Here is a 144,179-nt window from a genome sequence, read left to right as displayed (position 1 = left end):
TCCAGGGTAATAACCTTTATTTACTGACTAAACCAGTTTTGGACCACTTCTTTAAACTGGATTTTCTTCTTCACTTTGAATAGAAACCTGCCCTGAAATGGTGTTAGGATTGAAAGTGCATAATTCTGCCATCTATTGGTAAGAGGTGGTAACAAGATTTGGAAACAATCTGGAGCTATTGTCTGTTTCTGTCGCTTACACTGTTTGTTGCAATATTGCAACTTTGGTACTTAAAGGGTTAAAAACCAAAGGAACAAGAACCTCATCTACAAAATGAAGCCAATGTAGAAACATCTCAAAGAGTAATTCAGTTACTTTTTCCTAGACTCATAAGTTATATTCGACTCTCTAATAATGAAAGACGTGGTTCATTTCTGAGAAGAGTGGGAACAGTCACAGTATCAGAGTCTGATCCTGGACCAGGGGCACAAACAGTCCAGTGTCTAATACTCTGTCTAAGGTGATTAACCCTGGTGGAAAAGCAACAGCGCTGCTTCCCTGAACTGAGACTTACAACTCCAGCAGTGGATTACCCAGAATCCTTCATGCTGACGTGTTCTGTGAGGCCTGCAGGGCACCGGGTCAACCCCAAATTACAAAAGAACAAATGTGTTCCATAACCTGTGGGATGTTTGTGGTTCTTCAAATTAAAGTATGTGTTATAAAACCTCAACCTTCAGTAACTAAACAGAGGAAACCAGTGTTTTTCAACCTTGGGGTCACCAGGAATTCAAATGGGGTCACCTGAAATTTCTAGAAATTGATTAAAAAAAAAAAAAAAAGTGTCCTATAAAATACACAAAATATTAAAAAGTTCTAATTTCAGATCAAAATAAAACAGGCAGCGTAATAGATCTAACTGAGGGAATATATATGTACAGAATTTAAGTACAGGGTGGGGAAGCAAAATTTACAATGAACATTTAGTTGTTTTTTCTCAGCAGGCACTACGTCAATTGTTTTGAAACCAAACATATATTGATGTCATAATCATACCTAACACTATTATCCATACCTTTTCAGAAACTTTTGCCCACATGAGTAATCAGGAAAGCAAACGTCAAAGAGTGTGTGATTTGCTGAATGCACTCGTCACACCAAAGGAGATTTCAAAAATAGTTGGAGTGTCCATAAAGACTGTTTATAATGGAAAGAAGAGAATGACTATGAGCAAAACTATTACGAGAAAGTCTGGAAGATACTATTAAAGAAGAATGGGAGAAGTTGTCACCCGAATATTTGAGGAACACTCGCGCAAGTTTCAGGAAGCGTGTGAAGGCAGTTATTGAGAAAGAAGGAGGACACATAGAATAAAAACATTTTCTATTATGTAAATTTTCTTGTGGCAAATAAATTCTCATGACTTTCAATAAACTAATTGGTCATACACTGTCTTTCAATCCCTGCCTCAAAATATTGTAAATTTTGCTTCCCCACCCTGTAGACGCACATATTCTATATAAAAAATAGGACCAATGGCCCTGTAGCTTACCAGCCAAATTAAAAGCTTTGGGAAATGTATCCAGATGCCATTTATTATCACCCAGTTCTGTGTATTTATTCTATTACAGAAATAGCCCATGTTTTGGTCATATTCCAATCAGATCTGTGAAAAATGCAAATTCCAACTTGATATCATTGATACTGATTTATTGCATCGATCCACTTCCTATCTTTTATAATAGGAAAATTTTTCAAAGTCACACCAAATCCAGAATCAGATCTGGATCCAAATAATTTCACTAACTTTTGTTGACATCATCATAAAGAAGCTGTATACCAAGTTTTAAGTCAATCGGAATTGTAGTTTCGGAGAAGAAGACGATTGAAAGTTTTGTAACGGATGACAGACGACGACAGACGACGACGATGGACGCCGCATGACGACAATAGTTTACGGCCTGTCAGCCGGTAAGCTAATAAAAAAGGGGGAAAAAACAAAAACACAGAAAAACTCAGAGTACATTCAGTGTAAGTATATGAAAACAGAGAAAATGGAAGAAAAATAGGACCAGTGGCCCTGTAGCTTACGGGCACTTCCTATCTCTTATAATGGGGAAATTTTTCAAAGTTGCACCACATCCAGAATCAGATCCGGATCCAAATAATTTCACTAACTTTTGTTGACATCATCATGAAGAAGCTGTATACCAAGTTTGAAGTCAATCGGAACTGTAGTTTGGGAGAAAAAGATGATTGAAATTTTTGAAACCGATGACAGACGCCGCCGCCGGAGGCCACATGACGACCATAGCTTACAGTCTATTGGCCGGTAAGCTAAAAAGTAACTTTTCCATCAAAGATATTAATGACTCATTGCAAAAACAAGCATCTCCATCCACTGTCAAAAGGATTCAAAGGATTCAAAGATCCAGCTCCATGGGTTTTACTGGTGAATCAATGTTCCAGAAGATGACAGTGTTTCCACGGTAACTACGGAGCCTCTGAGCATCCAAATGGATCATATCTGATGACCATGAAAAGACGACAAACTGTATTTTACACCAATTATTTACATGTATTGATAGGATTAGTGGATCAACAGGTATTAGACATTTTAATCTCAGTACATGTCGTTGGTCACCAGTGGTCGTTTGGGTCTTTATGGGTTAAAATCTATTTTCAGGAACGGAAATTAACTGAAAAATCAGTGATCTCATGTATTTCCTCGAACTTTGGATGTGTTGTTGTTTGGTTGTGGCTGATCACTGATGCCTACTGTGGCCCCTCAGGTTCTTTAGGTCCCATCAGTGGACTGGACTGGGCCTGGACAGATGAAGGGCTTTCCTTTGACTGTACAGTAACAAACAGAGCCTTATTGTTCATGGTCTGAGCTGTGATGCAGATCTGTGTCAGAGCCAAAGACGGCTTTCCACAGCAGCCACGGTCATTATGAAAACTTAATTAGACGCAACAAAAGGCCCCTATAACATGAGGAAGTCTGGTTCAATTTGTATGGAATGACCATATATATATATATATATATATATATATATCATAATTATTTGACAAAACTGTGATTATTTTACATGATGGTGATGATCGTCTCCATTCAAAACAGTTGGTGAAAATAAATAACCTCCTAAATGCCACTTTGTGTTGTTTGTTTTTAATTTCCTAGTTAAATTATTCTATTTCAGTTTTTACTCATCTTAAATTCTCATATCATTCAGTGTGGATGGCAAAGTAAAGTTTTTACTGTACATGGAAACCTGTTTCTTTACCTGACACATGACAATAAAACGCTTTGAATTTTTAATCTTTGAAATAACTTATTTTCGTTTTCAGTTTTCATTGTTTTGTCATTTGTGTTTGCTTCTGCTTTTGATTTCATATCTTTCTCCAGTTTGTCAATGATGGGTGTTGGATATTTAACTCATGTCATATCTGCCAAGTTCAATTTTTACCAAAAGACAAACAAATAACAGACATTTTTAATCTTCCAAAAGCCTCTGCTGATAAATGATGAGGTGTATTTACATAGTTAAACTAGTATTTGACTGATACTACAGACAGTGGTGGCATTGTCATGAACAGGAGATTATAATTATGTTTTTGTTTTGTGATTTCCACTTTTATTTTGTAAATGTTTCTTCCTGTTTCTGATAACTCGTGTATATATTCCTCCTGTTCCCCTTTTTGTTTCTTGTCAGTTTGTGTTTTCTTGTGCCACAAGAACCAGCCTCTTTGTCTCCTCATCATGTTTTTGTAATTTATTTGTTCCATGTGCTTGTTTAGATTTTTATTTCTTTAACCAATTGGATTGTTTTTTTCTCCTGATTGATTTTGAGTTTTTTGATCACCTTTCATTTTTCTAGTTTTTTGTCTCCATTGGGAGGGATTTTGTGTTTTAGTAGTCTTTTGTTTTCTAGACTGTTTGCTTCTTTGAGTGATTTTTACCTCCGCCAAGTGTAACAGTGGAGGTTATGTTTTCATCAGGAATGAGTGATGTACTAATATTGGCTGTTTTATGTCTTGTTTCTGTCACCTGCCTAGGAATTGCAGATTAAAAGTAGTTATACTGACTAATTCTGGCATATTTACGTTTTCATTTTCGTTAACAATAAAAGCCTTGGTGACATTTTCAGGCCTAAACAAGTTGAATTAACTTTGAAAGGCAGGAACAGCTGCCATGGGTAAAGAAATGAAACTGACACAGGGGCCAAAGTGTTAATGCTGTAACCTGGCAATTTAATGGAAAACAAGATGGATGCTCATTGTCCCCTCCCATGACCTTTGATTGGATTTAAATGCCACCGCTACTTTGCGCAAACCAGTTTTAACTTGGATTGTGCAATTTGCCCCTGCTCACTCATGTACGAGGGCCGTTCAATAAGTTCATGGCCTCACCCAGAACAGAACAACACAGACTGATAATTTATATTTTATTTTTCAACATAATCTCCATTTACAGCAATGCACTTGGTCCATCGATGTTCAAGCATCACTATCCCATCACGAAAGAATGTAACATCCTGTATTATAACAACCGGTATTTCTGGGTGAGGCCATGAACTTATTGAACAGCCCTCGTATGAAAACCTGGGTCTGTAAATTTGGACAAATATCTACCAATCCCCTACCTACCTACATCCATAAAAGACAATTCCAAAAATTATCAAATGCAGAACTGGGAGTAATTTTTCAAAATGTATAGTTTTTTTTTTACACACCCTGTATCGTCATTAACCACATTTATTTATATGACAACAAATCAGTGAGTTAAATTTCAGAGTCGCCCTGGCTGATATAGACACACTGAAGTGCATAAAGCAGATGCAGTGAATCCAACTGTGTGTGAGCAGACGGGCCTTTGTCAATCGAAGTGCACTTTTAATGGGATTAAAGACAGATTATCCACACACACAAAGTGCTGGAGCTCTAGAAGAAATAGAACAAGGCCTCGTTCAATGCTTCGTATTTCCTCCAGACTGAGCTCACTACGTCATCCGCAGAATAAGACAAATCAGGAAACAGATAAAACTGCGATGTCTTCCTCATTTGCTTGATTTTAACCACGTTCAGAGCGGAACTGGTTCCTCAGCTGTGGTCAGACTCTTGCATCCATGCTTCAAAACTACGAGTCCCTTTCACAAGTCTTTCTCACTCAGTTGTTTATGAGCTTTTTCATGTGACAAACCACTGCAACTTCTGCCTTTTGTTCAAGTGCAGTGACATGGACAGATTTACAGACACAAATGCAACTAGATTAGTTCAGAGTCAATCGCTGACGTACAATAAATGACAGGGATGACGATGACCAGGGGTGTGTTTTGGCAAGAATCTGGCAATGCGATTCAAATCACAATACTAGGATTACGATACAATATATCACAATATATCACGATACTGTTAAAAGGTGATTTTTTTTTTTTGTTTCTTTTTTTAAAGTGATTATTTCCTGGAAGAATTGAAATATACCTAAAATCTGCACAAAAACTAAACACATTTTTATTTGATCACAGCAGGATCTAATGTTATATCACAAAATGTTCCTGAGTTGAAACTGAAATTCTGTTTTACAGACATTACAGTTGAAGATCCTGTTCAAATGTTCATATTCTATTAGTTCAGAACTAACATCAGAACATTATTTTTGTGCAATCCCAACAAAGGAACTAACATCTGCCTCTCAGAAAGTAAAAAGTGCTTTTAGGATGCTTCAAATAACCATGAATTAACCCTCCGGTATCCGGGTGCGCCTTTTAGGCACACTTTGCACTTTGTTTTAAAAAACTTCATAATATTTTTCACAATTTAAATAAGGTTAGAATTCAAAAGTTGTTCATTTTTGCATGATCTTTAAAATTCTGTCCACCAACTAAAATTTGCACATTGTAAACAAAAGAAAATTACAAGACTAGCATCTGTCTCCCAAGTGTGCCTAAAATGCACTATTTCTTCCATTTGATATGTATGATTAGGACTGACCTTGATTTACAAAAATAAAATCAAATTAGAGCAGAAAAATAAACCAATATATAATATTTAATAGTTTAATTTATAGGTGTGCATCTTACGCACACTTGGTGACAGATGCTGGTATTTTTGAACATTTGACCTAACGCCAAAAATAATAAAGCAAATTAACCAGTGTTGGAGTTAATCACTGACATATGCCAGGCTGCAAAAATCAAATAATATGTGATCCACTTTTTATGTAGTATACTGAATTTTTTGTGTGTGTGTGTTTTTTCCATCCAAAAAAAAAGGTTTGTTTACATTACAAACATGGCATTTAAAGGTTAAAAAAATGTGACAATTATTGAGTATTTGGTATTTTTATTTACGGCTCAAGTTGATGAAATAGAAAAAAGTGTAAAAGAATTAAAAACAAACTGTATGAAATTTTTTTTTTGACATTATTCTACAAGTGTGCCAAAAAGGCACACTTGGTGCTTAGTAAGGGCCTTGCTGGACGGGACACAGGAGGGTTAATAAAACAGTGTTAAATAATAATAAGATATGAACAATAAAGAAAGCCAAAAAACAAAAATGAACCTCTGCCATATCTGCATCTGAATAAATACCTAAAAACATCGATACAGTACTTTTAAAAATACATACAGTATCGTGGAATGAAATACCGCCATATATTGCAGAACCGATATTTTCTAACACCCCTAACGACGACTGGAGAAGCTGTGGTTTTCTCTTGGATAAAAACTGTAGTTATTGAAACGTCCTTCAGTTTTAGCCTCACCTCTGAGCCACCGTAACAGGAAGTGGTCATGTTGCGCCGGAAGTTGTGGAAGAATATCTTGCGTCCTCTCTCGAAACTAAAGGCAGAGGAAGAAAAAGCAAAGACATAATGACTGACAGGTTCTGAATGGAAACACACTTTTAGGAAACTCCAACTAATGTTTGTCTCGGTGTTAGCTACAACAGGACAGAACCTCCCTGTGTTTGCAGCTGCACATATTTTTCCTGTGGTTTCTTTTGGCTCATATTGGTGGATTCGATTCCCTTCTGTGACTGAAGCTTGTGACTTCGTGACAAATCATTTTTCACACTTGTATTAGTGCATAAAACAATGAATGACTTTAGAAATATTCCAAGAAGGACAAAAACAAAACTGTTCCCATTTAAACTGTCTGGTAAAACTCCCTACATGACTCATCTTACAATTAATAACTGTCAAAAATAGTGCAAAGTCATGATACATTAAAATTCTTTCAATGTGTATTAATAATAGAAAGTACAAACCCAAAGCTTTTTACTTTAGTTTCATAGAAAACCAAAAAAAAAAAAAGAAGAAATATCCACAGATTTTACTGAAAACTTCAAATAGTTTTATTTCTTCTGAAATTGTAGTTACAGAAGAAGTATAAAAATTAGACAGTATATTAGGAATTACACCAAACAACATCATCAAAAACTATCGCATCCTACATTTTAAAAAGTTTAGCTCAATTTAATTTATTTATTCTATTTTATTGTCTCCTGGGTCAGTGCAATACACAATGGTCTCATTTTTCCCCTTTTATATAAGGTTTTTATGCACGTTTATTTATTTATTGATATACGTGGCTTCCTTTTTATAAAATTTTGTGTTTTTTTCTGGTATGTTTTATCTGACTTCCTGAACGACCACACAACAGTTATTATGTGTATATGCACAAATGGCAAATAAACTTCTGAATCTTGAATTTCACCTTTTTACTGCAATTTTGATTCTGTATTCAGGCAAAATCAAACCAATCTGAATTATTTTAGACACTTCTTGTTTACTGCACATGGATTATTTTAATGGCAGATAATAATGGAGCAGTTTTTCAAAGGAAAATAAATAAGTACAGTATGAAATGCCCCCAGTTTTTTGTTTTTTTGAGTCATAGTAGTTACAGTTGTGTCCATAGAACTGCAATGGTCGTGTAGCTGTAATGTGTATGAAGGATCATAGTGAAACTGTCGTCCTACACTGACTACAGGTTATAAGCAAGTGATAACGGTTAAAACAGATAACACTTAACAACTGCAAATAAACCACAGACGATGCATGGACATTGTTTTAGTGAGATAAGAATAAGTGAAATGAACATGGCATTGAGTTGACCTATAGCACAGGTGCCAAACATGTGGCCCGGGGGCCAAAACCGGCCCACCAAAGGGTCCAATCTGGCCCGCAGGATGAATTTGCAAAGTGCAAAAATTACCCTGAAGATATTTACAGTCAAGGGCACCAAACTTGAAAATAATAGCACAATAACCTATAAATAATTACTCCAAATTTTCTTCTTTAATGTGAAAAAAATATATATATGTGTAACATTATTCCTATAAATAATGGCAACACCAATTTTGTCTCTATGATTTATTGCAAAGAACATTAAATTCTGATATCCCGTAACAATAAAATGTCAATAAATGGAATTAATATGAACAACCTGAAATATCTAAAGAAAAAAAAGTGCAATTTTAACAAATGCTTTGTGCCTTAGTGGAGCTGATCTGTAATGCACATGTATAAATTATAAGTTGAGGCATAATATTGATAAAATTGTGCTTATTTAACTTCAGAAATTTCTTTCTTTTTTTTTGTTTTTAGATTATTCACATCTTTTTTGTTTTTGATAGTTTGTAAAATGTAAAAAAAAAATCAGATTTTAAGTTACGTAAGTTATTTTTTGCACTAAAAAAATTGGAGTTGTCATTATTTACAGGTTTTTATGCTATTATTTCATTGGTTTGGCCCACTTGAGATCAAGTTGGGCTGAATGTGGTCCCTGAACTAAAACGAGTTTGACACCCCTGACCTACAGAATAGAATAGAATAGAATGTCTTTATTGTCATTATACATATGCACAACAAAATTAAAAGAGACAACTCTCTAGTGGTGCATAGTGCAAAACAGTTTAAAGCAGGGGTGTCAAACATGTGGCCCGCGGGCCAAATCCGGGCTGCCAAAGGGTCCAATCCGGCCCGTGGGATGAAATTGAATTGTGTAAAAATTACACTGAAGATATAATCAACCAAGTGTTGAACTAGTTTGAGTTCAGGTTCCACATACAGACTATTGTAATCTCAGGTAAAATAATAACATAATAACCTATAAATAATGACTCCAAATTTTCTTCTTGGTTTAATGTGGAAAAAATATCATGTTATGCCGATGAATAACGAAAACTTCAAAATGTTGTCCTTGTTACAGTACTAAAAATAACATTAAATTGTGAAAATACTTACATGCAGAAATTATCCTTTAACAATAAAATGAGAATGACCCGAAATGTCTCAAGAAAATTACATGTAATTTTAACAATTTTCTGCCTGTTACTACATGTTTTGTGTCTTTGTAGAACTGATCCATAATGCACATGTAGAAATGATAAGTTGAAGCAGAATATTGTAAAAATTGCACTTAATTTTCTTAAGAAATTTCTCTTTTTTTCAGGTTATTCACATCTTTTTTATTTGGATAGTTTGTAAATGTAAATATTCTCATAATTAAATTTTTAGATTTTTTTGTTTCGTTTCTTTTACACTAAAACAGAGACAAAAAATAGGAGTCGTCATTATTTATATGTTGTTATGCTATTATTTTTTTGGTCCAGCCCACTTGAGGTTAAATTTGGCTGAATGTGGTCCCTGAACTACAATGAGTTTGACACCCCTAGTTTAACGGGCTGCGCCTTTTAGGCACATTTTGCACTTTGTGTTAAAAAACTTCATATTATTTTTCACAATTTAAATAAGGTTAGAATTCAAAAGTTGTTCATTTATGTATGATCTTTAAAATTCTGGCCACCAACTAAAATTTACACATTGTAAACAAAAGAAAATTACAAGACTATCATCTGTTTCCCAAGTGTGCCTAAAACGCACTATTTCTTCCATTTGATATGTATGATTAGGGCTGACCTGATTTACAAAAATAAAATCAAATTAGAGCAGAAAAACAAATCAATATATAATATATAACAGTTTGATTTATAGGTGTGCATTTTTGCACACTTGGTGACAGATGCTAGTATTTTTGAACATTTGACCTAGCGCCGAAAATAATAATGCAAATTAACCAGTGTTGGAGTTAATCACTGACATATGCCAGGCTGCAAAAATCAAATAATATGTAATCCACTTTTTATGTAGTATATTGAGAAAAAAAAAAAAAAAAATTGTGTGTTTTTTGAATTAAAAAAAAGGTTTGTTTACATTACAAACACGACATTTAAAGGGTTAAAAAAAAATGTGACAATTATTGAGTATTTGGTATTTTTATTTACGGCTCAAGTTGATGAAATAGAAAAAAGTGTAAAAGAATTAAAAACAAAGTGTATGAAAATTTTTTGACATTATTCCACTAGTGTGTGAAAAACGCACACTTGGTGTTTAGTAAGGGCCTTTCTGGACGGGATACCGGAGGGTTAAAGAAAAGTGTAAATATATACAGAATAAAAACAGGCATGTCAACCAACCAAGAAACAGTAGAGATAAATATATATTGCAATATGACTTCTTCTTCTTCTTCTTCTTCTTATTATTATTATTATTATTATTATTATTCAGTGTATCCATATCATACCTGCTGTAACACCTCAGCCTGTTTCGGACTCAGATCTCCAACTCTCCCGCTCATGTTTAACGGTAGAAATTGTTCGAGGTTAGAGCGGATCCAAATCCAGATGAGTCACAGACACCGTTCCCCGTGACCGACGGTCTGTTCCGGTCCTCAGTGCATCCCCGTGATGCTCAGATCCGTGTCACGCCGGTGTCCTGTCCCTGTCAGCTCCCCGTGGAAAAAAAGACAGAAGCCAACAGGAGGAGGGAGGTCATGTAAACATCAGCACACGGACCAAGCCTGCACTGACAGAACCAAAGATAGGAAAAAGGCTCAAGAGGATTACTCCAGACGACGGGGAGCGCTCCATCACAACCCCTCCCTCTAAGTCCATACCCAAAGTCCCAAAGAGACCCTAAGTTTTAATTAACTAAAATTAGGGGACTTTAACTTAAAGACTGAAAAAAGCTGTCAATATTTATGAATGAAATCTGAATACGCGGTTAAGTGTTTTTGTTATGGAGTGATACATCAGTAATTATAGACATGCTTTGGTATAAATGCGGAAAAAAAAAAAAATCACACATGCGCACATACAAGAATGAAAATAATTATGGGATTATGACTCAACTGACTACAACTGCTCCTATGTAAAAGACTCTTTTTCCCCATAATATTTAATTCCTACGTGAAAACACTGTGTGATGCTGCAACACTGATTGTTATTTAGTATTATTTTTATTATTATTTTATTTCAGTTCAGTCTCAAAATACCACACAATAACCAGTATATTCAGGAGTATATGTAAAACCCAGAATCTTGGTTAAGCACTAGAATAATGATTTGATTCGACTGTGAACCAGAATCAGGTTGAACTGAGTCGAATTCCGGGTTTTAACACAAAGTAGGAAGTGCATTAGAGGTTATCTCCTGACGTCACAGTTCAGTCTTCTTCTTTGACTGTTTCAGGTTCGGTAACAAAACTGTTCGCTAAAACAAGAAAACGAAACAAAAATTTCGAGGACAATATCTTGTTGTATAACGAATTAAAAAAAGCTCAAATTTAACCAGTTTTCTCACCTTATATGCATCGCAAAGAACAGCGTTTGGATCAAGACAAAAATCCTCCCGAGACTTCCGGTCCAGGCCGGAAGTTGCCATTGGTTATTTACAGTTCATTCTTCTTCTTTGACTGTTTCAGGTTCGGTAACAAAACTGTTCGCAAAAACAAGAGAACAAAACAAAAATTTCGAGGACAATATTTTGTTGCACAATGAATAAAAAAAAGTCCAAATTTACCCAATTTTCGCACCTTATATGCATCGCGAAGAGCAGCGTTCGGTTGAAGACATAAATCCTCCCATAACTTCCGGTCCAGGCCGGAAGTTGCCATTGGTTATTTACAGTTCATTCTTCTTCTTTGACTGTTTCAGGTTCGGTAACAAAACTTTTCGCTAAAACAAGAAAATGAAACAAAAAATTCGAGGACAATATTTTGTTGTATAATGAATAAAAAAAAAGTTCAAATTTACCCAATTTTCTCACATTATATGCATTGCAAAGAACAGCGTTTGGATCAAGAAAAAAATCCTCCAGAGACTTCCGGTCCAGGCCGGAAGTTTACATTGGTTATTTACAGTTCATTCTTCTTCTTTGACCGTTTCAGGTTCGGTAACAAAACTGTTCGCTAAAACAAGAAAACAACACCCCAAATGTCTAAAAAAAAATTTGTTTGTTTGTTTGTTTGTTTCGGATAGTTGTAATAGTTGTGTTTAATCATTCCACCATGTCTCAAATGTATTTCTATATTTCTCTTTTGTAATGTTTATCCCATTCTTGTTCGGTAAATTTGCTTTGTGCCAATAAAAAAACAACAACAACAAAAAAAAAACAAAAAAACAAACAAACAAGAAAACAGAACTCAAATTTCGAGGACCATATTTCGTTGTATACTGAATAAAAAAGTCCAAATTTACCCAAATGTATCCGATTTCCTCACCTTATATGAATTGCAAAGAACAGTGTTTGGAATAAGACACAAATCCTCCCGAGAATCCGGTCCAGGCCGAAAGTTGCCTTTGGTTATTTACAGTTCATTCTTCCTCTTTGACTGTTTCAGGATCGGTAACAAAACTGTTCACTAAAACAAGAAAACAAAACTCATATTTCGAGGACAATATTTCGTTGTATACTGAATTTAAAAAAAAAAAGTCCAAATTTACCCAATTTTCTCAGCTTATATGCATTGCAAAGAACAGCGTTTGGATTAAGACAAAAATCCTCCAGAGACGTCCGGTCCAGGCCGAAAGTTTCCATTGGTTTTTTACAGTTCATTCTTCTTCTTTGACTGTTTCAGGATCGGTTAAAAAAAACAAAAAACAAAAAAAAAAACTGTTTGCTAAAACAAGAGAACAAAACAAAAATTTCGAGGACAATATTTTGTTGTATAATCAATAATTTAAAAAAAAAGCTCAAATTTACCCAATTTTCTCACCTTATATGCATTGCAAAGAACAGCGTTTGGATCAAGACAAAAATCCTCCCGAGACTTCCGGTCCAGGCCGAAAGTTGCGATTGTTATTTACAGTTCATTCTTCCTGATTGACTGTTTCAGGTTCGGTAATAAAACTGTTCGCTAAAACAAGAAAACAAAACAAAAAATTCGAGGAAAATATTTAGTTGAATTCTGAATTAAAAAAAAGTCCAAATTTACCCAATTTTCTCACCTTATATGCATCGCGAAGAGCAGCGTTTGGTTGAAGACATAAATCCTCCAGTAACTTCCGGTCCAGGCCGGAAGTTACCATTGGTTGTTTACATTCTTCAGAGGGTCTAGCTAAATAGCAAGCTAGTAACAGCCCTAAAATGCAAAGTAACTATTGATAAAATTGTTGTATTTATGTCCGTTTTCAGCCGTAGTTGCTGCCTGTCGTTACGGGGACCATGGCTTTAACCCGCTGCTGTCTCTGGGTGACCCTGCCGCTCCTCCTGCTGCTGTGGCCGGGGAGGCTGCTGGTGTCCACGGAGCAGGTCGCTCTGGTGGAGGTGTTCGTGGAGCAGCGGTCCGGCGTCAGTGCTCTGCTCCAGGGGGAGGTGGTGGAGTCCAGCAGCGGAGGAAAGAAAAGCTCCGAGGCAGAGAGAGAGAACCGAGAGGAGCTGGAGGGAGAGCTGGTCCTGGTGAGCCGGGGGGTGGGGGGTCATGGGTAGTGGAAAACTGCCAAAATCAGAACATTGGAGAGAAAAATGAATAGTGAAGAAAGCACAACAAACAAAGCTTCAATATTAAAATGACTTAAATGTATGTTTCTTTGCAAAATTCTATTATTATTCTATTTATTCTATTATTTTATTTCTTACCTACTCCATGTTCTTTGTATGCATCAAACTATAGTAATGTGAATGAACCCTGTTTACTTCCATGGTAATAAACATGATTCTGAAAATCCAAATGTTAGCATAGTTTGGCATCAGAACACCAAAGTACACATCTAAAGTTGAACTCTTCAACACCTTGACTGAGTTCACCTGTAGATCCTACCTGTACTTATATTAGAGGAAACTGTACAAACATCACCTTCAAATCACATCATTTACTTGGATAAATCAGCTTTTCTCTATTTGTAACACCTATTCACAGCTAGTGTACATTTCAGTCACAGTGTTTAAACTGTAGGGGTTTGCACCAATTAGGGATGTAACGATATGAAAATTTCATATCACGGTTATTGTGACCAAAATTATCACGGTTATCATTATTATGGCAATATTGTTGAAATTGTGCTCAAAATGTTCAAAAAGTACTTATACACACACTGAAATACTTTAATCAAGTTGTATTTTGAAAAATTAATTAATTAAATTAAATAATTAAATTAAATTATAGCCACAATGTACTTTCTGTTGGCAGAAACATTAAAATATTAACATGTAAACAATCAAATATACAAATGTGCATTAAAGATGTCACCTTATGGACACTGTTTGACCATTTTCCATATCAAGTTTGAGTTGTTTGAGTTTCTTTTTCAGAGATAGATAGATATAGATAGATAGATAGACAGACAGACAGACAGACAGATACATACATAATTTTATTGCGGTTTATCATTATACTGGTAATCGTTACATCCCTAGCACCAATTCATACCAATCCTCATCCAATTCGTCCTCAGGTTCAGGATGGGGGGGTCCAGGGCAGCGGGGCCACACCTGAGGACGAGCCCAAACAGCAGGAGCCCTGGATCGGAGTGGTACCTCTGGAGATAGACGACAGCAAAGCCTCCACTGGAAACCAAGAGTCGTTTGCAGACGCAATGGTCAATAAAGTGAGTGGGTTAATCCCAGTGTGTAATAAACAGGTTAATAGAGGTTCATCATGGTTTTGAACTATCTGCTGCTTTTAGACATCTGCATAAAACAACTGTGAAATGCTGTTTCATAGCTCAGACTGTTTCTATTCAATAAAAGTTATTACATGACAAAAATCTAAGCAGGATTTTTTAATCAACTAATATGTTCTCATTTAGGCTGTTGTGATGTAGTCCTTCGGTTTCATGGTGAAGAGGTTACAGTTCAGTTCATATCTGCTCTATAATACCGTGGCATCTGTGGTATAATGTTGAAACTGATGTTTCTAATGGATTTGAATGTTTTAAAGTGGAAATATTACAAATGACCCCTCTAAGAAAACATGTTTTCTGTCATCAAAAGTCATTGGTTATTGAATCTTTTTGTTGCGGTACTGAGTGTGACTTGGATGCATTAAAGTAACAACCGTGGAGTGTTTGTAACATGTCTACAGTTTATTAGTTAGAGGTTCAACTATTCAGCTGTTTTGCTTTGAATCATCACACAGAAGTTTTTATGATTCAAAACTCTGATGAAACTGAAACATTTTAATGAAAAAACATAGAACTATTTTAAAGTACATATTACATATTGGATGTAAGTGTTTTATTAAATGTTCTGAGTTCTCTGTAAGCTCTGTAGATGAGCTAAGCGTTAACAAAGTCATTCTTTAGTGTTGATATTCAGTTAATTTTATTAATCCGGTAAAAGTCATTCTGTGTTAAATCGCAAAAACTTGAAATGTGTTTTTTTTTTTATCCTTTCAAAGATGAAGCGAGCGTTGGTCCTTGGAGCTTCAGCGCTGATCATTCTGGCTCTAAACCAAAACACTGTCAGTGAGGTAAGTCTGCACCTCCTCATGCATTATTAATTATACACATGGCACTGTTTACCAGTGTAGTGACTGACCTGTCACTGCTGGGTGCGGGTGGAGACCTAGTTTTTGACACGCTTCGAAGCAATTAATGTCCAGACAGAATCCTTCGGTGAGCTTCCCACTTTTATTAAACATTCTTAGATCAAGGGTGTCAAACTCATTTTAGTTCAGGGGCCACATTCAGCTAAATTTGATCTGAAGTGGGCTGAACCAGTAAAATAATAACAAAATAATATATATAAATAATGTCAACTCCAAACTTTTCTCTATGTTTTAGAGCACAAAAAAAAGCAAATTTACATTATGAAAAGGTTTCCATCTACAAACTATCCTTTCAGAAGATGTGAATAACATGAACAAACTGAAAAAATAAGTGTAATTTTAACAATATTCAGCCTCAGTTTATCATTTACACATGTACATTAGAACTTACGGATCACAGTAGATCTACAAACACACAAAACATTTAATAACAGGCAGAATATTGTTTAAATTGTACTTAGTTCTCTTAAGACATTTCAGGTTGTTCATATTTGTTCAGGTTATTCACATTTTTTGCGAAACTATACTTTGTTTTAGTGTAAATACATGAAAATATTTACATTTACAAAGAGAAAAATTTGGAGTTGTCGTTATTTATACGTTATTATGATAGTATTTTACTGGTCCTGCCCACTTGAGATTGAATTGGTCTGAATGTGGAACCTGAACTAAAAGGATTGTTAATATCTTAGTGTAATTTTTGCATTTCACAAATTCATCCCAAGGGCTGGACTGGACCCTTTGGCGGGCCGGATTTCGCCCCCGGGCCGCATGTTTGACACCTGTGCTCTTAGATGGTCACGTCAAGGTCTCATGAAGATTACAGGACAACATGACTACTGGATGATGCTGACTTTTAACTGATAGTAGTGAAAACCGTATGATCTCTGCTTCCCTTCCCAGTGACCTAGTTACCTGACCCCTAAACAGATTTCTGTTTACCCTCCCCTAACTCAAACCGGAAATCCACAATTAACTAGACACAATACAAACAAACAGAAAAAATGGCTCCTACAACCAATGTTTACTGATTACTAGTCAACCAATGAAATCTGCAGGTGCCCTTGAGTTTGGGTTTGTGTGTGTTTATCCCTATGATGTGGGAGTCAGCTCTATGTTCCCCAGTCCAACATACAGGGGTTGGACAAAATAATGGAAACACCTTCACCTCAAGATGATAATGCCCCAATCCATACAGCTAGAATTGTTAAAGAATGGCATGAGGAACATTCTAATGAAGTTGAGCATCTCGTATGGCCGGCACAGTCCCCAGACCTCAACATTATTGAGCATTTATGGTCAGTTTTAGAGATTCAAGTAAGACGTCGATTTCCACCGCCATCGTCTCTAAAAGAGTTGGAGGGTATTCTAACTGAAGAATGGCTTAAAATTCCTTTGGAAACAATTCACAAGTTGTATGAATCAATACCTCGGAGAACTGAGGCTGTAATTTCCGCAAAAGGCAGACCTACACCATATTAAATTATATTTTGTTGATGTTTTAAGGTGTTTCCATTATTTTGTCCAACCCCTGTACATGATAGTGATGGAGTTCAATGTGTAGGGACGAAGGCCTACAAACCATAACTGCAGGCAGTGGTGTTTCACTAGTTTCACCAAGGGTATCGAGACCAAGACAAGACCGAGACCAAATTATTGAATCTGTGACAAGCCCGAGACCACAGTAAATTAGTCTCGAGAACAACATCACTAGTGTCTGATGGAGACTCAACACAAGACCCAACAGACGACAGGTTTCTCAAAATCAGAGGATGAGAAACACATGATACCGACTGAAAGACGGAGCTCAGAACGGACAAAAATATCAAACTATCTAACTCAGGGGTGTCAAATATCCATCCTGGGGGCCAAAGGGTCCAGTTCGGCTCCTGCGATGTTTTTGCCAAGTGCAAAAATTCCACAGTCTTAAATTGAATTAAGCGGAAAAAAAATTTAGCTTGAATTAAGGAAAAAATCTGGAATTAAGACAAAAAAAAATCTTCAATTAAGTAAAAAAATCTTGAATTAAGCCCAAAAAAAATCTCAAATTTAGCAAAAAATCTTGAATGAAGCCAAAAAAAAATCTTCAATTAAGTAAAGAAAATATCTTGAATTAAGCCAAAAAAATCTTCAACTAAGTAAAAAAAAAATCTTGAATTAAGCCTAAAAAAAAAATCTTCAATTAAGTAAAAAAAATCTTCAATTAAGCCAAAAAAAATCTAGAATTACTTAGAACAACTTATTTTTTTTTCTTTGTTTTAGTGTGAAAAATAACATTAAATTATGAAAATATTTACGTTTACAAACTATCCTGTAACAATAAAATATGAATAACCTGAACAAATATGAACAACCTGAAATGTCTAAAGAAAATGAAGCAAAATTTTAACTATTTTTCTGCCTGTTCCTCAGTGTTTAGTGTCTTTGTAGATCTGATCCATAATGCACATGTAGAAATGAGAAGTTGAGGAATAATATTGTTAAAATTGCACTAAATTTTCTTACATTTTTCTTAATTTAAATTTCAGTTTTGTTTTTTTGTTTTTTTTTTGGATAGTTTATAGAAGTAAGTATTTTCATAATTTAATGGGGGTTTTTTTTTACACTAAAACAAAGACAAAAATTTGGAGTTGTCATTATTTATAGGTTATAATGTTATTATTTTTCTGGTCCAACCCACTGGAGATCAAATTTAGCTGAATATGGCCCCTGAATTAAAATGAGTTCGACACCCCAGATCTAACTGACATTTCTGTGTGTTTCAGATGGATCTGTCTCAGGTTCTTTCCAAACCCATCATTGTGATCCAGACCTCTGAAAATGTCACTAAACTGATCGGAGCCCTGCTCAGGTGAACGCAAGCCCAACCTCATCCATTTGAAACAACAAGAGCTGTTTTAAAAGTCCAGTCTCCTTCTGAACCATGAGGCTGTTTGCAGTCAGAGCTCCAGATACAACTGTAGTCTTAGAAAAACTCCTCTAATGATCTGATACACTAAAACCCAAAGCAAGTCATGAGGCTCCTCACCCCTTTGTAGTTTATGAGATTTAATAAGATTTAGAGAATAATACAAATATATCTAAATAGACAATATTTACAATATGGATTTTCACTCTGGTCCTAAACAAGGTTAAAATAGTTTTGGATTTTTCATTATAGTTTAGTTTTAGTTAGTTTTGACTTTTTTTTCTCTAATTCAGTTAGTTTTAATTAGTTTTTAGAGCAGGTTTTCTAGTTTTTATTAGTTTTCATTATTTTCTAAATGCTTAGTTTTAGTTTAGTTTTATTTATTTTTTTTTTATATCTTTTCTCTTCTTCACCGTCAAATTCAAATAAATCCCAGACAGGACTCTGCTGCTTTCTCCCAACTTTAGTCTCCATGTTTCCAGGTAGAGTGGGGACCAGAAGACGCCTAAACGACATGTGATGAGAAGTGACGGACTGTTAAATATCATATGGTGCCAGGAGCGAAAATTGCTTGAGGGAAATAAATCGATTTTATGTCAACCTGACGTCGACAAAGACGAAAACGAAGGGAATTTTATCCAGAATTTTTATGCGTTTTAGTTAGTTTTGTAAGCACACAATACAGTTTCAGTTAGTTATGGTGTTTTTCTTTTAATTATAGTTTATATTTATTTCAGCTAACGGAAATGTTTTTACAATTCTAGTTTTCGTCATTTCGTTAGTTTTCGTTAACGATAATAACCTTGGTCCTAAAAACCAACACAATGATCAGCTGTGTGTTGTTTGTTTGTGCTGATACAGTTTCCTCTTCATACAGGGGTTTACAGGCCACGGCCAAAATCACATACAAGACCATCTTACAGGACAACCTGGTGAGCCCCGCCCCCTCCTACTACTCCTACTAGTCATCCTCCTCCTCGACCTCTTCCTTTTCCCCCTTCTTCTCTTTCTCCTCGTCCTCCACCCTCCATCCTCCACCCCCCCCCCAGGTCCCTGTGTCGGTCAGTGTTTGTGGAGGTCAGCTGATGCTGTGTCTTTGTTCAGGGCGCCACCCTCACACTGTGGTCCAGCTGTGGCCGGTCCAGAGGGGGGCGCTATGGGGAGTGGCAGGGAGTCATCTGCACTGGAGAGACCAACTCCCAGGTCCAGGTGAGGAGGCCCCGCCCACATCACAACCATATGTCACATGTCTGGGGTATTATGTATTATGTATGTATTATGTATATTATGTATATATGTATTATGTATTCATCTTATATGATGATGATGTTTGTACTTAAAACACCAATTGTAACATGAGGTTCATGCAACAGAACCTATTCTTAGTTTACACGAGTTACATCTTCACAGTCTGTAGTTTCATCATTTATCACCATCAGTCACTATCATGATGTCCTTTTTAATAGATCCTTTGGAAAAACTAACACCGGCAGTGAGTTCATCCTATAAACCAGTGTTTTTCAACCTTAGGGTCACAACCCCACGTGGGGTCGCCTGGAATTTCTAGTAATTGATAAAAAAAAAAAAAAAATTGCTAATAAAAAATGTTTTTTTAATGATTCAGTATATATTTTATTATAATTAATACACCACACACTTTTCCTAATAAAAATCAAGTTCAAATAAAAATACAGGATATGATATCTGAGAGGGCATATCTTGATTGACCCGATCATGTGACCACGTGCATTACTACGCTTCAACCTGCCCGAAAGATTTCTTCACCCATCTGGCCCCACTAAGACATCTTCGAGAGAAACTGAGAAGCAGACATCAAAAAGGTACATTATATACGTTATATAGCCTAAATGTTGTCTAAAATGAATGTTTATTTGCAACATAGTATAGCAAACTATTATATGATCAAAAACAAATTAATGTTAGCAAAAAAAAAGTCTCCGTTTTGAATGTCTGGGGCCGCCAGAAATTTGTGATGTTAAAATGAGGTCACAAGCCAAAACAAGCACCACACGGGGTGACTTATCAGTCCCATTCAGGAAAAGCACATGTGGTCAGTTATCATTCTGTGTTAAAGCAACACAAAACTGGAAGTCACTTCCCACTCATTAAAGATACACATACATACTGCACTTTTACAGCCAAATTAAAAATATGGTTTGCAGACAACTACACCTGTACACACTAACATATGGCTCTGTGTTATTTGTGTCATGATCTTTGATGCTGTCTGTCCATATGTGATGTCTGTTTGCATCCCTGTCTGTGATTCTGTGCTGATGTATTGTGTGTGATTATATTATACGTGCTGCTTTTGTATGTTTGGATTATATGTGTTGTTTCTGTATGATTGCACTGATGCTTCACTGTTCTCTTTTATCTTTTTATCTTTATTGATTTATCTTGTCTCAGCTGTCTTAACTCTCTCTTTTTTATTACTGTGCTGTATTATATTGGTTTTTTTTAGGGTGCCTATTGTCATCAGGCCAGGGACTACAGCAGGATACTAGTCATGTTGGCTAAAGCTGCCCCTTTTTACTGTTATTGATACAGTTAATTAATTGGGATTGTCCACAATACAATACATTAATAAATGAAATTAAATGAAAGGTTGGGAACCACATATATAAACAGTATTGCCTGTGTATCTTTAACTATTATATGACAGCCACATTATTTGATATATCGTCGGCTTCCTAATAAAACCTGCTAAGTGACATTTTTGGTTGGGAATAAAAACCTGCTATCTCCCCTATTATAGCTTCAAATTTCAGTCTCCTGTGACAGTTGTTTACATTCCATCATAAGTACCAACATTAAAGGAACAGATATTTTTTTGTCATATTTCACAGTTTCCTGTTATATAAACTGTTTTTTGTTTCTCCTGTAAAATTAGCCAAAAGTCACATAGCAGGTTTTATCAGGAAGCCGATGATATAGTTGTTTTACATTAGTGTGATAATCATTCTCCATTCACCTGTTGATGTTGGGATGCATCCAGGGACGTGCAGTTGTCAACAGGCAGTTTTTACAACACAGATCTGCAAAAACACAAAGCACACAGCTGAAGGACTCGTCCACATTTTACACTTGACTTCCTGTCTGTGCTGGTCTGAGTTCAGGTCTGAGTTTCGTATATTTGTGTATTTGTGTAGAAGTACCTGCAGCAGCTGTGGGACACCGTCCTGTTGGTGGCACTGATCCTCAGTACCGGGGTTATTGTACAGGCTCGGTGGCAGTACCAGGACCAGCAGCTCAACGATGACCTGGAGGTACCAATACTACTGCACTAGTACTGCTCATGTACACGTTCACTGTACCAAGGTTATTATCATTAACAAAAACTAACGAAATGATGAAAACTAGAATTGTAAAAACATTTTTTTTCACTGAAATAAATAAAAACTATAATTAAAAGAAAAAAATGATAACAAAACTAACTAAAACTTTAAAAAATTAAGGATAAAATTCCCTTCATTTTCATCTTTGTCAATGTCGGACTGATATGAAATCGATTTATTTCCCTCAAGCAATTTTAGTTAGTGGCACCGTATGACACTTCACGGTCCGTCACTTGTGGTCACTTGTGGTTTCCGGTCGTCTTCTGGTCCCCACTCTACCTGGAAACATGGAGACTAAAGTTGGGAGAAAGCAGCAGAGTCCTGTCTGGGATTTATTTGAATACGAAGGAGAAGAAGAGAAAAGATACGACAAAACTAAAATTAATACTAAAACTAAACATTTAGAAAATAACGAAAACTCATAAAAACTATCAAACCTGCTCTGAAAATGAATTAAAACTAACTGAATTAGAGAAAAAAAAAGTCAGAACTAAATAAAACTAAACTATAATGAAAAATCCAAAACTATTAGAACCTTGCACTGTACTACAGGGTTCATACGGGTGCTTGAAATCCTTGAAAATGCTTGAATTTCAATGTTGTGTTTTCATGGTCTGAAAAGTGCGTGAATTTTAGTTTAAGTGCTTATAATTATAACTCTGTGATGTGATTAATTTATTTTTCATATTAACTCTACCACGTTAGAGGGCAAGCCAAAGCTCCTTACAGAGAGGTGATACATTTAGAAAAATACAACTTTTATGTGACATTTTTATCTTAATCTTTGTCTCGGTGCCAGAAGAACGCCAAATTGCGTCCCTTTTTTTGGATACAACTTTGCGTTCTCTTTTAATTTCTAAAGTTTTTGCTATTATGAAAGATAATTTTAGATGTTTATAGCATAATATAATGTGCATAATTGTAATAAAAAGTGAAAATAATAATCATGAGTATATGTATTCTTGTAGATATGTGTTTTACTCCAGTGATTAGGTGTTGAAAATGACCTTTAAAATGTGTACGAACCCTGTACACTAGTTCTGCTCATGTACACGTTTATCTATATTATTTAGATATATACATGTCCTATATTCCTATGTGTTGATTTAATCTTGTGTGTTTTCTATTTTGTTTTTTGCATCATTTACAACATTCATCTGTGTTTTTTCTGTCAGTTTTGTATTTTGTCATTTTTCATCAGTTTTTGGCTCACTCCATATATGTTTTTAGGGCTTTTATTCTGATAAGCAGATGTAAATGCACCAATTCTGGATTTTGATAAATTAATCCTTGTGTGTTGTTCATATTTTTGTTATTCAGCCAGTGCTCGTGGGTCTGGTGGACCTGCTGCATTTACATTAAAATACTCAACAGATGTTTACTTCATCCCAATTACGAGCAATATAAAAAGCATATATGTTTAATATTTGCCTTTTGCTTTTGTTAGATCACATTTATGAATTAACCCTCTGGTATCCAGGTGTGCCTTTTAGGCAGACTTTGCACTTTGTTTTAAAAAAACTTCATATTATTTTTCACAATTTAAATAAGGTCAGAATTCAAAAGTTGTTCATTTTTGCATGATCTTTAAAATTCTGGCCACCAACTAAAATTTGCACATTGTAAACAAAAGAAAATTACAAGACTAGCATCTGTCTCCCAAGTGTGTCTAAAACGCACTATTTCTTCCATTTGATATGTATGATAAGGGCTGACCTTGATTTACAAAAATAAAATCAAATTAGAGCAGAAAAATAAATCAATATATAATATTTAATAGTTTGATTTATAGGTGTGCATTTTACACACACTTGGTGACAGCTGCTAGTATTTTAGAACATTTGACCTAACGCCAAAAATAATAATACAAATTAACCATTGTTGGAGTTAATCATTGACATATGCCAGGCTGCAAAAATCAAATAATATGTGATCCACTTTGTTGTAGTATATTGAAAAAAAAAAAAGTTTTTGTGTTTTTTGCATCCAAAGAAAATAGGTTTGTTTACATTACAAACATGGCATTTAAAGGATTAAAAAATATGACAATTATTGAGTATTTGGTATTTTTTTTATTTATGGCTCAAGTTGATGAAATAGAAAAATCTGTAAAAGAATTAAAAACAAACTGTATGAAAATTTTTTTGACATTATTCCACAAGTGTGCCAAAAAGGCACACTTGGTGCTTAATAAGGGCCTTGGTGGACGGGATGCCGGAGGGTTAAAGTGCTACTTGTTTTTAGTTAGTTTTTTAATCAAACTAGTAACAGGAGTGAAACAGCTGCTTATGTCGAGATATGAAAAAAACATAGCCTTAAACTCAGTCATTTTAAAACCAGTGTCACAGTCTGTGTGTAATGTAACACTGACTTCCTGTCGCCCTTCAGAGTAAAATCGCAGCAGCTGTTACTGTTTGGTCCAACCCTGTTGTATCATCTTATCACTGGATCAGTCTGAGTCTCATACACATCAGTTTTACAGTCACAGTGTCTAATGTTCTCCATGTGGGTGATGTTTTCCTTCAGCTTCTCCCTAAACAGGACGTTCTGAAGACCATGTCGTCTCTAAAAACCAAAACGTACCGTCAGCCCAAACCCTGGTGTGACTCGTCCCAGCCGGTCGAGGCCGACAACTGTGCAGTTTGTCTGGAACCGTTCAACAACAACCAGGTCAGTAGTTGGTCCAGAACCCAGTATAGACCCTCCTGTTCTGTCACGGCGTCGACCTTTGACCTTTGTGCTGTTTTACTACGTTAAAGAGAAGCGGTGGTGAGTGTTGTGGGGGTTTGTTGTTTCAGTGTCTTCGTGTGCTGCCGTGTCTCCATGAATACCACCGGGACTGTGTGGACCCGTGGCTGCTGCTGCAACACACCTGTCCACTGTGCAAACACAACATCCTCAGTGAGTTCACACCGACACCAGCTGGATGCTCCCACTCCATTTTAACCACAGACCAAGCCCAGAACTCACAGTCAACATGTGGTCCCATTGAACGGCCCAAAAACAGAGTCACTGAGAACAAAACTTAGGACTAAAGGTAGTTTTCTACACTAGGGATGCACTGACTGTAAAGCTCCTGGTTAATACCCATATTTAAAATAACACTATGGCTGACATTAATGACAACTAAAACACAATAAAGAAAACAAACAAGTGGTGCCAGGCACAACAAACCCCGCCCCTCACGTGTGTATCACCCATTATACGTAAATGTGACGACTTTAAAAAAAATCATAAAAAAACTTGAACTTTGACCCACTGTTCCCAAAATGTAATGAGATCTATTCTTCTAATCTATAAACCCAGTTTGGTATGAATTCAACCAATAGTTTTGCTGCTAAAGTGCTAACAAAGAAACAAACTGAACAAAAAACCATTCCCCTTGCCTCCCCTTCAGGGGGCAGGGTAATAAATCTGCATTACATAAATATAAAATAGTATTTTAAAGCCATTCAGCCTTTGGTCACATGATCGATGAATGAACCCAGATTCAAACATACAGATTTATGAATACCAATGTTCTGATGGCATTCCACATATGCATTCTACTGTCAAACACCTGATACTGATAAGGAATAGAAACGAATAGAAACCAAGGTTATTATCATTAACGAAAACTAACGAAATGACGAAAACTAGAATTGTAAAAACACTTTTGTTAACTGAAATAAATAAAAACTATAATTAAAAGAAAAAATGCTAACTACTGGAACTGTATTGTGTGTTTACAAAACTAACGAAAATGGATAAAAATTATGGATAAAATTCCCTTCGTTTTTGTCTTTGTCAATGTCGGATAGTGGCGCCATGTGACACTTCACAGTCCGTCACTTGTGGTCACTTGTGGTTTACAGTCATCTTCTCGTCTCCAGTCTACCTGGAAAAATGGAGACTAAAGTTGGGAGAAAGCAGCAGAGTTCTGTCTGGGATTTATGTGAATACGACGGTAAAGAAGATAAAAGATAACCTTATAAGATTTTTTATCACACCCAAGTTTAAAAGTAAACAGTTCCAGAGGCATCAGGAATGTTGGAGAGAATGCGGGGAGATGGATGTTGACCATTCTCATGTTTTTTGGAAATGTTCAAAACTTTGGGAATATTGGGAAATGATCTGCAATGTCCTATGTCAAGTATTAGGATACACAATTCCAAAGAAACCTGAAATTCTTTATTTGTGCAACTTTGGTGAAGGCACTATACGTGAATACAATAAATATTTTGGTAAAGGTGATGCTGATGGCTGCAAAAAAATTTATAACGAGGAAATGGGGGAAAATGAATGTGCCATCAAAGGATCAGTGGATAACTATGATTGAGGACATATGTCTAACAGAAAAACTAACACACAGATTGAGACGACAAGAATCACAAATGAACAAAAAGTGTAAAAAATGGACATTATATAAGCCAAATTATTGGTAAGACTGTGCTACCCAGACATGTTCATGTTGTTGTGTTTTCATTTTGTTGTTATTCTTTTAAAATTAATAAAATATAAGTTACAAAAAGAAGATAAAAGATATAAAAAAAACTAAAGACTAAAACTAAACATTTAGAAAAAAATGAAAACTAATAAAAACTATCAAACCTGCTCTAAAAACTAATTAAAACTAACTGAATTAGAAAAAAAAAAAAGTCAAAACTAACTAAAACTAAACTATAATGAAAAATCCAAAACTATTAGAACCTTGATTCGAACCTCCTGAGCCACGGCCGCCCCAATATGATATTTTTGCCATATCGCCAACCCCTAGTCCCACATGTGACTAAATATGACACGGCAGTTTTAAACTCTTCTGTCCATGTGTTATTACTGGTGTTGTTGTAGAGTTACTCATGTGTGACAGTGTTTTCTGTGTTTTTCTCCCTCCAGGCAGCATCTGTAAAGACAGTTAACACACCTCATTCTGCTGCGTCTCATCCTCAGTGACTCCCGTAGCAGATCGTTTTTTTTTACTGACCTCTCCACTTCCTCTTTCCACCGATGGATTATGGGAGCAAATCTAACCTTGCAGCAGCAGCAGCTAAGCGGCTGTTGGACTTTAACCTCTGACCTCTGACCTTTGGGCCGGTGTGATGGTCCTCCCAGACTCACCGTAAATGCTCTGAGGTACCGTTGTATGTGGAAACACAACTTCTTCCTGGGATCATGTTACTGTAAATGTTGGAAGTATTTGTTTGTGTGTTTTGGACAGTATTGCAGTTTGTTCTGCTGTTTTTACACCAGTCTGTGCATCATGTGACTAAAGAGCCAAACGCTGTGGTGCCCACAGTTCACAGCGATAGTTCGATAAACTTGACAGCTTTAGTTTTTGCATGGATGTTTACTGCTTTCTGGTTTAAGCATGGAAGAACTGAGTGGAATGTTCATGTTAGCTTCTAAAGATGTGGATAAGATCTGCTCTCATCCTGCCTTCATGTGCTAGGGGAATTATGGGAAATACTAGTTACAGACTTGAAAATTGCACGTGAACGCCCCCTCATGTTGTATTTTCCACAGGAGAACTGGAAAAAAATGTTGATAAATGATCTGCTGAGATGAAAATAACCTTTGAACTGTTCAACATGGAGAAGAGCAATGAGGGATACATCGCAAATTAGGGATGCACCGATACGAGTACTGGCATCGGCTCTGATACTCAGTGTGTGTACTCGTACTCGTAAAAGATATCTGATACAAATGCACCGATACCACTTACGGCCGTGTGACATTCACAGTTCAGTGCAGCAGGTACGCGGTGGTGGAATAATGTGTGTGGAGTGTGAAGAGTGTGGAGATTTTTCAAAATAAATAACAGTGATAAAAGTAACGCTGACTTTAAGTAACGTTACAGACACAGACAGATACGGACGCAGTGTTCTGTCCGTCCTCTGCGTACATTCCATCCGTTTTCCAGGTGCTGGCGGATGCGTAAACAGATGGAGAATACCAGTGGGAGTACAGAGCGGTGCGGACCGCCACTAGCAGAAGTGAAAACCAAACTTATCACTCATTTCTCTTTTCTCTTCCTGCTGAAGCTAAACTTTTAAACCTTACCAGGGAAACGCTGCAATATCAGTATTACATTAGTGTTGCCTCTGTCATCTCCATGTTTGTTATTGCTGACTTTCTTCTTCTTCTTCTCAAAAAACTTGACTCTTCTTTGTGGTATTTGTCCAGTTTGGTTAATTCAGAGCGCCGCCCCCTGGTGGATTAATTGACAAACGCTCATTCCAACACATTAAATGTCAGTAGCAGCACTTTGTTCCAGTCAAACTAATGACAACGACAAAAAAGCACATTTACAAAAGGAACTAAGACCTGGAATGGGATTATTAAGTACTCGTATCGGTACTCAGTATCGGCAAGTACTCAAATGTAAGTACTCGTACTCATACTTGGTCTGGAAAAAAGTGGTATCGGTGCATCCCTATCACAAATTATTAAAAAAGAAAGCTTTAATTAATATTCTCCTGCTGTTAGCTAATGATTTTGCACATTTATAACATAAACAATTTGCAAATAATAGTAAGTGGTTCCAAGCACAACAAACCCTGCTCCTCGCACATATTATAGCTTATTTTGCCATCGATCCAGCTGATGTCATCATGTCTATGCGTGTGCTGATGTCAGCATTTCAATTCCCTCTATATATGTGGCAAGTTTGAAGAAATTGAAACAAAACTGATGTTTTAATAAACATTTGAAATTTGGCCCATTGTAAGTAAATGGGAGAAAAAAAAAGAGATTTAGCAAGTTCATAAAAAATTGGAACTTTAGCCTACTTTTCCCAAAATGTAACCACATCTATTCTGGGTCACTGGCAATCTATAAACCCAATTTGATATGAATTCAACCAATAGTTTTGCTGCGACAGACGTGAAATTTCACCCATTATAAGTAAATGCAAAGAAAAAAAAAAGAATTAGGAAATTCATAAAAAAATTTAAACTTTGACATACTTTTTCCAAAACATAATCACATCGATTCTGAGTCACTGGCAATCTATAAACCCAATTTGGTCTGAATTCAACCAATAGTTTTGCTGCGACAGACGTGAAATTTCACCCATTATAAGTAAATGCAAAGAAAAAAAAAAAGAATTAGGAAATTCATAAAAAAATTTAAACTTTGACATACTTTTTCCAAAACATAATCACATCGATTCTGAGTCACTGGCAATCTATAAACCCAATTTGGTCTGAATTCAACCAATACTTTGCTGCTAGAGTGTTAACAAACAAAGAAACAAACAAACCGAACTAAAAACAATAGCCCTTGCCTCCACTTCGGGGGGGCGGGGCAAAAACTCTTCTACCCAAGTTAGCAGGCCACGATAAATTGTCAGCCATTTTTCCTTTCACTACAACAGAAGCACTTGAACACAACACAGTTTCGAATTGTCAAGTGGAAAGGCCCATCTTTCTGATAGCACCTGAAGGCAGCGTAAGAACAGTGAAAGTGTGGCCGTCATCGTGTCGTTCTTCAGTCAGAACTCAGTGTTAGATGTTGAGGTTGTGTAGTTGTAACTGTGTCACTGTTTGGAACAGATGTATACAGTCATCCTCAACCTGCCTTATGAGTCAACAGCAGAGTGGAAACTAACCCCACACACACACACACACACACACACACACACACACCAAGGTTATAATAGTTTTGGATTTTTCATTATAGTTTAGTTTTATTTTGTTTGACTTTTTTTTTCTCTAATTCAGTTAGTTTTAATTCGTTTTTAGAGCAGGTTTGCTAGTTTTTATTAGTTTTTGTTATTTTCTAAATGCTTAGTTTTAGTTTTTTTTATATCTTTTCTCTTCTTCTCCGTCGTATTGAAATAAATCCCAGACAGGACTCTGCTGCTTTCTCACAACTTTAGTCTCCATGTTTCCAGGTAGAGTGGGGACCAGAAGACGACTGGAAACCACAAGTGACGGACCATTAAATATCATATGGTGCCAACAGCTAAAATTGCTTGAGCGAAATAAATCGATTTTATATCAGTCCGACGTTGACAAAGACGAAAACGAAGGGAATTGTATCCATAATTTTTATCCGTTTTAGTTAGTTTAGTAAACACACAATACAGTTTCAGTTAGTTATCGTTTTTTTCTTTTAATTATAGTTTTTATTTATTTCAGTTAACGAAAATGTTTTTACAGTTCTAGTTTTCGTCATTTCGTTAGTTTTTGTTAACGATAATAACCTTGACACACACACACACACACACCCAGAATCCAGATGTGTATCAGTGTTGCTAATATAGATCTGTCTTAAAGCTGTAGTGATCAAATGCAACAAGGCTTCTCTAGCATAGATATAGTGGAGTTCGTGCCCTCAGTCACCTGGTTCATGTCTTATTTTTAATTATTCTTAACGGCTCAGATTCAGAGCGTTGGAGACTCAGACGACATATCATCTCATATGTGAGAAACATGTTCTGCTGCCCTGCTTAAAGTCAAATCAGGACGACTTCACAGAGCAGGTTTATAAAATCCGCTAGTTATTTTAGTTCAACGTGCTCATAATTCAATGTCCCAGTATATTTGGGATCACTGAGTGCAGATGAAACACAGGGATACACACTCCAATAAAGAGGCAAGAACTGCATCTGAGGACATCCACATGTAATGCCTCTGACAACCACTAGACGGTGCCATAGACGTACATTGGAACCTCACAGTACGAATTTAATCGATTCCATGACCATGTTCATTTTGCGATTAACTCACTTTAGGAGTCAGTTTTCCCCATTGAAATTACTTGAAATATAATGAATCTGTTCCAGCCCCTAAAAAACACCCAAAAATCCTCTTTTTTTAGGGTTTTTAAAACAGAAAAAGTGCAATTAGAGAGAAAATAATTATAAAAACAAATAAGCTGATTTTATTAACTTATTTACAACTTCATGACGAGATAATCTGTGAAAGAAGAAAGACGGTGGAGCCTTTTCAGTGAGTCCGTTTATGTGCACACCAATATTCCATTTTTTTTTTCCTAATTTGGAAAAAGACAGTATTGTGAATAAACTGTTAACATGGCCAGTGAAAATGAATCTTCCTCTAATATTACTGTTTACATGCAGCTGCTCATAACCCGTTAAAAATAACACTTTTTCAAAGTGGGTGGCAGGCGTTCATTCCACCATGTTCCATTAAACATCCACAAAAAGGTTTTGATATTCGCTCCTACCCATAAACTTGTTTTTAATAGTGGGCATCTCCCCTAATGACCAGAAATGTGGGTTTTTCTTCAGAGCATCCATCTCTACTAGAGAGGATCTTTGTTTTTATATCGAAAGCATCCTCATAAACTGGATTATTAGCATATCGCACATGTCTGAATCAGAAAATCCCCCATTTGGATATGATATTTACAGGACATTTGTCAAATTCAGAATAGAATATTAGTGTGTGTATAAACAGACTCAATCATAAAAAGCAGAGGTGCTGAAATCGTGTGTGTTGTATGTTCAATTTTTTCTTTTTTAAGTATTTATTTTTTCTTTAAGAAGGTTCAAAGACAAAACCTTAAAAATGTCTTAACATTAATGCCAGATTCAGCCCAGTTTACAGTAAATCCAACACGGAACAGTTTAAAAATCTAGTACAATTCAATATTTTAAGAATATTCATGTCATTTGTCACATTGAATAAGAAAGATAATGAATAAATAGTAAATACAGGGTTCCTACAGGTTAAATTTAACACTTTTTAAGATCTTACTAACACTACCTAGAACAGAATTTGCCTATTTCATGGCTATACTGGCAAAAATCAGGACTCCTAGAATTTTGGAAAATGTATTTATTTACTCCAACCATTCCCACCGTTCCGAGTCATTTCTCACCGGGGGCTTCAAAGTTAGCAATAATTGGATTCTAATTTCAGTATAAATTGTCAGATTGGAATTTAGTCGACTAGCATTAGTTTCTTTACAGCTTGGACATTTAACAGACACATTTAAACACAAGCCGACAAGTTTATGGCAACATAACTGAAGACATATCATATCAAATGTAGTACCTTTTAAAGACTTAAGGTATTAAATTAAATAAAGTTGAATTAAAAAATGCATTAAAAGTTGATAAATTGATGTGTAAATTCAAGATTTTAAGACCCCACTGGAACCCTGTAAATACATTTTCTTTGATCATTTCAGCAATGACAGGCCATTGGTTGATCTGTAACCAATCAGACAGTGGATGGGGCGTGGCTATAGACAAACGCTGCAATTTGACATGAAGACTGTAGAACTGAACCTGGCATTAAAGGGTTAACGTCCGATGTGATGAATGTCAATGATGACTCCGAGTCAAAAGATGTCAAAACATACATGTATTTATTCCATGTTTGAACTCCAAAATGCAGTTGCATGTGCTTTACTTTTGTTACAAAATGCTCCTAGATGAGTTTTCGTCATAGAAAACAGTGTGTACATGGCAGCATGTAGGAGGTGTTTTTTTTTTCCCATGAGGCCTCTGTGCAGCATGTGCTTCCAAACACAAACACATCAGCGTCAGAATGACGGCGTCGCTGGGCTGTGACAGATGGACGTCGGTGAGAACTGGTGGACGTCATGTCAATGCAAGCGCTTCACTGTAACATGCAAACGTCCTCCACGCAGGATGGATATAAGAGTTCTCACTTGGACAGGAAACGTTCTTCCACTTCCACATGGAACCAGTCTCTCCAAAGCCCGGATGTCCCTTCCTTTTTATTCTTATAGTTTATTTATGAAAACGTAGTGAATTCACTCCGAGAACTAAAAAGGACATTTTTGTAATTTCCTGATCTCACATCTGTAACATCAGCATCTCAACAATGAGTTCTGATCAGCTTAGTTATCAGTCATAATATAACAATCTATTGAATCTATTGGAAAAAATAATCACTTTTTCTTAAAAAGCCAAGAAAAGCATTAAAATCTAATAAAGTGTGTGATTAGTCTGATGTAGCGCAAGTTCATTACATGACACAGAACCAGGGGAAAATGCTGTTTTCGTCATAAAAATCTTAGAAATAGAAAAGCTCTAAACCAGGGGTGTCAAATTCATTTTGGTTCAGTTCCATATTTAACCCAATTTGATCTCAAGCGGGCCAGACCAGTAAAATAATGACTTAATAACCTATAAATAATGACAAATCCAAGTTTTTCTTTTTATTTTAGTACAAAAAAACAACAACAATTAAATTATGAAAATATTTACATTTTACAAAAAAGATGTGAATAACCTGAAAAAAATGAAATTTCATTTGAAAAATTAGTGCAATTTTAACAATATTATGCCTCGACTTATTTATACATGTACATTTACACACAATGTTCCATAAACATTTGGTAACAGGCAGAATATTGTTAAAATTTTGGAGATTGGAACTAAAATTTGAACAATTTCTACAATATTCCATCTGTTATTATTAACACAACTACAGATCACAGTGGATCCATAAATGCCCCAAACATTTAGTAACAGGCAGAATATTGTTAAAATTGCACATTTCGGGTTGTTCATCTTTGTTTTTACTCATCTACTTATTTGCATTTTATTGTGAAAGAATAGTTTTCTAAATGTAAATATTTTCACAGTGCAACGCTATTTTTTTTTTTCACTTCAATTTTTTCTACATAATTTTTTGCAAAGAAAATTTGTATTTGTCATTATTTATGGGTTATTGTGTTATTTTTACTGTAGATCACATTGGTCTGTATGTGGAACCTGAAACAAAATGATTTGGACAACCTGGACTGTTCAGGTTCATTTTTGCACTCTTATCCTGTGGAGCTGGAATGGAACCTTTGGCGGGCCGGTTTTGGCCCCCGGGCCGCATGTTTGACACCTGTGCTCTAAACAACAATTCCATTTGTTTGGAACAACAGTAATGTGGCAGAAATAACACAGAAATACTCCATTGTCGATGTGAAAACCTCTGACTTCCGTTGGTGAATTCAGTGACTTAAGTTTGAACAGATGACTGCTGTGGAATTCATTGCTCTTTCATGTTAGAATTATTTCTACAAAACTCAGCATTTTTCCCACAACTGTGATGTAAAGGCGACCAGCTCTAAATGTAAAGTGTCATGAGATAACTTTTGTTACGAAGTGGCGCAATATAAATAAAATTTGATTGATTGATTGATTTGATTGACTTATAAGAAGCTTGAACTTTTGTCAAAACTCAGAGATCTTTTGTTGAAATGCCGAGATCAGGATGTTGTTGATGTCAGCTGTTTTTCTGTAGTGAATCCAATATGTATCTGTATTTATTTGATGATGTCAAAGGTAATTGATTCACTCTGGATCTTAATAATAAACTGTTTGTTACTTAGCAAAAATACGATCATTGTCTTCAGTCACTGTTCGCACTTTGAACTTTGGTTTTTATTAATAAAATATAACAGGAGGCCGTTTTGGCCCAAGACCCCAACGTCCTCCGATTCCAACAGGAAGTGTTCAGTCTTATTCAGATTTCAACACGCTGTTTGGCAACTTCTGAACCCAAACCGGCCAAAGCAGGACCGTAAACTAAAACAACTCTATCCACTGAAACCCTCTGGAGCTCATCCTTCTAACCACACACTGAGCTACGACATCATCCTGACCTTTGACCCAGGACACCACCTCAGTCCACTCACTGCCGTCTTTACCTTTTTCCCATCGGTCTAGTCACGTGACGTGGTCAGGACGGGATCATGCCTTTGTTCCTCTTGCGGTCGGCCATGGTGCGCCGGTTGTGGTTGGCCACGCGATTCTTGTTGGCCTCCTTCTTGCGTCTGTCCAGGAACGTCTCCATGCTCTGTCCTTGGCCCTTCGGCTGACCCACCACGTTACTGGGACGCTCTGGACGAAAACTAAAAGAAAACAGTCACAGAGTCAATGGACGGACGTGATAAGTGGAGTTTCAGTGTGTGTTCATCAAACAGGACGTCATAGAATCAGGGTGCTTGTGCAGGTCTTGAAAGTCTTAAAAACTATGGAATTTTGAAATGCTGTTTTCCAGACCTTGAAAAGTCTGGAATTTTGTGTGAAAGTCTTAATAAAGTATGGAAAAAAGTTTCTCTCATAGTTAAATTTTAGAGTATGCTCAAAGCAGACTGATCTCATGAAATCACATTGTATGTGACGTCGGTTTATTGCATTTGGCGTGCTATACGTATGCATTTTCATCCTTTCGCGTGTTATTTAATGCCATTTGATGGCGTGTCAATGCGCTAGCTGCTAATTGCTAACCCTAAACCTAACCCCTTACCGCTAATTGCACAAGCCCACAGGTGTCAAACATGCGGCCCAGGGGCCAAATCCGGCCCGCCAAAGGGTACAGTCTGGATGAATTTGTGCAAAAATTACACTAAGATATTAACAATCCTTTTAGTTAAGGTTCCACATTCAGACCAATTCAATCTGAAGTGGGCAGGATTCAGTAAAATACTATCATAATAACATAAAAATAGTGACAACTCCAAATGTTTGTCTTTGTAAATGTAAATATTTTCATGTATTTACACTAAAACAAAATAGAATTTTGCAAAAAATGTGAATAACCTGAAAAAATATGAACAAGCTGAAATGTCTTAAGAGAAATAAGTACAATTTTAATAATATTCTGCCTGTTATTAAATGTTTGGTGTATTTGTAAGTTCTAATGTACATGTATAAATGATAAACTGACGCGTAATATTGTTAAAATTACACTCATTTTTTTTCAGTTTCTTCATGTTATTCACATCTTTTGAAAGGATAGTTTGTAGATGTAAGCCTTTTCATAATGTAAATTTACTTTTTTTGCTCTAAACCATAAAGAAAAGTTTAGAGTTCACATTATTTATATATTAATATGTTATTATTTTACTAGTTTGGCCCACTTCAGATCAAATTTAGTTAAATGTGGCTGAACTAAAATGAGTTTGACACCCCTGTGCTAGCCACTAATCGTGCTAATGGCATGTTATTTTACACGGCATAAATATAAATGCTGAAAGCTTATAATGCATACAGATAACACACCAATTAAAAGTGGCATGTTATCTGTATGCAATTCATGATATCACGTTGCTCAAAGGTACATAATGTTGTTAGATAAGAGATACACAAGGAAAGCATATAAAAAACTTGATTGGATTTCACTAACCAGTCAGTACTGGAACGATTCAAGTGAAACTTGTTTGTATCCATGCTCTTTGTGATTTTCATATGTTTTGAAAACGTTTCTGTCAGTAAAACATAATTTACTGCAAATTATGCATTTATTCATTAATACATTTATTAAAATGAACTTTTCTACTACACACAAAACAGTAGGCACACAAACATAAAAGTACATAAAGTCTAGGTCTTGGGGAAAACATAGCAGTTTTGAAAAAGTCTGAAATTTTCATTTGGATAAAGAGCAAACACCCCATAGATAAAATCCTGTAGTAGTGGGGATAATCATGAGGATGATGATTTGTTCTCACTATGACTGTTTCAGACACAGGTCATGCATTAATTCTCACATATTTATGTTCATGTCATCTCTAAAGATGTTTAATATTTGTAAAGGTGATACAAAGCCACTGACTCATGAGGCAGGTCTCACGTGGTGAAGAAAATATACAACATGAGCCTGGTTGTTGAGCTGCCTTAAAGCATAAATTACACATTCAGGGTTCATACAGGAGCTTGAAATCCTTGAATATGCTTGAATTTTAATGTGTTTTCAAGATCTGAGAAGTGCTTGAATTTCAGTTTAAGTGCTTGCAATTATAACGCTGATGTGATTTATTTATTTATTTTTCATATTTACTCTACCAGGTTAAATGCCAAGCCAAAGCTACTTACAGAGAGGTGATACAGTTAGAAAAATAAAACTTTATGTCAAAAAAGAAAATTAGTGGGTGATTCTCAGGTCGACTCCAGGGACATTTTCATCTTAATCTTGAAGAATGCCAGGTGTCTTCCCTTTTTTTGATTAAACTTTGTGTTCTTCAATTTCTACACTTTTTGCTATTATGAAACATAATTTTAGACGTTTATAAGATATTGAAATGTACATCATTGTTATAAAAAGTGCAAAAAAAAATCATCAGTATGTATATTCCTGTACATACATATTTTACACCAGTAATAATGTGTTGTGATGGAAACATTTGAAAATCACCCTTAAAAGTGATTGAATTTGACCTTGAAAAATGTGTACGAACCCTGACATTACAGCTTAAAGAGTCATGTTTCTAAATATGAAGATACTGTTAAAATGGTGAAAGCACTGTTTTTTTTTGTTTTTTTTTTGTGATCAATTGATCTGTTTGAATACTGTCCTTCAAAAAGATCAGTGCTGGATCTTGGTTGTGAACAGGGGGAGACAACTGAGAGCGCCTTTTTGGACCTTGGTATACACTGAAAACTTTTCAGTGTTTTCTGACATCTAATGGACGGTTCACCTGATTGGGGATTAGGAAGATAATCAGCAGGATTATTGGACAATATTTGGACTTAGATTGCAGCAGTCTTTATTTATTTATTTTTGTATTTGTTGTTTTTGAGTTTAATGAAGCGAACTGACAGCATACATTGATTGTAAATGCCTGATTTTATGCTGTTAAAAAGTTAATAAAAATATTGTGGGGAAAAAAAAAAAAAAAAAAAAATGGTGAAAGCGTTAACGGAACCGTGCTTTGTGTAGTGATACTGAATCCAGTTTTTACCCTTTCCTCTGCTGCATGGCTGCTCTTCTAGCCTCAGCCCTCTCCCTCAGCACCGCCGGGTCCTGGATGAACTGGTCCCTGTTCACATTGTTCTGCACGAGGAAAAAAGAAGACAAATTCTGATCCAATTCAGGAAACTTGATTTCCATAAACAGGACAAAGTGAGTTCAGTGCATTTGTGAGCAGACCACTGTAGGCGACTAAAGGCTGTTAGACACTATCTAATATTATTTCCCATGTAACGTAAGGATTTAAATATTTTCGTCATACCAGCACACAATTACACATGAAAAGGTGCAAAATTTGGGACTCAAGGTCCCAGATTTAGCCCAATAATATCTATATATGAACAATATGTACATGAAAAAGACTTTTGTATGTTTTTGTGGGGTTTTTTTGTTGTTTTTTAATGTTTCTAATTTTATGAATGCTGGCACTTTACTTCTTACCCAGGGACAACAATTGAAAAATAGCTTTTTGCTAATACTGGCACATTTACAGAAATGTTCATTAATGTGAACTGTCCCTGCTAAATAAACAAACAAATCAGTCAATAAATTAAATAATAAAAATAAAGAAAAAAGACCTATGTATAAAAACACTGGTGAGAGACTGAGACGATCAGCTCAGAATAAAATATTTAGAGATGACAGAATATTCAAATGTTATTAACGTCATAGTCTGATTCATCATTGTTCTATTTTGCAATTAGAATTTTACTATAATGTTAATGAGCTGGATTTGATTCTCCCGTCACTGTACCAGTTCCTCTGACAGTCGTACCTGTAGGGGTTCCTCTTCCTCCTCCTCCTCCTCTTCCTCCTCCTCTGCTTTATTTCCTTTACGTAGAACTTGAGGGACTGTGAAAGGCCTAGGTGAAAAAACACAAACATTTTACAAATAATAATTAGAGGAAGAACAAGAAGCAGAAGTTCTTCTTATTTTGGGTGTATTTCCAGTGTGTCGCCTCTAGGTTTCATTTTTCATTTAATTTAATTTTATTTATTCATTCCAATCTAAATGATTGGAAAGGAGCAGGATGAAGAAAACTTATAATAACTGCCCCTCCCTTGAAACATCTGCTTACATCAGATGAGTTGCCGTTACAGCTATTACAGTAAACAGTTTACATGACAGTCAATGAAAATAAAACAAATCCAAAATCCATAAGAGAAATTATTTCCTTACATGCTTTTATAAAGATTTTCTATTCTCTCCTCATATAACCTCTTAAAATGAAAAATATTTGTCCAGCTCTTTTCTTCCGTTGCCAAAGAATTCCACATTCTGACACCCACAACAGAAATACACATTTGCTTCACATTAATTCGAACCCTTTGGTTTTTAAAATTAAACCTCTTCTATGTTTTTCATCCTGTGATACTAAAACAAATAATCTCTGCAAATTTGGAGGCAGAAGTCCATTTCTCGCTCTAAACACAATCAACAATGTCCTTAATTAAGCTAACTCTTTAAACTTAAACAATCCGGATTTAATAAACAGCTCATTTGTATGTTCCCTGGAATTAGCATTGTACATTACTCTTATTGCTCTTTTCCGTAATAAAAACAATAGCTTTGTGTTACTCATATATGTGTTGCCCCATACTTCAATACAATAACTCAAATAAAAAATAAATAACTAGATGTCTCCACCTCCTGCTCAGTAGACTGTCTCCGTCCAGGTCATTGGCTCCCACTTGGTTCATGTCGTAGGTGTCGTCGTACTCGTCGTCGTAGTCGTCCAGGCCGTAACTCTCTGCGTTTTCGCCAGGTTCAATGATGACCTCGTCCACTACCGTCTCGTAGGCTTGGTACCGAGCTCTCTGATCGGATATGTGCCGCTTGTCGTTCAGCATCTCTCTGGTGCTCTCACCTTTCCTGTAAAAGTTGTAAAACACACTTTTAGATCTCCTTAAAGCCGGGTACTTGATAGTTTTTGGCACAAGTGGTCTGAGAGAAAACTAAAATTCTACCCACTTCTTTGGACTCAGACAGGTAAGGGGTTAAATAGATGATTGACAGCTGTAACAACAGACCACATATTCTGACAGACATGACTCTCCTGCTCTACTCTGTGACTCCAAACGTAAGCTGATAACACTGTCTCTGTTCTCAACAATAACATGAAACAGAACTATACAATTTATCTTCATGCTGAATAATGTAAATGAGAGCACAATGCTACAAAACTCTTCCTTGTTCTGACCACAAGGAAGAGTTTAAATCCACAAATATCCATCTCTTGTGTCGTATTTGTCTGGTTGGCAGTCATAACATTACAGTTAGATTAGATTACATTCAACTTTATTGCCATTACACATGTACAGGTGCAAGTTAATGAAATGCAGTTTAGCATCTAACCAGACGTGTAATCAGTAGTCAGCATGTACATAATATACACATTAAATTCAAATGACAATGAGCACAAACCCAGTGTGTTTTTTTTTTTAAACAAAAATCTAACAAAATAACCCAAAAATGAACAAAAAAAGAGCAAAATAATTGACAAAATGAGCACTAAAGGAAAAACAACCAAAGTTTTCATAATAAAGTGGTGATATTGATAATTGGCTTAGAGCCTGGGTTCGACCATCTAGATATGTAAAGTGTCATGAGATAACTTTTGTTATGATTTGGCGCTATATAAATAAAATTTGATTGATGTGAATATGCTGCCATTCACAAACAAGAAAATGGACAAAATTAGCACTAAATTTCAATGTATAGTTTCATCCTTTATCTTGTTTTCATCTCTTTACAGGGTGAGTCAGAAAAAACGCTCTTTCCATTTAAAGAAATTGTACTGCTAAAACGGAAACACTGATTTTCCTTTTGACCATACAGTTATATTGATGTGGTTATTGAGCATGTCTGGTGATGTAGTCATAGATTTATTGCATTGCATAAGAGAGAGAAGGTCCATTGTTCATTGGGCACTGAAATACCTGCCAACACAATGTATGCCACAGTGAACAAACTTGAAATTGACAACAATTACAGGAGTCGGGGCTTTGCTTTCACACTCAGGACATAGGCCTACATGACAGTGCCCAGGGAGTTTTCATCATGGCAAGACCACAGTTTACGGATGTGCAGAGAGCTTTCATGGTGACAAAATTCTGCGAAACTGGTAGCGTCCAAGAAACCATCCGGCAGTTTCAAGACCGCTTCCCTTTTTCTTGTGGGGGTATCTTAAAAACTGTGTGTATCAGACTGTTCCACAAACTCTTCAGGAACTCCGAAATCGCATCACGGCTGAAATCCAAGCCCTACGACGAACACGAATGGCGAGAAGAGCTGTGTTAGAGATGCGACAACGAGCACAGATTTGCATCAATCTGAATGGTAGCCAGGTTGAAGGTCGTGCCGGACGACTTCGTTGAGACAAAACATTTTGATGGCGAGTAAACATGCTGTAATGGTTGACAATTTCTATTTCATTCACGGTGGCATAAACTGTGTTGGCAGATATTTCGGCGCACAATAAACAATGGACATTCCCTCTGTTATGCTATGCCATAAATCAATGATTCAATCGCCAGACATGCTCAATAACCACATCAATATGACTGTATAATCAAAAGAAAAATAAGCATTTCCATTTCAGTGGTACAGTTTCTTTAAATGAAAAGAGCGTTTTTTCTGACTCACCCTGTAGATAATTTAGAAGTTATTTCAAACTATAAATAACCATCAACCATCAAAAATCTGACTTTAATCTATAAAGAAATAATGATTTGACATGGATGGTGAACATAAACATTTTCATATGGGTCAGTGACGACTGGACTCACCTCCTGCCCTTCCAGATACGAGACATGTCCACCTGGTCTCTACGAAACACATCAAACTCATCATCATCAAACACGTTGGATCTGCTGTCCAGAACTCCTGGAAGCTCCTCCTTCACCGGCCTGAGCGGACAACAGAGGAAACACCTCAATCACAGCTACAGTTCCCTTTCACACCATTACAAACCAGACAGTGACCCTAACCCTAACGCCAACCCGCGGTCCAACAGCCTCACGTGGTGCACTGTGATGTGCAGCGTTACCGTGGCATAGCGCGGTCCAGTTTGTCCAGGTTGGGGCTGAGCCGGTCCTCCAGGATGTTGTTGATGACCAGCTCAGAGTTGTAGTTGTACTCCTGCAGACAGGCCAATAGGAAACCTTCGCCCAGATCAGGCAACAGGTCCCTGATACAGGACAGTAGAGACTCCAGTTCGGCCCCGCCCACAGAGCACACGGCGCCCTGAAACAACACAACATCCACACCAGTCACAGTCGGATGGATTCAGCACACGTTTAAGTGTATCTGTACTGGTCATGCTTACAGACATTTATTAACGTTTGTGTATTACAAGCAAGAGAGGCAAAAGTTCAGTCAAAAAAAACAAATAAAAAACAAAAAATCATTGGCATAAATGCAGCACATTGGACCTTTTTATTACATGAATTATACGCAATGACAGAACCTATGGGGAGCAGTCATTGCTGGCCAGAAGTGATGTACCAGTATTGATAACGAGTGATGGAGCGCACGTAAACAAGCAGCAGTCAGTGAGCGAGACTGAGAGGAAAGTATGCATTTGTGCTCGTCTGTGTAGCCGTAAACTTTGCCCTCTCCCCCCCGGCTTGTGTCCAAGACAATAAAACCAAACTTAAGATAACTCTTGAGATAGTTTTGATACTGATGAGTCATCAGCATTTTCACATTTCTCAGACATCAGTGTTTTATACATATGATCACACACTGACAACAGGAAAAAAAACTCTGACCTGACCTGACCAGAGTGTTGCTCTGGCTGTGGGGGTCACAAAGTTTCAGGGGTCAAGAAGGTGTGACTATTAAATAGCTTGATATTTTTAAATGCAGACTAAGCATGTTTTGAGTTGGTTCATTCAGACTTTTGATTATTTTATTGGGTATATAAGTATTTTTTCTTTAACATGTACAAATATATTTTTCACAACTTGTAACCCAGGGGTGTCAAATATGCGGCCCGGGGGCCAAATGCGGCCTGCCAAAGGGTCCAGCCCCTGGGATGTTTTTGCCAAGTGCAAAAATTCCACAGTCTTGAATTGAATTAAGCAAAAAAAAAAAAAAAATTATCTTGAATTAAGGAAAAAATCTTGAATTAAGCAAAAAAAAAATCTTCAATTAAGTAAAAAAATCTTCAATTAAGCCAAAAAAATCTCAAATTTAGCAAAAAATCTTGAATTAAGCCACCAAAAAAATCTTCAATTGAGTAAAAAAAAATCTTGAATTAAGCCAAAAAAAAAAAATCTTCATTTAGGTTAAAAAAATCTTGAATTAACGCCCCCCCCAAAAAATCTTGAATTAAGTAAAAAAATCTTGAATTAAGCCAAAAAAATCTCAAATTTAGCAAAAAATCTTGAATTAAGCAAAAAAAAAAAATCTTCAATTAAGTAAAAAAAATCTTGAAATAAGCCAAAAAAAATCTAGAATTAAAACTATTTTTTTTTCCTTTGTTTTAGAGCAAAAAATAACATTAAATTATGAAAACATTTACATTTCCAAACTATCCTGTTACAATAAAATGTGAATAACCTGAACAAATATGAACGACCTGAAATGTCTAAAGAAAATTAAGCACAATTTTAACAATTTTTCTGCCTGTTCCTCAGTGTTTAGTGTCTTTGTAGATCTGATCCATAATGCACATGTAGAAATGATAAGTTGAGGAATAATATTGTTAAAATTGCGCTAAATTTTCTTACGTTTTTTTAATTTAAATTTCAGTTTTCTCGTTTTTTTTTTGTTTTTTTTGGATAGTTTAGAAAAGTAAGTATTTTCATAATTTAATGGGGTTTTTTACACTACAACAAAGACAAAAATTTGGAGCTGTCATTATTTATAGGTTATTATGTTATTATTTTTCTGGTCCGGCCCACTTCAGATGAAATTTAGCTGAATATGGCCCCTGAACTAAAATGAGTTTGACACCCCTGTTGTAACCTCAGTGCAGACAAACCTGGGATCTCTGGCACCCCCTTGTGTGTGTGTACTAATTAAATTGGTTAAACTGGTGCATCAACAGTTAAGACATTCATTAAATGAGTCATTCCACCGAGAGGACTCACATTGTTTCCTTTGTGAGACACATCCAGCATGGCCTCTGCACCCCCCACGGCCCCGTCTTCTCCTGATTCTCGGTCTTCCTGAGGTTTGAATCCCGCTGAGGAAATGGCGGCGGCAGCACCGGCTACTGGGAATGCTGAGGTGTTTTTGGGCTGGATGTGGCTGTGCTGTTTCCTCCTCCCGGTGCTGTCCCAGGCGCTCTGCACCCCCTCCAACAGGTAGGACGTCCTCGTCTCATCACTGAAGGACAAGACGGCTAAGGACGTCCAAGTGGTACGAGACGTGTTCATTTACCACAAGTTTTATTTTACTGTACAGACATCATCCTAGCTGAACCTGGGAGACTTTGAGTTCATTATTCAAGAATTCTTTGACATATTTCCATTTAAGCCTGTATAATCAGGGTTCCCACTCTTGCCCTGAAATTATTTTCCTGGACATTTTCAGCTGCTACAGAGATAAGTTATCACGTCATACACTAATCCATTCCCCTGTCCCCCTCATTCTTTGTAAGTGTTCTTTTCTACAGTTCTAACTTGCAATTTACCCAGATTGTTTCTATGTTTATTACTCAGATATTTGATGTGCAGTCTATGGCTATAATTTATCTGTGAAAAATAATTATGACAAATGTATCACAGAATAATGCAAACACACCCACAGATTACAGTGAAACACTTCATTAGCCTGATGAACTGGAGTTACAACATTCAAATGGGCAATTCCCAACTCAACTTTCTCTTCTCTCTGACTTTCTCTTGTGCACATCATCTAAAAATATTTGTATATTTTTAATAAATCACTGAAAAACAATTTCCTTTGTTTCATCTCAGTTTAGGGACACAAGGTCACAAGGCAGGGGAAGGATAAATAATTTCCCAGGATAACTTTGTAGGACATTTTACCTTTTTTCTCATTTTCCATGTTTTCCATGACTGGAAAATTGATCAGTCCTTTTCCAGGTTTTCCAGGACATGTGGGAACCCTGATTATTATGTACATATGTACATAAGGCCATGGTCAACATCCATCCAGGGCTGCACAGAAATGCCATGTAAGGATACATTAGAGGGAGGGCCTGCTGTAGGAGGCTGATGTCGTCAGCGATGGGGAACTGCTCATCATAGTCTGACAAGAACCTGAGAACACAAACACACTCTTTCACACATCGACATGCAGGGTAGTAACTCTCAGATTTAACGGGAACTATAAGAAACTGATACCTTTTCTCAGGTAAAAAAGATGTGAAATGTTGCAGCAGCTCCTCTGCAAACGTCTGTGTGTTCTCTCCCCTGCAGGATGACAAACAGAGTGACCACAGCAGCTGGATGAGAGTATAACAGAGGATCAGTGATACGCTGAGTGTTTCTCACCCCTCGAGGATGGGCTGGAGGCAGGTGTGATGCAGCAGCAGGTGACACGTCTCGATCATCTTCCGACAGGAGTGAGACAGCCTCTTCCACAGATCCTCCTGACGACTGATGCAGTTTTCAGGGTTAATTCAGTCCCATTGTATTTCATGAATTCTACCTAGTTCTATGGACTGAACCTACTCCATGATACTCCATGGCTAATCACAGGTCTTTTCCAACAGGTAAAATATGTAAGATACTGACCACTGTTCCATGACCCCACACAGAAGCTCGGAAAAGTGGCCTCCATAGCAAAGCGAAACACCCATCTTTATATTTACCTCCGCCAAGTGTAACAGCGGATGTTATGTTTTCATTGGGGTTTGTCTGTCTGTTAGCAAGATAACTCAAAAACTTATGGATGGATTTTCATTAAATTTTTATGAAATATTGGTACTGGCACAAGGAACAAATGATTAAATTTTGGTGGTGATTGGGGGGGGGGGTTGTTTGTCTGTTAGCAAGATAACTCAAAAAGTTATGGACGGATTTGGATGAAATTTTCAGGAAATGTTGATACTGGCACAAGGAACAAATGATTAAATTTTGGTGGTGATGGGGGGGGCCCTGATCTGCCTCAGCAGAGGTCTGCGCTCTCCAAGTGCTTTTCTAGTTATTCTATTATTGGGGTTCTCCACAGTTCTGACCCCTGTGGTTCTCTCAGCTCTAGATAAATTAAGGTTCTTGATGTTGTCTGAGGAATCAGAGGTTACAGTCTTCAGCTTAGGCTTGAACCTTGAATCTTTTCATTCTTAATTCTCAGCTCATCTTTTCTCCTATAGGACTAGACCTTTCCTGGATGCTGTTCTTGAACCATGTCATGGTTACAGTTACTGTTCATATCCCCAATTTTAATTCACATTGTTATTATTTTATTATTTTAACTAATTATTGGTTCAAAATTGCTCTTATTCCTACTTTTCCTTGAATATGAGGAATGGATGTATATCTACAAATAAACTACAATGTGTTATGTCCACACTGTTAACAATGAAATAGAAGTTCTTTTTTGACCCTTTAAGCACCAAAGTATCAATATTGTGACATGCAACCTATCTGAATGAAAATGTAACAGACAGCATTTTTGAAATCTTGATATCAAAATTTGATACTTTTTGATAAGAAAAAATCTCTGGTGCCTAAAGGGTTAATTTGCATTTTCCTACCATTTAATCAAAGACAATAACTGAGCAAATAATACCATAATCACAACAAGGCCAAAAAAAAGACAGAAGAGACAAACCACTGAGACAACAATAAAAGAGGACGTCTAGATTCCATCCCTGAGGCACAAACTCACCGTTTATCATCAAAGTTTCTCTTCTTCACTGCCTTCTCCAGATCAGGCACAGTGGTCTCATAAAACGAGGTCAGTCTGTCAGAACACAAAACCCAAGTGTCAGGAAAAGCTTCTGCTAAAGTAATCCACATTAATGAAGGCTTACAGGCATATTCTGTCTGTGTCGAACCTGCTGAGGAAGCTGTGGGAGTGGAAGGTGGAGCAGGCGGCCGGGAAGATGTCCAGGAAGGCATAGATGGTGGAAGTGGAGTCACACAAGTACAAAATAATATCTACAAGTTCCTGAAAAAGACAAAAGACACCAATAGATGTGAAATGTCTGCTAGAGGACCATCCGTGGACACACCCCTCATATCCATCAGTATCAGTGGTGAGTGTGGGGGGTCTGGGGTCTGACCTGCAGGCTCATGGTCATGGCGGTGCGCTGTTGGTGGGCGTTCAGCTTCAACGGCTCCATGGCTGTGGCTCCATCACACTGAAGACCACACTTCTCCAAGATGGTGTCAAATACCTGAAGGACATGGAAAACACCCACTGACAAACAGGTTTTCAAATCATTACTTTTTCATCTAAAAGAAACAAAAGACAATTTCATCAAATAAAATATTACAACTCACTTTTTTTAAAGATGTAAAATGTTGTGGTTTTAATAAGAGCCATCAGAGCATGACTGTTACCCCCCATCCCCACAAAATAAATGAACAGAAAAATACATTAATCACAAAGTGGTACTTATGATGATCATTAGCTTAGTTTGAATTTGCGCAGTGACAGCAGAAAAGTCGAGCAGTTTTCTGATGATAACTGTAAAAACTACTGCATGGTTTTATGTTTCAGCTCTAAAAGCAAAATTATGGACAACATGGACAGACGAAAAACAAAACAGCCAAAGGTAGCATTTTAAGACACGATGATGAATTATAGAAATTTTGGTAAAGAAATTCTTCAAAGGTTTTCCAGTTCTGTTCTGGAAACAAAATGATGACAGACGGATGATTTCCAAAATTTGCCAGACTGAATGCAGTCTCTCCTTGACACTCATTTTTCATTGCATGTGATGTTTATGAGGTCTTAAAGCCAAATCCATTGGAAATGTGTGTATGTGTGAGTGTTCATGGAATGTACAGTAAAACAAAACCCTGCACATACAAACATTTTAAGCCAAACATGTTCTCATTTACACTGTAAGAGTGTCATTGGTGTACACTGATGCAAAAGTACCTTCTCGTAGAGTTTGACAAGATTTACAAGAACTATACCTATACCCCCTTTGCCAACCCCCAACTTATCTGTCCTATCTGCCCTGATGACCATGCACTGACCCTGAAACACCTGAAAAATCAAGGTCAACATTGCTGTTCAAATTTAAGATCACTTCTGATCTAATGCTTCTTAAAATGCAGTTGAATTACAGTTTTGCCATCATGTGTCTCCAACAACCCGTCAAGTTTAAATATTGCAGCCAGTGAGCAAAAATTGTACAACATGGACACTCACTCATGACCTTTACATTCATTACGTCAAGACTCTCACCTGCAGCACTGTGGGCACCGTCTCATCCAGGTCCCTGTAGTACGATGGCTGCTGTGTAAAGATGTTCTCTACATGCAAAAACAAGAGGAACAACCTTCCTTTTAAAATTTCATCTTATCTTTAATTTAATCCTTCTTATTTTCCTCATCCAGGTCCCTGTAGTATGACGGCTGCTGTTTTAAGATGTTCTCTACATGCAAAAACAAGAGGAACAATCTTCCATTTAAAATTTTATCTTATCTTTAATTTAATCCTTCTTATTTTCCTGATTAAACTCAAAATAAGCGCGAGACTTGTCAAAAGGCTTACCGATCATTTTGTGCACCAGTTGGCTGTTGCCCTTTCCAAAGAGCACACACAGATCCATCATCTTTGGAATGTCAAATAGGAAATTCTCATAGACAATTTCTCCAAAAACTGACGGGGTGATGAAATTGTCCTGAAGAAAAAGAAAAAACACACAACGCATCAGGTGTTGTAGGTTTAAGTGCATGTCAATTTTTGCACGTGGAGACAGTTCAATTTTGGTGTTTATCTGACCTTCGACTCTTTATATGTGGCCATTCTGAGAAAAGTCAAGAAGACAGTTCTGTGTAAAGAGCGCTGGATGTCGGCCACCGCTGGAGAGGATGGGAGGGCAGCGAAGTCGAGACCACGAGGAGCCTGATGCAGGTACGAGTCTAAACATCTCTGCAAGGATTCATCAAACACCACCTAAAGGAAGAGTCAAACAAGGACAGAGGAGAGAAGGACACAGACTATTACTGGCTTCATTCATGAGAGTCATTAGGTCTCATGTCATGTCTAAGGTCCACATCAACGCTATCTTTGACTTTCACTGTTTCACCCTGAGGCTATTTTCACATAGATCCGTCTGTCTATGCAGATGAAATTTCAGTTTGACAGGCAAACCTAAGAGCTGGATTAAATACATTGCAAACATTGTAGAGATGGTTATGACCTAACACCATGGTTCCCAAATTATAACATACCACTGGTTGTGCTCTACTCACTATTGTAACATGTGGAATGAAATAATTTTTCAAATATAATACTGCATGCTTGAGCTACAAACAGAACAAAGCAGGAATAAGAGGCCATGTTCTTAGCAATGAATCTGTGACAACATTTCAAAGTGGATGAAAAAATAAAACACTTGGCATCTTGGGTCATGGATAAAACATAATGAGGAACACGGTCTGAGACCAAAGTTTGCCTGGGACAAAATTCTGACAATGTCAGAAATTTAGGTTGACTCTAGTTTTTCAGTGTGAAGCTGCTACCATCTAAGTTTACTAAACAACCAACAGGAAATCAGCACTGTTACAGGGGTTATTTTCTTTTGTTCAGACGAAATAATAGTAGAGAGATGTTTTATTTCTTTGTCTGAACAAAAGAAAATACCCCCTGTAACATTAAGACTAGAAGAAAAAATGAAAATTCTTGACCTAGGAAATCTGCATGAAATAATACACTTAATGTGTCAGACATGTTCATGTAGCTTAAAGTATTAACCTTTAAAGTCTAATAAACTGTCATCCCAAGTTGTCCCGTTTTCTCTGAATTGTGACTGTCTTCATTCTTCTCTTCTACCCTGACACTGGAGGTTTTACTGGACATGTAAAGATCACTCTTCTAATAGCAAGATTATTAGCTTAGCTTCATTGTTTACAAGTACTGCAGCACAGGGTTTTTTTTTTTTGTACATTAACCTGTGTCGTTTCCTGGGATTCAGTAAATATTATCATCACAGTCTTGGTGGCGTGTGGAACCTTGGAGCTGTGACTGAACAAGTATTAAAGTGACTTTTTGAAGAGATGGAAACATGATAGATTTACACAGATTTACACTATATTTACATAATGGTCTTGGTTTGAGAGAGGAGAAGATGCCAGTTTAGTGTTTTTGAATGAGGTATGTGAAGTTTTTTTTATTGTAAAACCACATGAAAGTGGGGAATATTCACAATGCTGAGGTTTCTGGTTCTAAAACCTCTCACCTGACACCAGAATTTGTCATGAGGCAGTGACAGGAGCCAGTCCAGATCTTCTGTAATGAATCTGGCCAGTTCTAGAAACTCCTCCACCTCAGCTGGGGAGCAGCCATCATCAGGGGGGGGCTTATAAGGCACAAAACAGCGCCCCTCCATCCTGTGCGGATGCTGAAATTAAACAGAATCAAACAGGCCTGGGTTATGGTCTGGGTCTCGGAGTGTGTAGGGTTTTACCCATATTCCCAGGGGTTTGTGTTTTCCCATGAGGGAAGGGGGGGGGCTCACCAGGGCGGGCAGGGTGCGCTCCCTCCCTGCTGCGTCACGCTCCGTCACCTGCTGCTCATCCAGCGGAACTCGGGCACACGCCATGGCCTCTCCTGTTATCTACACTCACACCATTAAACATAAAGTGTGTTTCACTTGTATATGCTTCATCTTATGTTATTGTACACACTATTAGATAGATAGATAGATAGATAGATAGATAGATAGATAGATAGATAGATAGATAGATAGATAGATAGATAGATAGATACTTCATTGATCCCGAGGGAAATTCAAGTATTCAGCAGCTTTGCACATAGCACAAGAAGCCAAAAAAAAAAAAAAACAGACCCAAACACAACATTGGGTTAGTAACCAGGCTGACATTAAGGTTAGTTAGTTAGTTTATTAAATTATATATATATATATATATATATATATATATATATATATATATATATATATGTGTGTGTGTGTGTGTGTGTGTGCTAAAGAACTTCCTCTAAAAGAGCTTCCTGTTCAACACTGTAAATAAAGAGTTCTGATTGTATTTACACATTTCAGGGCAGTGATATAAAGTGAAACAATGATTCTAAGTGTAATAGTGATTTAAGTGATCTACGGTGGTTTGAAAAGTATTATACACAATAAACAGCATTAAAACACCCTACAAGACGTCTAATAGTATTTTACTCGATTATGCAGGTACTCGTTGAATCCCCGACGACTTCCATAGGGAGTTCGATCACATTTTATCCTGTCTCATCACACACGACCGGAAATACGTCATCTTGTTGGCTTTAACCCACACATAATCTTGACAAACACTGATTTTATTCATTTTTCGTGGACCAGTTAGCAAAATTCCTACCTAGATGGTTAGAAAAGTTGTTTGTAATTGTTAAAATTACTTTAGGGTGCAACAGGATTGGTCAATCGTCCTAGGTTTCGTTTCACTCACCTTCAACTGGATGCTGTCATTTTAATTAATGTCTTAACTAAAATAATGCATAAGAGGCACAAAGTCGGGATAACGCGAGACTAAAACTGACATCACATCAGAATAATCCACATTAACTGTCATAGCTAAGCTGGCTAGTTAGCGTTAGTTAACTGGTCATGTCTCTGCTGATAACCGGTAACCTGTTAACTCACGTCGTCATAAACTGTCAACATTGGCGCCACGTCATTAAATAATAAGCTAATTTATAACAGTCTGTGTGGTGGAATAACTGAGCACACCTTTTAACTATCCTCTAGTTATACAAGTTTCTGAGGCTAAACCATGAATGGAGAAAAGCTAACGTTAACGTAACGTGGCGTAGCAATAAGCTAACTAGCCGGTGACTTTCTAGTGGCTTCCATGTGACTCTTCTGTAATAGTTAAGAAAAAATAACATGATACAGCTGCTCACCTTTCACTGTGACTGCGAAGAACTATTTCAAGCCATTCCATTAAAAGTCGCCGCAGGTTCGTGCTGTTTTATTTCCCATACGTTTCCTGGTCATCGGTCTCAGGACAGGAAGTGACGTTCATTTGTTTTTACTCTGACACATGCGCATCCGGGTTTGATGCTGGAGCACCCCCTGGTGGAGTTAGAGCGCAGTGTCAACTTTATTTAGTCTCAGAGGAAATGTTTGACTGGCCTTCAGTTGACGAAAAGGAATAGAAGACAGAAAATAAAGTCAAAATGAAAATAAGTAATCAGTGAAAGACTAGTCTTTATTATTTAAAATGTTTAAAACTTATTCTCCTTATTCTATTATTTTTAGTCTTAAACTGTAGGTCTCAGTCCTAAATTTACATCATGAAAATTGAGGATGTTCCATCTAAAAGCCAATAAAGATAAGTCAAGTTATTGTTCAGCTCAAGTCCAGTCACTTGAAGCTGTGATCTTGACCGTGATGTGTGTCATCAAAAATGACAATAGTTGTTCTTGAAGTGTGCAAATGTCTGGCTAATGTTGCACAAATTTGTCTGAGTGCAGCAGGAGACTGTTAATCTCAGGGTTAAGGGTTTGATTGCTGTAAACTTTTCCTCTACCATCCTCGGCCTGAATATCATCCAAATGCTTTTTTTTTTTTTTTTTTTTTTAAACTTTTTTCTTCAGTCATGTGTTATACAAGGGGGGGGGGGCTGAAAAGTTCATAGCCTGACTAAGAAGGAGTTATTGCACAGCAATGGAACTGTGCATACATTAAATTCAGCCTTTCCTGATACTAACTGCATGGTTTCCTTCCAGATAAACCCACATTGGATAAATAATTTAGGACTTTGAAAAGTAGTACTACAGATGTTTCATGAAAATGCTTGCTTTTCACCCCTCCCTCATTCTCCCTCCTTCTCTTGAATTCCTCTTCCCAGTTTTACAGTTGATAAAGCTGGAGCATCCTCCCCTAAAGCAACCATGTCAGCATAATGTCCTTGGGGGCTAACTCCTTTTTCTGCAGACATTTGCTAAGACCACGGTGCCATGGATGGTTCACCAAATGTCTCTGGTGCTACTTTTCAAAGTCCTAAATTATTTATCCAATGTGGGTTTATCTTGAAGGAAACCATGTAATTAGTAACAGGAGAGGCTGAATTTAATGTATGCTTTGTGGAATAACTCCTTCTTAGTCAGGCTATAAACTTTTCAGCCCCCCCCCGTACATGTATCAAGATGCTGCAATACAATAACAAGAAAAGCACTCGGAGAGTGCAGACCTCCGCCAAGACAGATCAGTGCCCACCCCCCGATCACCACCAAAATTTAATCATTTCTTCCATGTGCCAGTATCAACATTTCCTGAAATTTCATGAAAATCCGTCCATAATTTTTTGAGTTACCTTGCTAACAAACAAACAAACACACACGGAAACACACAAAGCAAAGTGATCACAATACCTCCTGGCAGAGGTAAAAATAGAGGGATGATAAAGCATTAAACTTGTGTCAGGGTTGTGGGTTTCATGTGCACAAGTCAAACAAAATTTAACACCACATTCTCTGGTCTGCAATATTTACACACTTTGAAAAGCAGAAAAATCTCACCACCACACACATGCAGATCTCCTTTTTACATCATTTATTGTTGTAAATACTGTTACAAACATTCTGGCTCTGGTACAGGAATGTAGCTCCAATAGATAGAACATCACAGAAAAGCTAGCCAATAAATAAACATCGCTGCTTTGCAGAAATGGTACAGTTTTGTATGTTTTTCTTTATGTTCAGACACATGGAAAGTTAACATTTCCGTTACATTCAAAATGAGTGCACTTGGAAATACTTGTTTTACGCTGCAACCAGTTTCAAATGCTTGTTTTCGTTGGTTTCATTGTGTCTCCAGGGTCCAGTCCCTGACTGAGCAAGAAAATATCACACACCTTAAATGACCTTGTGCTCTATCTGTATATGTTATGTACAGGAACGCCATCTGACATGAGTGCTTACCCTCTACTCTTCCTAACTTTACTTTCTATTGAAAGAAGCCCACCCCAAATACACACAACAACCATTAGAAGTATATACCTTTACATAGTTTTCTATATAGTCCATCTATATGTGTATTTTATATATCCAGCTGGTTTTTGTTTGAACATGGAGTACATTGGTTGTAGACACACACACGCACACACACACTGAAAGCAAGAAAAGTACAGCGTAAGTGGCTCCGCTGAAGCCCATGTTCACAGTCCAACATAGGCTGCTGTCGCACACGGTTTCCTCTTCTCCATCAGTGTAAATAGTAAATAAGGCCAAGATGAGCATCATCAGTCAGGACAGACATGTTGAATGGAGGGGGGGGTGGGGGGGTAAAGCAACATGTTGCATTTCAGCCTTACATTCTGACACGAGTCCTGATCACATAAAGGTCCCACAGGAATATGACGAGTACTGGAGCTGGCGTCGCTGCTACATGCGCTTGAAAAATGGAGGAAAGAGGTTTGACTGTTCATCACAGATCCAGAAACAGACAAGCGCTGACCCCAGGAAACGTCAGCTGCAGCACTTGAACACAGTTGATTAACTGGAGATCGACTGAGACAGAATTCACTTCTTTAACATTAATATGTTTTAGGCCAACACACAAAAACAAGCTCACTTAAAAGGTTGAGTGTGTCATGTTTAGTGGCATCTAGTGGTGAGACTGGAGTTTGTGAGTAACTGAATGTCGTCCTCTCCTTCCCTTAAAGCAGCCGCTGAAAACTCTAAAACAGTGATTCTCAACTGGTGGGTCCCAAAAGTGGGTCACAAACCCGTTTTCAGTGGGTCATGGACCTTAATCTGGGCAAAAAATAATGTTAAGAAATCAATCCTGTGCTCATTGTTGTATAAAGTACTGGAAAATCCCACTTGAGTAGAAGTACAGGTACCAAAAAATTACTTTGGTAGAAGTTCAAGTCACCAACTGAAATGTTACTCAAGTTCAAGTCTTTAAGTATTTAATATTTACTGTACTTAGTATTTCAAGTAATCTACAGTTAAATGTACTCAAGTAATAAAGGCAAAAGTGCATGTAAATGTTAATAACAACCAAAGGCAGTCAGAATTTGGAATACTACACTGCTGCTCAGATCAGCAGGTTGAATGTGGACCATTACACCATTAGGCCCAAAGACAAACCAGCTTCCTGACTTTATTGCAGTCACTGATAATGTCAGCAGTGAAAACACATTTCCTTCAATTTCTTTTCATTTTTAACTGAATGGACATTTTTGGTTTTGTTCAAATGTACCTCATTTAGTGTTAACAGGAGTATTTCCATATTTAGCATCACCACCCACTGGTCAGTTTGTTTTATCATTAAACTTGTCTTCTACATTTTCATACTGTGATATTCTGTATTATATCAGGTTCAAAACACACCATCTTTTTTATTAAATACATTTGAGAAGTTTAACTTGTATCAATTTGGGTCTTGTTTTGTCATTGAGGGGTGATAGTGAGTCCTGAAGCCAGACCAGTTGAGAACCACTGTTAGTTTGGTCAGTTCTTACATTAATTATGAAGATAATAAATGGGGTCCATGTGCAGTACTAGTAGATTACATTATTAGTGGACGAGTAAAAAAACCTAAACACTAAACTCTAAGTCATGATGAACAACCGTCCTCTGTCTCATTACTGAGTATTATCCTCCTGAGACCCAAGAAAGTACAAGTTTTGGCTTTTTTTTTATATTAAATAGTTGCTTTTATTGGAAACAGCACTATGCAACAATTTTTTCAGATGCATTTTTAAAATTTTTATGGAATGTCCTTTGCAGTAGACAGCGTTTTTTGTTTTGTTTTGGGGTTGTTTTTTTTCCAAGAACGCTGTGAAACTCTTGTCCCCTACAGCGGACAAAAAAGCATTGCTGGGTCTCAGGAGGATATCAGCAAATCATGTTCTATCCCTTCAGTCTTTCATAAAAGTAGCAGTGAATTTGCTAAATCCCTTAACATTTCCAACCTAAATTAAGTATCTAAAGCATGTAGCCATTATCCTGAACATTCAGCACATACATCAGTAGTTATTATATGTAATTAATGAATCATTCCATCACTCTGGGTGGAGATATTTCTGAGGAGTTCTGGTCCAGATGCAGATTTTTAACCTTAGTTACCTTTGTTTCTTACATATTCCTGTTTTGTTTTCTTTTGGGTGCTATTGTTACATAAACACCTTTGTGATTTAGGTTGAAAATTTTTGTAGGAAAAGCCAAATAAACCAGAAAATGCACAGGTGATTTAATGCCATCTCACTGCAAAAATCCAAATCTGACCAAGTGCATTTTTCTCATTTCTAGTCCAAATACCTCATCACACTTAAAATAAGACATAATCACCTAAAGAGTAACTTTTCAGTGAGATATAAGAACTTATTTTTAGACAATAAATCTGGAAAATCTTATTTCAAGAAATCTTACCAAGATAAATTTCACTTGTTCCATTGGCAGATTTTTTGCTTGAATAAAGCAAAAGAAAAAAAAAAACTTGAATAAAGCAAAAAAGAAATATTGAATTAAGCAAAAAAAAAAAAAAAATCTCCCAATGGAACAAGTGAAAATGATCTTGGTAAAATTTCTTGAAATAAGATTTTCAAGATCTGTTGTTAAAAATAAGTTCTTATATCTCACTGAAAAGTTCCTCTTTAGGTGATTCTGTCTTATTTTAAGTGGGATGAGATATTTTGACTAGAAATGAAAAAAATACACTTGGTAAGATTTGGATTTTTGCAGTGATGTTGTGGTCTTGATTGGTCTGGAATTAAAATCCTCAGAATCCAAGATATGACTCTGGAAAATATGGCAGATCTGAGACAAAACCAAGACCAATTGAGGCCAATTTCATGATGATGATGATGATGATGATGATGATGGATGTTGAGTAACACTGCACAAGGTGACAGTAATGGACCCTAGTACCGGATTAAACCCATTTAAAATGAAAAATAACGTGGCTCATACTATGATTAACCAAAAAAACCCATGATTATGCATCAATGATAAAGTATTGGTGGACATTATATTCAATTTCTGTGTTAAATCCCCTTAAATCTGACAAACTGGACATTTAAACAGAATGCAAGTTTCTGTTTAACCCATAAAGACCGAAACAAAAATGATTTGTTCTCTCTATTTAGCATTTCTTAAATGATTTATCGTCATTTATTATAATATTATCCTCAATTTTTTTTTTTTTTAAGTGAAAATCAGGTATTTTTCTATATTTAATTTACTGATCATGTACATGTTCATTAAAACTCAGAGCAAAGTTGAGGGTTATTATATAAAAATAGAGAAAACTGAAGAAAAGGTGAATTTTGCAGTAAAATCTATCATTAACTGAACATAAACCCAGCATCTCTATCCACTGTTATTGATCCAACTCCATTTGTTTTACTGGTGAATCAATGTTGTAGAAGATGACAGTGTTTCCATGGTAACCACGGAGCCTCTGAACATCCAAATGGGTCATATCTCATGACCATGAAAAGATGATAAACTGTATTTTACACTAATTATTTACATGTATTGATAGGTTTAGCGGATCAGAAGTTATTAAACATTTTGGTTGCCAGTGGCCGTTTAGGTCTTTGCGGGTTAAGACAATTAATGACTCGTCTAACTGATAAAATAAACAGATTCATAAGCAGTTTTTCACTGTTTTAGCCCATTGTCTTTACAGAAACAGCACAAAAACAGGCTTTTTCATGTCTATGCATCATAAAGTGAACGGACAGTAAAACACACTCAGATGGATTATGTCTAAACTGGAACAGAACAAACATCCTTTCAGCATTTTGACCGTTTACATCCAGTCCTATTACGCGCACCATTCAAATACAAAAAGATGAAGTGTAACCCTGTATAAATACTAAATATTATTTAATTCCTCAACGCAAACAAAGAAACAAAATAAATAAAAATCAATAAAAAATAAAATGCTTTTGCACATTCCTAAACAAAACAGTCAGAAAAACCCATTGCACTTGTAGTAAATGACAAACCCGTGGATGATTTTTGCAGTGCAACGACAAGGAAGTGAAGTAACATGAGGAAAAGTATATGTTCAGCAGAGCATTGGTGGAAGTTCCATTCAGTGAAGTAAAGATGTAACCCTCCTCAATATACTGACAAAACATTCCAAAAACACACACACATTTGACTCCAATACATCCAGAACCTGATATAACGTCATGATTCTGTTGATGTAAAATATCTGTATTATAATGAAAATGCTTCCCTGATGACAACATAACTGAATTATGTTTTCTTATGGTTTTTCAGAACCATAAAAATGCCAAAAATCTACAGTTTGGTCACTAAAACGATGCTACATGTACGGAAGGCCTTTGGTGATCGCAGTTACAGTTATATTAGAGCCATTCATTGGAAATATACCAGAATTACTGAACAAATTACTGCAAATTTTTAGGATTTAGTTGTTTACTGAAGCAGTTCAACACTAGAAAGGACTTTATTTTGCATTATTTTGACTTTAAAGTACGTAAGTTTACTGGATAAGATGCTCCTTGTTTTAATTTGACCTTGTAACCGTTGTAACACACACTTGACACTTCACCATATAATGTACATTTCTAACACGACTTTCAACCCTACAACTCGATAAATTAGTTCTGACAATATTTTACTCCATTTATGTTAAGGGCCTGTGCTTTTAATTTATTCACCTAAAATGTAAACATACTTTTATAGACTGATTTAATTCAAGTTTTTACAGGAAACCTCATTAAAGTTAAAGGTAGGGTAGGAGATGTTTTCCTGGAGCATTTTTTACTATATTGCTTAAAATCCCCTTCACACCCCGATCGCAACCAATTAATTAAATGCTCTAACACAAAAATTTAAAAAAATGTAGTCACCTGTGGAATGGACAGGACTGAAAAAACACCATCCAAACATTTTAACCAGCCCATCGAAATGACTGAACAGTGATATGTCTATCAAACTCAACTGCCATTTGTCCCTCCCCCCTCCGCGCGTACGCCTCTTCGTGCATGAATTGTGCGTTCTCAAAGGCTTGGAGCGCTTGTACAGGAAATGAAGCCAGAGCCAGAGCTTGGATATATTAGTTAAATTAGGATGGAAAATTCACCGGCAAACTGTTTTGTCACTAACATAAATCACTAGGAAATGTAACATTAGCCAGATAGGTATGAACTGGGGCTGCCGACAAACACAGGGAGGGGGAGGTTGGAGGAGACTGAATGAGGAACACTTATGCCGCATTTTCACTACGTGGTATCAGCTCAACTCAATTCAACTCAACTCACCCTTTTTGCATTTCCATTAGGAAAAAGGACCTCTAATCTGGTACCTGGTACTAGTTTTTTGGTATCACCTCCGCTGACGTTCCGAGACTGGGGACCAGATACTAAAACGTGACGTGTAAACACAGCAGACCATTGACTGGTCAGAGAGTTGTCTCTGTGACCCACCGTTTTACAAAAAACAGATGTGGAAGTTGACCGTAAATATAGTGGTAGGTTAATCCACATGATGATAGCCCAAAAAACTACACCATCAGTCGGTCTAGGAGATTCAGTCTTTGGTGGCCGATGTAAAAATTCAGCATGAGATTGAACAGACAACACACAATGAGTGAGTTTATCAGCAGCTCTCCGAGCAGACGACACAGAAGTAACGCGCCACATCACTACGACGTCCAGGTACTGTAAAGTCGGTAGTATCCTGTAATGGAAACCAGAGGCGATTTGTCACAGACTGCAAGGGAAGCTCGGCTTCCCCTAAAATTATGAAAATTAAATGGTTAAATATGTTCGGTTGTGTTGACATTTCATTGACTACAAATGTGTTAGAACACGTTCATCTCACAGACGAGTTCGTTCAGAATCAGTTTTATCACAAATCAACAGACTTGATGTTATTCACTTCTCATACATTCCCGTTGCACTGTTTTCTCATTCGATCTCTGCTCAGTGCATTTGCCCGTAGACACTCAGCGTCCATGCACTTCAATGGGACTGAGTGGAACAGTTTTTTTCATTGCCTCAAAACTGGATGGCAATTGGATAAATGCCACAATGTTGTCCCGCCCCTGGACGCCCAGCGTCTCTGGGGGTGAATGGAGCTGTGGGCGGAGCTCGGCCGGGCTGGATGCCAGGCTGGATGCCGGGCTTCCACATGCTGATTGGAGGACCAGTTGAAAGGCTGAATCCCGTTTGATTGACAGCTATTTTGAGATCTACTCCTTCACTGACACAGTTCAGTTTAATACCGTTGCACATTCTGCTGTGAAATCAAGAGAGAAACCACTACGAAATTACTTGTTCATTTCTTGTACTGTAAATAAAACACACTCATTGTACTTCCTTGTTTCAATTTAACATAATTTCAACATTTTCTTGTTTAGTTGGTACGATAAGGTCACTGACCATTTTCTTAAAAAGGAACGGAGGGCCGAATTTATGTTTAAATAACTTGACATTTTTTTTTATGTAAGCCAACAATGAGCTTCCCCTGTCTGAAAGATGAGCAGCCGCCACTGACGAAAATAGTCTCCAGGAATAGTACCTGGTATCCGAGTCGAGTCGAGCCAAGTTGAAGCACAAGTTGAAGCAGCACTAGATCCGCGAGCCAGGACCGGAGCTGGGCAAATTGATGCTGTGCAGCGCTAGTGAACCCTCGGGAACAAGCATTGCGCGTGCCAGTACTCTGGAGGCGTGGCCTTGGGGGGATGTCTGAAGAAAGGGGGTTGGACTTTTGAATTGTGTATTTTCAAAATGTAGTTTGCTTGAACCGTTTTTCCAAGATTTCCTACCCCACCTTTAATTTGTGATTAGTGAATCCCTCTCACACTGACAGAAAACATGTTAAAGCCACAGGACAATGACATTCACTGTAGCATTGGAATGATGATGGGTCTTCAATACATTATGCATTCGGAAGGATTAAGAAAAACTTTAAGTAATGGGGTTGAATTCAGATTCTAGATATTTGAATTGGGTTTGAGTTGAGTTTGGTCTTGCTGGATATTTACAGACCTGTGCAAAAGTCTTAGTCCAACTTAATTTTGTTGGTATAATCAAGTAATAAAACTTCTTTTGCATTTGTCAGTCTCTGTATTAGATCCAATGTGGATATATGTGAAGTATGAACAACAGGAAACACAACAGTTTCAGGTTAAAAACACCTTCTATAAACCACAGTGGGTGTATTTAGTCTGACCTCCCTTTAACCCTTTTATTCAGATTTATTGCATTAATTTTCTGATGTTTTATACCAGGTTTAAGTCAATGCATGCCTGATGTTTCTAACTGTGCTGCTTCTTGTCATGGGGTCAAAGGTCATATTAAATAGTGACTTTAACCTTTATACACTGCAACAAAGGCCTGTGCAAAAATAAGAAAATTAAACTCATTATTGGGGTAAAATGTCTTATTTCAAGTAAAATTATGTGTCAGTGCAGTAAGAAAGTTACACTCCTAAAATAAGACAATATTATCTAAGGATTATAGAATACTAAAATTGGAGGATCAATAAAGTCATAGGTGACTAAAACCTGCTCTAAACAGCAGATTTTGCTGCTGTTGTTTCAATTTTTTTTTTATTTTAGATTGTAAAATTTTACTGAGATTTTTGTGGATGTGCAAAGGATGAATATGGAACATTTATGTGTACTTTTCTGCAGTTTGAGTCTGTTTTTTTATTGGTTATCCAATGGTTTGTTGACATTAATTAACTAAATATTACTAAGACAACACTAGTCTTGGCGGCTCCCATTAATGATAAAACTACTTAAACTAATTCAGGGTTCCTAAAGGTTTCTACAAATTAAATTGAAGACTTTTTAAGACCTTTTTAAGACTACTTAGAACAGAATTTAATGCTTATTTCATGGCTATACTGGCAAAAATTCATGTCTTAGACAATTTAGGAAAATGTACTTATTAACTCCAACGCCTTGATTCCCACCATTTTGAGTCATTTCTCATTGGGGGCTGCAAAGTTAGCGATAATTAGTTCCTAATTTCAATATAAATCGTCAGGTTGGAACAGGTGGAACTGGGTCGACTAGCGTTAGTTTCTTTGCAGCTTGGACATTTAACAGACACATTTAAACCCAATACACAAAACAAGTTTACGGCAACATAACTTAAGACCTACCATATCAAATTTAATACCTTTGAAAGACTTTTTAAGGCATCAAATTAAGTAAAGTTTAATTTAAAAATGTATTAAAGATTTATAAATTTATTTGTAAATTCAAGACTTTTTAGGATCCCGTGGGAACCCTGTAAATACATTTTCTTTGATGATTTCAGCATTGACAGGCCATTGGCTGTAATCTGTAACCAATCAGACAGTGGATTGGGCGTGGCTATAGGGTCATTCCATATGAAATCAAGAGATTTTAAGAAAATGTCCCACCTGAGCCACTCAGATTTTTCTGAATTTTTACTTACTTCTAGTACATTATATATGATGGAAAAATCCAAAATTTCAAGGCTTCATTGTAAATAGTTCCAAAGTTATGACCATTTGAAGTAGGTAGGGGGTACCCTAAAATTGCGACCAAAGTTAAGACTTGAAATTTTCGGCTATTTTCAGGCTTCTATAACTTCTGAACAACAAGAGCTAGAGGTCTGAAATTTTCAGAATCATTTCACAGGAATCTATAGTTCTAAGAAATGTGAAAATATTTACTTAAAATTTATAATTGCATGTTACAGAGAATGATAAAGTTGAGATTTTATCCATCGCGAACTTCTAAAATGCTACATTTGGCCACTCATTACACAAAAACTAATCATCATATCCATTAGAAATTTTATGTGCTATATCTTGGCTACTTAGGGAATGGATCTGTGTAAAATGAAAGTGCTATGTTATGTTATGCATGATATATGAACAGCTGAAAATCAAAAATATCTCTCCGACCTTCGGATTCAAAGGTCAATATCAGCATGTGGGATAGGTAGGATCACAAAATAAAAGACACCGTGTGAAAGTACAGGAGTTGCCCTACATTTTGACACCAAGCACAACTTGCTTCAATAAATCCTTCTATGTTAAATGTTCAAATTAAATATGGAATGACCCTATAGACAGATGCTGCAATGAAGACATTTTTAAGGTATTAAATGCAGATTTGTAAATTTGAGACTTTTAAGACTTTTTAAGAGCCTGTGGGAACCCTATAATATACTCATTTCTTCATAGAGAACTTGGGAACCAGAACATGTTGAAACCATCATCTAGTTTCCATTTATGGCCAAGTTCACTGTTTCAAGCTACATTTCTAGACAATTTCGAGCCAAAACCAACCCAGACCCGAATAATTCAAGTATTACAAGCCTCCTCCATTTATCCAGTAACATGAACACATGACCATCCCCTCAGTGGGATTAGTGACATTCATGCTCATAAGGAAACGTCATGTGGATGTTGTAATGAGGGAAGTAATGCTGTAGAAATGTAGACTGTGTAGAGTTAATGTAGAGTTAATGTGTATGTCGCAAGGTTCTAATAGTTTTGGATTTTTCATTATAGTTTAGTTTTATTTAGTTTTGACTTTTTTTTCTCTAATTCAGTTCATTTTAATTCATTTTTAGAGCAGGTTTACTAGTTTTTGTTTTTTTCTAAATGCTTAGTTTTAGTTTAGTTTTAGTTTTTTCATATCTTTTCTCTTCTTCTCTGTCGTACTCACATAAATCCCAGACAGGACTGCTGCTTTAGTCTCCATGTTTCCGACTCTAAACCAAGTGACGGACCGTGAAGTGTCGTATGGTGCCATCAGCTAAAATTGCTAGAGTGAAATAAATCACTTTCGTATCAATCCGACATTGACAAAAACGAAAACGAAGGGAATTTTATCCATACTTTTTATACGTTTTAATTAGTTTTGTAACCACACTATACAGTTTCAGTTAGTTATCGTTTTTTTCTATTAATTATAGTTTTTATTTATTTCAGTTAACGAAAATGTTTTTTCAATTCTAGTTTTCGTCATTTTGTTAGTTTTCGTTAACGATAATAACCTTGGTATGTCGTAGTGTGTGGGAGTGTTTATCCAGGGTACATGTTGTTGTCGACAGTGTAATAAACCTTAGGACGCTGTGCTTTTTACATCCACATACAGTGTCATGCAGTAGGTTCATGTGATGGGTGGATTTACGGATCTTTTACGATTAAACAGAAAGGAAAGAGACTGTTTCCTGCATCATGTTCAAACAGGTTGACAGGGTCATCATCGGCAGATTAATGGAGGTTATTACACAAATCTGCAGACGATATACACTGGAAAAAAGGTGTGTATTTTTCTTATTTCTACTCAAAATATCTCATTACACTTAAAATAAGACATAATCACCTAAAGAGTAACGTTTCAGTGAGATATAAGAACTTATTTTTAGACAATAGATCTGGAAAATCTTATTTCAAGAAATCTCATATTCTTAAAATTCCGCTTGTTTTTTTTTTTCAAGAAATTTCAGGTTCATGCTATTGATATTTTTTGAAGTATACTCTGTAGATCTAAACATTTTCATAATGTAATTTAACTTTTTTCACTGTTATTATTTTACTGGTCCGGCCCATTTGGGATCATATTGGGCTGAATGTGGCCCCTGAACGCCTGGTCTAGACTGAAAACACATGCCTGGTCCCGTTTTTGACTTTCTGTTGCCTTTTTATGTTCATTTTGTCACTTTTATCTTCTTGCATTTTTGCTGTTTTCAACATTTCAATTTTGTCTGCACTTTCTTATTTATTTATTTATTTATTTTACATTTTCATCTTGTGTCAGTAGTTTTTTGTCTTCTTGCATTTTTTACATAACTTTCATTTGATAGCCTTTTTGCATCTTTTAAAACATTTTTGTCTTGTTGCATATTTTACATTGTTTTTTTAATCAGGACCAAAAATCAGGTTTTAAATTATAAAGAAACAATGATTTGGATTAGTTTATTCTGATCATTATCTATATCGACTTAGAGGAAAATGTTTATTGTTATAATATTTTTGTCATATAACAGACTTCAAACATTGGTAACTAGATTTATTTATGTTATGAAACTGCATTTGAAGTTTATTAATATTCAAATGTGAAATGTACTTTAATTTTGTTAAAAATGGGGCATCGGGATTGAAAAATGTATTGTTTAAGAACTGGTAGTGACGTTAAGGTGTCTGCATGCTTTGGAATGGTACCCAGCCCCATAATGGACACGTGGTTGATGCAGAAAAACAGAAATTAGAGTCAGAGTTAAAATATGACGATCACAGATCCAGTGACGATGACTTCAGTATGTTGCATTCAGTTCCAAACCACTGAAAAGAACTATTATGAGGTATTACTTAAGAAAAATGAGCTAAACTTTCACCAAACTGTCATTTTAGCCTCAAATGAACAATAAAAATGTGATGTTTTGAGCCATTAGTTTAGTTCATTCAGGGCTGAGGACACGTGTAGCCAGAGAATGAATCATGTTGGTGTCGGTGTTGCTGCCACTAAAAGGTCAATGACCAAACAATCGTCCCCTTGTAGATGGTGGTGGGTGGGTGGGTGGGGGGGTATGAGCACAGGGAGGGGGTGAGGGAAGAAAGACAGGAAGTTTAAAGGGTGTGTGAACTCAGGGTTTTTGTCTCATCAAATGTAAACAGGCTGCTCCTGAGCAGTCAGGAGGCGATACATGGCTGCAGGCATCGTCTTCATGTGGATCTGAGACACAAAAGCACAAACACAAAAGAAACAGAAAGAGCAGTTCATACCCAAATATAGAAGGAAGAAAATATACTCCAGTTAGATTTCACATTGGAAGTCAAAAGTGTATTGTATCCTGTCAGAATGTCCATTAAAGAGATCTACAATAATATTCAAACAATGAGAAAAGGCAATTCGAGATACAATATCTACTTTTAAACTTTGATTGTAAATATAAATAATATTCAATTTTAAATCTAATTCCAATTTCTGTCTGTTTATATTTTCATTTTTCACTTCTTTGTGTTCTTTCTGCCTGTCTTTTTCTCTACACTTGCCTGTTGTATGTAGCTGCTGTTAACTGTGTGGGATAAACAAAGTCATAGCTTATCTTATCTTATCTTATCTTATCTTATCTTATCTCATCTCATCTCATCTCATCTCATCTCATCTCATCTCATCTCATCTCAACTCATCTCATCTTATCTTATCACAGTTCCCAGTAACCCACCCATATCACACCATACGAGGGCTGTTCAATAAGTTCATGTCCTCACCCAGAAATACTGGTTGTTATAATACAGGATGTTACATTCTTTCGTGATGGGATAGTGATACTTGAACATCGATGGACCAAGTGCATTGCTGTAAATGGAGATTATGTTGAAAAATTAAATATAAATTATCAGTCTGTGTTGTTCTGTTCTGGGTGAGGCCGTGAACTTATTGAACAGCCCTCGTATGCAACAACCTTTTAAAAATGGAAATTCTGGAATTTCCCATTTGATTGCTGAAGTGAATATCTAATTTTCTCCAGTTTTAAGCAGGACATAATGTCTTCTAACCACTGTGCATGAGTGGGGAGGAAGCATCCCTCCATCTAAACAGGATTGCTCATCGAGCTAGAAGGGCAGCAAAGGATAAAGTGCGTTGTTTTTCTGTAGGTGTGATGAGATATTTTGACAAGAAATGAGAAAAATACACTTGGTAAGATTTAGATTTTTTTCCAGTCTACTCTAGTTTTCCACATTGTGTGATATCTCACCTCTCCCACAGCATTAGACAGGATGTGGACTATTTTTTCGTGGGGCGTCGCCACCACGCTCTGACTGTTGATCTCTATGATGCGGTGGCCCACCCTGACTCCGCCTCGTTCGGCGATGCCCCCGCGCATAAGGCTACAGATCTGTATGAGAGACAAGTCAAATGTCATCCAAAACTCAAACGTAATCACATATAATAGAACAACAGGTATCACAGTGCTACCCACAATGCCATTCTGTACACTGAAGCCCAGCTGGTAGCGGAGGTCCGGCCGTCTGATGAGGACGGTGGTCACCGGGGGACATCTGACAATGTTCATCTTGATCCGGGACTGGTTCTTCAGGCCCTACGTAAAAGGAAAACCTACAGTATTATACATTAGCAAAATAAGATAACAGGTGATACGATTATGATGAATAATTAAACTTCCCTTTCCATTATTACATGGATTTGTTCAGTTCTTGATTCTGATTGGTCACAATGGTCCTTCATATAAAACAGCCTGTTTTCTAAGTGTAAAATTAAATGGATGTGCATATGAATATGTTTGATATGGCAATAGTTATTTTTATTAGCTTCCACTGTAAAAGAAAGAAAGAAAGAACAAAATCTTGGGTGTGTTTTTCACTCAACATTTATTTTGTCTTTTGGGAATTTTTTGGTGTTTTATGTCATTTTTGTATTGTTATGTCTTTTAGGTGATTTTCAGCTTGTTATGACTTTCACAAATAACTTAAAGTCATTTAAAGTTGCTTCAACTCTTACTCTTAAAACATAAAGTAACACATAAAATCAACCTTTTATGGTGAGATTAATAATGATTTGACACTGGTCATGATAATTAATGATACTGACCAATATCACTAATTTTACACTTTTAAGTGAAAGCAATTAAGACATTCCTCCTAATATCATCTCACAGAAACATCTTAAGGTAATTGTTATTTGTTATGTTGTTTGTTTGGTTTTTTTGGTTTTTACACTACCTTTCTTGCACTTTATACTGTTGCTGTATTGATCTAATCTAATGTAATCTAATCTAATAAAATCTAAACTAATCTAATCTAATAAAATCTAATGTAAACTCATAAAATCTAATGTAATCTAATGCAGTGTAATCTAATCTAATCTAATCTAATCATCTTAATCCTATATAATAACAGTACTAATGATAACTTATGTTCTCAGTGGACTATAGGAGCTCTCTTATTATTTGAAGTTGAAACATAAGGACAGTCCAACAGTGGTCCATACCTTGATGATGCTCTGACATGTGGACAGAGGCAGTCCCACCAGGCTGGTGCCATTGATGGACATGATCTGGTCGCCTATGTTCAGTCTGCCGGACCTCTCAGCCGGACCAGCATGCATCATGTTTGCGATGATGACAGTGGGCAGAATGGAGCCCCACCCACTCTCCACAATGACCACGCCCAGGATTTCTCCTTTAGCTTTCTCTACAAACACCTGGGATTGACAACAGGTAAGACATAAATAAAGTAACCCTTGGATGTATTTATCAGGTATTGTTTTAATATCCAGGTGTGGATATCGTGGAAGATGGGCAGCTATACTTACATCCTTGCAGTTCTCCGATTTGGAAAAATGGATGAGGTCATCATTGTACATGTCTTGGGTGTTGAGCAGGTCGCTGTACTCCTTCTGGCTCAGGTCTTCAGGGTTGATGCCATTGGCCCTTAAAAACTCCTGGTAGGCCACGCTGAAGGCCTGCCCAATGGACTGGGCAATTAGCTGGGCCTAAGGAGACGAACATGTACAACTTCTGAACAATTCAACAACAAGATAAGATAAGATAAGATAAGATAAGATAAGATAAGATTAGCCAAGATAAAATAAGATACATACATAAGACAGAAGAGACATAAGATACATGTACAACTACAAAAAGCATCAAAGCATCATTTCAATTCTGCAAAAATCTAGATCTTACCAAGTGTATTTTTCTCATTTCTGGTCAAAATATCTCATCACACTTAAAATAAGACATAACCACCTAAATAGTAACTTTTCAGTGAGATATAAGAATTTATTTTTACTTCTGCTAGGAGGTATTGTGATCACTTTGCTTTGTGTATTTGTTTGTTTGTTTGTTTGTTAGCAACTTTACGGGAAAACTATTATAACCATCTTTACCAAATTGTACCCACAGATAGGCCTAGGCCCTGGGATGAACACATTAAATTTTGGACCAAGTAGGCCAAAGTTCAAGGTTACAGCAAGGTCACAAAATCTCCAATTTTCCTATCTTTCATCACTGAGCAATTTTAGAAAATTCATAAAAAATTCAAAATGACTCTGATTAGCCTCCAATTTGATCCACCCGTAGCTTATAACAATATCTTGTATCTGGCGCAAAATTGTCCACATCCACTGTGGAATGTGGACTCTGTGGATATTTGAATTTAACATTGAAAATCCCATTTATGACACATTTTTCATTATAACTCAACAAATATTGATTGGAATTTAATATAATTTGACAACACATGACTGGTACCAAGCTTTGACTTTTTCTGCTGTATGGAACAACCTTGAAACTGTTTAATCTAAAAGAAATAGTCAATCCACACATGCACACCATTCGGGGTGCTTGGCGGAAGTTTGCGTTCTCTGAACACCTGTTAGACAATAGATTTTGAAAACCTTATTTCAAGAAATCTTGCCAAGATAATTTTAACTTGTTCCATTGGCAGATTTTTTTTCATTAATTCAAGATTTTTTTGCTTAATTCAAGTAAAAAAAAAACCTGCCAATGGAACAAGTGAAAATTATCTTGGCAAGATTTCTTGAAATAAGATTTTCAAGATCTATTGTCTACAAATAAGTTCTTATATCTCACTGAAAAGTTACTCTTTAGGTGATTATATCTTATTTAAGTGTGACGAGATATTTTGACCAGAAATGAGGAAAATACACTGGGTAAGATTTAGATTTTTTTTTTCCAGTGAATGCATATGTGTCGTCTTGTGTGTGATGAGAACTCCAAACGCATAAAAACAGAATGTACCACCATTTACCTGGTCAGTCTCTTAGATCAGGTACAGATTCATTAGATTAGGGACAAATTAGGAATAGGAATGTACCTTTATGCAGGTAATCAATTAACAAGGACAAATGCATCATTAACCCATAAAGACCCAAACACAGGGTTCCTAAAGTTGAATTTAAGACTTTTTAAGACCTTTTTAAGACTACTTACGACTACTAATTAGTTATTATTATTATTATTATTATTATTATTATTATTATTATTATTATTATTATTATTATGACTACTACTTTTAAGACTACTAATGCCCATTTCACAGCCCCTTTCATGGTCATAGTGGCAAAAAATTTGTGACTCCTACTGTTTGTGTGTGTAGAGTGTGAGGGTCTGCTTCAGTAAAACTGCTTGATTATGGAAGTCCATACTGCTTATGGTTTATAGTTTATGGCAACATAACTTAAAACCTACTGATGTAAACTGCTCAATATCTGTTGATCCACTAATCGTACCAATACATGTAAATAATTGGTGTAAAATACAGTTTGTCATCTTTTCATGGTCATCAGACATGACCCATTTGGACGTTCAGAGGCTCTGTAGTTACCATGGAAACACCGTCATCTTCTACCACATTGATTCACTAGTAAAACCCATGGAGTTGGATCAATGACAGTGGATGGAGACACTGGGTTTATATTAAGTTAATGATATATTTTGCTGAAAAAGTCACTTTTTCTTCAGTTTTCTCTGTTTCTGATATAATAACCTTTGAATTTATTCTGAGCTTTAATGAACATCTACATGATCAGTGAATTAAATACAAGAAAATACCTGATCTACACTGAAAAAATGCAAAATACGCAGGACAATATTACAATAAATGGTGATAAATCATTTAAGAAAGATTAAATTGAGAGAAAAATTCATTTTGGGAACTGCCACAAAAGTAGCACTGGGTCTTTATGGGTTAAGCTGCGGTTTTATTTCATGTAATATTTGATAACACTGTGAATGTCAGCACAGAATAGAATGATTAGAAATTAGAAACTCACATCCTCCGACTCAAACACATGGCATATCATCTTGTACTGCCGTTTGCTGTCTTGACCCGGATCCGAGGCCTCCACATTCTCCTGAGAGTCGGGTCGAGGCATACGACGTCGAGCCATCAGGACCACGATGTTTCCGATGTCAGCGATGTAGGAGATGGTCCGCAAAGGATGGTCCATCATGGTCTCCTATGTGGTCAGATTCATAGAAGTTTAAATGAAAGTACAAAGCAAATTCAGCTTAAAAACCAAACAACTGAGCCTGATGTGCTCAAGAATGTCAAAAATAGGACCTTATGAGTTATAGATGCTATAAGTGTAACGTAATTCAAAATTTTCAGGTGTTTATGTTGTGTATTACAACCGAATAAAATAACATAAAGACTCAGATAACTGATAAAAAGTATAAATGGAAAAGCATGATGTTAGTTAATTATGTCACAGCTTTTCATGGTCATCAGATATGACCCATTTGAATGTTCAGAGGCTCCGTAGTTACCATGGAAACACCGTCATCTTCTACAACATTGATTCACCAGCCAAACCCATGAAGTTGGATCAGTGACACTTGGTTTATGATGTCTTTGCTCAAGAAGTCACTATTTCTTCAGTTTCCTCCGTTTCTGATATAATCACCCTCAACTTTACTCTGAGCTTTTATGAACATCTACACAATGAGTGAATTAAATATAGGAAAATACCTGGTTTTCACTGAAAAATGCAAAAATACAGAGGATAATATTATAATAAATGGTGATAAATGATAAATTAAGAAAAGTTGAATAGAGAAAAAATTTAATCTGGGAACTGCCACAAAAGTACCACTGGGTCTTTATGGGTTAAAGTACTGAGCCGATAAGCAGTAGTTATATAAATAGTTGTATCTATAAAATCTTACCCATCCCTAATCACTGATATAGTCTTTTCCTTGTCTATTATGAGGTGGTAGCTTGTTTATCCAGTCAGGCATGAATGCACAGAGTTTAAATTTTCCCCTCAGTTTCTCGTCTTTGTTCATTAAAGTAATTTCAGTCACTAAGGTGGTTACGAATGGGAAACCACTGACAAACAACAGGATCTGCTTGGGCCTACCGTAATTTCCGGACTATACTGAAAAAAAGCTGCACGCTGCCATCTCCAACGTCTCACCATCGATTCATTGATGCCAAGCTTACGTGCAACAGCTCAATTTCCTTCTTCGACAGCCAGATCGATCGCCTTTTTCTTGAAAGCAGCCTCATATGCATTTCTTCGTGTGTTTTCCATCATGAGGTTGTGTGTGCATGACACGCAAAATGACTGATTGTCATGTCCCGCCAGATTTGCTAATCATGTTAGCGTTTAGTGTTTCATGTCTCGTCTTTGGTTTTCAGTGTTTTGTCTTTGTTTCATTAGTCACTTTATGTTTAGTTAGAGTTGTTCACATTTTGTCCTGTCTTGCACTTCCTGTTTTATTTTGTACGTATCTCTCCCTCTTGTTTCAGACCCTGACTTCCTCCCTTTGTTAGCCCCACCCCTGTTGTTGTCACCTGTGTTCCCCCTACCTCATGGATAAATAGTCCTGTCTCCCTTTGTCTTGTGCCAGTTCGTCTGATTCCATCATGGTGTTTCATATCAAGCTGTCTATCAGGTTTTTCCATGTTTGTCAGTTTTATGTTTCAAGATTTTTTGTAATGAGTTTTTCAAAGAGATTTGTTTGTAGTTTTTTCTATCCTCCTTGTGAGCGCTTTTTGTAAATCACTTTTTATTATTAAAATACTTTAGCTAAAATCTTAAGTTTTGTGAGTCGTGCATTTGAGTCCTCCATTTCATACGTCAAGGAGTTCTAACACTGATCTGAAGAATTTAGTGTGAGTGCGTTTGATTTACAGTGATTCGAACAGTTTCAATAGTCCACTGTGACCTGTTTGGTAGTTTCATTAGTCTAGTTAGCCTGTAAAACATGAATTAGCCAAATCATTGTTTAAGCCGCAGGGTTCAAAGTGTGTGAAGAAAGTAGCGGCTTGTAGTCTGGAAATTATAATAAATGTTTTGTCTATGTGAGGATGGTGATGTTCCCTGCAGAGGTTGTATTTGTGCAGTGGTCAGTACCTGGGAGTCTGCATTGAGGACTTTGATTCTCTGAGTGGAGATGAACAGATCCACCTCCGTCATGGGCTGAGGTTCATCCTCTGGAGCCTACACACAAACAAACCTTATGAACACCAATGTTTCCAAATACATACACACATTCATAGAACACAAACACAGATAATTAGACCAAACTATACACGTAAAGGTCAGATCTAGACAAAGGACATCAGTGCAATTTTTCATAAGAAAAAACTTAATGAACTTCTGTTGGAGTTCGGTTTTTAGAAATTTCAGTATATTTATCCTTTGTAGACAAACCAAATACAAAATTGGGACTGAAACTTAGAGTTCCTGTAAATAAAATGATGTTGGACAATTAATACTAGAATACATTAGAAAAACAAAGTAAATACACATATACAAATAGAGTCAGAGGTCCAAAAAACTGTTCTAGATGTGTGAGGGTTAAGATGTTGGACTGTTTAAGACCAATATTGAGTCATACAGTTTTAAAGAACAGAAGCAACAACATAAAAGGAGAGAAAGCGCAAAGAGGATCATTAATTTTTTACAGTAGAAGCCAAAAGATGTTTGTCCAATATCAATGAAGACACTAATAAAACAACAGGAAATGAAACTGATGAAGACGAGCAACCGCTTTAAACAGCTGGAAATGACATGATAGTGAAATCCAGACACAGAAACAGTTGGAAACAGAAGTCAGCCAGGCAAAAGGAAACGGAAATAGAAGACGATGTATACACATATGGAGGTACTGCACCTTCTTCCTGTTCTGGGCTAATTTCTGGGCCGTCTGTCGGGCATGGAATAAAAACAGGAGAGGGGTTGGTTAGGACAGAGCAAAGGACAAACCCACACAACCACCAGATGGGACCAAATCACAAGACCGGCTGCACACTTTAATTGGTGTTATAGTGGATCGGATTTATAAAGGACTACCTTCCAGAGACATCAAGTTCATTAACACAGCCGATGGATTGTACTTGAACATAGGCTACAAATGTCCAAACACTGGCTCAATTTCTACAAACCTGAGCTGAATCTGGGCCCAAGCTGGTCCACAGATCCAGATTCAGACGCCAGATCTGGCTTAGATTTCAATCAATAGTGTCAACTCAACTCACCTCGACTTTACTCAACGTGCTTGGGTTTGGAACATGTCTACTATAGGTATAATGTGGATGGTCGCCATAGCAACACAGCATAAAAACTGAGACGTCTTCTTCGGTATGGGCTGGTGTTGGATTAAAGGATTGATTTGTGAATTGGTTTTGTAGCATGTGTTGTATTATATCTATGCACTTTGACCAGCCTGAGATCTGCATGGTTTCTTCCCATGAGTCATCACCACTCAGCTGCAAACAGTAATAACTCTGGTGTTTTCTTCCTGTTCAACCACTTCCCTCAATGTATGCTCAAAATAACTTTCCTATAATGTGCAATAATCCTACAAATGTGAAATTATGTGCAATAAATCGTGCAATAATTTTCTTTTTTGCAATAAAAATGCAATATTTATTAAATATTTATCAAAATATAAATGCACTATTTTAACCTCTGGATTAAAGACCTTATGAACTATATGGCATAGAGAAAATTAGATATACTGTAAGAGGCAATGCAGCCAAATTATATGCAATGTGTCAGCCTGTCTTATCATGTATTAAAAAGATGGACACAAACTATATATATATATATATATATATATATATACTTTTTTTTTTAAGTCTTTATTCTTTTTCTAATTAATTACATTTTATGTATTCATTTTGGATGTGTATATTTTGGTTGGAGTATGAGGTGCATCAGGGTTGGGTTATATAACTATGTTGTTATATTTTATGTACATTCAACTGTACAGTTATGGTTGTCACAATATAAAAAAATCCATTAAAAAAACTTTGGAGAAAAAAATATATAAATGCACTATTTTTATATAGACTTAGGTTCATAGGTATACATACTGTTTATACTGATATTTTCATAGATATATATACTGTTTTCATATGCAATACATACTGTCAATATAGTTAATATCGTTCAAAAATATAGATACTGTCAGATACTGTTAACACTGTAAATTCATACTTTGGCCATTTTTATTTTTTTATTCTACTTAACTCAATTCTTGTTACTTTGTAAAATTGTAAAATTTATATCTATTTTCTTATCTTATTTGTAGTTTTTGTGATTTTATATTCACTCTACCCTTATTTTTGTAGTACTAGTGTTTTGTTAATATTGTTGCACGGATGGGACGAGCAGTCCTAATTTCATTGTACATACAATGACATTAAAGACTATTCTATTTATTCCAGGTAGGTGTGTTAAGGTCTAACCCCTTCCAGATGTAAAAACTTCAATGGCATTTCCCATGTCAAGAGTGCAACGCCTTAAAATAGGTAAATAGATCCATTTGTTCCTTTGTAGGAGAGGGGTGGGTTGTATGAGCCATTTCTACAAAACCTCAAAAGCAGAATAACAATTTCTTCGATGAACATTATAATATTTCATCATGAAGAAGGAAGAGGCAGAAGAAGAAGGAAGATGAAGAAGAAAAAGGAGAAACTGTCTCTGTATGAACTCCTTTGGACTGCAGCAGTAAGTGTGTGCATGGTGCTTTCTGTACCAGCAGGTGGTGCTGCTGTAACTCTACAACAAACAGATACTGTCAGATACTGAATGTCCAGACCAGGGGTGTCAAACATGTGGCCCAAGGGCGAAAATCAGCCCGACAAAGGTTCCAATCTGGCCCATGGGGTGAATTTTCAAAGTGCAAAAATTATACTGAAGATATTAACAGTCAAGGGTGTTGAAGTCGTTTTAGTTCCAGCTACAGACCAATATGATCTCAAGTAAAACAACAGCATAATAACCTATAAATAATGACTCCAAATGTTCTTCTTGATTTAATCTGAAAAAAAACAAACAAAAAAAAAACATTATGCCTATACATAACTAAAAATGTGTGTCTTTGTTTTAATGCAAAAAAACCCTTTAAATTATGAAAATATTTACATTAACAAACTATCCTTTAACAATAAAATGTGAATAAACTGAACAAATATGAACATAAAATTTCTAAAGAAAATTAATTGCAATTTTAACAATATTCTGCCTGTTATTAAATGTTTTGTTCCTTTGTAGATCCAATCCATAATGTACATGTATGTTGTTAAAATTGCACTTATTTTTCTTAAGAAATTTCAGTTTTCTCAGGTTGACATCTTTTTGCTTGGATTGTGTTTAAATGTAAATATTTTCAGAATTTAATGTTATTCTTTTCCACTGAAACAAAAAGAAAAATTTGGAGTTGTCATTATTTAGGGGCTATTATTTTACTGGTCCGGTTCACTTGTTCATGGTAGACACAATTACACATTACTTTCGTTATTATCAGCTGGAATGCTCCTTAAAGTGTGTTTGATGACGTTGACGGCTTTACCCCCCCTGCTTCTGTAGCTCCACCCTTTTGTCCAAATATGGTCACTTCTGGCTCCAAACACTTGGACTGAAGGTGCTTCTGTCCACGTCTTCCGTATATCTATGGGTTCCTCCTGTGTAGCTTTAGTTTTGCAGTGCTTATCTGTACATCTGTGTACTGTGGACGGTGTTCACCTTGATGCGGCTCACGGCCTCCTGCGCCTGCATCATGCGGATGTTCTTGGACGGAGTCTTGTCTGACAACAGCTGGGTGGAGCCCAGGTAGTTGGCCGCAAAGATGATGCCATCGATCAGGTCTTCTGGGTCACATGGGCCTGGCACTGCACAAACACATCATAATAATAACACGATGACATGTATAATCTACATTGTCTCACAATAATATGTCTTATAATATAAAACAAGAAATATGTTTTATAGTGAAATTAAAAGATCTTGCAGCGATAGTGTGTTGCATTTTAAATCCGTCATCTAATTTACAGTTAAAAGCAAATATTATCCCATAAAAACCCAAATGTCCAAGGTCAACCAGAACCATCTACTGCTGTTTAATACCTGCTGATCCACTAATCCTATCAATTCATGTAAATAATTGGTGTAAAATACAGTTTGTCATCTTTTCATGGTCGTCAGATATGACCATTTGGACATTCAGAGGCTCCGTAGTGAACGTGGAAACACCGTCATCTTCTACAACAAACGGAGTTTGATAAATGACAGTGGATGATTTATGTTCAATTAATGATATAGTTTGTTGAAAAGGTCCTTTTTTTCTGATTTGGTCTAATAACACTTGACTTCACCTTGAGCTTTTATGAACATCTACATGATCAGTGAATTAATACGAAAAAAATACATGATTTTCACTGGAAAATGCAAAATGCATATGATAATATTATAATAAATAGTGATAAATCACTTACGAAAGACAAAAAACATCATTTGGAAGTTGTAACAAAAATAATTGTGGGTCTTTAAGAGTTAGAGATCATGTAGTTTGATATCAGTCTTGATGTTATGAAGGCAAACAATGATGCAAATACATTCAAATACATTCAAAAACAAAGTAATTACATTCACACTGTTTACACGGATACATGTATATTTACATTGTTTATACGACATTTGCACATTTTTATACTACTTTTTATATTTTTTAAAATGTTACCCTTTCATACAGTATATCTCTAATTTGCACATATTTTTTGATTGCACACTATTTTATTTCTTATACTTTTTTACTATATGTCTTTTGTGCTGTTATTTAGATTTAAGTGCACTGTCGCTGGTAGAGACCACCTGCAATTTCGTTGCACAACTGGTGTAATGACAATAAAGCCTATTGTATTATACTGTATTGTATTGTATTGTATTGTATTATATTACATTATATTGTATTGTATTGTATTGTATTGTATTCTAGTCTATTCTATTGCATTGTACTATATTCTATTGCATTGTATTATACTGTATTGTATTGTATTGTATTATGTTGTATTGTATTATATTGTATTCTAGTCTATTCTATTGCATTGTATTATATTGTACTGTATCGTATCGTATTGTATTGTACTGTATTATACTGTATTGTATTGTATTGTATTGTATTGTCTTGTACTCTATTCTATTCTATTCTATTCTATTCTATTCTGTTCTAATGTAACAGGCCTGTTTTAGGAGTAGAAAGTACAGGTACATGTACAACTGCACTGATATGCAGTATTTCTGTGACTGAGCTGGACTCGGGCAGTCATTCGTCCGTCCTCCATCTCCTCATAACCTCTGCGTCCTCTCTGTTGAGCATGTGCTGCTACTGAAGCATCTGACATTTAGAAAATGTCACCGCTAACAACCTCTGTCAGCTCCAGGTAGACGTCTGCTTAAAGACACCACTGCAGCACTGAAGGCTGCTTTATTTATCAGTGTTTTAGCCAGCTGTAAGGATTATTAAATGTGCAGATTTTTAATTATAGATAAGCTTTAATGTGTTTCAGAAATAATATTGTGTTTCTGAATAAATAATACGCCTGAAATGAGTTGAAGGCTCTGATTAAAAAATTACATTATGATAATGTTTATATCTACATCGTTTCCTTAAAGATCTGAATAACGTCAACAACTTGAAATGTCTTAAGGAAAACAAGTGCAGTTTTAACAATATTCTGCATCAGTTTAACAGTTTATCCTTTAAACATGTGCATTACAACTTACATTACAATTACAAATACACAAAACATTTAGCAACAGGTATAATGTTGTTAAAATTCCATTTACTTTTCTCAAGACATTTCACGTTGTTCATATTTCTTCAGCTTATTCACATTTTTTGTAAAAGGACAGTTTGTTAATGTAAACATTTTCATGTAATTAAATTTTTTTTATACTAAAACAAAGATAAAATCTGCAGTTGACATTATGTTTTGGCTATTATGACAGCATTTTTCTGGTCTGACCCAACTGACATCTAATTGGTTTATATGTGTATATATGGAACCTGAAATAAAATGATTTTTTCACTATTGATTGTTAATATCTTCAGTGTAATTTTTGCATTTCACAAATTCATCCTACAGGCCAGACTGAATCCTTTGGCGGGCCGGATTTGGCCCCCGGGCTGCATGTTTGACACCTGTGTTGTAGAAGATGACGGCGTTTCCATGGTAACTGTGGAGCCTCTGAACGTCCAAATATGTCATATCTGATGACCATGAAAAGACGGCAAACTGTATTTTACACCAGTTATTTACATGCATTGATAGAATTAGTGGTATTAAACAGTTTAGATCAGTAGATGGTTTTGGTCACTGGTGGAGGTTTGGGTCTTGATGGGTGAAGGGTTAAAATCCACTTTGAACTGGAACACACAGCCCAACAAACGTCATATAAACACATCTAATAAAGCTCTTATATGTCACACTGGTTTGTGTCTCATGATATTTTGTGAGTGGGGTGGGGGTTGGGGGGCAATAGCACTCGTAACACTCACCTTCCACATAGGTCGGGAAGGATGCAAGGCTTCTCCTGGACTATAAAGAAAAAGACGAGACATTTTTAGGTGTTTCTAAACCCATCAGATGAAACACACTGGACATGGACTGAACTCACCTCTTTACTGGATGGAGACGACTCGAAGCTGTCGTCCTGCAGGAGGTGACGGCTGGATGAGCCCGCCCCTGGGGGGGACGGAGACCCAGACCCTGGAGACTGAACACAGAGAGGATGGGGTGGGGTGGGGGGAGAGAATCAGAAGTGAGCCACACCACGTCCTCTTTATGCCTCTTCGTGTCCTGTAGTCTCCTCAGCTCCTCATTCACAAAATCATTTCATTTGTAACTAGAAAATGTAATGTAATGTAATTGAGTTATCTTGCTAACAGACAGACAGACAAACCTCGATGAAAAAATAACCTGGCGGAGGTAATAAAATAAAGTCATGTTTTATTTTATCTAGGGATTTAACGGTATGAAAATTTCCTATCACAGTTATTGTGACCAAAATTATCACAGTTATTATTATCACAGTATTATTGACATTGTGCTCCAAATGTTCAAAAAGTACACACACTGAAATAATTTAACCAAGCTGTATTTAAAAAAATAAAATAAAATAAAATAATAGCCACAATGTACCTTCTGTTGGCAGAAACATTCAAATATTAACCCTTAGTGGTCTGAGCCTATTTTGGCCGTTTTTCAGTCGTTTTGATTTTGCCTTTATATACTATAAACAAATGTTTACTATACCCATGTTTGAGATCTTTTTTTTCAGCACAACTTCATCCATATCATCTGCCTATTATTTTTTTCATTTTAACCTACTATATATAAAAAAAGGCCAGAAAACACACAAAAAAAAATATATAAAATCCGATTTGCAAAATGTATATAATTTATTGCATAAATAACGCAAAGATGCTTAACGAACCTTTTCAAAGACTTTAAAAGTGAATACTGGTTGTAATAAATTAAAACTATACTCAAATATTTGACATAAAAGCATATCTTTACATAGGTGTTTTCTCCCCTAAAAGTGCGGTAATCAAACACAGTTATCGTGATAATTAGAATTTAAATGGTAATACTAACCGTCTGCAATTTTACCACGGTTTATCATTATACCGGTAATCGTTACATCCCTAATGTTGTCTTATCACCGTTTTAACTTCCAAGAACTTTCATTGGTTATTAGGGCTGTGTATTGGCAAGAATTTGGCGATAAGATACAAATCACAATATTTGGATCACGATACGATATATCACAATACTGTTAACAAGGCGATATTTTTTGTTTTGTGTCTTCTTTTAAAAGATTACTTCCTGGAAAAACTTATAGTGCAGCATTTGGACAAATAAAGTTTGAACATGTGGCTTTACCAATACAAAAAAGCACACAAACAAACAAACAAACAAATAAATAAATAAATAAAGTTTTACAGACATTACAGTTGAAGATCCTTCTTAAATGTTCGTATTCTATTGCGAAAAGAATCCATAGTGTTCAGTCCCAGAATCGTCCAAAATCAGAACATTATTTTTGTGCAGTCCCACTAAAAACAAATCTAATATTTGACTCTTTCAGACAGGAAAAAGTGCTTTTAGGATGATTAAAATAACCTTTATCAGTTTCAAAAAACTACACGTATGACCTGCGATATCACGATATTACTTTAGTAGAAAAATACCCATGTGAATATAAATAAAATATAAATATAAATAAAAGAGCTTGATCAACAAAAAACCAAAAATGAATCTCCGCCATGTCTGCATTTGAATCAATACTTAAAAATATCGATACAGTATCATGTAGTGCAATATCGCGATATATTGCAGAACCGATATTTTCTTACCCCCCTATTGGTTATTATTTTGTTAATTACTACATTATTCTATTGATAGGTTTTGTAAACCCCCCCCCCCCCCACTGCACCCTGACACTGGTCTGAATCCGTCCTCACTGAAGCCTCCCTTTGACCCGTTCCGTCCACAGACAGACCTTGTCTCCGTCCTCATGTTCAGCCTGTTGCTGATGCTGTTGCTGTTGTCTGGCCTGTTCCTGCTCCAGCTTCTCCACCTGATACATCCAAAAGTTTTCCATGTTTATGAGCACACGCACCAATAATAATCCAACAGAACCTAAACAGAACCGACGGCCCAGATAAGTGTCCGAGCAGGTAACGGCAGCGGCGGTGTCTACAGATGGAGGAGGGGTGGGGGGGTGTCTCAGGTGACGATGGCTCAGGTATCGGGTTCATCATGGAACCAACAGGCTCCGTCACCTGGTCTGAGCTCCTGCATCCATGTGGAACAGCAGGACGTTATAAAACTACAAAGAATGGATCCAGTTAAAGACAAAAGACACACATCAAGGTGATGATAAAACTTAGAAAAGGTTATTGTTGTGGTGACATTTTTATATCATGATAATTCTATTTAACGCATTACACTTTTCTTTTATTCAGGTTTTATCTATTCTTCTGTATTTTTATTTATTCATTTTTAACCCTCCGGTATCCCATCCAGCAAAGCCCTTACTAAGCACCAAGTGTGCCTTTTTGGCACATTTGTGGAATAATGTCAAAAAATTTTTCATACAGTTTGTTTTTAATTCTTTTATACTTTTCCTATTTCATCAACTTGAGCCGTAAATAAAAATACCAAATACTCAATAATTGTCACATTTTTTAACCCTTTAAATGCCATGTTTGTAATGTAAACAAACCATTTTTTGGATGCAAAAAACACTTCAAAAACACTGCACTCATAGTAAACAAAAGAAACCACAAAAAAAAGTGGTTTCTTAAACTTCAGGACACACGATCAAATAAAACTGGAGATAAATCCTCATGTGATGTTTATTGTGATAATTATCATTATCAGCTAATATGATGGTGTTGTGTCTGTATATGTGTGTGTGGAGTTCATGGTTGGTAAACTATATACTATCATCTATAATGGTAATACTCTAGATATGTGAAAGCTTCTACAGTTTATACATTTGTCACACCACAATGTTTCATCCTTTGTCATTTTCAAGTCAACAACAAAGACTGAACTTATTATTGGATACTGGTTTTTACAACATTAAGACCTTAAGTCATAAGTGTCAAACATGTGGCCCAGGGGCCAAATTCGGCTCGCCAAAGGGTCCAGTCTGGTAAAATGCAAAAATTACACTGAAGATATTAATCATTTCAGTTCAGGTTCCACATACAGACCCATTTAATCTCAAGTGGTTCGGATCAGTAAAATACTATCATAATAACCCATAAATACTTACAACTCCAAACTTTTCTCTTTGTAAATGTAAAAATTTTCATGTCATTTTACTGTATTTACACTAAAACAAACTAACATTTCACAAAAACACAAATAACCTCAACAAATATAAACATTTTGAAATGTCTGAAGTATAATTTTAACAATATTCTGCCTCTGTGTATTTGTGGATCCACTGTGATCTGTAAGTTGTAATTTTGTTTAAATGATAAACTGAGACAGAATCTTGCTAAAATTGTACTTAGTTTTCTTAAGAAATTTCAGTTTGTTCATGTTATTCACATTGTTTTAAAGGATAGTTGGTAGATGTAAACATTTTCATCACATAATTTTACTTTTTTTGCTCTAAAACATAGCAAAAAGTTTGGAGTTGACATTATTTATATGGTATTATGTTATTATTTCACTGGCCCGGCCCACTTCAGATCAAATTTGGCTAAATGTGGCCCCTGAATGAAAATGAGTTTGACACCCCTGCCTTAAGTAATTAAGTGGGCAATATAAGAACTAATTCCTAGTATGGTGTGTTTTTGTGTTAATCCTTATGTGATTTCTGTCTTTTTTGTGTGATTTTCACTAACAGTGAAAAAACAACAACGAGAAAAAAAAGTAAAAAAAAAAAAAATGTTATTTTTGTGGGGAGGGATGATGTAGGTATTGTATTTATGCTATGTAGAAAATCCAAAAGCATTGTTTGTTTTTTTTTGTATGACTGTCATTTTTTTTAACCTTTATTCCAAAAAAAAGAACGTTGGAAAAAAAAAATTAAAAATGAGCCTTTCAACTGAGATAAATCCTGCTGTGATGTTTATTGTCATAATTATCCTTATCCGCTGATATGAATGTGTTCTGTCTGCATATATGTGTGTTGAGTTCATGGTTGGTATATTATATACTATAATCTATAATTGTAATACTTTAGATATGTGAAAGCTTCTACAGTTTATACATTTCTCAAACCGCAATGTTTCATCCTTTGTCATTTTCATGTCAACAACACAGACTGAACTTATTATTGGATACTGGTTTTTACAACATTAAGACCCTAAGTAATTAAGTGGGCAATATAAGAACTAATTCATAGTTTGGTGTGTTTTTGTGTTTATCCTTAAGTGTATTCTCTCTTTTTTGTGTGTTTTTCACTAACAGTGAAAAAAAAACTACAAAAAAAACCTACAAAAAAAAAAAAAAACTACAAAAAAAATGTGTTATTGTTATTTGTTATTACCCAGGAATTTGTAGGGTGGGGGGAGGGATAAGGTAGGTATTGTATTTATGTTATGTAGAAAATCCAAAAGCATTGTTTTTTTGGTTTTTTTTTGTATGACTGTCATTTTTTTTTTTTTTTAAGCTTGATTCCAAAAAACAAGAACGTTGGAAAAAATTTTTTTTTAAAAATGAGCCTTTCAACTGGAGATAAATCCTGATGTGATGTTTATAGTGATAATTATCCTTATCAGCTGATATGAGTGTGTTCTGTCTGCATATGTGTGTTGAGTTCATGGTTCATGGTTGGTAAACAGCCTGTGTCATCCTCCTGTCACTGGATCTGCACTAAATTATTGAAGCAAGCATAGCCTTTACCTTTCTCTCTCTCTGAACCACTCTGAATAAATCATTGGGGTGGTGGTGGGGGAGGGGGGGGGTTTAGCACTGACTGGTGTTTTTATCCAGTGTTTGGATTCATTATTAAAACATGCCTTGATTTGCACAAGAAGCTATTCCAGCAGCTCCAGACATTATAAAAGGTTCCTACAGGTTTTTACAAGTTAGATTTAAGACTATTTAAGGCCTTTTTAAGACTACTTAGAACAGAATTGAACGCCCATTTCACAGCCTATTTCACGGCCATACTGGCAAAAATTCGTGACTCCATTTTATGTTATGTGTGTGTTTAAAAAGGAAAAATCCCAATAAACACATTTACAAGAACAAAAAAATTTTGACTCCTACTGTTTGTGTGTGTGTGTGCGTGTGTGTGTGTGTGGGTGTGTAGAATGTGAGGGTCTGCTTCATTAAAACTGCTTGATTGTGGAATTCCAAACTGTTTATGATTTATAGTTTATGGCACAGGTGTCAAACATATGGCCTGGGGGCCAAATCCGGCCCGCCAAAGGGTCCAGTCCAGCCCTTGGGTTGAATTTGTGAAATGCAAAAATTTCACTGAAGATATTAACAATCCTTTTAGTTCAGGTTCCACATTCAGACCAATTCAATCTCAAGTGGGCAGGATCAGTAAAATACTATCATAATAACACATAAATAATGACAACTCCAAATTTTTCTCTTTGTAAATGTAAATATTTTCACGTACTTACACTAAAACAAAGTATAATTTCACAAAAAATTTAAATAACCTGAGCAAACATGAACAACCTGAAATGTCTTAAGAGAAGTGAGTACAAATTTAACAAGATTCTACCTGTTACTAAATGTTTTGTGTATTTGCAGATCCACTGTGATCTATAAATTATAATGTACATGTGTAAATGATAAACTGAGGCAGAATATTGTTCAAATTACACTTATTTTTTCAATTTGTTCATGTTATTCACATCTTTTGAAAGGATAGTTTGTAAATGTAAACCTTTTCATAATGCAAATTTACTTTTTTCACTCTAAAACAGAGAGAAAAGTTTGGAGTTGACATCATTTATATATTATTGTTATTATTTTACTGGTTCGGCCCACTTCTAATCAAATATAGCTGAATGTGGCCCCTGAACTAAACTGAGTTTGACACCCCTGGTTTATAGCAACATAACTTAAAACCTACCATATCAAATGTAATACCTTTTAAAGACATTCATAAAGTATTAAGATAAGATAAGATAAGATAAGATAAGATAAGATAAGATAAGATAAGATAAGATAAGATAAGATAAGACTTCATTTATCCCACCATGGGGAAATTTCACAGTTAGCAGGAGCAAAAATACAACAGGGACCAGGGATGGATATAAGGAAATTAACTGGGACAAAGAAATGTAGAGTGAATCTGAAGCAAACTATTTAACAGCTGCAAATGACACACATTTACATTAAATGGTTTAGAGCAGGGCTGTCAAACTCACTTTAGTTCAGGGGTCACATTAAGCCCATTATGATCTAAAGTGGGCTGGACCAGTAAAATAATAAAAATTACATTATGGAAGTGTTTACGTCGACAAAGTTTCCTTAAAGACATGAATGACACGACCAAACTGAAATTAAAAAAAAAAAAATAAGTGCAATTTTAACGATATTATGCCTTAGTTTATTATTTACACATGCACATTACAACTTATAGATGACAGTGGATCTACAAAAACACAAAACATTTAATAACAGGCAGAATATTAGTAAAGTTAATCTTGCTTCTTTTAAGACATTTCAAGTTGTTCATATTTGTTCACATTATTCACATTTTGTGTGAAAGGATAGTTTGTAAATATAAATATTTTCATGCAATTTTCCTTTTTTTTGCACAAAAAAAGAGGAAAAAATTGTAGTTATCATTATTGATAGGTTAATATGATAATATTTAACTGCTCTGACCCACTTTAGATCACTTTAGATTAGCGTGTGACCCCTGAACTAAAATAATCGGAACATCCTTGATTGTTAATATCTTCAGTGTTATTTTTGCATTTCACAACTTCATCCAGCGGGTCGAACTGGACCTTTTAGCGGACCGGTTTTAGTCCGCGGGCTGTATGTTTGACACCTGTAGTTTACACCTGATTAAACTAATGTGGGTCATGTGACCAGAAGGTTGTCATTTCTTTCCTGGTTTTAAGATTTAGTTCAGGAGTTTATGCCAGTGTTGTCCAGTAGAGGGCAGCAATGACAACACTAAATACAAAGTACTAAGCATCATAAGTTGAAAGATGGTCTCATAGAATTCATTTAGCCTTTGGTGACAGAACACCGATGACAGATGTTTAACCCTTTCATGCATAGTGGTCACTACAGTGGACAGCTATTCTACAGCTGTTCTCTTGTATATTCATGGATTTTGTTGTTTTAGTTTCATATCAGCCGACATATTGGACACTTATGCATCATCCCATACACTACAATCGATAACATTACTGTAACTTTGCTGTTCTACATAAACTTGATCTAACATATTTGAGTGTACATCAATTCCTTGTTATTGTTATTAGACTGTAATTACCAACAAAAGTTTTTTTTTTTGCATGTTATCTCAATGAAGTGAGCAATGACTAGTATTAGAGTATGTTAAAATGTGAGAAAACATCAGATTGGCAGCATTAAAATGTTTTTATTTCATAGTTTTCAATGTAAATACATGTTTTTTTGCTTCAAGAATTAAACGCATGGTGTCCAGCTGAGTGGACATTTTTGCAACTCCACGAAAAATAGCTTAATAAAAAAAATGTATCACATTGTTTTTTTAATGCCTAAAGAGGAATAAAATCACTCAAGAAAAAAAATCTTGATTAAGGTTCTTGTAATTCATGCATGAAAGGGTTAAACAGTGAAGTTTTGGGATGTGTGATGACTTAAACTACTATTAACCGAGACAAACTGTGCAGTTATGAAGACCATGTGTTCTACTTTGTGTTGGACTGAACAGTGTTTAGCCTTTGTCCCGTGTCTCACATACTGAGACCACGTCCCACAGTTTGATCTTGAAGAGAATTCATAGATTCAAGCAGATACTAGTCAGGTTTACAGCTAAATATATCTCTAAAGCACTAAGGCAAAGCTTACGAAAATAAGCAAAAACAATGAGAAAAAAGGAATTTCTGTGCATTTCTATTCAGTTTTGTTGTGTGAATGTTAAAGGTTCATGTCTGTCATCTATAATCAGTCTGGCCATGGTATCAGGACTGAACAAACTTAAACATCTTGGCACAGTTTAGCTCTGTTTGTAACTGACATCAGGCTGGAATTAGTTACTTTGGTTCATTACTTAAAGCTGGGGTGTCAAAGATGCAGCCCGTGGGCCAAAAGCCAGCCACCAAAGGTTCCAATCCAGCCCAAGGGATGAATTTGCAAAGAGCAACAATTACACTGGAATATATTAGAGTCAAAAGTGTTAAACTCACTTTAGTTCAGCCTCCACATACAGACCAATGTGATCTCATGTAAAATAATAGCATAATAACCTATAAATAATGACAAGTACAAATTCTCTTCTTGGCTTAATATGGAAAAAAAAAAACATTACACTATGAAAATATGTCCATTAACAAACTATCCTTTAACAATAAAATGTGAATAACCTGAATAAATATGAACAACCTGAAATGTCTGAAGAAAAAAACAATATTATGCCTGTTACCAAATATTTGTGTAACCCTAACCCTAAATATTATATGAATGATAAACCGAGGCATAATATTGTGAAAATTATACTTATTTTTCTTAATACATTTCAGTTTGTTCATGACTGCTCATGTTAGTCACATTTTTAAAGGATATTTCATAGATGTAAACACAACATAATTTTACTTCTTGTGCTCTAAAAATTAGGGCTGTGTATTGGCAAGAATCTGGTGATACGATAGAAATCACAATACTAAGATCACGATATGATATGTCACGATAAATCATGATACTGTAAAAAAGGCCATTTTTTGTTTGTTTCTTTTTTATAATGATTATTTCCTGGAAGATTTGAATTACACCAGAAATCTGCACAAATACTAAACACATTTTTATTTGATCAGAACAGGATCTAATGTTATATCACAAAACGTTCCTGTGTTAAAACGTAAATTCTGTTTTACAGACATTACAGTTTAAGATCCTGTTCAAATGTTCATATTCTATTAGTTCAGAACTAACATTAGAACAGTATTTTTGTGCAATTTCAACAAAGGAACTAACATTATTTAATAAAAGAGTAATAAATAAAATATAAACAAAAACAAAACAACAAAAATCAACCTCCACAATATCTGCATTTGAATAAATACCTATAAATATCGATACAGCACTTTTTAATATCGATACAGTATTGTGAAATAGAATATCGTGATATATTGCAGAACCGGTATTTTCTTACACCCCTACTAAAAATAGAGAAATGTTTGTAGTTGACATTATTATATATTATAATGTTATTATTTTACTGATCCGGCCCACTTCAGATCATATTGGGCTGAATGTGGCCCCTGAACTAAAATGAGTTTGACACCCCTGACCTGTCATCAGCTGTACAAAATATCAACCAATTATGAAGTGTCTGCAGTTTTATCCCAAGTAATGAAATATATGATCATGAAGCAACGTAATCACACTACTCCTGTAACAGGTTTGGATTCACACATTGGGTTTGAACCTGAAAAAAAATTCAAAATACAAAAACACAACAGATCATTTTAAGGTACTTGATGAATCTTAAATAAAGTTCAGTTCAATAGCATCCAATTTCACATAATATATAAAAACACTAGCACTAGCAGTCTAGTTAGCAGGTTAGCAGAGAGAAGTAATGCTAGCATTAGCTAATGTAGCCAAGTTTCACTGGGTTTTGTATTATTTTGCATTGAACTTGAAATTTTTTAAACACGCTTACTCTAGAGACATCTGACAGAGGAAACAATGTTTTATTCAACTGAGCAGACATTGGAATATTACCTGTACAGCCAATACTGATAATGATCACATTTACGGCTTTGAAAATTTAAAGGCATTTGAGTTTTGGTCCTGAGTTAAAACTGAAGAATGAGGATTTGTGGTTATTTGTGGTTTTGAATTGTTCATAAAAAGACACAACAACATGAAAACAAGAGACACTTGAAGACAAAAATGATATTAAAGACGTTACAAGATGAAACATAAAAACATAATACAAAAATAACACAAAAGATACAACACAAAAACAATTAAATAGATAACACTTCATAATGTAATGAGGTAAGACGATGTAAATAACAATGTACAAACATACAGACACATGAAACATCTGTGTAATATGTATGATAGCTGCTGACATTCAATTAAAATCATACTGTGATATGATATAAAATGAAATGACAGTAATTATCACTGAATAACACAGTTCTTCTCCTGTATCACTCACAACAGTAACACCCTTATATATGGATTGAAGCCTTAATACACAGTAATTAAGCATGAATTTGAGAGTTGAAACCACAAATCAACTTGAATCAATTAAAAAAAAAATTTGATTACAATTTTTTTTTTTTTAATCGAAGCTTTGTTTCCTTACTTTCACTGCTGCTAAACATTGGTTCCACTGTTGTGTTTCACACAGACGCTTATTGTGATGCACATGATGCCAGAATCAACACACTGTATGTATATTAGTTCCAATCCAAATGTGCTGAAGGCTGCAGTGCACATATTGTTTGTAGATGTCATTAGACTTGTTTGTTGTTGTTGTTTATATGTATAGATATTTTATATATACTTTCATATTGTTGTTATTGTTGTTGTTATTTTTATATAGATATTTTTTATATATCCTTTTAATTTGATACTTTTTGTGGTTGTTGTTTTAGCTGGTTCTGGAATAAAGGACAAGTCAAGTCATAACCATTTGATAGAATCAAAGAAAATAACTGATAGATTAATCGATCACAATATAAATAATCAACAGCAGCAGTACAAATGAATCTAATGCATTTACTCCCTATATATTATCAGGGGTTTGTCTGGAAAAAATTAGTAAGAGGGAGCACAGGTAAGCGAGGGAGTGAAGCGACCAAGCGGGGGGGATGGTGCGGAAGGGGGGGTTTCCCTTTTGAAAAATTGAGGTAAAAATGGAACATTCTGAGGCTATCTGAGAGGGATATTGTAACTCTAGTGGCCCTCCTGCAATTTTTTAAAGCAACCAATCGAAGAGTAACTTATTCTTCTGTTAGAAGTGTAATAATGTTGTAAATGAAGACAAAAGTCACGTGACAGATACATTGTATTGGCCAAGCTTCTGTTTACAAATGATCAACTCTAGTGTTACTCCTCTTTTCTTTCACACTCTTTCTACTTGTGTATTTTTCTCTAATCTAAATCTAACATAACAGTTTGCACGCTATCCACAGCTCACCCTCTTCACTCTTTTAACAAGTCCAGATGACTGGAACATTCTTTGGCACTAAAACTTGAAAAAATTCTGGACAACAATCTGATCAACTCTTGTGTTACTTCTCTTCTCTTTCACACTCATATGTAGCCTTAGCCTAATTTCAAATCCCACAAGGGAAGCTATGTCACAAGAAAGGAAGGGAAACAAGATGGCGCTGTGGTCTGAAAAGACGCCAATTCGTGTTGTTTTGAACCGTCAGAGGGTCTACCTACTATGTTTACAATAGTTTTGGAATAATTATATCATTTTTGATGACCAGGCACATCGTCATGTGTTGTTACTGTGGTAGTTTTGCCGGGAAAAGATCGTTTTTGGAAAGATTGCATGTTGTGTAAGTACTGTGTTGCATGTAACTATAAGTGTACGGCGTAACTGTGAGCTTCGGGGTAAAAAAAAAAAAAAAAAAAAATCGGAATTTCGGTAAGGGGGCGCTAGCCGAAAGTATGAGGGCACAGCGCCCCTGTTCCCTGGTTAAGAAAAACCCTTGTATTATGAATGTTATAAGTAGTCTGAGACCGTTTGTACCAGGCTGTAAACATTTCTACTATAAACTTGGACATTTAAACATTGAAGTCTGTTTGGAGTGGCTCTATCATGGACATTAGAGGAGGTGTTTCTCCTAACCTGAGCCCACTCCTCTGTCTTTCTTTTACTGGTTGTATGATACCACAGCTTCAACAGGAACACTCAGGTCTTATTGATACTTACGTCTCCACCCAGTGAGGGCTGGAGGTCACCCTCGGCAGTGGGGCTCAGGTCCTGCCTCATCACCCAGATGGGCTCCTTGGGTTCATCAGGAGTGTAAGGAGATCTCACCGTCCTGGTCTTCACCTCCTCTATGGCCTCCTTAATGTCCTTGATGGCCAGTGAAATGGCGTCCCTCTTCTCCTGCATGCTCCTCACAGCCACCGTCTCCTCTGCAGGACTCTGTTTCCTGGCCGTCTTCTCTCTGTTGCCAGTTTTGTGGTTTTTGTTGGACTCCAGCGAGTAATCAGTGTGGGACTCAAACTGAGGATTTTCTTCTGCCTGTTGTGGCTCGTTTTCCTCATCTATGGTGTCATCGGCAGCATGATGAAGACTCTGGGAGCTGAAGCTTTCTTTGACCTCGGCCACGATGCTGTCGATGTCCTCGTCCTGGTCACAGCTGTCAGCCCGCGGGTACGGTGCGAACTCCGCCTCCTTCTCCGGGCTGTCGGACTCGCCATCTGATCGTTCATCATAGTGGCGTAAACGAGAGCCCACGGCCTCCTGCTGGTGGAAATCTCCACCCCTCGGACTCCTCTGACCCTCCAGCAGCCGAAAACCGGCCCTCCTCTGCTGCAGAGATTCTGTGTCCTCAGGCTGGTCTGCAGCAGATGTGGCAGGTGGGGGGGCATCACAGATCTCCTCGTAAACATGTTCAGAGAGCGAATAAATGTCATATGGCTCAGAGTAGGCTTCGTCTGCCAGTCCAGCGTCCAGACTGTCCAGGCTCTGGCCAGCGGAGGCAGAGGACCGTCCTCCAGAGTGGCTCAGGGGCTGAGTGTAGACGTAGTTTGAGTACCCAGGGCTTGACATTTCCACCGGTTCCTCTGGTCTCTGGTGGTTCTGGAGGTCAGGCAGGGGTTCGTATGGCAGGGGCGGGGGCTGAGAGGGGTAACCCGGATGGGGATGAAGATGCAGCTGCTCAGCCTCGGCGCTCTCGGTGTATCCCTCGGACTCAGGCCGAAGCTGGACGCCGTAATTCCCCACCTCATCCTCTGGCTCCGGGTGTCCCTCAGGCTCCAGAGACATCATGACGAGGCCGTCGTCGCCCTCGGCCCGGTCTGTATGGGTGTGGAAGCCGCTCTCGGTGCTGGCAGAGCGGGCCAGTGCCGAGTCGTCCCGCTCCCGTTCGTTGTCCAGGGTCATCTCCGCCTGCTGCTGCTTCTCCTGCTGTTGTGCTAAGTGTTGTGCTCTCTCCGCCTCCCTCTGCTGCCTCTGTCGGTGCCTCTGCTGCTGGGCTCTGATCCGGGCCTCGCTGTCACCCTGTCGGCGGTACCGGGTCACCGCAGGCCGAGGAATGGGGTGTTGTTGCTGCTGAGCGGTTGCGGGTTGGATGGAGGCTCCCTGTTGCAGCTCCAGGTCCTGCTCCTCCTGAGACCGGCGTTGAGGTGCTCCCTTGGCTCTGCTCCCCCCGGGGGCGTCACAGCGCCTGTAGCGCTTCTCTTGGTTGCTGTGGTTACGAGATCGGCTGTTGTGGCGATGGCGAGGAGGCACATCCCCCTCCTCCATCACCTCCTGGCCAAGCTCTGTCTCCTGGGGATTCATAACTTTGTGGTTCTTGGGTGAATTCTTAGGACTCCATGGTCCCAACTGGTCCCTCTGGTACACTCAGATGAAGGCAACGGCTGCAGATTAATGTCTGAAAATGAGAAAGACAACACGGAGTTTAGCTACATGGAGGGAATAAATAACAAAACAGCTGCAATACCTCAAAGAATGCACCACATACAAGACTAGTAACAGACAACGTCCACACAGTCCAGTCCAGGACTCAGGCCTGTTTGGTTTATTAATGAATCTGTGTAATGCTGTGATATATTCCTGGTGTCCATGGTTAGACTATAGACCAGTGTTTGTCAACCTTGGGGTTAGAACCCCACATGGGGTCGCCTGGAATTCAAATGGGGTCGCCTGAAATTTCTACACTGTAAAAAAATCCTGTTGTTTTTACGGAAAACCTTAAGAGATGCTCGACCTTAAGAGATGGTTATTTGATGTTTTAAATTCTTCTTTATACTCATGAGAAAAACCTAACAGCAGAACATTTAACAGAACATTCAAAGCTACTATGATAAAGAGTAAAGTAAGTATAACAACTAAACAATCCAACACATTGCAAGAGTTTATGCTGAGAAAGTAAAGAAAATAAACCCTAAAGAAAACAGATCAATGTATAATGTTATTAGCCTCATAGCATAACTCACACCCTATATGGACAAAAGTATCGGGACACGTTGAATTCAGGTGTTTCTTTTCTAACAGAGGTCTGGGATACAAAACAATACAGACAAACGTTATAATATAGTTTTATATTGTAATAAATATCATTGTATTTGTTAGTTTGGTTTAAATTGCTATCTTTGCTTCCAAATTGCCTCAGACATGGTTTTTACTTAATTTCTCTCAACACTGATTTTTTTTTATCTGTGACTATGATTTTAAATGTTCTACCTCTAAATTTCTAAAATATGTTTCATGCTCTGACTGTAAATAATAATTTTCTACCACAACTAACCATCTACTTCCTTCACATCTCACTGAGGAAGAAAAATCTCCCATTAAACTTTAAACAAATATACATGTCTATAAACTACATGGACAAAAATATTGGGATGCATCATTTCTACAGCTGTAAGATGTCCTATTCATGCTGATTTGAGATAAAAACATAAATATTGTAGGGCGGCCATGGCTCAGATGGTAGAGCGGGTCGTCCAATAACCGAAGGGTTGGCCGTTTGAATCCCGTTCTGTCCTGGTCATGTGCTGTTGTGTCCTTGGGCAAGACACTTCACCCTCCACCATCAGAGTGTGAATGTGACAGCGAATGAATAATGGATCCACTGTATGCGCTTTGAGTATGCGTTCATAGAAAAGCGCTACATAAATCTAATCCATTATTATATTTTTTTAAAGTTTAATGGGAGATTTTTCTTTAAAAGTGAGATGTGAAGAAAGTAGATGGTTAGTTGTAGTAGAAAATTATTATTTACAGTCAGAGCACAAAAAATATTCTAGAAATTTAGAGGTTCAAAAACAAAAAACAAAAATCGATTTGAGAAATCAACATCAATATTAATAATCAATTTGATATTTATCACAATATAAAACTATATTAACATGATATTTGTCATTACTGTTTTGGCGCCTAGACCCCTGTTAGAAAAGAAACACCTGAATTCAGTGTGTCCCAATACTTTTGTCCATTTGTGTATAAGTTAGGCAATTATACTGTGAGGCTAAAGATGTGTAATATGAGTATGATGATCATGGTTCAGCACGGTTTGGCCAAATCTGAGCATCATTCCTTTCATTTGTGTTTCCGTGCTCTGTTTTCCAGACCCTGCTGGCGTTCATCAGTGAAGGCCGTAGTTAAACGGTTAAACGGTTAAAGGCCGTTCACATCATTCCTCTCCCTCTCACCTCTATCGCTCTCTGACAGCAGGAGGTGGCGGGCCTGCCGGTTGTCATGGCAACCACTGGGTAATTGCGCCATGTGACCTCCCCAGGGAATGACGGTGTTCTTACACCTCCACCGTCCTGATCATTACCATCCTGAACTGGAGTAACTCTGGTGGAGATCTGAGGCCAGGGACACATTTAAGCAGCTCCAGTGTTGGACACAGATTCAACACTGTGATTTGAATTTGACTCAGTAAAACGCTGCATAGTGGTTATTGCACTGTAGTGTTTAATCGATTCACTTTTAACTAAACACACACCAAACACCTTGGAAAAGAATATCACTGAGAGACTTAATTTATAAATGAACTGAGGGGTGACTGACAAAAAAGGGACATATTTCACATCATCGTATGTTTATCATGTTAAGTCAAGATATTGTTTAGTTATTAGCTTAGTGAGTTATTGCTGGAAGTATTGCATATCACAAATTTGAAATGCATTTTCAGAAAATCACTGCCGTATCAAACTCTTCTACAGTTTGTCTGACATGTCTCTTTGTAGCTCTTTACATATGGTGGAAAAACTCTAAATCTTATAAATGTATTTTTCTCATTTCTAGTCAAAATATCTCATCACACTTAAAATAAGACATAATCACCTAAAGAGTAACTTTTCAGTGAGATATAGAAAATAGATCTTGAAAATGTTATTTCAAGAAATCCTACCAACATAATTTTCACTTGTTCCATTGGCAGGTTTTTTTTTTTGGTTTGCTTAAATTAAGCAAAAAAAAAATCTTGAATTAAGCCAAAAATTTGCCAATCTTGGTAAGATTTCTTGAAATAAGGTTTTCCAGATCTATTGTCTAAAAATAAGTTCTTATATCTCACTGAAAAGTTACTCTTTAGGTGATTATGTCTTATTTTAAGTGTGATGAGATATTTTGACAAGAAATGAGAAAAACATACTTGGTAAGATTTAGATTTTTGCAGTGTATGATGGCGTTTCTTTGTTCTGTGCATCTACTTCACTTGTGATCATCACTTGTATTAATTCAGTGTATACTATAGTTTCCACATTGGCCAAAGCGTGGAAATGCACATATTTTCTGTATCAGTTTTCCCTGCTCTATTTGCTTTTAAAAATATGTATAAAAATTTGTCACAATAACACAATAGTATCCAGTACTGAAGTAACATTACATCCAACTAAACATGATCTGCACCCTTTGCAGGTATAGACTGCTGATTCTAATGTAACACACACAAAATCTGTGTGATTATACATGGATTAAAAACATAATTATTAATATTATAGCCTTTTTCTGGAGTTAGAATCTTTTAAAATCACCCTGAATCTTGCCCAGCAGTCCTTTAGCCCAGTTAAAGGTTTTACACTTCAAATGGGACCCAGTTTCCTTGTAGCTTGACATGGAGCTGGAATCTTCAATAACCTTCATGAACAGAAGATGTGTGAAAGCCTTTAACAGTCATCCATGTGATGTGATAATGAATGGAGAGAGAAACTGTGAATCCATGCTGGGGGAACCATCGGCCCCATCTATGTCGGTCTGATTCATGACACTGGGACTCGACTCTACTCTGAATATATGCACTAATATTTCAACTCACAAACCAAAGGAATTCTCACATGAGGATGATCATAAATATTTCACATAGTATTCAAATCTAGACCTTAGCCTGCACTGTTTTGTGTTCATGCCATATAACACCCCATGCCATAAAAGTCAATCTGACAGCAAGACTAAATAATGGAATCACTGTAAATATGATATACAACGTGATACAAAATATATGATATACAACCAACCAACCAACCCAGCAACCCATCCACCAACCAACTAACCAACCAACCAACCAACCAACCCAGCAACCCACCCATCAATCAACCAACCAACCCAGCAACCAACCAAACAACCAACCAACCCAGCAACCAACCAAACAACCAACCAACCCAGCAACCCACCCACCAGCCAACAACCAACCAACCAACCAACCAACCAACCAACCTAGCAACCCACCCACCAACCAACCAACCAACCAACCAACCAACCAACCAACCCAGCAACCCACCCAGTAACCAACCCAGCCAGCAACCAATCAACCCAGCAACCAACCCCGCAACCAACCAACCAACCAACCCACCAAAACATTAACCAACCAACCAACCAACCCAGCAACCAACCAACCAACCAACCAACCAATCAGTCCAGTAGAAATCAAAGCCATATGCTGTGAACCAAAAACAAAAGGTCCATGGAGACTGTTAGCATAAATGACCAGAACCCAGGGCCTGTCATGGTCTGGGTCTGGGTGAACACTGACTCTGGAGTAACATGTGACACCTTCAGTGACAGCATATCCCTGAAAACCTACGAATATTTCAACAAGACAATGTAAGACCACATTGGGCAGACATCACTAATAGGCCTCTTTGATTAGTTTTGGTTCTTGGTTCTGTTCAGGATTCTCTGAACCTCCAGTGACCCAGACCATGTCTCCACAGGTTTAGAGTAGAACTATTCTAATCAATGATGTGTCATTAACAGAGGCCAGAGGACAATGAACAACTGATCATAATAGGGTGACACATTATGACATATTACCCGGTAGGGCTGTGCAATTAATCGAAATTCAATTACGATTTCGATTATTACACGCAACGATTACAAAAATTATGTAATCGAGAAAAAACGATTATTAATTTTGAGTTGTTTTAATTCACGCGCACGCAAGCTACCATGAGCTGCTCTGCCCCGCCCCCCTCTAAGCTACAGCTGCCTGCTAGCCGGCAGGTCCACCCCAAGAGGAAAGTTGTACCTAGCGGTCTGGACAAATGGCAGGAGAATCACAGCAGAAGTGCTTGGTAAACAAAAAAGGCAAGTCCAATTCAATTGTATGGAATCACTTTGGGTTTGATGAAGAAGACAAAGAGCAAAAACACATCACGTGCAAAAAGTGTTTCGTAGTTGTGTCCGCACCGACCGGTAACACAACAAACCTTTTTAACCATCTAAAGTTTAACCACCGCCACCTTTATCATAATCTTATGAAAAACTAAAACACATAAAAACAACTTCATCCGCAATGCAGTCTTCAGTCTCCGAATCTCTTTATGCTGTAACTCCCGTATTAACCTAACCCTAACCCGTATAACCCTAACGTACGTATTCTAGATGGCTGATGTATACAGAAGGCCTGAACTGAAACCTCACGGCATGCCACTGAATTTATTATGTTTCATACTACATTGAACATACTTGAATTTATAATTTCCACTTTACGTGAGTTTTTTTTTTTTTTATTGCTACAGTTCTATGGCAAGTCTATAGCAGTTTAATTACAGTGGACTATTTATTTACAAAAGGAAACATACTTGAATTTACAGTACACTTATTTGCATTCAAAGATTTTTTTGTTTCATACAAAAGTGAACATACTTTGTTTTAGTGGTTAAAAGCTTCATTTATGTTTAAAGAGTATATTTTACATTGCTTTGCAAGAAAAAAATAAACAACTTTAAGGTTAAAAAATAATCGTTTTTAATAATCGTGATTTCAATTATTGCTAAAATAATCGTGATTATTTTTTTTTCCTATAATCGAGCAGCCCTATTACCCGGTCCAGAAACACTTTGTGAAAGTATTCACAAAATGTTTTATTATGTTTATCTTTATTTATCATTTGCTCTTGTATGATCATAAGCCTAGTCTGTTCAGTCATTCTTGTGGCTTTTCCTTCCACTCAGTAGATAATTACATCACCACCAGTCTCTGGGTTTCGTCAACAGTTACTTACAGTACTTCATTTATTCTGCCAGTTTCTATTCTTCTGTTGTTGTGGGTTCAAGGACAAAGAGTTTATTATTTACAGCTTAAGACTTTGTTTGCAAACCAGAATGGCACAGTTTCCATTTTGCTGGAAAGTCACATACTGTCTTCAATATCACTTTTAATTTAACATCCTGTTTTTGATTCGCATTTGCATATGTTGAAGCCAGTAGTCGCTTTTCCATTGACCCTCAAATTGCACAAATATAACTTGCGCAGAAAAATTTACCCAATAGAAAAATGACAATTTTGACAATAGTCTCATTTTTCGATTAAAAGTTTTTGCGCTGGCAAGAGGTAGTTTTTCGGGCATAGCGTAAATGGTATATCATGCAAAACTGCAATGGCAAGACCTTTTTTCACAGCTAGAGTCAGGTGAATTAAAAAACCAGATGTTGACGAACGTTACACTAAGCGAAGAAGAAGAAGAAACATCTCGCGGTATGTATGGACACACCAGGAAACCCAATCATTTTTTAATTTAGTATGAGATAGAGGGGTAACTAGGGATGCAACGATACCACTTTTCTCCAGACTGAGTATGAGTACGAGTACTTACATTTGAGTACTTGCCGATACTGAGTACCAATACGAGTACTTAATAATCCCATTCCAGTTCTTAGTTCCTTTTGTAAATGTGCTTTATTGTCGTTGTCGTTAGTCTGACTGAAAAAAAAGTGCTGCTACTGACATTTAATGTGTTGGAATGAGCGTTTCTCAATTAATTAATTTTGAAAAATCTCCACACTCTTTACACTCCCCACACATTATTCCTCCTCCTCATACCTGCTGCACTGAACTGTGAATGTCACACGGCCGTAAGTGGTATTGGTGCATTTGTATCAGATTACATTTACAAGTAAGAATACGAGTACAAACACCGAGTATCGGAGCCGATGTCCGATACTCGTATCAGAATCGGTGCATCCCTAGGGGTAATATATAATACAATAATAATAATAATGAACATATCTGTAAATCAACACCATATGTACGTTCGTTGCCATGTTTATGAATGACTTCTAATGTCATCTCGCAATAATAAATAAACAAATCATTGCATTTGTGATTTAATGGAAAAACCGACATTACGCACTTCTGTTTTTTTGACATTTAGTAAATATCAGTAAAGTTTTGTGCAGATGTCCAATGGAAAACCGACTATTGTGAGACCAGATATAGTAACACCAATACTGAATGATGTCACAGGAAAAGGATCGACTGGCCTCTACTCCAAAACATTAGTAGAAATGGTGTCAGAGACCGATTAGTGTGTCACAGATCTACTCTGACACACACTACTGGAGCTGAAGCACAACAGCAGACCAACACTGTCATATATAAAAATACATATATAAATCAGACTAATAGAAGTGTCCTTTCTTCTACAGTACCTGACAGCTTTTGGAAGGGTATTACATTTATAGCCCCTGGATGCAGAAATTAAATTTTCCAAATGGATTCAGTCTGTCACCAATTCCTAACATATTCGGCTTACTACATTTCCACAGAGGAGGCCTGAAGACGTGTCGGCCTCTCCAGGGAAATCCACTCAGAGAACACACACTGGCAGGAGCTTCCTGTACAAACACAGATGCTATTTGCCTGTGGCAAAGAGCTCACTTTCCACATCTGCCAAGATGTCCATTTGCTTCATCCTCCTTCTGTCTGAGTGGGCAGCGACTGTCCACTCACAAAGATACTGTCCACTCACAAACACACAAATGGCCAGAGACAAACAGCTGAGAGCCACTACAAAGCACAGCACAGATACCATCTAAGAAAATCAAACACCGCTTTTCTACTCATCCACTGCTCTCATCCTGTTGATGATTCCTGACGTCACTGATTTAGGGTTGGAATCAAATTTTCAGAAAATCTGCAACAGAAAATTCAATAGGTTGATAGGGTTAGGGGGTTAGGGTTAGGGTTATGCACGCACATTTCCATCCTGTTTATAGCTGGTGAGCTGGTTTTGAAAACCTGAGCTGTTGACAGAGGAGGGTTTACAGATGCACAACCTGAAGGAGACTTAAGCACCCTGACCCACACAGAACTGGACTGATCTGTGTGGGCCTTCAGAGCAGTGCTTACCAGACTTCCCAAAAAGATTATCATTATGTGTAAATATAATAACACTACAACGCAGCTATGCAAACTACTTACACAAAATAAAGTGCAATTACTGTAATATAATGTGCAACGTGCAGTAATCTGTTTACATTCAGTCACTTCCCCTCCTCTTCCATGTTGATTTAGTTATTATTATTATCAGCACTTTGCTAGGTTTTCTATTTCTATTTTAAATGTGTGTCCTCTGTTTTCTGTTTTCTATGTTTTTCTATTTTAAATTATTATTATCTTTATTATTCTTTATTTTATTTGTTTATATAGGCCTACTTTATTCTTTATTATTATCTTTATTATCATTATTATTATCTGGACTTTGCTCTGTTTTCTACTTCTATTTCAAATGTGTGTGTTTTTAAATATTCATTTCATTTCACTATTCATCCTGTGGATCATTATTTCGTTCATCATACCAATGTTGAATGACAATAAAGAATCTTGAATTAACTGTCACTCATTCAAAGAGATTATACCAGGACTAAGAGGACATAGCACATTACACCAGTTCTAAAATCTCTACAGTGGCTTCAAGATCATTACAGATTAGATTTTAACGTGCTGCTATTGGTGTAAAAATGACTGAATGATTTAGCCTCAAAATTCATTAGTGATGTTTAAGGAATACTGGATCTATGGACTCAGGTCCACTTATCTGTTACGATTTTATGTATCCTGTGTTCTTTTCTACTTTTTAAATTTTTTTTTTACCTCTGCCAAGGAGGTTATGTTTTTGTCGGCATTGTTTTGTCTGTCTGTCTGTCCGTGTGCAAGATAACTCAAAAAGTTATGGACGGATTTGGATGAAAAGTTCAGGAAATGTTGATACTGGCACAAGGAACAAATGATTAAATTTTGGTGGTGATTGGGGGGGTGTACTGATCTGCCTTGGCGGAGGTCTGTGCTCTACGAGTGCTTTTCTAGTTTTAATAATTTGATGTTTTAAATTTTTTTTTAGCACTTTGCTTTTATTTCCCTCTGGCTGTTCCTTTTGTTTATATAAAGTATATTTGTATAAAATATGCTCAGAGATGCTTGTTCCAGTTGGTTACTGTTGGTGGATACACTACCCAATAAAGTTTAAATCTTTTTTTTTTTTTTTTAGGCTTTCATGTCACTCAAATTCTAATGTCAATAAGCCTCGAGACAATCAGACAAAGTAGACAAAAGACTGTTTCTACCTTCACGTTACCATAGCAATGCCTGCACACATGCACTAGTAGTAGCAGCAAATGTTGGAAGGCTACAATGTGTGATGTGGGATGTGATGAAACATATTCCTGAGTTATTTTACTCCAAGTGCTGCATCCAAAGGTATGGACACAAGAAGATCCAGAAAAGGCACAAAGAAACTAAAAATTAAAAGTTTGCAGTGAAAGGTGCATGAAATTGAAGAGAACAAAACTTTACAATCTGCATAGTGACGGCATCAGCAGCCCAACAGACTCTCACAGCTTTTACTGTGATGAGTGCGAACATCTGCTGGAAAATAAGAAATCTGAGATGTGACAAACTCAACAGTATATCTCACCACTGAAGAGGAGATGCTTCTCATTCATTTTGTACTCTCTGTTCATTTCACCACAAACACACAAGTCTGTCTACCTCATGTATTTACAACAGAGACAGTCGAGAAAAATCTGATCACAATAAAAAATTACACCTGTCACGAATAGCAGCCGACATTCATCACAATATAAACCAATCAACCATAACATTATGACACTGACAGAAGTGCTAATAATGCTGATTCTTTCATTAAAATGGTATCTGTCACTGGGTTGGATATATTAGGCAGCAAGTGCACAGTTTTATTTCACTTCTGCAATATTCACAACTCCAATTTTATGGATGTTGTCTACGTTAAGCTTTTTCCTCTCCATAGGTGCACATTATAGAGAAAAAGCTTAACGTAGCTTAATGTCCGAAAACAGCAGACGATCATCACCAAATTATGTATGTGTACATAAATAGTAAGGAACTGAAAACCCTTGGTCTATTGTCCATTTAAAGCAGTCATAGACTTTTGGTTCTGTAGAAGCCTTTATTTTACTATTAACTGAGTTTTACCACTGACTTGAAATAATAATAAAAGAATTTGAAGAATGGGAATTATTGTTGTTTGTTATTGGTATTGATTGTTAAAAAAAAAAAAAAAAAAAAAAAATTCTTGTGCATCCCTTGTCAGAGCATCTCCAATTGCAGGTGTTGTCTGATGTTCCTGGTCTGCAGTGGTTAGGACCGACCAAAAATGGACTAAGAAAGAACAAAACAATCCCAGGACCACTGAGTAACTGTGGAACGCACAGGATAAACAAGTCCAATCCCTCCCATTTCACAACTTCCAAGACGTTCCAGCAGAAGTAACATCCAGACAACACAATACACATAACTCTTGGGGGCGAGGCTGTGTGCTGAAAAATGCTGATTGGTGGAACACATTTACAGTGTTCTGCATAGGGATGTAAGAAAATATCGGCTCTGCAATATATCGTGATATTTCATTTCATGATACTGTATAAAAATTACTGTATCGATATTTTTATGTATTTATTCAAATGCAGATATGGTGGAAGTGTATTTTTGGTTTTGGTTTTTCTTTATTGTTTATATTTTATTTATTATTAGTTAACACTGTTTTATTAAATAATGGTTATTTGAAGGATCTAAAAGAACTTTTAACTGTCTGAGATGCAGATGTTAGTTCCTATGTTGAGATTCCACAAAAATAATGTTATGATGATAGTTATGTTATGATGAATATGAACATTTGAGCAGGATCTTAAACTGTAATGTCTGTAAAACATAATTTAAGTTTTAACACAGGAACATTTTGTGATATAGCATTAGATCCTGATCTGATCAAATAAAAATGTGTTTAGTATTTGTGCATATTTCAGGTGTAATTCAATTCTTCAAAGAAATAATCATTTAAAAAAAAGAAACAAACAAAAAATTGCCTTTTTAACAATATCATGATATATCGTAATACATCGTATCATGATCCTAGTATTGTGATTTGTATCGTACCGCCAGATTCTTGCCAATACACAGCCCTAGTTCTGCACATATACAAACATTTAAGCACAGAAGGAACAGGGGTGTCCCTGTCTATCGTCAAGAAGCTCTTGAAGACCCAGTTCTTCAGAGAGCACCTCCTGTCCTAGCACTTTCAAACATTCCATTTTAAATGTTTTATTATTTTTATTCTGTTGTTTTACTTGGTATTTTTATTTCACTGTTTTTAATTGTACAGCTGTTTTATGTCTTTAATCTATTCTTGTATTTTATTCTGTTATTATGTTTTTTCTCCTCTGAGTTGCTTTGGAGAAAAGTATCTGCCAAATGCATAAATGTAAATGTAAATGCAAAAGCAAACTGTCATTGTGTGTGTCGTGATAAATGTCATCATCATGATCTATATTTTTCTATTGTCTTCAGGGCATTAATGTTTTGAATGGTCTACATCTAAATGTGGAAAGAACGCAGCTGTTTGGTGAGTGTTTCTCATGCTTTAATTATCTTGAATAAAAACTGAGATGGCAATCATTTGTTCAACTAAATCACAGGAATCAGAGGCTACAGTTGTGTGTTTGTGTTACTTCATTTTTATGTTGTTTTTTTCATCTTGGAGGTAAATATGGCCAAATTTACAACAAACTGAGTTTAATTTTGTTTTTGTTTTTTTCACGATTTGAAATGAAATTGTTTTCTGGCTGCATGAAATGAAGACAAAGCCTGACTGAAAAATATTATGTCTTTACTGAAATTATATTGCATATAACTGTAGAAAGTCAGAATTAATATTTTACAAGAAGAAAACAGGTAACATTTTGACATTTTTGTTGAGCAAGATATATCAATTTTGTAATTTAAGCATTTTTCGTAATTTTCAAGAAGCAGAATCTTGATTACTCCAGTTTATAGGAAATATTTCCAGCTCCACTTGGAGGTTTTGTTGAGTTACTTCTCTGTATTTTTAAGACCTTGACCTAAATTTGCGAAGTGCCTTGAGATAATCATATTTTATGACTTGGCTCTATATATAAGACTGAATCAGCTGAGTGTTACATATTCCATGATTTTTGTCTTGTCTTTCATAACCGTTTCATTCCATACTGTCTTTCACATTTTCATTTTGTTTCAGTTGTTTTTATGTCATTTTTATCTTGTCTTGTTTTAGTCTTAATGCATCTTTTACAATTAACTACAAAATCCCAAACACCCCTTTGCCTTTTCTGACTTTCACTCCAGCCCAAACATCGACCTGTAATCTAATGTGAAATGATGATTTGGCATTTGTCGAGATAATGATTGATATTGACTGATATGAAACCTTTACCATGACATTTCTGTCTATATCAGCCTTCATTCAGAGACACTGTTTTCCTGTTGTGCATCTGCAAAGATTTAGCACACTGCGAACACTTTCCTCCCCACATTAAACATGCCTGACCTCATTGCAGTAGTTACACTGTGATATGACAGAAGTGGCAGCTCTCGCAGCTCGGGGCAATTCTGGACCCCCCCCCCCCCTTTCATCCACCATCATCCCCCATTAGTCAGAAGCACAGATTCTGAATTACCTCCACAGTAACGGTAAAGCCTTTCCGGTGGCTCGCCTTCACTGCCTGACGACTTCCTCCATCGTTTCACTTCAGTTTTTGGATCCTGCTGACATTTTATTTGTCAAAAAACAAAGCCAATCTAAGTAAAGGTCAGATGATACTGAACTGAAACCAGCTGATCACAGAGAAACACAAGCATTACATTCATTCCGCACTGTGTTCCACTTTCAATCGTCTTGTAGAATCCAAACAGATATTTTTTAAAAGTGATCAAAGCAGAGATGCAGTAAACTGCCACCGACTGCAGGAAGCACAGAAGTGCCTCGGGGAGACAGACGTTTTCTAGAACATCTCCCCAGCCAAAATCATTCCACTGCACTGAATATTAATACTGACTTAGAGCATTAGTGCACTTAAACTGTTGGGTCACTCACAGAAGGCAAATGAACAGAAACAACAGATGCTGAAATAAACATACAATATGACCTTGGTTTTAGCCCATTAATCCTGTTAAGATGTTTGATAATCTACTGGTATACCGATAGTGGCTGAATGATAACATTAAGCTTCAAAGCAAGAGGGAAAATAGTTCAAGGATAGAAGTCAGTCTGACATTAAAGAACTCAGATTTATCCTTTCAAACATTTATTCATTGGTTTATTTAACCAGGGAGAATGATCTCATGAAATCACGTATGTCACGCCATTTCTTAGGCATTTGGCGTGCTGTACATACCGGCTAAAATTTGCTTACAGGTCTTATTTATGTCTTTGTGCATAAGAAATCAATATAAGTGAATCCCCAAAGGAACTTTGTGTTGGTAAATGCAAGTTATGCAAATTGACAGGATTTCAGTTACGTTGCAACATGTTGAAAAAATGTCCAATTTCATCACAATTAATGCTATATTTTCATGTCACAAATGGCCAAGTTATATTTGAACTGAATTTACCTGAAAAACAAATATTCTATTCTTTGAGATTCCCCAGGTTTTCTTACAAGATTATATACTACATATCAAGTTTTATTTTTACAGGTTGCAATATGGAGTATGGTGCTGATCCATCCTGCTTATTTTACGCCAATACATACATTAAGAATGTCACACGTCACTTTTTAAATCAACAGTTTTCTAATAATAAGCATTTTTATAAAGAAATAACAATTATATTTTGTTATTTACTATTTAGTATGATGATAAACTATACAATAAATAATTCTGATACTAGTTTTTGCACAGGGATCATTTCTGGACACGGTGACGTGGCTGCCGAGCATCAGTATGATGGGATCCACAACAACCAAGTCACATCCGTCCACTGACACATTTTGTGTTTTTGTGCCAGCTGTTATTGGTTTAGATCCACAATACTAACATTTATGAATAAGAGGAGAATTAGCAATAGTAAGTATATAAGTTTATGACTAATAAAGTACTGGTACTGACCAGATCTTCATGGGTAATGTCACGTCCGTCCACCAGCAAAAGTTTTCACATACACGTGCTATTCAAAACCCAATATTTCTGAAAATATAGCTTCCACTGTCAAATAATATCAGTAGTCTGTGCACAAATGTACACAAATTAGCATTATTTCAACACAGTTCTATGCATTTCTTACAGCTTTTTTTTTTTTTTTTTGACAAAAATGGCCACTCATTTGACCCCCTAAGTAAATTTTAGCCGATACGCATTTTTGTCCTCTCGCGTGTTAGTCAACGCCATTTGATTGTGTGTCAATTTATGCCAGGGTCTCTGGGTCACATAACCTTAACCCTAACCCTCAGAAGGGGTGTGTATTAGCACGAATCTGGCGATACGATTCAAATCACAATACTAGGATCACAACACGATATATCACGATATATCATGATACTGTTAAAAAGGCAATTTTTTTTGTTGTTTTGTTTCTTTTTTTAAAAGATTATTTCTTGGAAAAATGTTATTACACCAGAAATATTCACAAATACTTAACACATTTTTATTTGATCAGAACGGGTTCTAATGTTATATCACAAATTTTCCTGTGTAAAAAACTTAAATCATATTTTACAAACATTACAGTTTAAGATCCTGCTCAAATCCTCATATTTTATTCGCTCATAACTAACATAACATTATTTTTGTGCAATCCCAACAAAGGAACTAACATTATTTAATAAAAGAGTGTTAAATAATAACAAGTAAAATATAAACAAAAAAGAATAACAAAAAACAAAAATGAACCTCCACAATATCTGCATTTAAATAAATACCTAAAAAAATCGATACAGTACTTTTTAATATCGCTATTGTGAAATGAAATATCACGATATATTGCAGAACAGATATTTTCTTACACCCCTAACCCTCAGTGTGTGGTATTTGATGCAGCGTGAACATACACATGTAAAGCTTATAATGCATGCAGATAACACAGCAATTAACGGCAATTAAAAGCGGTGTGTATATTTACACGATGTCATGATACCAGGTTGTAACCGGGACATTGTATATTGATTCACATTGCTGTAAACGCACCAGAGTTAGCTTAATGGCTATTTTTCATCTGCAGTCCCTGGACAGAAGTTGACTTGTCACCCTAAAAGATAACAAAGGTTATAAACATACAACTTTTAAAACAAAATTTTAAATACCTAAAAACAGACGAGTACAATGCAAGTTTTGCGATACAACATTTACAGTTAATAGGCTAACACATCAGCTAAATTAAGTAAAAAATTATTAAAATGCACCTGGCACTTGGACATATTAAAAAATACAACAGAGACAGGACAAAAACATTTTGAATGCTCCAATTCTTAATGTACCATTTTTTTAGGTGCATTTTGAACTCATTATAAGATGACAGTTCTCTGATTGCCACTGGAATAGAGTTCCACTCATTATTATTAGCCACAAAATGTAAGAAAGTCCAACAAGTCAAGCCCTTCCCCTTTTACATACAATGAGAATGGGTTTAACACCTGTTCTATACTATGGGAGACTTTCTGATTAGAAAAAAAGTTAAAGTTTGTACAATTACCTTATCTACTCAAAAGACAAGTGAAGTCAGTATCAATAAAGCATCTGTTTTTGTTGGCATCCACTTATTGTGATGCTGGAATAACAGCTGGTAAATAAACTACTCCAGGATGATTTGATTAGAGAACACTGATGTGGAACAAAGTCTGTGATTCCAAGAACCTTGATAATCAGACTGTATCGTGTTTTATCAGAAATACTTCTCTAGTAAATACGTTGGAAAAGATAAGAATGCAGGTTTATCTTTCGTAACAAGCAGCACAAAACCTGCAGAATGATGTGTTTCATTGTGATGACACTGCTGAAAAAGATAGTCTGTGTGGCACTATTTCACTCTGATACAAATCTATGTTTAATGACGACCAGAGGGAAAATCGGTACGTCTCCACCTAGATCTAGGCAATATCAACAAGAATACAATAAACATTTTCTATCAGTAAATGAAAATTTAGAGATGAGAACACATTCAACAACATAAAACAACCAAAAAGACCAAACAGCAGAACATTTCAGAAATAAAAGTAAGAGTGTGTTGAATGAGAATGTGAACAAAATAAACCCCCAAGCTAAAAGAAAAATGGATATTGTAATAAATATAATTAATACAAAGAAAAATATCTAATAAATAGCAATAATTTGTTTTATCACCCAGCTCTAGCCTTACCCTGCCTTAAAATTATAAACAAACATGTCAACAGACACTGATAGTATAATTGATGAGTGCAGACTGAGCCATGCTGTTAGTTTGGACTCACTGGTTTGCAGTGTTTACATAGAACAGCTGTTCAGTACAGATGAATACGCTATTAAAACTGCAACATACTATTTCTAATGACCAGTTAATCTAGTGATAATGTTGATTCTATTTGCTCCAAATTGCCCTAATTTCCCTTGACGTCATTTTCACATCAGTCCAGACCACTTTGTCAAAAGAAAATGATTTAAACCACGTGTGTGTATTGGTATTATGGCTCTGTTTTCAGACTACCCTACCCTTCCATGTTCTTAATAGAGTGTTTTAATATGTATATTTATATTAGACAGACAGACAGACAGACAGACAGACAGACAGACAGACAGACAGACAGACAGACAGACAGACAGACAGACAGACAGACAGACAGACAGATAGATAGATAGATAGATAGATAGATAGATAGATAGATAGATAGATAGATAGATAGATAGATAGATAGATAGATAGATAGATAGATAGATAGATAGATAGATAGATAGATAGAGAGCATTATCAAGAGCCCCAAACACTGACCACACAAACCTCCATGGCAGACCATTGTGCAAAGTGGATGAACCTGCAGCAGGAACTAACGCAACATATGACTTCTATTGTCTGAGCAGATCAATAGGAAATGGACGACATCAGGGCAGACCTTTCCAGAGATAGAGTTACAGCACCAAGTTGGACCCAAACAGACTCAAAATTGAGTTAAAGTCACATATAACAGGTGACACTTCCACAGTAAAAGTGTACAAATCTCCTGGTTTTTCTGAGGACAGACAGAATGACAGAGCTTTATACATTCACGTCTGATCCGACCAGTCCCAGAGTCTACAGCCTCTGTGGAGGGCTGCTTTTCACTTCTCAAACGGATAAAAAACCTAAACAAGTGGACAAACCAGGCTGCCGTCATTGGCATCTCAGAACTGTTGAATCAGCTGAAGCAAACATGACAAGTTCACGAGACGCATGGACTTTATTTACAAGTGACGGGTGATGGGAGCGTTTTACTATTTGAGGAGTAATGTGTCATGCACTTTGTGTTTCTCAAGTAAAAATGTGTATTAATTGTATATGTCAGCGCTGGCTGAATAAGGAACATGGACAATTTATGAATGTGGTTTACCATTGCCATACTGAAGACCCTGACTGAAACCCCTCAGTTCACCAAGCCCACTGGACCCCTAACAGGTCTGGACAGCAGAGAAACCCATGTGACCAGGATGCTGCTCTTCATGTTTATAATAATCTTAGTTTGTCCAATTACTTTTGAGCCTCTGAATCAGAATCAGAATCAGAATCAGCTTTATTGGCCAAGTATGTTAACACACACAAGGAATTTGGCTTTGGTTTTTACAATGCTCACAACATACAGTTCTAACATGACCCCAAACAACATGTGGACCTAGACACAATATGAACAAACATTCCACTAGAGGCAGAGACAACAATGGGTTGAGGTTTACAGTGGATTTACAATGTGATATGTACAGAGTGCAAATTGGAGTTTTTATACAGTGAGTGGATGTGTGGGTCCGGTCTGTTAAAAATATATGTATATGTGTATATTATTTACAGTGGGTTTTTACATTGTAATATGTACAGAAAGTGCAAATTGAAGTATTTATACAGTGAGTGGATATAGAGAGGAATACAGTCTGTAAAAAAAAAAAAAAAAAAATATATATATATATATATATATATATATATATATATATATATATATATATATATATATATAAATAAAACGGCTAAAATTTGCTTACAGGTCTTATTTATGTCTTTGTGCATAAGAAATCAATATAAGTGAATCCCCAAAGGAACTTTGTGTTGGTAAATGCAAGTTATGCAAATTGACAGGATTTCAGTTCTGTTGCAACATGTCATATGGTCATATGAACTATGTTTTCAGGTCAAAAATGTCCAATTTCATCACAATTAATGCTATATTTTCATGTCACAAATGGCCAAGTTATATTTGAACTGAATTTACCTGAAAAACAAATATTCTATTCTTTTAGATTCCCCAGTTTTTCTTACAAGATTATATACTACATATCACATGTTTTATTTTTACAGGTTCAATATGGAGTATGGTGCTGATCCATCCTGCTTATGTTACACCAATACATACATTAAGAAAGTCACACGTCACTTTTTAAATCAACAGTTTTCTAATAATAAGCATTTTTATAAAGAAATAACAATTATATATTGTTATTTACTCTTTAGTATGATGATAAACTATACAATAAATAATTACAATCCTAGTTTTTGCACAGGGATCATTAGTGTAAACGGTGACATGGCTGCCGAGCATCAGTATGATGGGATCCGTAACAACAATGTCACATCCGTCCACTGCCACATTTTGTGTTTTTGTGTCAGCTGTTATTGTTTTAGATCCACAATACTAACATTTATGAATAAGAGGAGAATTAGCAATAGTAAGTCTATAAGTTTATGACTAATAAAGTACTGATATTGACCAGATCATCATGGGTAATGTCACGTCCATCCACCAGCAAAAGTTTTCACATACACATGCTATTCAAAATCCAACATTTCTGAAAATATAGCTTCCACTGTCGAATATCAGTAGTCTGTGCACAAATGGACTAGCATTATTTCAACACAGTTCTATACATTTCTTACAACTTTTTTTTTTGACAAAAATGCCCGCTCATTTGACCCCCTAAGTAAATTTTAGCCGATAACTTATTGTAGTGCAAATAGTTTTTTACATAGTGCAAATTAGACCGTTTTATAAAGAAACACTGTATAAACATGTAATTCCTAAATGATTAAGGCAATATAATTGTTAAACCCCAAAGTCATCATTCATATAATTGATTGATTGATTGATTGATTGATTGGCTGAAACTGCACTGGTGAACAGAGGTCAAATGTAAAACCTGTCTCTGTACAAACACTTATGGGCCTGATTATAAACATATTGTCACGAAGGGGAAATGAGGACTCAAATGCACAGTACTGAAGGGAAAAAATAACAAGTTTATTTAACAAAAAATGAAAACCAGACAACGAAAAACCTAATACAAAAACTAAAGTAGAGTCCATAGGAAAAAACATACAAAACCTGAGTCAGAGTCCGTGGATGAATATGATCAAATGTCCGGGCTATGGAAAGGAGTGAGGAGTAATGGACCAGCGCTGCATGGCTGCAAACCAAAGCCTTAAATAGGCTGAAGGTAATTGGCTGCAGCCATGCAGCGCCAGCAGGTGAATCTGATGATGAAAATGAAAAGGTGGAGCTGAGGGTCGCACAGGCACAGGTCCATAACCAAAAGGGAGGAGCAAAGAGTCACAAGCACAGATCCTGACAGGACCCCCCCCTCAAGGGACGGCATCCTGACGTCCCCAGAGAAGCGAAAAAGCCCCCACGAAGACCAGGGCATCCTGGAATATAGAAGGGATCCTGGCAAAGGGGCACGAAGAACCACAGGGCAGACGGGCTGAAGCACCTCCCGGTGGGATGGCGTGAAGAGCCTCCGGGCAGACTGGCTGAAGAACCTCAGGGTGAACAGGCTGACGCACCTCCCGGTGAAACGGCGTGAAGAGCCTCCGGGCAAAGAGGGTGAAGCACCTCCCAGTGAAACGGCGTGAAGAGCCTCTGGGCGGACTGGCTGAAGAACCTCAGGGCGGACGGACTGAAGCACCCCCCGGTGGAATGGCGTGAAGAGCCTCCGGGAAGACGGCCGAAGCACCTCAGGGCAGACCTCTGGACCAGGACGTGGAAAACCTCCAGACCAGGATGATATAGCCCCTCCGGACCAGATCATGGAGAAACCTCCGACCAGGAGGTGAGAACCCCTCCAAAACAGGACAGAAAAATCCCCTGGTTCGTGGACCTCCAGGGCTGTGGCAGACAGGACTCTAGCTGGATTTAGGACATTGACTGGAACTGAATATGACTGGACTAGTGACTCTAACTGAGACAAGACTGACCGGACAAAGACTGGACTACAGACATCGACTGGAATTGGACTATGGCTGGACCCATGACTCTGGCTGACTGAGACTGGACAGACAGGGGAACGGACTCTGAGACTGGACAGACAGGGGAACGGACTCTGAGACTGGACAGACAGGGGAACGGACTCTGAGACTGGACAGACAGGGGAACGGACTCTGAGACTGGACAGACAGGGGAACGGACTCTGAGACTGGACAGACAGGGGAACGGACTCTGAGACTGGACAGACAGGGGAACGGACTCTGAGACTGGACAGACAGGGGAACGGACTCTGAGACTGGACAGACAGGGGAACGGACTCTGAGACTGGACAGACAGGGGAACGGACTCTGAGACTGGACAGACAGGGGAACGGACTCTGAGACTGGACAGAGAGACACAAAGAGCGAGGCCGAGACGGGGAGACACAAAGAGCGAGGCCGAGACGGGGAGACAGGAACGCTGCGTGGACGGACGGAACCGGACTTCAGGAACGTTGCCGGACGGAACCGGACTTCAGGAACGCTGCCGGACGGAACCGGACTTCAGGAACAGACAGGAACAGGCTTTAAAAAACGCTGCGCGAACAGACAGAATCAGATTGCAGGAACGCTGCACGGACAAACTGAATCAGGCTTCAGAAAACGCTGCGCGGCCGGAACCGGACTTCAAGGAGGGGAAACTACCAGACGGCGTACTAGCCTCCAGGTAGTACTGAAAAATACACAGAAAGACAAATACACGGAGAAATACACACGGAGAAATACACACGGAGAAATACACACGGAGAAATACACTCAGAAAACGGCACACACGGACAGAGAGAGACAGGGAGGAACGAATAAAACAAGCAGAACAAACAAACTAACATGAACAGGCAGATCAGAGCTAATAAACTCACTCAAACCATTAGACACACGAAGGAAAAGACACAAGAGAAGAACCCGGACCCCACGAAGGCCCAGGTCCCCACATGGAACAGGACACTGGAAACACGAGGCAGGAAACAGACGAGAGACAGAAACGCACCGGAAAAAACAACACGGGAGGAGAGCCCGGACTCAACATGGTCCGGGACCCCACATGACATGGGAACGCCGGTAATACAAGGCAGGAAACAAACAGAGGACAGATACACCGGGAGAACAAACCGGGGTATGCACCCGACGGATCCGGGACCTCCAGAACCAACCGGCACGGAGGAGACCGAGCCGCCAGAGCTGAGGACAAAGGTAAGTCTCAGAAAAGCCGGATATGGGGCAGGGAAGCGCGGAGCGACGGTACAAGGGGAGAACTAAGGAAAGACAAACGAAACCAGGGATGAAAAAACTAAAAACACGGAAAAACGAAAAAACGGGTCCCTTCAGTACCGGCTGAGTCCAGGTATGGCTGGTCCATTCTGTCACGAAGGGGAAATGAGGACTCAAATGCACAGTACTGAAGGGAAAAAATAACAAGTTTATTTAACAAAAAATGAAAACCAGACAACGAAAAACCTAATACAAAAACTAAAGTAGAGTCCATAGGAAAAAACATACAAAACCTGAGTCAGAGTCCGTGGATGAATATGATCAAATGTCCGGGCTATGGAAAGGAGTGAGGAGTAATGGACCAGCGCTGCATGGCTGCAAACCAAAGCCTTAAATAGGCTGAAGGTAATTGGCTGCAGCCATGCAGCGCCAGCAGGTGAATCTGATGATGAAAATGAAAAGGTGGAGCTGAGGGTCGCACAGGCACAGGTCCATAACCAAAAGGGAGGAGCAAAGAGTCACAAGCACAGATCCTGACACATATCAAAGAGGTGGCTGATTAAAACTATTATGAAAAAGTCAAATGAAGTAAAATTAAAAACACTGTGGAACCTTTTAACCAGGAATGGAAACCAAACAAACCCTGTAAACAAAAACAAACCTGTATGGCGATTAATCTTGATTAAAGTGATATGAAACATGTCCTGATAGTGTGTGTTTTTCTGCGCAGTCACACACACACACACACACACACACACACACACACACACACACACACACACACACACACACACACACACACAGGCCTTCTGTGGTGTGTCTGACAGACCCGGTCCCCTAGTCCTGGTCCATGGACCCGGTGCACCTGGTAACAACAGGGCCTCTATAGCCGCCTCACGCGCCTCCTCTCCGGGTGCAGCCGCCGCGTGCACCGGCCCCTCGCGCAGCCCCGTCCCGTTCTCCGGTTGTCTGTTTCTACCCGGTCTGTTTGTCGGTTCTGTTCCGGCATTTCATCTCTAACCCGCCGATATATTTTCGCGGCCACTCCTCAAAACAGTCAACAAACCGATCTGCGCCAGCGCATCGTCCCCACAGACTCCACCACCACCACCAGCACCAGCTCCACCGGCCTGTACCGCAGATGCAGGCCGACAGTGATGCGGTTCGAGCAGGTTTCACTCACCGGGTTTCAGCGGGGGTGGGACTGGGGGCCGGTGGTCCGCTCCGCCGCTGACATGCCGTCCTCCATCTTCCCTGTAGCGGCTGCTGTCTGCTCCTGTGTATGAGTGAGTGTTCTCCTGCCTCCAGCCCCTCCCTCCCCCACTACCCCCCCTACCACCCCCACCACCAACACACAGCCGGTCCACTGTCACCGATGGAAATGAACAAACCCTTCACATCCACACAACACACACTACACTAACACAACACACACTACACTAACACAACACACACCACACTAACACAACACACACCAACAGAACACACACTACACTAACACAACACACACTACACTAACACAACACACACTACACTAACAGAACACACACTACACTAACACAACACACACTACACTAACACAACACACACTACACTAACAGAACACACACTACACTAACACAACACACACTACACTAACACAACACACACCACACTAACACAACACACACCACACTAACACAACACACACTACACTAACACAACACACACCACACTAACACAACACACACCAACAGAACACACACCAACAGAACACACACTACACTAACACAACACACACCACACTAACACAACACACACCAACAGAACACACACCAACAGAACACACACCACATCCACAGAACAGGCATGGAAAAATAAAAGGTTCTATAACAGTAATAAAACACCTTCTCAACAAATACAGCTATTAGAAAGAATGATTAAAGTTGTCTTTTACAATATGGTTTTAGTAGACCACTTCTGATTAAAAGATTGTTTTGTAGCAGGGGTGGATCCACTGGGGGGGGGGGCATGGGACTTTAATTTAAAAATAAAATAAAATAAAATAAAATAAAATACTGCAATACAGTCAGGTGGTGTGGAGTCTGTTTGGGTTCTTCTGGTTCCTCCCACCATCCAAACACATGCACTTTAACTGGTCAGTTTAACCCATAACCCAGTGTTTTTCAACCTGGGGGTCAGAACCCCAGGTTTAACTCCAGGTTTAACCTGTTTTAACTCCTAACTCTTGTGTTTAACTCCTGTTTACCTCCGCCAACAAGGTAATGTTTTTGTCAGGGTTTGTCTGTTTGTGTGCAAGATAACTCAAAACGTTATGGATGGATTTGGATGAAAATTTCAGGAAATGTTGATACTGGCACAAGGAACAAATGATTAAATTTTGGTGGTGATCAGGGGTGGGGGAGCCACTGATCTGCCTTGGCGGAGGTCTGTGCTGTCTTTTCTAGAAAAGCACTCGTAGAGCACAGACCTCTGCCAAGGCAGATCAGTGGCTCCCCCACCCACGATCACCACCAAAATTTAATCATTTGTTCCTTGTGCCAGTATCAACATTTCCTGAAATTTTCATCCAAATCCAGGGCACTGATCTGCCTTGGCGGAGGTCTGCGCTCTCCGAGTGCTTCAAGTTTAACCTGTTTTAACTCCAAACTGTTGTGTTTTACTCCTGATTAGACAGTAGTCACTTTTCCATTGGACATATGCACAAAACTTCACTGATATTTACTAAATGTCAAAAAACAGAAGTCCGTAATGTCGGTTTTTCCATTATTATTTTTATTTATTATCATGAGATGTCACGAGAAGTCATTCTATAAACATGGTGACAAACATAACTAGAAGCACTCGGAGAGCGCAGACCTCCACCAAGGCAGATTAGTGCCCGCCCCCCCGATCACCACCAAAATTTAATCATTTGTTCTATGTGCCAGTATCAACATTTCCTGAGATTTTCATCCAAATCCATAACTTTTTGAGTTATCTTGCATAAAGACAGGCAGACAAACCAACGCTGGCAAAAACATCACCTCCTTGGCAGAGGTAAATATCATGTTGATTTACAGATATATAGTACTGTCCTGTACTAAATTAAAAAATGACTCAGTTCGTCATGTTTCCACACATACTGCGCCATGTTTGTTGTAAAACTCTTCTTCTTCACTTGTTGTAACATCTGTCAACATCTGGTTTTTTTTTGTTTTTTTTGTTCACATGACTTTAGTCTTTCCATTGCAGTTTTGTGTGATATACCAATTCCGCTACACCCGAAAAACCACCTCTTTCAAGCACAAAAACTTTTCATCAAAAAACAAGTTTTGGCAAAATTGTAATTTTTCCATCAGGCAAATTTTTATGCGCAAGTTATTTTTGCACAATTTGAGGGTCAATGGAAAAGTGACTAATGTGTCATATGCACAGTTGGCCTAGTTTGGATATTTTCATTACTTTATTGAGCTCTGTTACCAAATCCATTGGAACAAACATGATGTTACTCCAGATTGACTTTATTTTAGTGTTGAACGATGACTAAACACAGAAAGAAGGTGAAATATTTCAAGTCTATAAATAAATAGAAAGTGACTGAGATGCTAAGTGTTATTTATTACAGACAAACGCTCCAATTAAGCACAATTTAACAATAAATTAGGAAACAAACAAACAAAAAAACCAGAAGCTACATTGTTGTCTTTAAAAGCTTGTTGAACCTTTAAAAGCACATTTGTGCATAGATAGGCTTGTATTCAGAGTTGGTCTGGATCTGTAGTGTGTTTTAATAACCCACTGTATACTGGTGACGCAGATGTCCACAGCCACTCAGGAAAACAGTGACAGACACGGATCAGAAACTCTGGCTTTAACATTATCTATTGTCACAAACACAGGAATCAGAGTTACAGTGGTCCATGTCATGGTTCCAGTACAGAGTTAACAGTGGTACTGACTGAGGTATATGTGGTTTATAGTATATGTGCAGGTTTATGTGAACTGATTATGACTGGATTCTGTTATTTCTCCCTTCTAATGTTTCTGATTCAGGAAATTTAACTGTGGATTCAATGTGTGTTCAGACTGAGTTTATGATTTATTAAGTCCTCACCCTATAATGTGATTTTATTCCTCATTGTTATTGTACAAGAGCTGCATTGTCATTATTCAATGATATTTATTGTCTATTAGAATATACAGTCTTCTTTTGTCCTTAGGGTTCATTTTGTTAGAATAAACAATTAAAAACAAACATTTTTTTCAATACTTTGCTGCTTCACTTAATTTTACTCTATATCAGGGGTGTCAAACTCATTTTAGTTCAGGGGCCACATTCAGCTAAATTTGATCTGAAGTGGACCGAACCAGAAAAATAATAACATAATGACCTATAAATAATGACAACTCCAAAGTTTTGTCTTTGTTTTAGTGTAAAAAAACATTAAATTATGAAAATACTTACTTTTATAAACTATCCAAAAAAAAAAAAAACCCTGAAAAAACTGACATTTAAATTAAAAAACGTAAGAAAAAGTTAGTGCAATTTTAACAATATTATTCCTCAATTTATCGTTTCTACATGTGCATTATGGATCAGATCTACAAAGACGCTAAACACTGAGGAACAGGTAGAAAAATTGTTAAAATTGTGCTTAATTTTCTTTAGACATTTCAGGTTTTTCATATTTGTTCAGGTTATTTACATTTTAGTGTTACAGGATAGTTTGGAAATGTAAATATTTTCATAATTTGTTATTTTTTGCACTAAAACAGAAAAAAAATTAAGTTGTTAATTCTAGATTTTTTTTGGCTTGATTCAAGATTTTTTTTTTTTTTTTTTACTTGACTGAATTTTTTTTTTTTTTTGCTTAATTCAAGATTTTATTTTATTTTTTTACTTAATTGAAGATTTTTGCTGGCTTAATTCAAGATTTTTTGCTAAATTTGAGATTTTTTTAGTTAATTGAAGATTTTTTTTGCTTAATTCAAGATTTTTTGCTAAATTTGAGAATTTTTTTGGCTTAATTCAAGATTTTTTTTTAAACTTAATTCAAGATTTTTTTTGGCTTAATTGAAGATTTTTTTTTCCTTAATTCAAGCTAATTTTTTTTTTGCTTAATTCAATTCAAGACTGGAATTTTTGCACTTGGCAAAAACATCCCAGGGGCCTAAATGGACCCTTTGACGGGCCACATTTGGCCCCTGGGCCGCATGTTTGACACCCCTGCTCTATATCTTAATAGTTCTACCTCCACATTTGTGAAATGTTCTGCTGTTTTTGTCCTATTGTAACCATAAATAAGAGTTTACAAACCATAAATAAGCATCATCCAGATTAATTTTCAATGTTTGTGAGTTGAGATAGTATTAAAAGCAGAAAGAGTTTGTTCATACTGCACCTGACCATGTGTTTGATTATGCATTGTCCTTAATAGAAATTATGACATTAAAATTTATGCATTTTCCTGTTGTCTGGGACTGGATTACTGAGACCGGTTTAATGCGACCATGTTGACTGACACCAATCAGCCATAATATTCAGACCCAAGACAGGAGAAATGGTAATAATACGATTTAATTACAATGGTTCCTTTCACTGGGTTGGATTTATGAGGCAGCGAATGAACATTTAGACGTCAAAGCCGATGTTTTGGAAGCAGTAAAATGGTGGACAAATAAATCTGATCCATGGACGACTCTGTTTACTGTCGTTTCTTCTGATTTGTTATCGTTATCGCCTCCTCAACCCATAAACAATCTACAAAATGAACAGAAATGTGCAGAATGATCAACAATAAGTACAATACTGAACCAAAAATGCACAAAAAAAACCAACAAAAATGACTAAACACCCAACAACATGGACAAAAATTGGATAAATAAACAATAAAATTAAAATATTCCAAACAAAGGGAAAGGATGAGGAAAATAATCCAAAAAAGTGGACAAAAATTAACTGAAAATGGGTAAAATAATGAAAATGAAAAAATCTAAAGAAAATAGTCAACCTTCTGACTTTTATCCTGCAACCTTTTAATTTTTTTTCCATCATATTTGTCCATTTTGGTGACTATTTTCTTTAGATTTACTCATTATTTTGTCCATTTTCCAGTTCATTTTTGTAAACTTTTGGATTTTTTTCCTCACCCTTTCCCTTTGTTTGGAATATTCGTTTATTTTATTGATTATTTAGTCAATTTTTGTTCATTTCGTTGGTTATTTTGCTCATTTTTGGTTCATTATTGTCCTCATCGTTGATTATTCTGTTCATTTCGTCGATTATTTATCATCGTCCCAATCAATTTTGTTTTTTATTGCTATTTTTGTCCATTTTGTTATTTGTTTCTTCATTATGTTGATTATTTTGCTTATTTTTTTGTTTGTTGTTGAGATGTAAATTCATTCATATTCATCCGCTATCTTCACTACAGTTGCGCAAAAAATTATTAGACCATCAAAACTCATCAAAAACAATGGTTATGCAATCCAGTTGTAACTCCTGTGTGTATCATGTGACTAAAACAGACTGAAAGGAAAACATGGAATGCCTAAAAGCACTGTTTTTGTCAGTACAATGCCATTGATATTGACGTAAGAACTGAAGAGATTTTGGTTATTATCAACAAAACTATGGAAAATGGATAGATATCAGCTCTGAAATTAAACTCTTATGCGCTATTTTTGTTGTTATCATTATATTTGTCCAAACAAATGTACCTTTAGTTGTACCAGGCATTAAAATGAACAAGAAATTGAAGAAAACAAGGGTGGTCTAATAATTTTTTCCATAACTGTATGTTCACATTTTCTATATTACTGTGTAACAGCGATGCATGTGTTGTTTTAGATCCTCATCAGGTCTGTGTTTAACCTGACTTTATGCTCATTTGTGCTGGTCTTGGTTAAATGGAGCTGGTCATTTCTGTTTGTGTCTACTGCTGCCTTGCTCATAGGCTCTGCAGTAGTAAATCTGGCCCCATATGTTTCAATGGTTTGTTATTTCCCTTAACTTTATGTCATCATATTATTTTACACACATTATTTTTGTTTAGTTTGTTTTCATTTTGTTGCTTTTTACATTGTTTGACTTAGATCACATAAAATCACAATTCACTATCTGGATTCTTCACAAATCAATGGTTATCATGATCAGAACAGAATCACAATTTCTCTCATGAAAACATAGAACATGATAACATTTCTGGCCCAGCTCTAACATTTACTGCAGCGTTAATACACATAAATTCATCAACACATTTAAAATTTTTAGTGTTTTTTCAACAACAGCTGGATTTCCTACGGCTTTCAAAAATTGTCACGTGGTGCGACCGTGGTATATTTGAAATAATTTTAACATGATTAACATTAGTATAGTTATATAAACAGTCCAAAAACAAAGCAATCTCATGTATTTTCATTTTTTGTCACTATTATCTTTGTTTATTTCTCTTCTATACGTCACAGTCTTATATGGAGTTGTGGCTTATTGTTCCTATAAATCAGGGGTGTCAAACGCATTTCAGTTCGGGGGCCACATTCAGTCTAATATGATCTAAAGTGGGCCGGACCAGTAAAATAATATAAATAATAGGGTAAGAACTGATAAATAATGTCAAGTCCAAAGTTTTCTCAATGTTTTTGAGGGGAAAAAAGTAAAATTCCATTATGAAAATGTTTAAACTGACGAACCATACTTGAACATAACATGAACAAAAATGAAAAACCTGAAAATTCTTTTTAAAAAAAAGTGCAATATTAACAATATGATGCCTAAGTTGATCATTTATACATGTGCATCGCAACTTAAAAATTTAGTAACATGCAGAATATTGTATAAAATTCCACATACTTCTCTTAAGACATTTCATATTGTTCATATTTGTTCAGGTTATTCATATTTTTGCAAAAGGATAGTCTGTAAATGTAACTTTTTTTCTAATTTTACTTTTTTTTTTTTTTATACTAAAACAAAGAGGAAAATTTGCAGTTTTCATTATTTATAAGTTATTATGATAGTATTTTACTACTCTGATCCACTTTAGACTGAACTGACCTAAAATGATTTCAACATCCTTGATTGTTCATTTCTTCAGTGAAATTTTTGTGTTTCACAAATTCATCCTAGTGGCCAGATTTGACCCTTTGGCGGGCTGGATTTGGCCCCCGGGCCGCGTGTTCGACACCTGTGCTATAAATCGCCAAAAAAACTGATAAAAAATATTTTTAAAAAATATAGGGATATAATTCAAGAACATGTTAACATATTAGAAAAGACGACACATTGGAATAGACATAGAGTGATTTGACATTTTGTAATTGTAAGTCATGTCCAGACGGTCGCACTACATGATATTTTGATCCTTAAAAGAAACAGAAATATTACAGATTAGTGACGGTTTCAGAACATTTCAAGTGTATACATGAATATATCTATAGTATCTTTAAGTATTTAAACATTTTTTCTAAACTGTAAAAATACAGTAGGACAGAAAAGCGTCATGTCGGTGACCCGGCCTGTGTTCATTTTACGATCTGTGACACAGACGACGTCGGTTAGAACATTAATAATATTAACATCATTGTCACCTTCTACGTTACTGCAGGATCAACTGTGCAGATGTTACAGCTTTTCCAACGGAGTGCTACAAATGATGACTTAACACAAAGACAGAATACAGGGTTTGACCTTCGCAGTGTTGCTTCTATTTCTTTTTTTTTTTTTTCTTAAACAATGTAGTGACTAGATTAATTTTCTAGACGTTTTGTTCACTAGCTTGGTGCAAAAGAGCAGAATACATGACAAAGAGATTTCCAAAAGTGGTAGTAATATTGTTGTTTACTAACGGATAACCCACACAACAAAGACTAACTTAGAATATGTGAATAGTCCAAAGTGCTGTTGAGTTTTCACCTGTTGTGAAGTGCACACCTGTAACAGCTGGGGTGGTTGTCATAGTAACAGCAGCAGTAGCACCAGTGAACAGAGTCAACATCAGTACCACTGACCCGGTAAAAGCCAACACTCTGCAGTTGGATTTATATCGTGCTTCCGGTCGACAGAAGGTAAGACTTAGTTTGCTAAGAGTTTCTGATATCAGAAACGACCTGTTTTTTTTTACAGCAACTAGCTTTTTTGGCTTCTTGTTGTGAGCTTCTGTAACTTAGCACTGAGCTACATAGATAGAACAACCACAATATTAAGGGGAAGAATCAGAAGAGGAAAAAACAAGAACAGAATATCTGATGGTTCATAGATGGTACCGCCTTCAGAATGGAGATCAGATGAAACTCAAAGAACAGGATCTTGGTTTGGTTTTAAGGCTGGATGATAAAACAGATGTTCATAATATCTATATCGTATATTCTATGTGCTCGCTCTTTCTCAAGTACTGTGATTTTGACCCCGCCCCCCGAAGGAGATGCAAGGGGTATTGTTTTTGGTTTGTTAACACTTTAGCAGCAAAACTATTGGTTGAATTCATACCAAACTGGGTTTATAAATTGCCAGTGACCCAGAATAGATGTGATTACATTTTGGAAAAAATAGGTCAAAGTTTAAATTTTTTTCCCCCATTTACTTATAATGGCTGAAATTTGTCTATGGTGTCTATGTCTATGATGACATCAGCTGGATCGATGCCAAAATAAGCTACAATACATGCAAGGGTCGGGGCTTGTGCCTGGCACCACTTGTTTTTGGTTGCTTGTTTGTTTGTTAACACTTTAGCAGCAAAACTATTGGTTGAATTCAGACCAAACTGGGTTTGTAGATTACCAGTGACCCAGAACAGATGTGATTACTTTTTGGGAAAAGTAGCTCAAAGTTTAAATTTTTTATGATTTTTTTTTTTAAATCTTTTTTTTCCTTGTTTACATATAATGGCCAAAATTTGTCTATGCTGACATCAGCACACGCACAGACATGATGACATCAGCTGGACTGATGCCAAAATAAGCTACAATACATGCAAGGGGCGGGGTTTGTTGTGCCTGGCACCACTTGTTTTTGGTTCTGTTTGTTTGTTTGTTAACACTTCAGCAGCAAAAACTATTGGTTGAATTCATACCAAATTGGGTTTATAGATTGCCAGTGACCCAGATAAGATGTAATTACATTTTGAGAAAAGTAGGTCAAAGTTAAATTTTTTTATGAATTTTTAAACTTCATAAAGGGGTGGGACATGTTGTGCCTGGCACCACTTGTTTTTTTTTTTGTTTAGTTTATTTCGAATACGCAACAAGACAAAGTAATCTTATTTAGTCCTTATAAATAAAACAGGTAGTGAGAAGTCATGGGGAAAAAAAACAAACAAAAAACTTACACATATACATGACTTCATTTGCACATTTGAAAAGGAGTTGTATCATTGTAATCAAGATAATTATTTATACTCATCACTTCATTTGACTTGTTTATATTTTGATGTTGAACATTTATCATAATAGTTTTCAATGTTCTGACCATAAAACACAGGTGTCAAACATGTGGCCTGGGGGACAAATTCGGCCCGCCAAAGGGTCCAGTTTGGCCCTTGGGATGAATTTGTGAATGCAAAAATTACACTAAGATATTAACAATCCTTTTAGTTCAGTTTCCAAATTCAGACCAGTTCAATCTCAAGCGGGCAGGACCAGTCAAATACTTTCATAATAACACATAAATAATGACAACTCCAAATTTTTCTCTTTGTAAATGTAAATATTTTCATGTATTTACACTAAAACAAGGTATAATTTAGCAAGAAATGTGAATAACCGGAATATGAACCTGAAATGTCTTAAGAGAAGTAAGTACAATTTTAACAATATTCTGCCTGTTATTAAATGTTTTGTGTGTTTGTAGATCCACTGTGATCTGTAAGTTATAATGTACCTGTGTAAATGATAAACTGAGGCATAATATTGTTAAAATTACACTTATTTTTTCAGTTTGTTCATGTTCTTCACATCTTTTGAAAGGATAGTTTGTAGATGTAAACCTTGATGTAAATTTACTTTTTTCGCTCTAAAACAGAGAAAAGTTTGGAGTTGACATTATTCATATGTTATTATGTTATTATTTTACTGGTTCGGCCCACTGTAGATCAAATTTTGCTGAATGTGGCCCCTGAACTAAAATGAGTTTGACATCCCTGCCATAAAGAAAAGTTTAAAATCACAATCAGCTGTCTTTTAGATTTTTTCTTTTTTTATGTGACTTTCAAATTGCCTTTTGGGTGGAAAGAAAGAATAATTTGATATTTATCTTGATCATTATTATTTGCTATGAAAATATTAATGATGATAGTGTTTAAAGTTGTATCACCCAGCCTTAACTCCGGATTCATTAAATTAAAAAACCTCCCAAACAACGTTAAACAGCACCAGTCTGTTCAATTCTAAAGGTTTTTCACCAGCACCCACGGGCTTCGACTGTGTGGAGCTCCAAAATGGCCAATACTACAATAGTTCACTAAAAACATTTGAAAATTAAAACAGAAATAATACGTTTTCAAAAAACATATAACTTAATCGCACAGTATGTTTTGTATTGCTACGAATCCCTCAATCAGAACCATTGGAATAGACCACTTCCTTTATTACCTTTCACAATAAAACTCCAAACATATCCACTGTGTAACTGAACCTAGAACTCATAGATAAATAATTCTATTAGGAATGAAACTAACAATGACTTTGACTCTTAGTTTCTCTCTTCACTGATTGTTTGGTCAGAAAATAGTGAAAAAGGTTTTCCTCCAAACTCAAGATAATGGATTTAACAGTCTTATTTGATCTATACTTTGTCATCTCACGTTACAGAACAAACCAGAAAATAATACACATTTAAGAAGCTGGAATCTGAGGTTTTTAGATTTTTTTTTTTTTTTTTAACTTGAAAAATTACTCAAACCAAATATCGTTCATCAATATAGTCGATGACCTTAGTCGTCGTCTAATGTGGTCGACTCCTAAATAACAGTTTCATTCACATCCTGTTGTACTGTGATACCGTCAGTTCATTCTACTATTAAGTTAGTAAACAAAATGACACGGATCGCAGACGACCAAATGAACAGAAATAACTGACAGAACATCTTTGGAAACATTTGATATCACGTATGTGTACGAGTCAATATAGACTTAGTTGTTTTTAGATGTTAAATGCATAAATACTGGAAGTTTAAATACCTTCATATTAAATTGCATACTTAGACTTGAATCATATAATGTTATTAGTGCTGAAAATTCCTTTCCCGACAGTTTTCACTTTACACCGTCTCCTTTACTTCAAACCAGTAACAGGAGAAGGATGAAATACAAATACAGTTGTGGAAAAAATTATTAGACCACCCCTTGTTTTCTTCAGTTTCTTGTTCATTTTCATGCCTGGCACAACTAAAGGTACGTTTATTTGGACAAATATAATGGTAACAAAAAAAAAAAAAAGCGCTCCTAGTAGTTTAATTTCAGAGTTAATATCTACCCATTTTCCATATTTTCTTGATAATAACCTAAATCACTTCAGTTCTTACGTCAATATCTATGGCATTGTACTGACAAAAAGTGCTTTTAGGCATTTCACGTTTTCTTTTCACTCTGTTTTAGTTACATAATACACATAGGAGTTAGTACTTGATTGCATAACCACTGTTTTTGATGGTCTAATAATTTTTTTCCGCGACTGTATCTCAGATCTATCAAGAGTTAGTGTGAAAATACTGATGATGTAATAACTCAATAAGATTTGAGCTGATTTTTGTTTTTAATGTCCATTGTGATTTGATTTCATTAATGCTTATTGCTTAGGGTCTATGTCTTGTTGATTTCAATAAAATTGGCCATTTTGAGCTTCCATACAGGATCAACAGCTTTGTGTCTGTAGCTCCGCCCTAAACGCCAACACAACTACATTTACATGCACAAAATACTCAGGTTTTCCAAAAAAAGTACTAAAGGGACAAAAGGAAAATATTCCTTAGCCGATGATTAATGAAACACATGACAAATGAATGTGTAGATTCCACTAATATTCCAGTTTCCATGCAGTCATGCCTACTGTGATTAAAAGTCAGGTTGTTTATAATGTGTTTATAATGTGACATTTGTGGTCATTGTTACACCTGAACTCTATGTTTCATTCAAACACAGCCTTTGTCTGCATTTATGAAATTTACACAGATCGTTAGTCTCACAGCATAATTGCCTAAGTCATACACTATATGGACAAAAGTATATTGACACGTTGAATTCAGGTGTTTCTTTTCTAGTAGGGGTCTAGGATACAAAACAATAATGACAATTCTGACTATTGTGATAAATATATTGATTATTAATATTGATATTTGTCAAATCAGCATGAACAGGACATCTTACAGCTGTAGCCATGATGTGTCCCCATATTTTTGTCCATATAGTTTATAAACATCAATATTTCCTTAAAGTTTAATGGGAGATTTTTCATTCTAAGTGAAATGTGAAGAACGTTGATGGTTAGTTGTGGTAGAAAATTATTACTGTAGTCAGAGCATGAAAAATATTTGAGAAATTTAGAGGTAGAACATTTAAAATCATAGTCATGGATGAAAAAAAAAAAAGCAATATTGAGAGAAATAAGGTAAAAACCATCTCCGAGGCATTTTGGAAGCAAAGATAACAATTTAAACCAAACTAACCAATGCAATGTAATGAGAGTTATCACAATATAAAACTATATTATATTTGTCATTTTCGTTTTGTATCCCAGACCCATTAAAAACAGAAACACCTGAATTCAATGTGTCCCAATACTTTTGTCCATATAACTATGCTATGAGACAAACGAGATGCAAAAACCTGTTGTTGTCTGTCATAATGTGTAATAGTAGGTAAGTAACTTTTCACTGGAGTATCCATCTGACCCAGAGAGGATCTTTGTTTCTACTCCAGCTGATTGTGTTGTAGTGAAGACGACCTCCATCATCATCACTGCATTACCTCCATTTATTCTAAATACATTAGGTCTTTCACACACCTAGAAACTATCACTTTTAACCATACAGACTGTACATCGATGACTAATACTCTCTACGTGTCTTTGTTTGGGTGAGTAGGGAAGACATTTATGAAGAGATCTGGTCCAGAATTAGACAGTTAAACTAGTTGGTTAGCGTCTAAAACAGGGCTGTCAAACATATAGCCTGTGGGCCAAAGCCGGCCTGCCAAAGGTTCCAATCCTGCCCGTGGGATGAATATGCAAAGTACAAAACTTACATTGAAGATATTAACAATCCAGGGTGTCCAACTCATTTTAGTTCCATACTTCAATTTCCAAAATGTTGACAATATTCTGCCTACGACTGAATGTTTTGTGTATTTGTTGATCCACTGTGATCTGGAAGTTGTAATGTACATATGTAAATGATCAACCGAGGCATAATATTGTTAAAATTCACTTATTTTGTCAGAATTTACAGGTTGTTCGTGGTTGTTCAGAGGATAGGCTGTAAATGAACATATTTTCATTATTTAACTTTTTTTTGCACTGAACAAAAGTGGGCAAAAAAATGGAGTTCTCATTCTTTAAAGTCCATTATGTTATTATTTTATTAACACTCAAGGTCAAATTGGGCTGAATGTGCCCCCTGAACTAAAAAATGAGTTTGACACCCCTGGTCTAAAACTACCTTTTAATGTTGATAACAGCTCACATTAACATTTTTTCATTTAGATGCAGTTTTAAAGGATGAATCCTTTGAGATTTAGGTGGACAACGTCTGTCCAGTATTTACTCCAGACAGACTCTGGAAAAATGTCAGCTCACCAATCCAAGTAAATAAATTAACTCATGAACTGGTCAGTGTACGGGTGACACCCCTGCAGTTGTGAACTCAGCTGGTCTTGAAATTAAATCCTTTTTTTCTGAGGCTGAGATGAGGAAAGATATGATTGATTCTTAATGAAGAGACAAAGAACAATGCTGAACAGTACAACATCACCAAAAACACCCTTAAAAAAGAATAATGCCCAACATCTCGTGCCAAATTTGGATAAAAAAGCCTAATTTAGAAATTCCTAGCAAAAAAAAAAGTGCTGAATCATGTTGAGAATTCATGTTCAGAATACTAGTAGAATATTAGTGTGCATGTAAATGTAATGATTGTTTCACTTCTTGTGGTGCTTTATTTAGTTTGCTGCTGAATTAAACACGGAACAATCGTGACTGAAAATCCAGCAATTTCAGAAAAGTCCAAACTTGACCTAAGGCGCTGAAAAACACAACACACACATGAGGAGTCGATGTGTGGGTAGATTTCCATTCTGTAGCAGACCTGGCTCAGACGAAGCTTATGGAGATTTGGGGAAGAACAGATTGGGTGGCACTGATCCCCCCCCATACCACCACCACCACCTCCACCTCTACTCACTGTCCAGAGAACTGTGTTTTGAACTGAAACGCCCCATGACTGTTTCCAACTCATCACTGCATCTGACGTACTATGAGTCAGCACTACAGGTAGGAAAGCGGATCCTAAATCTGTGTCTAAAGGCAACTTTAATATTGACAGAGGATGTGGCTCCTGTTGCTCTCAAAGCTGTTGACCAATGACAGTGTCTAACCACTTCCTGTACGCCTGGGCGAAGCGTCTCTGCTCGAGGTTACAGCAGCCGTCCAGGACGCTGCTCACGAAGTTGTGCTCGGTGGACAGGGTCGGGGTCCCGGGCATCAGGACGCCTCTCTTCAGCCGTTTGCTGTCTCGTGGCTCCGGTAGCAACGCCCTGTCTTCGTCCATGGCTTCGGCGGCGTGGCCCGGTCTGTCCGCGCTCGGCCCCTCCCCCACCCCACCGCCGGACGGGGGCGAACCCGGGTCACTGCTGTTGACGAGGACCGTTTCAGTGGCGCTGTTACTGCTGCCGTTGAGGTTCTGCTGGTGTTCCCGCCTCCAGTGATGCCACAGGTAGAAGACATGTCGCCTAGAAGAAACAACACATTTAACACAAAACAACACAATTAACACAAGATAACCCATTTAACACAAAACAACAAATTCAACACAAAACACCACATTTAACACAAAATAACCCATTTAACACAAATCAACACATTTAACAAAACAACCCATTTAACACAAAATAACCCATTTAACACAAATCAACACATGTAACACAAAATAACACATTTAGCACAAAACACATTTAACACAAAATAACACATTTAACACAAATCAAAACATTTAACACAAAATAACAGAAAACACGTTGAAGACAAAACACATGTAACACAAAACACATTCAACACAAAACACATTTAATACAAAACACAAAACAACACATTCAACACAATACAACATATCTAACACAAAATAACACATTTAACACAAAATAACACAAAACAACACATTAAAGACAAAATAACACATTTAACACAAAATAACAAAACTACACATTCAACACAAAACAACATATCTAACACAAAATAACACATTTAAGACAAAACAACACGTTAAAGACAAAATAACCCATTTAACACAAAACAACACATTCACCACAAAATAACACACCTCACACTCATTCAGGGTTAGTGATACGGAAACCCTCCTAGTGTTGGTGTCATTTTTGCTGTTGTCTAATTGGTCTAAGTCAGCTGATGACAAATTAATAAATATGGAGGTCTAAACTGAAGCATCCTGCTGATGGTTATTTGTGATAGTTTAACATATGTCCATCTTTGCAGTGTAATGTTTGTAACAGTGTAGGATATAAAGGTCAGTGACCCCAGGCCTAATGGAACTGACCACTGTATGTTCTGGGTTTTGGTACCAATAAGACTAAGATCCCCAGACCAGATTCACAACCTTGTTCCAGTTTTGTTTGTGCAACCTCACCTGTGACACCAGAGAGCCTCGTGTCCAGGAAAAGACTGAATGAGGTCTGAACACAGCTCCATCTCCTGGTGGAAGACCTGAAGTACAGTAGTGAAGCTGAGCTGCCTGTCGGCGTCTTCAGCTGCCGCCGCCTCGGCCACCGGCAGCTCCCCGTTGGATTGGCTGCAGCTGTAGGAGTGTGAACCGCTGTGGACTGAGCTGGAGCGGTGCTGGGGTGAACCGGGGGCCGGGGTTTGGGAGAGCTCATTGATAAGCTCCTTAATCAGAAACTGGCGGTAATGGAAGCCACTGTGGTCGGACACGTGCATGGACACCCAAAGGCGCATAGACGACAGCTCATCATGGAAAACCTACGACAAAATATGGCACATGTGGAGAACCGAAGACAACTCATCAAGATAATACAGCTCATTATGAGGTAGTTTACATGGGGTGATTTTGGACAAACAGAGGTCACTGAGGTCATTAAGACACCATTTTTTTATACCGAATACAAAGCAGCACTGAGTTTATTACCATTATCTATATCCTGCCCAGCCCTGGGAACCACTGACATATGATGAATCCAGGGTTTATACCTGAGAAAATTACTCATTTGAATTTCAAGAAATTTCATGAAGCCACGATGAGTCAACTCTGAAAACTGTAAAATACACACCATACCTCACTGTAATATGCAATAACTACTAATGGAACATGTGCCTCACGTTTACATCATTTATACTGGTATATTCTGTTGCTGTAGGGCAGAAACCTCATAAGTCCATTTATGTTCTTTTTTGTTATAAAACCACTCTATTTGTCAGTCTTCACACTGGCCTGATGGTTTTAAAAACATTTAACCAATGAAAAGTGTTGAAAACGACTTGTGACTGTATCTCTTAACTGCATTCATTTAATTTGAATATACATCATTTTTCCAGTTCCCTGAAAAATAACCATTTTGGACGTACGAGATTTCTGCCCAACACCAACGTTTTGCATATTTTATACAATTATATTTTATAAATCTCACCCTTTCATACAGTGCATCTCTAATTTGCACATATTTCAATTGTGTTATTTAGATTTAAGTGCACTGTCACTGGTAGAGACCACCTGCAATTTCATTGTACAACTGGTGTAATGACAAAAAAGCCTATTCTGTTCTATTCTGCTATGTTATGATGATTATGTCATTTCATTTGCCAGCCCTAGTTCTAATTATTGTACATTTTAAATCTTCACTCTCAGATTGTTCATATATATATAAAAATCCTGCTGTGTTACCTTGACATTGCCTTTGGCCATGTGCTGCAGCACCCAGATACGATGAGACCATGCGTTGTAGTTGCTAGGGTAACGGCAGGAGGCGTCACTGCACACCTTCATCTCCTGGTGGAGCGTCCTGGCCAGTTGGTCCCTGATCTGTTGGATCCTCTCAGGATCCGCCTGTTCACCTTCGGCCTGATGCTGCTTCTTCCTGTTGCGACTCACGGATGAGAACTGCTGCATGATCTGCTGTAACACCCAACGCCTGCAGGGAAACGGAAACTACTGCATTATGGGAGTTAGTGAAACAGGGATGAGCTGTTGGTTATAAGCTTTGTGTAAATAAAGTTGGAGGAGCTGATGTCAGGGGTAGCCCTCTTCAGTCCAAATCAAGACTAAATATAAAGATACCTTTTATCTTACTTTGCCTGTCATAGAAGCTACAGAACACTTAACGCAACAGTAATCTGAATATTTTTAAAACATGGAATTTTCAGACTTTACAGCCAACCTTTGTTATTTGACAGTAGGGCTGAAACTAAAGACTATTTCAATAGTCAACTCGACAGATTATGAACTGCAAAAAAAAACAAAACAATGGCTCTTATTCATATTTAGCAGCAATAAAATAAATTTTCTTTCCTTTCACAAGAACATTTGGTGCATAACAATTAGAATGCATAACAAAATATTCAATTCAATAAATATTGCAGTAGCAATAAAATACTTTCTCCCTTAAACAAAAGTACATTTTGTGAAGAACAATTACAGTGTCAAACAAAGTTTGTTAAAAAAAAAACAACTAAATACTCAGAAGTGGCAATCAGCAATAAAATACATATTTTTCCATAAAAGTGCATGGCATCATCAATGACTAAATTAGTCAATGACTAATTTTGCTGTCTACTATTCGTTAACTAATCGTCTAGTCATTGCCGACCTAGGTGGCAGCATTAACAGAAGGACATGATGCCCTGCAGTCCAGTCTTACCGGTGGATCCATGTCTCCGGGCTCTTTGGGAACTTGGTGAGAGCCAGCTTGCCCAGGTACAGGTCTTTCTCTGGATTCAGGACTCCACATTGTAGCAGCTCCTTTCTGCAACGCCAACCATCACAATGACCACACATCACAGATTACACTGGACCAGTTCAGTGTGTGTTACAGGCACTAGGCCATGCCTTGCTGTGACTAAACATTAAGATTTTTTCTGTTGAATGGGTTTTCTCGTGGTGGTCGTCTGTTATTGGGTGCATCAGTACCTGACATTCCACGCTGTAGTGAAGTCTGGATTCAGCAGCAGTAGAGTGCATGTGATATCCACTAAAGCTAGAGGACAAAAACAGCAGCTGTCAGCAGGAGTTAGCATGATAATGACATTACATTGATCACAGTGTCCTGTTCACAGTACAGGATATCTGCAGGTATGAGGGAGGTGACTTTATGGATCCTCAAGACATTTTTCAAGGTGTCTTTGATCAATTTTAAGACGTTATATTCATTCTGCATATTCTGCCTTGAGCCAGTTTTAACCATATTTCAACCTAATGTTAATTTCCATTTGTCCAGCAATAATATTTCTGCTGACGTTCAAGATACTAAAGCTCATACCTGAACCCCCCACCCACCCATGAATGACTGTTGGAGACTCCCATCTCAGTAAAATGCACATGTCATAAATTCTTACAAAGATTTCTAAAGCAAATGCATTAATATCATGTATTATATCAGATTTAAGGAAAAATGATCAATTTTAAAGATAATTAAAGCCTTAATTTTAACCAAAAAAATATCATCAAACACTCATAGAAACCATTGTGCTGGACATTAAACTGTGGATCAGACCATTATACTGTTATACTGTTTAAAGCAGGTGCAAAGGCTGCATCATGTTGAGCAACAACAAACTGCATAAACTCAACTTAAACTTATTGCTCCAAGTTTTTTCTTACCATATTTCTCAAATTTTCTGGCAAAGAAACACATACAAATGTTTATGGGTGTTCCATTAAAATGCATATGGGTGAATTTTCACTGCAGAAAGCAACAACAGACAAATGAATTACAATGAAAACAAACTGTTTCTTAAACTTTACACTTCCACTGTCGACAAAAATACACAAAGGGAGTCATTACAAATCTTCACTTCTGATGGTGTCTTTAAAAATAACTGCAATATTGACCTAAAACTCAAGGCCCAGATCTAGACAAAAATATTCATTTTGACAAATATCCATATTAGTCTACAAAAAGCAAAACTGCTTTACAAGTGATTCCAACAAGTGTTTTTCTGTTAATTTGTATAAGATGAGCATCATATAAGTTCGTGTAGATATTATACACATAGAGTTCACATAAGGAAGAAGGACAGACAGACAATTACTGGCTTTGCATACTGGAAAACATTAATAAAAATTACAATAAAACTTTTAGACTTTGGAAACAAAATAAAGTCTAACTAATATATTTATCTTTCCTAATGAAAAACCCTGAACATATTCTTTTTTTTTCCCTTTAAAAAAAAAAAAAAAAAAAAAAAAAACCTACACACATTCTGACTATATGACCATAAAAGTCTGATAACAGAGTAATCAGATAATTGCAATAATCAGATCTAACACATTTACTAGTACTTAAGAAATGCAATAATCAAAAAACCCTGGTTTAGACGCTCCAGTCCATTTTCAGACTTCTTTCGGAGTACGTACACACATAGTGATGGTAGACTTAAACTTCCTGTTATGGTCTTCCGCTCACATTTGCCTGCGTAACTTCCGTTCTCTACGATTTTAATTGTTTTTACACATGCACAGACTAAAGAGAATTAAATGAATCAGATTAACCTGAATACATGCAGGAAGACAGAGTATTAGGGAGAAATCCAGGTGTGTTAATCTGATTTCTCATAATCAGATAACTGCTGTTATCTGATAAAACATATCAGATTATACTATTTACGTGGTCACTTAAATCGGACAACTCCAGAAATCGGATAATGATCGGGGTATTAATGTGCATGTAAACAGGCCCTTTGTCACACAGGACAGGTGAGTCTATGCAACCATTTAGAGTCAGATGAACACACATGTTTCTAGTTCATCTACCTGTGAGCTTCAGCACATGTGGAGTCTCTTACCTTCCCTGTCCAACCAGTGTTTGCGCTGGCGGTACAGTAGCAGTTTATTGTGCACATATGGCAGCAGAAACTTGACACACCAGCTCTCAACACCAAGCTTATTCTCCACCAGTACAATGGGGCTACGGTTGTAACGGGCCTCTGGACATGGAATCACACCGATTTCATCACTGTAAAAGGAGACAGAAGGGTTTTAACGGTGTGTGAAGGATGGTGGTTGACTGTTTTGGTGATGTTGATTGTAATAAGCTGATTCTACAGTGGTCGATAACTGCGGGTAATGGTAACATAAGCTGCTACATATGCCAGTTTCATCGTGGTCAGTCAGTGTCTAGTGCTGGTATAGCACCTGTTAAAACCAATGATATGTGCAGTGGAAATAAGAGATCAACTGACAGTGGAAATGCAAAGGCCCATTTAATAATGATAGAGTGGAACATGAAGAAGCCAAATCAGTTAATTCACTGATATAACATCCATCCATTTCTCCAAAACATTCTGAAAAAACCTTATGTCTGTCTGAAATTACCCATTCCACCATTATTAGAACCCTTATTAGAAGAATAACTACTGACGTGAACATAAAAAGAAAATACAAACTAAATACACAAACATAAACTACTGAAAATTATACTGTACATTAAACACACACTTATTAATTAATAAATGTAGCAAAGCATTGAACTAAACCTGTAAGGTTGAAGACATTTTCCCTGCAGTGATTCTGGACAGCTCAGTCAATAGCATGATCTGCAGCATTACCACAGCAGATATACCTTTTTTTTTTCTTTTTTTACACGTCTCACATTTTTAGCGTTGCATTGTACACTGTTGCTTTAGCGAATTATCCGTTTAAGTCAAACTGACTGTACGGTCAGACATCTGAGTTACTGCAGTTGGACCATCTAGAATTATTTTGTTTCCTCAGCAACACTTTTATTGCTGACAGACTCTGAGGAACCAAACCAAAAATGTTCTTAGGCTAACATTATATTTTCCACTGTTGCATCAGCAAAAACAGAAGGCTTACTATGCATCAGGGTTCAGAAGACAAACCAGCAGATCAACAGAATTAAGGCAATTCTTCAATGTCTGAAGTCATCATTATTTCTACATCAGCAAACAACACATTTAACTCATTCTGTACAGAACCAAAATGTTTTAGTGCAGACAGACACTAAAGAATCACTGTAAAGTTAGGCTTACAATAACACCAACAACTCAAAATATCAGGAATATATTGCTAGTTGGGCCATTTAAAATTAATACCAGCTCAGTACACACTGTATTTAAAATCAACATTAGTAGTTAATATTAATCTGGACAATACTTTCATTTGTTTATTTATGACAATTGCTATGATTCCTCTGAAAATCAGATCAGAGGACACATTAAGACAACTGGAAATGCTGCTGGTTGTGTAGCTTCATGATGTCACATAGGCTACGTTCAGACTGCAGGCAAATGTGGCTCAAATCCAATTTTTTTGCCCATATGTGACCTGTATCCAGTCTTTTAAAGACAGTTTGAATAGCACAAATGTGATTTTTTCAAATCTGACCCAGGCCACTTTCATGTGGTCCTAAATCCGATACATATCTGATATTTTGCAATGCGACTTCAGTCTGAATGGCCAGGTCGCATTTATCTGACCTCTGTGTCATTGAAATGCAACAAACGTCACAATATTGCATCCCAGGAGGAGGAGCAGTGGTAAAAACATATTTACTTCCATAAACACAGTGTGTGTCTAAGTGGTATTATGTCAGGACCTCTTTTGTGCTTACGGGTCACTTCAAAGTCGCATTCAGTTCATATTCAAAACTGACAGAAGTCACATTTATTGTGTAATATGAACAAGCACACAAAAAGAATCGGATTTCACCAAAAAAAATCTGAATTGTGCATTAAGACCTGCCGTCTGAACATAGTGATAGTCACATGTGCACTATTTCTAGCACGTTGCACAAAAATAGTATATACATACAGCATCAGCCTGTTAGTTTTAATATTTATTTACCATATTGAAATTATTTGAGACAACAGTAACAGTCATTTGAATGGCACTCTTACCGACACCATCTTGTTGTGTCTTCTTTTTTTCTGCTGTATTTTAAGATTAGATAGATAGATAGATCGATAGATAGATAGATAGATAGATAGATAGATAGATAGATAGATAGATAGATAGATAGATAGATAGATAGATAGATAGATATGGCTCTTCATCATAACATCATCATAACAACATCCTAACATTTTGTCCAGCAGCAATAAAAGTGCTCAACAAAAGTTGAGGGGGTGAAGTGAAATAATGGAATGTGCAATAATAGGTGTAATAGTGACCCCTCCATCGTGCAATATTTATTTATTTTTTTATCTTTACTAACTATTTATTTATTTATTTTAGTGCAGTTTTCAATATTTTATCATATATATGGGTTGTTTTTAGGATTCTTTTTCTGTGTTTTTATTTCATGCTGTGCATTTTGCTATTTCGTTCTTTAACAGCATCTGGGATGTTTTTATTGAATGACAATTAATAAATCAGAATCTGAAATCTGAATCTGAACATGTATGTATGGGCATAAAAACTATTGATTAATTTGATACAGCAGTGACAAAGTTAAGAGAAAAATCATTAATATTTTAATTGCGAATATTTCTTTGACAGTTGTTCATCAACTCAAATTTCAATTGTGTGAAAAGCTTAGTGCCACATATTCTATTGCAATGAATGTAATTTATTATTCTCCCTGTATCACATCACTGAAACCAAAGAGACCAAGGTAGGCCACTGTAGACTGGGCATATGTCACCAGACCAGGTACAACTGACCATCAGCCACTTTCTAATCTCTATCAAATTACATCCTGAGGGGAACAGTGTGAGTAAATCCTCTTATCAGGGGCAAAACAAAACACTCAGCAAGTCTGTGTGATGTGACAAATACTGTATTCTGTGTAGCCTTTCTCTTAGCATTCACACAGTCCTCTCCTCATACTAAACAATTAACAGTTTTGCCAAAAGTCATACGTTTGGCCTGTACTTTGTCAAATATTTACACAATAAATGTATGCACAAGTTTATTTTTTACTCTATCTAAGCCTTAAACTGTACGAAGAGTTCTCTTTGCCAACACTAAACCTGAAAGCATTAATAGAGTTCATCCTTACCGAAGACACTGAGCAAACTAAAGGCACACACCCCAGGGGAGTCACTTAAATAACGTGATCAAGAAGCTGCAACTTTAAATATATTATTGATGAACAAATGACTCGTGTGGAATGAGAAAGCATCGTCCCACGGGCTAATGCTGCTCTATTTAAGGCGTCAAAAACATACCCTATAGTAATTCTTGAGGGTTGAGTGTACTTAAAGATGTAACTAAGGAAAAAGTTTCACCAATTCAAAAGAAATGACGAAAATCTAGCAAGCTAACTTTCTGTGAACGGCTCTGATTCCAGGTAATAGTCTAAGCCCGCACAGTTGAAATGGTGGTTCTGGTTCCTCCTTCTGGACGCGATAAATGTGACGGACGCTTCTTCCGACTGTTTTTTATGCAAACATTAGGTCATACTTACATGTTGGGGTTTCTTTTAAAGGCGTTGGTGATGTCTTTTACAACTCTCTGGACCAAGACATCTACCTCCTCCTCCGTCTCCGCCATCTTAAGGTTACTTAATGACGTCCATGCATTGACAACCTCTTCCGGGTAAAATAACAACACTACGGAAGCCCAGAGGAGCGGCGTTGGCTGGTATAAAACGCGAACAAAAAAAAGCTTAGTTTTTTTGGCTTTAAAGTCAGTGAGAATGTAAATGTATTTTTGTAAATTTTGGTCCTAAGACAACAGGAAATACAGAAGTTTAGAGTCAACTCCACAAGAAGTATAAAACTGGGTTAATTTTGTAAAAACAAACAAACAAACAAACAAACAAACAAACAAACAAACAAACAAACAAACAAAAATACGGTGGCCCAGAGGTGCAACAGACCAAAAAATATCTACTAGCCCAAAAATTTATCCACTATAAGAAAAAAAAAAAAAAAAAGAACAGCCCCAAAAAATTATCCACTGCAAGAAAAAAAGAGAAATGCCCAAAAAATTATCCACTATACGATAAAAAAAAAGATAATAGTAATAGTAGATAATTTTTGGGGCTAGTGAATCATTTTTTGGGCACTTCTCTTTTTTCATACAGTGGATAATTTTTGGGCTGTTCTTTTTTTCTAATAGTAGATCATTTTTGGGGCTAGTACAGTCTACTCTCGTTATACCGCCAACTTCCGTTCACGGCCAAATTGGCGGTATAGTGAAAATGGCGTTACAACGGGTTGCGTCCACAATGTGCATGTCTTTACTATATGATGTCTATGCTGCCTCCGTTAACCCGTTCTAATTGCGTTTCTAAATAAATCTTGATTCTGTTATGTTGTAAGGGATCATTTAAAGTGGGGAAACATTTTAAGCATTATTATACCGTGTCGGGAAATGACACCCCATCATCTTGAGGCTTTGGCTTAATCCCACGTCTTCTTCCCGACATCCTGACCTACTGAGTGTTCTGCGATAAATGAACGGTGGCCGTTCCGTAGACCTACTCGTAGCTTGTCGAGATCAGCGTCTGGCGCGTTTGTTTCAGTGCATTGTTAAAATTTATATGTATTCAATGGCAATCACGCTGGCGGTATAACGGTCGGGAAATCAATGGTATAAGTGTTGTTTGTGCATGGAAATGGGCTGGCGGATGGTGATAGGCGGAAATGGCGGTATAATGGCGGGCGGTTTAACGAGAGTAGACTGTAGATCATTTTTTGGGCTGTTCTCTTTTTTTCTTATAGGGGATAATTTTTTGGGCTAGTAGATAATTTTTTGGGCTGTTCTCTTTTTTTTTCTTATAGAGGATAATTTTGGGGGCATTTCTCTTTTTTTCTTACACTGAATAATTTTTTGGGCTGGTGGATAATTTTTGGGCTGCTCTCTTTTTTTTGTTATAGGGGATAATTTTTTGGGCTAGTGGATAATGTTTGGGTTGTTCTCTTTTTTTTCTTACAGTGGATACTTTTTTGGGCTAGTAGCTAATTTTTTGGCCAGTTGCACCTCTAGGCCACTATACAAAACAAAGCAAAACAAAACAAACAAACAAACAAACAAAAAAACACGAAAAATATATTGTCTTTTAGCCCAACTGTTTCTGTCTATTTTATCCAGTTTAACATTGAAAAAAAAATAAACAAAAAAAGTAGCCTGTGTGATATATAGATATATATTAATGTATATATATTAATGACTGTTATTTTATTTCATATTTATATTTTATTTTATATTCATCTTATTTATTCATGATTTATAAGTTTTTAATGTTAATTGTCATTTCCAATACAATAATCTTCAATATTCAATGTCGTATTTATGATAAAAATGTCTTTTGTATCATCTTGTGTGTAAATAAAAAGTTGAGTCATTCATTTGGTAACCAAAATAATTTTGTACATAGACATTTATTTACAAACAAAATATGCAAATATTCTTTCAATAGCACCTGTACCTTTTCGAAGCACATGCTTTTAGGTTAAATGAAAATTAATTGAAAGCAATATATGTATTCTTGACTCACATACATATGCGTTGTTTTATTATACAATACAAGTTATTGTGCAAACATAATGTACTACCTCAGTGTGCTAGTGATGTTGCACAGGCATCTATTACATAAACCAGTCTTGCAGCGTCTTTGTAATTAACAGTTTGCCAACTTTTGTTGTTGTTGTTCACTGTTTGTACGTTGTCATAAAGTTTGACTAAATAGAAGTTTAAAAAAAAAAAAAAAAAACAATATATGAAAATTCCCCATTAATGAATCACTGATTAGAGAGTATGAGTCACTCTATGCAGCACTGAGCCACACACACACAAGTATGAGCTAATATTTTTGAAGTATTTGGAGGGAAAGTGAACAGCTTGAGCGTCTCTCCTTAACTCCCCCACCTGAACCTAAAGCCTGCAGCTTCATTTTCAAACAATGTTACATAAGAGATGGAGAGCATCTGTGGAAAAAGTGTGCTGTTATTCTGATGTGGGGGGAACACAGTGGGAGCGTCAACTGTTTATTCACCAGAGACGGTCACAGCATTTCCTGAATAATGAGTCTGTAGGACAGTATCACCATTGCAGCCTGAAACATAACAATATGACATACCTACCCATGTCCTTCTGCAAGTAAACCCAGTTTTCCAGCTTTGATTCTCATTTTTGCACCATATGTTATAAATATATGTATGCATAGTTTTGCTGTGTGCTCTTATGTTTGAGATTTGATCAGATTGTGATGTGTGAGATTTGATCACGTTTCCTTATTTATTTATTTATTTATTTATTAGGGACAGTGCATATTAATGAACATCTCTAACGACTGCAGCTGTAAATATGCCAGATTGCTGCAGCAGTGCTAATTTCCATCTGTTTGGACTTAACTACATCTGATTGTAACTAAGAAACACATGTCACGGAAATAATAAAAACATTGTTAGTGTTCTCAATAGTAAGCATCTGTTTTATAAGAACACTTCACAGAATCATTTAGCAGTGCTGTATATTACTATGCTTACCAGGAATCACAAGTAAAAAGCAAATTCAGCAAATGTACTCATTCTGATTCACAAACTGAAAATGTACACCTGTAAATTATAATTTTTGAAATACTACCATTAATGGGTCAAAACCCTCATGTTTCGCCACTGTGGACACATTAGAGCCGATGGCGTATTTTGGAAAGTGTTGTAGAGATAAAGTTGTTGTCATGTTGATACAGTGAATATTGACACCTCGATGTGGTGTATTGACATCTACTGTGGATTAATGGATGACCAGCTGACCTCTAGTGGCCAATGAGAGAACATGGAGAAGAAACATCAATGAAAACAATAGATCAAATTTACAATGAGGATCAGTCTTGATAAATACACAGATCGGACATTTAACTACAGTGTAGCTTGAAAACTCTGCAAACTTTTCATGACCAAACAGTATTAATGTGACGTAAAAGTAAAATCAGCATGGTAATGTTCGCGTGATTTTATCTATCACCAACAAATGTACACAGATAGAACAGTTAACAGTGATGTAATGAGTTCTTGAAGGTGTAAATGGGCTGTGTTTAAAGGTGGGGTAGGGGATCTTGGAAAACCGGTTAGAGCAAGCTACATTTTGAAATTACACAATTCAAAAGTCCAAACCCCTTTCTTCAGACATCCCCCCTGAAGCCACACCTCCAGAGTACTGGCACGTGCAATGCTTGTTCCTGAGGGTTCACAAATGCTGCACAGCATCAGTTCACCCAGCCCCGGCTCAGTGTTAACGTTACATTCCCTAGCGCACAGGTGTCAAAGGTTCCATTCCGTCCAGCAGGATGAAAGTGCAAAAATTAACCTGAACAGTCAATGCCGTCAAAATCATTTTGGTTCAGGTTCCACATACACACCAATGTGATCTCAAGAAAAATAACAACACAATAACCCATAAATAATGACAACTACAAATTTTCTTTGTGAAAAATTATGTGGAAAAAATTTTTGTGAAAAAAATAACATTACACTGAAAATATTTACATTTACAAAACTATTCTTTCACAATAAAATACAAATAAATACATAAATAAAAACAAAGATTAACAACCCAAAATGTGCAATTTTAACAATATTCTACCTGTTACTAAATGTTTTGTGCATTTATGGATCCACTGTGATCTGTAGTTGTGTTAATAATAACAGATGGAATATTGTAGAAATTGTTCAAATTTTAGTTCCAAACTCCAAAATTTTAACAATATTCTGCGTGTTACCAAACGTTTATGTAACATTGTGTGTAATGTACATATATAAATAATAAGTCAAGGCATAATATTGTTAAAATTGCACTAATTTTTCAATTGAAATTTCTGTTTTTTCAGGTTATTCACATCTTTTTTGTAAAATGTAAATGTTTTCATAATTTAATTGGGGGTTTTTTGTACTAAAACAAAAAGAAAAACTTGGATTTGTCATTATTTATAGTTTATTAAGTCATTATTTTACTGGTCTGGCCCGCTTGAGATCAAATTGGGCTAAATATGGAACTGAACCAAAATGAGTTTGACAGCCCTGCCCTAGTGATTTATGTTATTGACAAAACAGTTTGTCAGTGAACTTTCCATCCTAGTATAACTAATATAGCCAAGCTCTGGCTCTGGCTTCATTTCCTGTACAAGTGCTCCAAGCCTCTGAGAACACACAATTCATGCACAAAGAGGGGTACGTGCAGAGGGGGGAGGGGAGAGGGACAAATGGCACTTAAGTTTGATAGACATATCACCGTTCAATCATTTCAATGGGCTGGATGGTGTTTTTTCAGTAATGTTCATTCCACAAGTGACAACATTTTTTTTTTTTTAAATCTTTGTGTTAGAGCATTTAATTAAGTGGTTGTAATCAGGGTGTGAAGGGGATTTTAAGCAATATCATAAAAAATGCTTCAGGAAAACATCTCTTACCCTACCTTTAAATCCAGCTCCATCAGTAAACATTGACAGGCGGAAAATGAAGGTTACACAGGATTCAAAACTTGCAGTCATCCATCAACCCTATTTTAAAATGCCCGACTTTACAGCTGAAGTACATCTGTTATCCCCATGTTTTCACTCATGTCTGTGTTTTAAGTGACATAATGACATTAAATTATAAGTGTGATCCCTCTGAGTGACGGGTGAGTGCCTTCGGTGTTTCTCTGTCTGGCCTTTGTACCATATGGTCTGTCAACTACCAGCCACTAAGGGTGTCTTTTTATACAAAGTTGACACAG

General features: G+C 36.6%; 5 protein-coding genes and 2 long non-coding RNA genes across 8 annotated transcripts in view; 2 read left to right on the top strand and 5 right to left on the bottom strand.

Annotated features, from left to right (window-relative positions):
- Nucleotides 1-10,944, bottom strand: part of sec14l8 (SEC14-like lipid binding 8) — a 38,626-nt gene extending 27,682 nt beyond the window's left edge. Inside the window, exons 1-2 of the mRNA XM_030143637.1 lie at nt 10,527-10,944; nt 6,704-6,779 (exon numbers count right to left, since the gene is read on the bottom strand). Coding sequence (XP_029999497.1) covers nt 6,704-6,779; nt 10,527-10,580 — 130 coding nt within the window. The 5' untranslated portion in view covers nt 10,581-10,944. The remainder of the gene's footprint in view (nt 1-6,703; nt 6,780-10,526) is intronic.
- A 2,281-nt stretch (nt 10,945-13,225) lies between these two features.
- rnf215 (ring finger protein 215) lies at nt 13,226-27,634 on the top strand. The gene is made up of 10 exons (XM_030144583.1): nt 13,226-13,680; nt 14,676-14,828; nt 15,620-15,691; nt 18,535-18,620; nt 19,555-19,609; nt 19,782-19,886; nt 21,851-21,967; nt 24,563-24,706; nt 24,835-24,937; nt 26,912-27,634. The coding sequence occupies exons 1-10, from the start codon at nt 13,447-13,449 to the stop codon at nt 26,932-26,934; spliced, it is 1,092 nt and encodes a 363-aa protein (XP_030000443.1). The 5' UTR covers nt 13,226-13,446; the 3' UTR covers nt 26,935-27,634.
- Nucleotides 27,635-32,339: 4,705 nt separating this feature from the next.
- On the bottom strand, nt 32,340-51,842 carry ascc2 (activating signal cointegrator 1 complex subunit 2). Its single transcript, XM_030143563.1, has 20 exons — nt 51,722-51,842; nt 50,328-50,426; nt 50,049-50,210; nt 48,590-48,763; nt 48,359-48,488; nt 48,050-48,117; nt 46,914-47,027; nt 46,686-46,798; nt 46,517-46,591; nt 45,178-45,282; nt 45,028-45,096; nt 44,869-44,943; nt 43,807-44,044; nt 41,757-41,953; nt 41,497-41,616; nt 39,356-39,580; nt 38,483-38,570; nt 37,700-37,791; nt 33,856-34,867; nt 32,340-33,047 (listed from the first exon to the last, which is right to left on the bottom strand). Exons 2-19 carry the CDS (start codon nt 50,409-50,411, stop codon nt 34,696-34,698), a joined length of 2,301 nt encoding a protein of 766 aa, XP_029999423.1. The 5' UTR covers nt 50,412-50,426; nt 51,722-51,842; the 3' UTR covers nt 32,340-33,047; nt 33,856-34,695.
- A 12,756-nt stretch (nt 51,843-64,598) lies between these two features.
- On the bottom strand, nt 64,599-115,399 carry apba1a (amyloid beta (A4) precursor protein-binding, family A, member 1a). 2 transcript variants are annotated; one of them, XM_030143433.1, is made up of 13 exons: nt 115,310-115,399; nt 91,152-92,826; nt 79,209-79,307; nt 79,090-79,129; nt 76,278-76,423; nt 73,420-73,452; nt 72,657-72,743; nt 70,569-70,754; nt 68,085-68,264; nt 67,761-67,973; nt 66,733-66,852; nt 66,508-66,648; nt 64,599-65,480 (listed from the first exon to the last, which is right to left on the bottom strand). In XM_030143433.1, the coding sequence occupies exons 2-13, from the start codon at nt 92,730-92,732 to the stop codon at nt 65,409-65,411; spliced, it is 2,898 nt and encodes a 965-aa protein (XP_029999293.1). In that variant the 5' UTR covers nt 92,733-92,826; nt 115,310-115,399; the 3' UTR covers nt 64,599-65,408. The 2 variants fall into 2 exon arrangements, with proteins under 2 accessions (XP_029999293.1, XP_029999295.1); XM_030143435.1 differs by lacking the exon at nt 73,420-73,452.
- A 2,307-nt stretch (nt 115,400-117,706) lies between these two features.
- LOC115425719 (uncharacterized) lies at nt 117,707-120,662 on the bottom strand. The gene is made up of 2 exons (XR_003936266.1): nt 119,334-120,662; nt 117,707-118,400 (listed from the first exon to the last, which is right to left on the bottom strand). It is a non-coding gene; the product is annotated as an uncharacterized LOC115425719 (long non-coding RNA).
- A 3,814-nt stretch (nt 120,663-124,476) lies between these two features.
- Nucleotides 124,477-126,323, top strand: LOC115425121 (uncharacterized). The gene is made up of 2 exons (XR_003936190.1): nt 124,477-124,587; nt 125,255-126,323. It is a non-coding gene; the product is annotated as an uncharacterized LOC115425121 (long non-coding RNA).
- A 2,909-nt stretch (nt 126,324-129,232) lies between these two features.
- ptar1 (protein prenyltransferase alpha subunit repeat containing 1) lies at nt 129,233-139,021 on the bottom strand. Its single transcript, XM_030144399.1, has 7 exons — nt 138,925-139,021; nt 135,341-135,510; nt 133,467-133,533; nt 133,198-133,302; nt 132,225-132,471; nt 130,956-131,305; nt 129,233-130,044 (listed from the first exon to the last, which is right to left on the bottom strand). The coding sequence occupies exons 1-7, from the start codon at nt 139,008-139,010 to the stop codon at nt 129,660-129,662; spliced, it is 1,410 nt and encodes a 469-aa protein (XP_030000259.1). The 5' UTR covers nt 139,011-139,021; the 3' UTR covers nt 129,233-129,659.
- Nucleotides 139,022-144,179: the final 5,158 nt, after the last annotated feature.

The sequence above is a fragment of the Sphaeramia orbicularis genome, chromosome 9 (assembly GCF_902148855.1).
Source record: "Sphaeramia orbicularis chromosome 9, fSphaOr1.1, whole genome shotgun sequence".
NCBI classification, from domain to species: domain Eukaryota; kingdom Metazoa; phylum Chordata; class Actinopteri; order Kurtiformes; family Apogonidae; genus Sphaeramia; species Sphaeramia orbicularis.
This window is presented reverse-complemented; position numbering and strand designations above follow the sequence as displayed.

What these genes read in the sequence shown, in the direction of transcription:
- rnf215 (XM_030144583.1), top strand. Translation starts at nt 13,447, where the DNA reads ATGGCTTTAACCCGCTGCTGTCTCTGGGTGACCCTGCCGCTCCTCCTG. An exon ending in ACCAAAACACTGTCAGTGAG is followed by an intron (nt 15,692 to 18,534) that starts GTAAGTCTGCAC and finishes TGTGTGTTTCAG; the next exon opens with ATGGATCTGTCTCAGGTTCT. An exon ending in CTGATCGGAGCCCTGCTCAG is followed by an intron (nt 18,621 to 19,554) that starts GTGAACGCAAGC and finishes CTCTTCATACAG; the next exon opens with GGGTTTACAGGCCACGGCCA.
- ascc2 (XM_030143563.1), bottom strand. Translation starts at nt 50,411, where the DNA reads ATGGCGTGTGCCCGAGTTCCGCTGGATGAGCAGCAGGTGACGGAGCGT. An exon ending in TCCCACAGCTTCCTCAGCAG is followed by an intron (nt 46,592 to 46,685) that starts GTTCGACACAGA and finishes GTGTTCTGACAG; the next exon opens with ACTGACCTCGTTTTATGAGA. An exon ending in CTCCAGCCCATCCTCGAGGG is followed by an intron (nt 45,097 to 45,177) that starts GTGAGAAACACT and finishes GTCATCCTGCAG; the next exon opens with GGGAGAGAACACACAGACGT.
- apba1a (XM_030143433.1), bottom strand. Translation starts at nt 92,732, where the DNA reads ATGAATCCCCAGGAGACAGAGCTTGGCCAGGAGGTGATGGAGGAGGGG. An exon ending in AGCCCTCACTGGGTGGAGAC is followed by an intron (nt 79,308 to 91,151) that starts GTAAGTATCAAT and finishes CTCTGTGTTCAG; the next exon opens with TCTCCAGGGTCTGGGTCTCC. An exon ending in ATGTGTTTGAGTCGGAGGAT is followed by an intron (nt 68,265 to 70,568) that starts GTGAGTTTCTAA and finishes TCGTCTCCTTAG; the next exon opens with GCCCAGCTAATTGCCCAGTC.
- ptar1 (XM_030144399.1), bottom strand. Translation starts at nt 139,010, where the DNA reads ATGGCGGAGACGGAGGAGGAGGTAGATGTCTTGGTCCAGAGAGTTGTA. An exon ending in ACACTGGTTGGACAGGGAAG is followed by an intron (nt 133,534 to 135,340) that starts GTAAGAGACTCC and finishes TTTGTCCTCTAG; the next exon opens with CTTTAGTGGATATCACATGC. An exon ending in TGGCCAAAGGCAATGTCAAG is followed by an intron (nt 131,306 to 132,224) that starts GTAACACAGCAG and finishes ATTTTGTCGTAG; the next exon opens with GTTTTCCATGATGAGCTGTC.